Here is a 144179-nt window from a genome sequence, read left to right as displayed (position 1 = left end):
TCATTTACTTTGCGTTTGCAGATGTTTTAAACACATTGGCGTCATATTTTTTTACTCAATTCCTGATTGTGTGTTTTTTTTTGCATTGTCCTTAGATGCACCCTGAATCAACATACATATGACATGAGCTGTGCTGCAGTGTGGCATTTTGGGTATGGCTACAGGTGGTAGTCCATGCAACAATGTGACAAGGGTGTGATTGATCTCTTCCACCAATGTGTGTGTTACAGACTCAACAGCATGCAAATTGTTGCACGTCATGCATATATATGAATGTGTGACAAAAGAGCATCCATATATGTTTGGCATTCAGTTTAATGCAATAGTTCTGACTTGTGATTGTGTATTGTGCTTTTGTCTGTGTTGTTGTCATACATAGCATAATATTTAAAACTACATACACAGGTCACGCATTGTTGATGATGGGTGAACCATTGCTACCTAGGAACTATTAACCGACAACTGTCTCCATATATAGATTTTGAGTTTATGGTGACTTGTGTGAAGCCTGCATATCTGTCTGACATGTGTACATCTTTGGTACATAGGCCCTCATTACAACCCTGGCGGTCGGTGTTAAAGCAGCAGTAATACCACCAACAGCCTGGCGGGAAAAAAAATGGAATCACGACCATGGCGGAAACCGGCAACATAGACAGCCACTTTAACATTCCGACCGCCACGGCGGTAGAAACTATCACCGCGGCGGTAACCGCCAACAGACAGGCAGAAGACAATGTACCGCCCACCCCATTACAAGAGGCCTATCTGCCACCTTTTCTGGGGCGGTACCCACGCTATCAAAAGCACAGCAGAAACAGGAATTGTAACGGAAACCACTCACCTCTCGACACCCAACGAGGAACCAGGACGCCATTGAGCCCGAACTACAGGTCCTGCCCATGCTGGTCTTTCTCCTCCTGTATCAGGAGCAGGAAAGACGCCGTCGACGAACACGGTGATTACTGCACCTACAACAGAGGGGAGGGTGGGAGGGAAAAGAAAGTTACACACATGCAACACGCAACAACCCCACCCCCACTCTCACCCATAACACCATACACACAAATACATGCAGCAACATTACATATACACCCCCTCACCTCCTGGAAGAACGCAAGGACAAAAGAAAATGAACAAGTGTAATCAATAAAAATCAGATAGGGCAATTTAAAAAATCAGTATATACATATATGTACACCAACTACACAAGTCGGGATGTTAATCAAATCATTGTCCGTGGATCAGTGTCCCAAAATGCATGGGCGGAGCCCACACAAGATACCTGACTCGAAACAGAGAGAAAACTGCAGGGGCATCAGATCGAAATGAAACAGGCACCTCAGGGGGAGGGGGAAGGGGGGCACCTCAGCCGGATGAACGGACGACACCACTGCTCCACAAGGGGGCTCCATGCCCACTGCTGTATCCTGGGGAGTGCAAAGCCACAGTCTCTCAAGTCTTTCCAGTGGGTGGTTTGCCCACTGCTAAATCCTGGGGGTTGCAAGGCCACAGTCGCTCAAGTGGATGTCAGTCTCCTCTGGTTCTGGAGGGGACTTTGTGCCTAGAGTGCTTCATCCTGCCAAGGAATGAGGTAGTGGATGTATCTCTCCACTGGTTCTGGAGGGGGCTTTGTGCCCAGAGTGCTTCACCCTGCCAAGTACTGAGGTAGTGGATGTGACTCTCCACTGGTTCTGGAGGGGGCTTTGTGCCCAGAGTGCTTCATCCTGCCAAGGACTGAGGTAGTGGATGTATCTCTCCACTGGTTCTGGAGGGGGCTTTGTGCCCAGAGTGCTTCATCCTGCCAAGGACTGAGGAAGTGGATGTGAATCTCCACTGGTTCTGGATGGGGCTTTGTGCCCAGAGTGCTTCATCCTGCCAAGGACTGAGGTAGTGGATGTATCTCTCCACTGGTTCTGGAGGGGGCTTTGTGCCCAGAGTGCTTCATCCTGCCAAGGACCCAGGAAGTGGATGTGAATCTCCACTGGTTCTGGATGGGGCTTTGTGCCCAGAGTGCTTCATCCTGCCAAGGACCGAGGTAGTGGATGTGAATCTCCACTGGTTCTTGAGGGGGCTTTGTGCCCAGAGTGCTTCACATGCAGTGTAGCAGGTCCCATTCCCTCACCTGGGTGTGTGTGCCATGAGGTTGCCTGGGAACAGGTAGCATGATACGCCATGGAGGCAGAGACACACTCCACCCTGCTGTGACTTCGCCTGCCACCTGCTGGTACAAACAGTGCTGGGAGTACTGCCTCATGGACGCTGGGCAGGGTCCAGGACATCTCCTGCAGCCTCGGACGGCTGCCCACTGGGGATGATTACCATGTCAGCTGTGGTGGCACTGTCTGAGCACATCACAGGGCTGGTGGCGGTGGTTGCGGCGGTGTCTGTGGCGGAGGTGCTGGAGGTGGTGCATGTGTCTGCACCTGTGGAGGGAAACAGCAGGACGTCTCCTGCAGCCTCGGACGGCTGCCCACTGGGGATGATGCTGGGGACTGTTGGTGAGGCAGAAGACGTGCAGGTGGCGGTGCTGGTGGCGGTGCAGGTGGCGGTGTCCACCGACGTACAGGTTGATCTACTGGTTGACAGAAGGGGTGACTCTGGTCCCTCAGCCGGAGCAACCTTGCCCAGCCCTGATCTGCTCTTCGGCTTGTGTCCCTTCCCCACCTTTGATGTTGCTGCTGGTGTCTTGCCACTGACCCCTTTTGGTTTGAAGGAGCCTTTGCTTGCTGGTAGGTGCAGCTTCTCCCTCTGGCATGTGGGCACCTTCTTCACCTTGGCAGGTGGCGGAATGGCCTGCTCCTTGGCCTCGCTAGGTGGGACTCTGGCAGCCCTGATCGGTGGTGCCCGCGTTGAGACCGGAGTTGCTGTGACCACTGTGCTTCGGGATTTGGTGGCTGAGGTGCTGGGCTGGGACCTGGACAGCCTGGCCCTAGGGGAAGGACGGCGGGGAGGTGTAGGGAAGATGTCAATGTTAGCCAGGAAAGGTATCTTAGATACACTGGGACGGGAAGATGGAGGGGGTTTGGGAGTGGAGGAAGAGGTAGTGGTTGTAGGAGGTGTACGTTTGCTGAATTTGGGTGAAGGTGCATGGGTCAGAGGCTGTATTGAGGTGGATGGCTGTTGGGTGGATGTGTGCCTGTGTTTGTGTAGTTTGGGAGGAGGGCTCACAGACATACTGGAACAGGACACAGGGGATATGTGAATGGTAGTGGGGGTGGTGAGTGCACGTGAGCGGTGTGTGGTGATGGGCGTGCTGGTGATGGAGGTAGTGGCTGAGGATGTAGTGCATGAAGGCATGAGTGGAGACGAGACAGGGAGGGAGGAGGAGGACGTGGAGGAGGGGGACATAGTGGAGGCAGTGGATGTTGCTGTGTCTGTATGGGGATGGTGCTTGTGTGAGTGCCGGTGGGATGTATGGTGCTTATGTTTGCCATGTCCACTCTTGTGTGTTGATGAGTGTGCATGCTGGTCTGATGGTGTGCTTGGGATAGGCTGAGGTACATGGGATTGGGTCTGGATAGAGGAAGTTGGAGGTGGGAGGCTGGACACGGGGACAATGACTGCCATCAGTGCAGAGGCCAGAGCCTGAAATGCTCTCTGTTGGGCCGCCTGGCCAGAATGAATGCCCTCCAGGTATGCATTTGTTTGCTGCAAATGCCTCTCAACACCCTGGATGGCATTCAAAATGGTAGATTGCCCAACGCGAGGGATCTCAGGAGGTCAATAGCCTCCTCACTGAGAGCAGCAGGGCTGACTGGGGCAGGGCCTGAGGTGCCTGGGGCGAAGGAGATGGCCACCCTCCTGGGTGAGCGGGCACGGGAAACACGCTGAGGGGCTGCTGGGAGGGCGGTGCTGGTAGGGGGGGGTGGCGGCTGTATCTGTTGATGCGGTGAACACAGAGGTGCCCACCACCGCAAGGGAGCTCCCATCAGAGGAGGAGTTGCTGGTGTATGCTTCTGTCCCTGTCGTGGAGCGCCCCTCGCCCTCTGTCCCACTGGTGCCTTCAGACTCCGTTACTTCACCCTCCAGGGCCATGTGGGATACAGCTCCCTCCTGCTCCGATGCCACTGCTCCTCCACCAGATGATGCGAATGAATGCAAGAACAGGGTGACAAAACAAAAAGTGGGGGGAAAGACAGAAGAGACACATGGTCAGTGCACGCAACACCACTACCGTTGGCGGACACAACACACAGGGAGTAGCCCTATGCACTAAGCCATGCACTAACAGTGCAAGGGGGACTCTGTCTAGACCTATTTCATGCACAGCTGGAAGCCATGGGAGCCTGACTAGGTGTAGAGGACAAATACCCCCTTTGGAGTTGGAGTGGGTATGAGGCTGCAAAACAATGGATCTACCTTTGCGCATCTGCCCTTGCCTAGGGAAACCCACAGTCCACCACCCCCACCCAGACACCTCGTCAAGCACGCAGAGTCAGCTGAATGACAGTGTACTCACCCCCTTGTGGCTGCTGTGATGACCTCAAGCGCCCATCCAACTCAGGATATGCCACCGCCAGGATCCGGCACATCAGGGGGGTCATGGTGTGACGGGCACCCCTTCCACCTTGGGAGGCCATCCCCAGCAGGGCCTCCGCCGTCTTCTTGCTCCAGCGGTGCAGGTCCTCCCATCTTTTTCGGCAGTGGGTGCTCCGTCTATGGTAGACCCCCAGGTTCCACACTCCCTTGGCAATGGCACGCCAAACACCCTTCTTCTGGTGGGTGCTGACCTAGAGGAAAAGTGAAGTTATAATGGATGTTACTATCCCGTACAGTTCTTCTCACGCATTGCCTAAAAACCTCCCACCCTGGCCCAGACATACATACACATACACTATCCTCACATGCTGGCCTGTCCCTCCCCCCTCTTCTATCCATGGCAGACCATAATACAATCATGTGCCATCCACCATGCTCACAGTGTACTCACCTGTTTGTCTGGAGGACTGTACAGTTGCGTGTACTGGGGAAGGACCCCATCCACTAGTTTCTCCAACTCCTCCGAAGTGAAGGCAGGGACCCTTTCCCCAAACACTGTAGCCATTGTCGCTTCCAGACACAGGTCACAGCAGCACTTGCAGTGTAGGTCCTCTCCTGTTGAAGGTCAGGTATCAAGTGAGTGAACAGTTAGAAAATGGCAGCCACGTCCGCGGCGGTGCGTACCTTCACTGCCGTCTTACATCGTCATTGGCTCCTGGAACCCATAGGGCCCAATGATAACCAATGTTGAATTGCACCGCGGTCTTCGACCGCCTACCGCGACGGTGTACAACGCCAACGCAGTTACCTCATTTCTCCTTGTCTCACCTTACAGGCCAGGCAGCTGCCATTTCAGGGGGCCACATGGCAGGCCAAGTAACTGCGTCACACCTTTTTAGGCCAGGAATACGGACAGACAAAGGCACATAGAGAAAATGTAACGTTTTTGCAAAACATCATTGTGATACCTAAGTGTTGTATGACCCTCTGCTCACCGTTCTCTTCCATAGGGCATGTCTGCTGGGGCAGGTGATGAGATGTGGCAACCTCCGGTGTACAGACCCCTAGTGGACCTGTCGACAATGGAAGAGAGACACATAATTATCACTTACAGACTTGATCGTGCTACAATCCAGGAACTGTGTTCCCAGTTGGAGCCAGACCTGATTTCAGCTATCCGCCATCCCACAGGAATTCCCCCTCTAGTACAGGTCCTGTCTGTACTCCATTTCCTGGCCAGTGGGTCTTTTCAAACAACAGAGGCCATGGCATCAGGGATGTCCCAGCCAATGTTCTCTAACGTGTTGTCCAGAGTGTTGTCTGCCTTGCTCAAACACATGAGCAGCTGCATTGTTTTCCCTGAAGTGGAGGATTTGCCCACAGTGAAAGGTGACTTCTATGCCCTCGGACATATCCCCAACATCATTGGTGCCATTGATGGTACACATGTGACATTTGTCCCCCCCCGCAGGAATGAACAGTTGTACAGAAACTGCAAAAGCTACCATTCAATGAATGTGCAGATGGTGTGTTTGGCAGACCAGTGCATCTCCCATGTGAATGCCAAGTATCCTGGCTCAGTGCATGATGCTTACATTTTGAGGAATAGCAGCATCCCTTATGTGATGGGGCAACTCCAGAGGCACCGGGTGTGGCTAATAGGTGAGCCTAAAGTCCCCACACAGTTTCATTTGCTGTCTGGGTATGGGAGATTCCCTAATGTTTGGAGGACGTCTAACAGTTGTCCCTCGATATTTGCAGGTGATTCTGGTTACCCCAACCTGTCATGGCTACTGACCCCAGTGAGGAATCCCAGGACAAGGACAGAGGAACGCTACAATGAGGCACATGGGGAACTAGGAGGATAATCGAGCGCAACTTTGGCCTCCTGAAGGCCAGATTCTGGTGCCTCCATCTGACAGGTAGATCCCTATACTACTCAACGAAGAAGGTGTGCCAGATCATCGGGCCCTGCTGTATGTTGCACAACCTGGCTTTGCGACGCCAGGTGTCTTTTCTGCAGGAGGATGGGCATGATGCTGGTCTTGTGGCAACTGTGGAGCCTGTGGACAGTGAAGAAGAGGAGGCAGAAGAAGAAGATGTAGACAACGGAAACAACATCATCATGCAATACTTCCAGTGAGACACAGGTAAGAAGATAGAACTGCTTCCCACATCTCATACTATTGTAGGACCTAGCATAAGTCTGCCTTTTTACCTCTGTGTATGGACCCTGACTTGTCACTTTGGCTTTCCATTTCACAGATAGGGGTCCCCATTTGTGCCCTCTGCTATGTTTACTCCTGGCCTACAGCTGTGTAAAATTGGTATGTGAACAAGTACATTGACATTGCTATACTCCAGAGATTTCGCAATTACACCTTTGTGAAAACACAGACAGACTCCAGATTGTTTTGTGATTCAAGGGTGTTTATTTCTGTGCAAATAAGTAGAGGGGGGTGTGTGAAATGGGCTGGGGTGATGGTGGAGGAATGTCCATGGCAGAGTCCAGTCTCTTGGTCTCACAGGTGCATTGTCCAATGGGGCATAGGAAGTGGAGCTATGGCAATTTAAGGTGGACAGGGTGACAAAGTGGGACAGAAGGGTGACATTCAGGAGGATCTTATTTCCTGGCGGGAGTCTTGGCAATGATCTCTGTCTTGTTCCTGGATCTCAGGGACCGTTTGCAGGGTGGTTCTCCTTCTGCAGGGGGTGGGGTGCTGGTGGCCTTTTGCTCCTGTGGCGGTGCCTCCTGTCCACTAGCGCCGGCGGAGGTGGAGAGCTGTTCATCGTCCAGGCTAGTGTCAGGGGCTCGTTTGTGTGCCACTGTGTCCCTCATGGTGTTGACAAGGTCTGCCAGCACCCCTGCAATGGTGACCAGGGTGGTGTTAATGGACTTTAAGTCCTTCCTGATCCCCAGGTATTGTTCCTCCTGCAGCCGCTGGGTCTCCTGAAACTTGGCCAGTACCGTGCCCATGGTCTCCTGGGAATGGTGGTAAGCTCCCATCATTTTGGAGAGTGCCTCGTGGAGTGTTGGTTCCCTGGGCCTGTTCCCCCCCCCTTCGCACAGCAGTCCCCCCAGCTTCCCTGTTATCCTGTGCCTCTGTCCCCTGAACCGTGTGCCCACTGCCACTGACCCCAGGTCCCTGAATGTCTTGGGTTGGTGGGTTTGCCTGGGTTCCCTGTAGTGGTGGACACACTGCTGATTGACGTGTCCTGGGGACAGAGGGATGGGCCTTCTGGGTGGGTGCTGTGGTGGTGTTTCCTGATGGGGGAGGTTCAGTGGTGGTTTGGGACTGTGTCAGGGGAACCGACATTCCCGAGGTCCCTGATGGGCCGGCTGGTCATCTTGATCCAGGCATGTAGAGCTGCTATTGTCACTGTGGGACTCTTCTGTGGGGGGACTGGATATGTCTGGCACCTCCTGTCCGGTGACGTTTGGTAGGGGTCCTGTTGGGGTGTAAATGCATAGTTATTGTATCTGTGTGTGCCATATTGTGCATTGGGTGAGGTACCCTCTACTCCTGTGCTTGCATAATTGTGTTTGCCCTTTTGTGATAGTTGTTTTGGGGTCTGTGAGGGTTTCTGCACTGGACATGCTTTGGTGACGGTGGTCCATGCATAGGTGTTGCATGCAGGGCCTTGGTATTGAGATGTGTGGGTTGTGATAGTGGGACATATGTGAGATGATGGGGTGAGGGTAAGGGTGGGGTTATGTGATGGCATGCAGGTAGGGTGGGGGGATAAAGTAGTTAAGATGTGACTTACCAGAGTCCAGTCCTCCTGCTACTCCTGCGAGGCCCTCAGGATGCATGATTGCCAAGACTTGCTCTTCCCATGTTGTTAGTTGTGGGGAAGGAGGTGGGGGTCCACTGCCAGTCCTCTGTACAGCAATCTGGTGTCTGGATACCACGGAACGTACCTTCCCCCATAGGTCGTTCCACCTCTTACTGATGTCATCCTGTGTTCTTGTATGCTGTCCCACTGCGTTGACCCTGTTGACGATTCTGGTCTGCTGCACCGATGATCCGAATAGCTGTGGCTCTACCCGGATGATTTCCTCCACCATGACCCTGAGCGTCTCCTCAGAAAACCTGGGGTGTCTTTGAGGTGCCATGACGTGGTGTGGGTGATGTGTGAGGTGCTGTCTGTTGTGATGTGTGGGGGGTTGTGCTGATGTGTGTTGTTTGAGGAGCGTGGATGTTGTATACGTGATGGTTTTGTGTGTCTGTGGATGCTGGTGTTGTGTTTGCTAATCTCTCTCTGGCCTTCTTCGAAATTTTAGGTTGTATGGGTTTGTGGGTAATGTGGGTGTATGTTTTATAGTGGTGTGGGTGTGTTGGTGTGGTGTGTGTATGTGTATCAGGTGTGTGTATTTCGAATTGTCCAATGAGGTTGTGTTTTGTAAATGTGTGTGAATTTTGAGCGTGGCGGTGTGCACCGCCAATGGATTACCGCGGTTGAAAGATCGCTGCGTTGATTAATGGGTTGTGATACTGTGGGCATCTTCTTGTTGGCGTGACGGTGTGGGTTTTGGTATTGCCAGTTTATCACTGACCTTTGGTGTGGTGGACTTGTGTGGGTGTCTGTATTGTGGCGGATTCCGACATGTGAGTCATAATACCTGTAGCGGTATTCCGCTGCCGCAACGGTATGTTGGCGGTCTTCAGCACGGCAGAAAGCGGGATTTACCACCAGGGTTGTAATGAGGGCCATAGTGTGTATGACACACTCTGCCTACATTCTACCCAGAATATATTTTGATCACAAAAGTTTGATTGAACTCATTGCAATTACCTATGTTTTTGGTTTTGTGTGGTGGACCTGCAGACCTAGCTGCATGTGGTCTCATCCATTCTGATGTGCATTCCACCAATGTGTCCATTCAATGTGTGAGGTCATGTGTACCCTGTGTCAGGATTGTGCCCCATGGCAGTGGCAGGACAGATTACCATGGATATACTGCGCCGGCCCAACTTCTACCATTGGTTGTTGTACCAGGGCAAATCATGATGACCATTGTTGCTACACACATTCCATGCAGCCATTGCAACTCTCACACTGAGCTGTAAAAGTGTTCAGTTCCAACACGACTTCATTTCTCTCTATTGACATCCACTACCTCATGTGTGGGCCCCTTGTATACAACTTATTTGGACATGATGTAGTTGTCTCTGATGACCTATTGCATGACAAGTTGGCAACATGGATGTACAAAATATATAGTGGTCCATAGATTGTGTCCTTCAGTTTTCACATACCAGTGATGAGGCTGTTAGTGATGTGTATGATGGTGGCAGTACAATCTTACGCATCACATATGATGTTGCAACAGTACTTGTCAGATAACTATTTGTAACATGATCCCTGACCTTTGACTCACATTTCTATGCTATGTATAGTGGAGATTGAAAAGACCAAAGCAGGATTGGTTTTATCAGTGAAGCACTGTTGGAAAATGGGTTATTGGTAAAGGCAGGTAAGTACCTACACTTAGCAATAGGCCACTAACCTCCATTTAAGTGTAGTTAGGTCTCAGTAAATTAAACCCAGCTCAACCCTTGGTAGCTTGGCAACGAGCGACAAGGCTTAACTTAGGAGACAAAGCATAAAGCATTCAAATGTCACAAAACAGTAATTAAATAATACACAGGAAACAGTTTAAAAATCCAAAATCAATTTATAAAAATAGGAAATATTTTTATCTTTAAAATGACACCAAAACGAATAAAATCGGATAAGGGGAACCGGGGATATGAATTTTTAAAGAATTATTGCTTTCTAGCGCATAGAAACAAAAAGCGCCAATCTGGTCGCACCTCAACCGGGGCAAAGTCGAAATTTAAGGCCGACCACGATAGAGCCTGGCTCGGCTACAGCTCGCAGGAGGCCTTAGTCAAAAGTTTACATTAGGACTTAGTCGTTTTTCTGGAGATTTTCTTCAGCGGAACTAACCTGCCAGTCCAATCCGACCTCCTGGAACTCTTCCTCGGATGCGTGTCGCCAGAGCCGTCAGTGGAGATTTCTACCTTCGGACTTAGTAGTTTTTTCGAGGTGAAAATCCTTCGACTGGGGCAAACCTGAATCTTGATCCGACGTCCTTGGAGTCTTCTTCGGATTCGCTGGCTGGGACGTCCCAGTCAACTTCCTACGTTCAGACTTAGGCCCTCATTACAACATTGGCGGTAAATGCCACTTACCGCCGTGCAGAAGACCGCCTGGTCACCATTGTAGGGGTGCTGAAGGACCTTGTGAACACCAGGAGGGACACTGTGGCACAACAAGGGGCCCCTGACACTAGCCTGGAAGATGAACAGCCCACCACCTCCGCCGGCGCTAGTGGACAGGAGGCACTACCACAGGACCACGACACCAGCACCCCACCCCCTGCATAAGGAGAACCACCCCGCAAACGGTCCCTGAGATATAGGACAAAGACAGAGAAAAATGCCAAGACCCCGCCAAGAAATGAGACCACCCTGAATGTCATCCTTATGTCCCACTTCGTCACCCTGTCCATCCTTAAACTGCCCTAGCTCCACTTCCTATGCCCCTTTGGACAATGCATCTGTGAGACAGATAACTGGACTCTGCCATGGACATTCCTCCACCATCACCCCTGACCATTTTCTAAACCCCTCCACTAATTTGAACTTAAATAAACACCCTTGAATGACAAAACAAGCTGGAGTCAGTCTGTGCTTTCACAAATGTGTATTCGCTATAACTAAGGAACATAGCAATGTCCATTGTATTGTCAACATACCTATGTCACACAACTCTAGTTCATGAGGTAACATAGCAGAGGTCACACAGTGAGACCCACATCTGTGAAATAGAAAGGCGAAGTGACAGGTCAGGGTCCATACACTGGGTGAAAGTGACAGATATATGATAGGTCTAACAATTGTATGAGATGTAGGAGGCAGTAATGTCTTCTTACCTGTGTCTCACTGGAAGTATTGCTGGATCACGTTGTTTCTGTTGTCGATAACCTCTTCTTCTGCCGCCTCTTCTTCACTGTCCACAGGCTCCACAGCTGCCACAAGACCTCCTTCTGGACCATCCTCCTGCAGAAAAGGCACCTGTCGTCGCAAAGCCAGGTTGTGCAGCATACAGCAGGCCACGATGATCTGGCACAACTTCTTTGGTGAGTAGTAGAGAGAACCACCTGTCATATGGAGGCACCAGAATCTGGCCTTCAGGAGGCCGAAGAGCCTTTCTATCACTCTCCTAGTTCGCCCATGTGCCTCATTGTATCGTTCCTCTGCCCATGTCCTGGGATTTCGCACTGGGGTCTGTAGCCATGACAGGTTGGGGTACCCAGAGTCACCTGCAAATGTCGAAGGACAACTGTTAGACACACACTAACCATTAGGGACATCCCCAGACCCAGACAACTATTCGCAGGGTATAGGGTCCTTGTCCTGACCTATTAGCCACACACGGTGCCTCTGGAGTTGCCCCATCACATAAGGGATGCTGCTATTCCTCAGAATGTAAGCGTCATGCACTGATCCAGGAAACTTGGCATTCACATGGGAGATGTACTGGTCGGCCAAACACACCATCTGCACATTCATTGAATGGTAGCAATTCCTGTTTCTGTACACCTGTTCACTCCTGCGGGGGGGGGGTACCAAGGTCACATGTGTCCCTTCAATGGCACCTATGATGTTGGGGATATGTCCCAGGACATAGAAGTCACCTTTCACTGTGGGCAAATACTCCACCTGAGGGAAAACGATGTAGCTGCGCATGTGTTTCAGCAGGGCAGACAACACTCTTGACAACACGTTTGAGAACATATGCTGGGACATCCCTGATGCAATGGCCACTGTTGTTTGAAAAGACCCACTTGCCAGGAAATGGAGTACTGACAGGACCTGCACTAGAGGGGGGATTCCTGTGGGATGGCAGGTAGCTGAAATCAGGTCTGGCTCCAACTGGGCACACAGTTCCAGGATTGTGGCACGATCAAGTCTGTAAGTGAGAATGATGTGTCTGTCTTCCATTGTCGACAGGTCCACCAGCGGTCTGTACACCGGAGGATGCTGCCATCTCCTCACCTGCCCCAGCGGATTTGCCCTATGGACGAGAACAGCAAGCACAGAGTCAGCCAACATTGAGGTAGTAAAAAATGAATTTATTGCACACATTTGTCAATCTGCTATGTGCCTGTCACTGTGTGTATGCAAGGCCTAGATATGTGTGACGAATTTAAAAATAATGCCATGTGGCCACCTGAAATGGCGGCTGCCTGACCTGTAATGTTGGACAAGGGGATATGAGGTAACTGCGCTGGCCTTGTACACTATTGCGGTAGGCGGTCAAAGACCGCAGCGCAATCCTGCATTGGTTAACATTGGGCCCTATGGGTCCAAGGAGCCAATGACGATGTACGCCGGCGGTGACGGTACGCACCGCCGCAGACGTGACCGTCATTTTCTGTCTGTTCAATCACTTGATACCTGACCTTCGACAGGAGAGGACCTACACTGCAAGTGCTGCTGTGACCTGTGTCTGGAAGCGACGATGGCTCATGTGTCTGGGGAAAGGGCCCCTGCCTTCACTTCGGAGGAGTTGGAGAAGTTAGTGGATGGGGTCCTCCCCCAGTACACGCTACTCTACGGTCCTCCAGACAAACAGGTGAGTACACAGTGAGCATGCTGTATGGGCAATGCCTGTTTGGAGTGGTGTGGATGGAAGATGGGGGGGGCTGAGGCCTGCATGAGCGGATGGTGAGTGTATGTGCGTCAGGGCAAGGGTGGGAATGTGGGACAATGACTGTGGCAGTCCGGACGGTTAAAGTTTTTCCTTTTCCCCTGTACTATTCCTCTAGGTCAGCACCCACCAGAAGAAGGATGTTTGGCGTGCCATCACCAAGGACGTCCAGACCCTGGGGGTCCACCACAGACGGAGCACCCACTGCCGGAAAAGATGGGAGGACATTCGCCGCTGGAGCAAGAAGACGGCGGAGGCCCAGCTGGGGATGGCCTCCCAACGTGGGAGGGGTGCCTGTCACACCATGACCCCCCTGATGTTCCGGATCCTGGCAGTGGCGTATCCGGAGTTGGATGGGCACTTGAGGGCATCACAGCAGCCACAAGGGGGTGAGTACCGTCACATCCATCTGACTCTGCGCGCATTACGAGGTGTCTGGGTGGGGGAGGTGGGCAGTGGGTTACCCTAGGCCAGGGTGAGCTTTGTAGGCAAGGACCCTTTGTGAGGCAGGCTATGTGGCACCCCAACCCCACCAGTGGAAGAGCCATCTGCACCTAGTCAGGCTGCTGTGACATCCATGTGTGCAGCAATCGGGCATAGGCCTTGTACCCCATGTCCCTGTGATTAATTAGGGAACTCTAAGTGTATGGCGTAGTGCAGAGGGCTGCTGTGTCTGTAGTGTCCGCCAACGGTAGCGGTATTGCATGCACTGAACATATCTTTCTTCTTTCTCCCCCTCCGCTTTTTGTGGTCTCCCTGTTCTTGTGTGCATTAGCTTCATCAGGCGGAAGAGCAGTGCCACCGGAGCAGGAGGGAGCTGCATCCCACATGGCCCTGGAGGGCGAGACAACGGAGTCTGAAGTCACCAGTGGGACGGAGGGCGAGGGGGGCTCCACAGTGGGGACAGGAGCTGAGACCAGCGACACCAACTCCTCCTCTGATGGGAGCTCCCTTGCGGTGGTGGGCCCCTCTGTGCCCACCGCATCTACAGGTACAGCCGCCACCCCGCCTACCAGCACCACCCTCCCAGCAGCCCCTTAGCGTGTGTCCCGTGGCCGCTCACCCAGGAGGGTGGGCATCTCCTTCGCCCCAGGCACCTCAGCCCCTGCCCCAGTCAGCCCTGCTGCCCTCAGTGAGGAGGCTATTGACCTCCTGAGATCCCTCACTGTTGGGCAGTCTACCATTCTGAATGCCATCCAGGGTGTAGATAGGCATTTGCAACAAACAAATGCATACTTGGAGGGCATTCATTCTGGCCAGTCAGCCCAACAGCGAGCATTTCAGGCTCTGGCCTCAGCACTGATGGCAGCCATTGTCCCTGTGTCCAGCCTCCCCCTCCAATCTCCTCCACCCAGACCCAATCCCCTGTACCTCAGCCTATCCCAAGCACACCATCAGACCAGCATGCACACACCTCAACACACAAGGGTGGCTCAGGCAAACATAAGCACCACACATCCCACAGGCACTCACAAAAGCACCATACCCATGCAGACATACCAACATCCACTGCCTCCACTGTGTCCCCCTCCTCCACGTCTCCCTCCTCCCTCCCTGTCTCGTCTCCCCTCACACCTGCATGCACTACATCTTCAGCCACTACCTCTATCACCAGCACGCCCATCACCACACACCGTTCACGAGCACTCACCACCCCCACTACCATTTACACATCCCCTGTGTCTTCTCCCAGTGTGTCTGTGAGCCCTCCTCCCAAAGTACACAAACGCAGTCACACACCCACCCAACAGCCATCCACCTCACAACAGCCTCCAGCCCAAGCACCTTCACCCAAAGTCAGCAAACGTACACCTCCTACATCCACTACCTCTTCCTCCACTCCCAAACCTCCTCCATCTACCCGTCCCAGTGTGTCTAAAAAGCTTTTCCCATCAAATGTTGACCTCTTCCCTACCCCTCCCCCCCGTCCGTCCCCTAGGGCCCGCCTTTCCAGGTCCCAACCCAGCACCTCAGCCACCACATCACCGGGCACAGTGGTGCCAGCAATAGCGGGTTTTCGGAGTGCTCCAAGCAACAGGGCTGCCACTGTCCCAAGGAGCGAGGGCAAGGGCATTCCCCCACCTCCAAAACAGAAAAAGTTGCCCACATCCCAGAGGGAGAAGGCGAAAACACCTGCCACCAAGGGCTCAGGCAAAACAAAAGTGGAAAGTGGGAAGACAGCTGCGCCACCATCCAAGGTGGGGAAGGGCCAAAAAATCAAAGGCAGGTCCACGTCGACGCCAACCTGCACGGCGGACAATACCGCCACCGGCACCGCCACCTGCACCGCCGCCACCAGCACCGCCGCCAGCACCACAGTCAGTGAGCCCGCCACCAGCACTGCAGTCAGTGAGCCCACCGCCAGCACCGCAGACACTGAGCCCTTCACCAGCACCGCAGTCTGTGAGCCCGCCACCAGCACCTTAGTCAGTGAGCCCGCCACCAGCACCGCAGTCAGTGAGCCCGCCACCAGCACCGCGGCTACTGACACCGCCGCCAGCACCGCAGTCAGTGAGCCCGCCACCAACAACGCAGTCAGTGAGGCCGCCACCAGCAACGCAGTCAGTGAGCCCACCACCAGCACCGTTTCCACAGAGCCCGCCGCCAGCACCGATGCCACAGAGCCCGCTGCCTGCACCAATGCCACAGAGCCCGCCGCCAGCACCGATGCCACAGAGTCCGCTGCAAGCACTGCCGCTACTGACACCGCCACCAGCAACGCCGCTACTGACACCGCCACCAGCACCGCCAGCGGCCCCGCGACATCCTGAGCCAGTGGCACCACTGCAGACATGGCTGCATCCCCAGTTGTCAGTCGTACGAGGCTGGTGGTCAGTTCCAGGAGCCTGGCCAGCTTGCATGTTGCACCACCGTCAGTGGAGTGTCACATCCACTTCCTCAGTCCTTGGCAGGAGGAAGCTCTCTGGGCACAAAGCCCCCTCCAGAACCAGTGGAGAAAGGCATCCACTACCTCAGTCCTTGGCAGGATGAAGCACTCTGGGCACAAAGCCCCCTCCAGAACCAGTGGAGTATCACATCCACTACCTCAGTCCTTGGCAGGATGAAGTACTCTGGGCACAAAGCCCCCTCCAGAACCAGTGGAGAAAGGCATCCACTACCTCAGTCCTTGGCAGGATGAAGCACTCTGGGCACAAAGCCCTCTCCAGAACCAGTGGAGAAAGGAAAGCATCCACTACCTCAGTCCTTGGCAGGATGAAGCACTCTGGGCACAAAGCCCCCTCCAGAACCAGTGGAGTATCACATCTACTACCTCAGTCCTTGGCAGGATGAAGCACTCTGGGCACAAAGCCCCCTTCAGAACCAGTGGAGTATCACATCCACTACCTCAGTCCTTGGCAGGATGAAGCACTCTGGGCACAAAGCCCCCTCCAGAACCAGTGGAGAAAGGCATCCACTTGAGAGACTGTGGCTTTGCACTCCCCAGGATAAAGCAGTGGGCAACCCACCCACTGAAAAGACTTGAGAGACTGTGGCTTTGCACTCCCCAGGATAAAGCAGTGGGCAAACCACCCATTGGAGAGGCTTGAGAGACTGTGGCTTTGCACTCCCCAGCATAAAGCAGTGGGCAAACCACCCACTGAAAAGACTTGAGAGCCTGTGGCTTTGCACTCCCCAGGATAAAGCAGTGGGCAACCCACCCACTGAGAAGACTTGAGAGACTGTGACTTTGCACTCCCCAGGATAAAGCAGTGGGCAACCCACCCACTGGAGAGACTTGAGAGACTGTGGCTTTGCACTCCCCAGGATAAAGCAGTGGGCAAACCACCCACTAGAGAGACTTGAGAGGTTGTGGCTTTGCACTCCCCAGGATACATCAATCGGCATGGAGCCCCCTCGTGGAGCTGGCGTCGTGCACTTATCCGGTTGAGGTGCCCCCTCTTCCCTTCCCCCTGAGGTGCCTGTTTCATTTCGATCTGATGCCCCAGCAGTGTTCTCTCCGTTTGCAGTCTGGTATCGAGTGTGGGCCTCGCCCATGCATTTTGGGCCCAGTGGTCCACGGACTTTGAATGGTGCACTATCCGGACTTGTATAGTTGGTGTACATAATTGTTTATACTGTATTTAAAGTTTTGACTAATGGATTTGTATTGATTACAATCGTTACAATCATTTCCTTTTGTCATTGCGTTCTTCCAGGGGGTTCTGGGGGTGTAAATCTATTGTTGCAGCATGTATTGGTGTGTGTGTTGTTGTGGGTGAGGGTGTGGGTGGGGGTGATGCGTGTGTGTGTCACTCTCTTTTCCCTCCCCCCTCCCCTGTGTTGTAGATGCAGTACTCACCGTGGTCGTCGCCGCCATCTTTCGTGCTCCTGGTAGAGGAGCAGGAATACTATCGCAGGGAGGATTGGGAGTTCTGGCTCCATGGCGTCCTGGTTCCTCGTGGGTTGTGAAGAGGTGAGTGTTTCCCCTTCCAAGTCCTGTTTCCACCGTGTTTTTGTTCGCGTTGAATCCACCCCGGAAAAGGTGGCAGATTGGCCTCTCATAATAGTGTGGGCGGTACATTGTCTTCCGCCTGTCTGTTGGTAGTGACCGCCATGCTGTTTGTTTGTACCGCCGTGGCGGTTGGAGTGTTAAAGTGGCTGTCTATATTGGCGATGGTCGTGATTCCCTTTTTTTTAACCACCGGCCTGTTGGTGGTCTTACCACCACTTTAACACCGACCGCCAGGGTTGTAATGAGGGCCTAAGTCACTTTTTGGAGATTTTCTTCACCGGGTTGAGGCAACCCGGCTAGAGGTGCTGTGGCGGGTCGGTCCTCCATGGACATTCTTTTCAAAAGTTCTCCAAACTTCTAGATCTTCTTCCAGATGTTCTTTTAAGGTTCTTTTGAGGTCCACAGTTCACCCCAAGGTACCAGAAGCTCTGAGATGCTCCTTGGGGGTGTGGACTACAACTCCCAGAATGCACCTGGTGCAAACTCCATTTTGGCCATTGGACAGTGGTCAGCTGGTTGGATTATTTAGGGGTTTGTGCAGAGGACTCTGGTTAGCAAATTTTCACCTGTAGCAAACAGGGAGTCCCTCCTTGAACCAGTTAAAGCCAGGCAAAGTCCTTCTTGTGGTGGAGCCCAAGTGTGCAGCTGGTGCAGTCCTCCAGAGTGCAGTGTCCAGGTGCAGGCCAGGGGTCCAGCAGGGCAGTCCTTCTTCTTATGTAGTTCTTCCTTGTTGGAATCTGATAGGGATCTGAGGTGTGGGTGCAGGTCTGCCAGTTTTATCCTTGTTCCTGGGTGAAAAACGGGGGGGTCCTGGTTCTCCAATCAGGGGCAAGGTCCTTTCCCCTGTGTTGGCCACTTCCTGGGAGGTGTGGCAAAAATAAATCCCAGGGAGCAACATTCCTCAAAAATCCATCATGACAGGTCGCTCCCCTCACAGCCACGCAGCCCCCAGTGTGACCGCTCTCGCTGCCATGCCCTGACTGCCTGTGCCTGCCTTCTGTGACCGAGCGCCAGTGTCCTCTCTGATTTTGTGCCCAGAGTGCCTGTGTCCGCTTTTTTTATTCTGTACCCCGAGTGCCTGTGTCCCTGGTATTGTTGCCCTGATTTGTTCTCCCTTACTTTTGTTGCCCTGACTGTGCTCCCTTTTACTTTCAATTCCCTCGTATCGCTGCGTCACCCCCTCGCCGCCCGTTTTCCCGCCGCCGCATCTCGGTAGCTCCGCCCCCTTGGACCCCATTGGCCACCCGCTCCCACCTCCCAGCTGCTCCTCCCTCCCTCTTCCCCTCATATGGAGGCCGCGCAGCGGCCGCGTGGGAGGCGCGCCAAAGGCAAGCCCGTCTGCGCCCTTCCGCGCCTGGACCGCGTCCAGCGCCAGACCCCCTGGCCCCCGCCGCTGCCAGCCTACCCGCCGGACCTACGACGCCGCCACCCTCCTCGCACTCAACACCAGCCGGATCCCCGGGTGCTGCCGAGCCGCCCCAAGACGCACCCACGGACCCTTCGCCTGCCAATCCTGCAAGTTCTCCTGCATCCGGACCCGCACCGCACCCGTCAAGCCAAGCACCAGCAGCAACCACCTGAAGTGCATCCTGCTCAACACCCTCTCCATCCACAGACACGCCATGGAACTCTGGAACCTGCTTGATACCACATCTCCACACGTCGCCTTCCTCACAGAAACCTGGATGAACGCCTCCTCAGCGCCCGACATCGCCATCGCCATCCCGGACGGATACAAGATCACCCGGAGGGACCGCGTCAACCAGACAGGAGGAGGCATCGCCATCGTCCACAAGAACACCATCCGCATCACGACCAACTCCGAGGACACCCTCACAGCCGCCGAACATCTTCACTTCCAGATACACACCGACCCCAAGACCACACACAGAGGCACCCTCATCTACAGACCCCCAGGACCCTGCACACAATTCAGCGAAGACATTGCAGACTTCATCAGCCCACACGCCCTCCCCTCCGCTGACTACATCCTCCTAGGGGACCTCAACTTCCACCTGGAAAAAAACAACGACAACAACACCACCACCCTGCTGGACAACCTCGCCAACCTCGGACTCAAGCAACTGGTGAACACCCCCACCCACTACGCCGGACACACGCTTGACCCAGTCTTCTCCTCCAGCAAGTACATCTCCTTCAGCCACTCCACCGGACTCCACTGGACAGACCACAGCTGCATCCACTTCAGCTTCAGAAGAACCACGACTCACCACCACCCACAACAGGCTCCCCGCAGGAGCTGGAACAAGATCACCACCGACCAGCTCTCCACATCACTGAGCCAGAACCCTCCCGCCAGCTCAGCGGACCCCAACCAAGCAGCCAACAACCTCACACAGTGGATCACCAACTGCGCTGACAACCTCGCACCTCTGAAAACCCATCCCATCAGGCCCAACAGCAAGAAAGCCTCCTGGTTCAACAACGACCTCAAGAACTCCAAGAAGAACTGCCACACCCTCGAGAAAGCCTGGCGAAAAAACCCGACTACAGACAACATGACCGCCCTCAAGCACGCCTCCCGCAAACACCACCAGCTGATCCACACCACCAAGAAGACAGCATTCAAAGAACGACTAGACAACAACGCACACAACAGCAAGGAACTCTTCAGCATCGCCAAAGAGCTCTCCAACCCCAGTGCCGGAAACAACGACATCACTCCCTCACAAGACCTCTGCGACTCACTCGCCTCGTTCTTTCACCGCAAGATCGCCGACATACACAACAGCATCGGTGCACAGACCACGCACCCAACCACCAAACCGACGCCCCCCAACACCACCCTCCGCGCCTGGACCCCGGTCAGCTCCGAAGACACCATCCATACGATGAACACCATCCATTCCGGATCACCAACCAACCCATGCCCCCACCACGTCTTCAACAAGGCCGACTCCGTCATCGCACCCCATCTCCGGGACATCATCAACTGCTCCTTCAACACCGCCACCTTCCCGGAGAGCTGGAAGCATGCCGAACTCAGCGCCCTCCTGAAGAAACCATCAGCAGACCCCACCGACCTCAAGAACTACCACCCCATCTCGCTCCTCCCGTTTCCGGCCAAAGTCATCGAGAAGACCATCAACAGACAGCTAGCCGCCTTCCTCGAGACTAATGGATCCCTCGACCACTCGCAGTCCGGCTTCTGAGCCAACCACAGCACCGAGACCGCCCTCATCGCAGCCACTGACGACATCCGAGCCCTGCTCGACAACGGGGAAACAGCGCCCCTCATCCTCCTGGACCTCTCTGCAGCATTCGACACTGTCTAGCAACCGCACCCTAGTGCAGCGCCTCAGCAACATCGGAATCCAAGAGAAGGCACTAGAGTGGATCATCTCGTTCCTCGCCGGAAGAACCCAGAGAGTCCGCCTCCCCCCGTTCAGATCCGAGGCCACCGAAGTCATCTGTGGCGTACCACAAGGATCATCACTCAGCCCCACCCTCTTCAATGTCTACATGAGCCCCCTCGCAGCCATTGCACACCAACACAACCTCAACATCATCTCCTACGCCGACGACACCCAGCTGATCCTCTCCCTCACCAACGACCCAGCCACCGCCAGAACCAACCTGCACAAAGGGATGAAAGATGTAGCCGAGTGGATGATGAACAGCCGCCTGAAACTGAACTCAGACAAGACGGAAGTCCTCATCCTTGGATCATCACCCTCTGCCTGGGACGACTCCTGGTGGCCCCCTGCCCTGGGCAGCGCACCCAAACCAACGGACCACGCACGCAACCTGGGCTTCATCCTGGACTCCTCCCTCTCGATGACCAGACAAGTCAATGCCGTCTCATCATCATGCTTCAACATCCTACGCATGCTACGAAAGATCTTCCGATGGATCCCCACCGAAACCAGGAAGACGGTCACCCAGGCACTCGTCACCAGCCGACTGGACTACGGTAACACCCTCTACACCGGAACCACGGCCAAACTACAGAAAAGACTCCAACGCATCCAGAACGCCTCCGCACGCCTCATCCTTGACATCCCCCAACACAGACACATCTCCGGACACCTGAGAGACCTGCACTGGCTCCCCGTCAGCAAGAGAATCACGTTCCGTCTCCTCATCCACGCACACAAGGCCCTCCACGACCTGGGCCCCAGGTACCTCAACAACCGCCTGACCTTCTACACTCCCACCCGCCAGCTACGATCGACCAGCCATGCCCTCGCCGCCGTGCCACGCATTAGAAAAGCCACCATGGGAGGAAGATCCTTCTCCTACCTGGCAGCCAAGACTTGGAACTCCCTCCCCATCCACCTCCGTCTGACCCAAGACCACCTCTCCTTCAGGAAGCAACTCAAGACCTAGCTGTTCGAGCAGTAGCGGTTCCCCCTCCCCAGCGCCTTGAGACCCTCCGGGTGAGTAGCGCGCTTTACAAATTTCTTGATTGATTGATTGATTGAAAGTGATTTTTGGAGGTTACATCTGGCTGAGCCCACCCACTGGTGTGGCTAAAAATCTTAAACACACCCCTCTCCTGCCCTCTCCTAATCTAATCAAGGGGGCACCTAATTGGTTTGCAGGATGTGAGGGTGTTGCTGGGTTGCTCCAAAAGCCCTTCTTTGCCTTTGAAGACCATTTTGCAGCCCTCCCACTTCCCCATCTGATGAGGGGAGATCTCCTCCCCCAGGCACATCTCTTTGTGTTGAGCCAGGCCACTTCACACCTCATCAAGCCAGCCTGGCCAGGCCGCTCGAGGCTGGCCAATCAGAGCAAAGCAGCAACAACACTGCAGGGCTGAAGATGGCAACTTTTCAGTTAAAGTTTAAAACTCTTTACCTGAACAAGTTATATTAAATCCAACAGCTGGAAGTTGTGGGATTTATTATAACAATTAATTTGATACCAAACTTGTAGTATCTGTTACTTAAGAGGATTTTTAAAATCAAAATAAAGTCTCCCCATTCTAGCCTTTGGCGGCCATTCACTACAATGAGGGAAAAAACAAATTTGGCTGTTTTACCTCACCAGGGCCTATACAACTATTTTTATAAGGTCCCTGCTTATAGTTACATGGCACCCAGCCCTAGGGGCACATAGGGCACACCTTAGGGCTGACTTATATGTATACATAAGGTAGTTTAAGACTTTGGAACTACTTTTAATTCCAAAGTCGAATTTGCATGTAACTTTAAGTTAAAAGCAGCCAGCAAGGCAGGCCCGCCTTTAAAATGACAGTGGGCACCTCAGCAGTGCACCTATGGGGGCACTACCTATGCTGGGGTCCCTAAACCTCCATATACTAGGTTAATTTTGCCAATTATAACTAGCCTAATTTGCATATCCACTTTACTCAGAGCACTGGCCCTGGGACTGGTAGGCAGTACCCAGGGCACAGCCAAGAGTCAGTAACCACCAGTACCTGTCCAAAATGTTTGGGGATGACCAGGGCAAAAAGGAAGACTTTCCTACACTGTCCCCCCAGAAGAAAGGAGATGGGTACTAACCTACACCCTGGTAGTCCTCATCAGCTAAGTGGAAAAACCTGGAAAGGCCATCTGCATTGGCATGGGCAGTCCCAGGTCTGTGCTCCACTGTGAAGTCCATCCCCTGTAGGGAAATGGACTACCTTAGCAGTTTTGGGTTCTCCCTCCTCATTTGCATCAACCATCTGAGAGGTCTGTGGTCAGTTTGTACACAGAAGTGAGTGCCAAACAGGTATGGCCTCAACTTCTTCAGGGACCAGACCACAGCAAAGGCTTCCCTCTCAATGGCATTCCATCTTTTCTCTCTGGGGAGTAGTCACCACCTGATGAAGGCAAGTGGTTGATCTTGGCCCTCTTTATTAACTTGTGCTAACACTGCCCCAATCCCTTCCTCTGAAGCATCTGTTTGCACTATAAACTCCTTGCTATAGTCAGGTACCAGTAACACTGGTGCTAAACACATAGCCTGTTTTAGGGTGTCAAAAGCTTTCTGACACTCTGGGGTCCAAATGACCTTCTTGGGCTGTTTCTTGGAGGTAAGCTCAGTCAGAGGGGCCACTATGGTCCCATAATTCTGAACAAACCTCCTGTAGTACCCAGTCAGGCCAAGAAAGGCCCTGACCTGAGTCTGGGTTTTAGGGGCCTCCCAATCCAGGATAGTCTGGATCTTGGGCTGTGAGAGGTTGTACATGGCCTCCACCAATAAGGTGGCCCAGGTACACAACTGAGCTCTGCCCTATCTGGAACTTGCTTGCCTTGATAGTGAGGCCTGCTTGAAGCAGGGCCTGAAGCACTTCCTTCAGGTGGACCAGGTGGTCTTCCCAGGAGAAACTAAATACAGCTACGTCATCCAGATAAGCCTCACTGAAAGATTCCAACCCAGACAGGACTCTATTCACCAACCGTTGGAAGGTGGCAGGAGTATTTTTTCAGGCCAAAGGGCATTACCTTGAACTGAAAGTGGCCCTCTGGTGTGGAACATGCTTACCTCTCCTTAGCTCCTGGACTTAAGGCAATCTGCCAGTATCCTGAGGTCAGATCAAATGTGTCCAGGAATGAGGCAGCCCCCAACCTATCAATGAGCTCATCAGCTCCAGGTATGGGGTGAGCATCAGTCCTAGTGACTGCATTTAGACCTCTGTAGTCCACACAGAATCTCAATTCCTTCTTCCTACCTTGAGGATTAGGTTTGGATATCAGTACCACTGGACTGGAACAAGGACTGTCAGAGGGCTCAATTACCTTGAGCTCCAACATCTTAGCCACTTCAGCTTTGATGTTGGCCTTGACCTGGTCAAACAGCCTGTACAGCTTGTTTTTGACAGGTACGCTGTCAGCAGTGTCAATGTCATGGACACACCAATTGGTGACTCCAGGGGTCAGGGAGAACAGACTAGCAAACTGCTCCAAAACGTTTCTGTAGTCTTTGTGTTGCTGGTCTGTCAACTTGGGAGACAGTACCACTCCCTCCTCTGACCCATTTTGTTCATTTGAGGACAAGAGGTTTGGCAGAGGTTCACTCTCCTCCTCCTTCCCTTCATCAGTGACCATCAGCATGGTCATGTCTGCCCTGTCCTGGTGGGGTTTAAATCTGTTAACATGCAGGATCCTATGAGGATTCCTGGGGGTGCCAAGAACCACCAAGTAGGTACCCTCACCCTAATTCTCCACAATTGGATAAGGCCCAGTCCATTTGGCCTGAAGTGCAAGGGAGCCTTTGGCTTGCCCCCTGCCTTGCCACTGGCCGGGCAGGTAACACAGGTGCTACAAAACTCCCTGACTTTTTCTGACATTTGGGGCCAATAAAAATGGTTTGCCAGCCTGTTCCAGGTCTTGATCTGTCCCAAATGTCCAGCTAAGGGAATATCATGTCTTAAAGTGAGGAGGAATCCTGTATACTTCTGGGGGACCACTACTCTCCTGGTTGCCCCTGGTTTGGGGTCCCTTGCCTCGGTGTAGAGAACTGCATCCTCCCAGTAAACCTTGTGGGCTCCGCTGGTGTTCCCTTGTTCATGCCTGGCAGCAGTCTGCCTTAGGCCCTCAAGAGTGGGACACTCTCTTTGTCCCTGGCACAACTCTTCTCTGGTGGGCCCACCTGCCCCTTGCAGTTCTGCCATGTCAGGCAGAGCTTGCAGGGGAAGTGGCCCTCCCTCAGAAGTCAGGTCCTCCCCCTCAGGTTTGGATTCCTCCTGACTCTCTGTACTTGTGGGGTCTGGCAATCCAACCCCAGTGCCCTTTCTCTTCTTCTTGGAGGCTTGGCCCATTGTTCCAGGGCCCAAGTGTCCAGCACTTCCCTGTTGTGCTGCCTGTGCCCTGGTCACAGCACAAACCCATTCAGGGAGGTCCAGCATCTGTGCATGGACCCTTCTCTCCACCTCTGACCATTCAGATGCTTCAAGATCATTTCCCAGCAGACACTCTACTGGGAGGGCAGGAGCTACAGCTACCTTCTTAGGGCCAGTCACACCTCCCCATTCCAGGCTCACCATGGCTATGGGATGGAGTTTGATTCTGCTATCTGCATAAGTCACTTGGTGGAAGACACCAAGTAAGACCTATTCTGGAGAAACCAGCTTCTCTGTGACCATTGCCACACTGGCTCCTGTATCTCTCAGAGCTTCCACCTCAGTCCCATTGGCTTTAGGCCTTTGCCTATATCTCTCTATGCTGGGAGGTAAGGTGGCCATAGTTGCAATGCCCACCCCACCCACGGATACTAAGGTGATCTCGGTGTACCCTGATCCCAGCCCTGGGCCAACTTCCACCCCCATCCCTGCACCAGTGGGGAGCTTCTTGGAGCAGATAGCATCTCCGCTTTTGTGTCCTGGTTGATGACACTCAAAGCACTAGCCGGCCTTAGCAAGCTCCTGAAACTTTCCTGCCTTAACAGGATCATAATGCTGCCCCTGATCCCCTTTCACCTTAGAAGTGGAATGGCTCGGGGCTCCCCCATCCTGAGAAGTTTTTGGGGACTCTTGTGAGGGCTCCTTGGGCTTTTTATCATCTTTCCCTTGGTTCTTCCCCTGAGAAGAACCATGTCCTCCCTTTTTCTGATCACCCCCTAGGGGTTTCTGGTTAACCCTAGTTCTTAACCAGTTGTCTGCTGCCTCCCCCAGCTCTCTGGGGTTGGTCAACTTAGAATCAACTAGATACTGGCAAAGCTTCTCTTGGGCACAATTGGTTAGATGGTGCTCCCTCATAATCAAATTGTACAGCCCCTCAAAGGTACTAACCTTGTTGCCCTGCATCCAGCCCTCTAGTGCTTTAACTGAGATGTCTACAAAGTCCACCCACTACTGGGTACCTGTCTTTTGGGTGTCCCTAAACGTGAGCCTATACTGCTCTGAGGTCAGACCAAACTTTTTAGTTAATAATCTTTTCATACTGGGGTATGAATCTGCCTCCTCCCCCATCAAGGTTAGGAGCCTATCTTTCCCAGACTTGGGGACCAACTCCCAAAGAAGTAAACCCTAGTACTGAGGCTTAACTCTCCTCATCTGGAAGGCCCTCTCAAAGGCCCCCTGCCACTTATCTATGTCATCCCCCTCTACATAGGCAGGAACCACCCTCTTGGGTAATCTGGGGCAAAAAAAAACACCCATGGACACCTCAGCTTCTCTGTCGCTGCCACCATCTCTTTTCTCTTCCCTTGCCCACTTTTTCTTTTCTAGGGCCAGCTTCTCTGCCTCCAAAGCTATAAATGCTAGCTGGGCCTCCAGCTCTCTTTCCCAGAGGGACAGGTTCTCCCCTCCTGAAGGGCCCCCCTTCCCCCAGCTAGCTTTGGGTATGCCCCTAGTGACTGTGTGCAGTAAGGACCGGTCTTCCTCATCATCAATTAGGCTCAGATGCCCTCCCTCCCCTGAGTGGTTGGAGCTAGCATCCTCCCCTGCTGCGTCCCCCTCTGGATCTTCCTCTGGGCCTACTTCTTCGGCCTCAGCCCATGCTGTTAGGGATTTAATCAGGACATGCTTCCTGAGGTCAGTGGTTGCAGGCAACCCCCTTGCAGTACACAACCCCCTAAGCTGGACTACTGTCAGTGTGGGTAGGCTAGCCAGATCAAGCTCCATGGTTCCCTAGTTTTGTGTCAACAAAAACGTTTGGCAAAAATTGGAAACAATAATTTAGAAAAATCACAAAAATTCAATAATTGAAATTAATCCTAATTAAAAATTAAAAACAATTTTTGCACTAGGACAATTTAAAGGATTATTAATTTGTTTTACTTAAAACTGAAACGTGATACTGAACAAAAGTACCAGATCCCACCACTGCGCACCAAAAATGTTGGAAAGTGGGTTATTAGTAAGGGCAGGTAAGTACCTACAATTAGCGATAGACCACTAACCTCCACTTAGGTACAGTTAGGTCTCAGTAAATTAAACCAAGTTCAACCCTTGGTAGCTTGGCAACGAGCGACAAGGCTTAACTTAGGAGACTGTAAAGATGAGGCTTCTAGTTTCGTTATATGAACATCCTTTATTTCTTACAGATGAATCCACAACACCTACAGCACAGCTCCCTCTCCTGCTTCCCTCTTTCTCTCTTCCACATCCCCAGCACCCACATTCCATATGAGGTCACTTCTTACCTTATTGCATTCCAACACTGAATCATTCCATCCTTGTACAAGATGAAAGTTATCTTCACATTCAAATATCACAAAACAGTAATTAATTAAAACCCAGGAAACAGTTTAAAAATCAAAAATCAATTAATAGGAATAGGAAATATTTTTAGCTTTAAAATGAACCAAAACGAATAAAATCGGATTAGGGGAATCAGAGATATAAATATTTAAAGAATTATTGCTTTCTAGCGCATAGAAACAAAAAGCGCCAATCTGGTCATCTGGTCGCACCTCGACCGGGACAAAGTCAAAGTTTAAGGCCAACCGCGATGGAGCCCAGCTCGGCTACAGCCCGCAGGAGGCCTCAGTCAAAAGTTTACCTTAGAACTTAGGGGGTCATGACGACACTGGCGGTCGGAGACCGCCAGGGGTAATGTGGCGTCCGTACCGCCAACAGGCTGGCGGTACGGAGACCCGTATTACGACCGCGGCGGTAGCACCTCGGTCGCACCGCCTGGGCCGGCGGTTTCCCGCCGTTTTAGCCCTGGCGGTGATAATCCGCCAGGGCAGCGCTGCAAGCAGCGATGCCCTGGGGATTATGACTCCCCTACCGCCAGCCTGTTTCTGGCGGTTTGCACCGCCAGGAAGAGGCTGGCGGTAAGGGGAGTCCTGGGGCCCCTGGCATGGGTAGTGTAGGGGCCCCCTAACAGGGCCCCGTGCAGCTTTTCACTGTCTGCTACTGCACCCGTCGCACGACCGCAACACCGCCGGCTCCATTAGGAGCCGGCTCCTATGTTGCTGCCGCATCCCCGCTGGGCCGGCGGACGTAAACTAGGTTTGCGCCCGCCGGCCCAGCGGGGATGTTGTAATGGGGTCTGCGGGAGTGCGGCGGCATTGGTGGCCGCACGGCGGTTACCGCCGCCCGCCAAGGTTGTAATGACCCCCTTAGTCTTTTTTGGGGGGGTTTTCTTCAGCGGGACGAGCCTGCCAGTCCAATCCGACCTCCTGGACCTCTTCCTCAGATACGTGTCGCGGAAGCCCTCGGTGGAGATTTTTACCTTCGGACTTAGTCGTTCTTTCGAGGTGAAAATCCTTCGACTGGGGCAAACCTGAATCTTGATCCGAAGTCCTTGGAGCCCTCTTCGGATACGCTGGCTGGGAGGTCCCGGTCAACTTCCTACATTCAGACGTAGTCATTTTTTGGAGATTTTCTTCACCGGGAGGTCGCGGTTGAGGCAAGCCGGCTAGAATTGCCACGGTGGGTCGGTCCCTCTAAGGACATTTTTTTCAAAAGTTCTCCACACTTCTGGATCTTCTTCCAGATGTTCTTTTAAGGTTCTTTTGAGGCCCACAGTTCACCCCAAGGTTCTAGAAGCTCTGAGATGCTCCTTGGGGGTGTGGACTACACCTCCCAGAATGGACCTGGCGCAAACTCCTTTTCGGCCACTGGACAGTGGTCAGCTGGTTGGTTTCTTCAGGAGTTGGTGCGGGGTACTCTGGTTAGCAAGTTTTCCCCTGTAGCAAACAGGGAGTCCCTCCTTGAGCCAGCTGAAGCCAGGCAAAGTCCTTCTTGTGGTGGAGCCCAAGTGTGCAGCTGGTGCAGTCCTCCAGAGTGCAGTGTCCAGGTGCAGGCCAGGGGTCCAGCAAGGCAGTCCTTCTTCTTCTATAGTTCTTCCTTGTTGGAATCTGATAGGGATCTGAGGTATGGGTGTAGGTCTGTCAGTTTTATCCTTGCTCCTGGGTGAAAAACAGGGGGGTCCTGGTTCTCCAATCAGGGGCAGGGTTCTTCCCCGTGATGACCACTTCATGGGAAGTGTGGCAAAAATCAATCCCAGGGAGCAACATTCCTCAAAAGTCCATCATGGCTGAAAGTGATTTTTGGAGGTTACATCTGGCTGAGCCCACCCACTGGTGTGGCTAAACATCCTAAGCACTCCCCTCTCCTGCCCTGTCCTAATCTAATCAAGGGGACACCTAATTGTCTGGGTTTGCATCATGTGAGGGTGTTGCTGGGTTGCTCCAAATGTCCTTTTCTGCCTTTGAAGACCAGTTTGGCATCCCTTCCCCTTCCTACTTCCTCATCTGGTGAGGGGAGATCTCCTCCCCCAGGCACATCTCTTTGTGTTGAGCCAGGCCACTTCACACCTCATCAAGGCAGCGTGACCAGGCTGCCAGAGGCTGGCCAATTAGAGCAAAGCAGCAAAAACACTGCAGGGCTGAAGTTGGCAACTTTTCAGGTAATGTTTAAGGGCCAGATGTATGAAGAAACCACTTTGCGATTCTCTAATATCGATTTTAAAGAAATCGCTATTTCTGGTTCGCAAAAAGGTATGTATCATATTTTCGGTTCGGTAATAGCGATTTCTTTAAAATCGCAAATGGTATTACCGAATCGCAAATAGCGATTCTGAGCCCATTTGCACCTATGGGCCTGTAGGCCCATATTTGCATATTTTTTGCATTTCCCAAATTGCGAATTCCTAACTGGAATTCGCAATTTAGGAAATACTAAACTCCAGGGTGCTGGGGGCCTAACGCCCCCTTTGCTGCACCCCAAAAAATGTTTCAGGACATGTAAAGAGCACACATGCCAAAGGGGCATGTGTGTGTTACATGTCAATTTTAAAAATGCATTTTTAATGCATTTTTTAAATTTGCACATGGTTACCACCAAGTTTTACCTGGTGGTAATTGCGATTCCTTAATGCCCAATTCGCATTAAGGAAAAGCTTGATACATGTGCTTAAGAAATCGCAAATAAGGATTCCTTATTTGCGATCTCTTGTTCAGAGAATCGCAATTTACGATTCTCTAAACGGGCTCACAATTTTAAGGAATTGCTATTTTAGCGATTCCTTAAAATTGCATAGCAAATGCCTTTCATACATAATGAAAGGTATTTTTGCATTCGCAAACCGCCATTCGCACCGTTTGCGAATGCAAAAATGCTTGATACATTTGGCCCTAAAACTCTTTACCTGAACAAGTTATAATAAATCCCACAACAGGAAGTTGTAGGATTTATTATAACAAATCATTTGAACATATAGGGCCATATTTATACTCCGTTTGCGCTGATTGTGCGTCAACAATTTTGACGCACAATCAGCGCAAACGTTGCCCCGTATTTAAACTTTGACGCCCGAGCCCGCGGACGACAGAATTCCGCCGTGTGCGTCATTTTTTGGATGCGGCAACCCGCCCTGCGTTAATTATATGCAAGGTAGGCGTTCCCGTCCAAAAAATGGCTTAAACAGCCGCGCGTCGTATTTATGCTTTCGGGCAAAAATGACGCATGGCCGGGAGGCGGAGCCAGAAAATGACGCACAGCCCGATTTGCGTCAAACAATAACGCCTGGATCAGGACAGGCGTTAAAAATGGGCAAACACACCTGTATTTAATCAGAACACACAGAACAAACAGCAGTGCAGCAGAGCAGCAACAGGGAGCCATGGAGGTCATTCTAATCCGGCGTGCACGCAGACGCAGAGCCCAGCAGCTACAACAACACCAGCAGGGACCCCAAGGGCAGCGCAGAAGGCAGGAGAGGATATTCCGCCCAAGAACCACCCTTCAGGGCCTCAGGGAACACTACATCATACAGAGGTACTGGTTGAACTGGCAGGCCATTCAGCAGCTGCTGCGAAATATCGAACAGCAGTTGGCCCCCCACTTTGGTGACACCCCACACCATACCAACAGAAGCAAAGCTGATTGCCGTACTTCACATGCTGACAAGTGGCTCATTTCAAACAACTGGTGCCCTGGTAGAGGGGAAATCACAACCATCATTCTCCACATTTCTGCCCAAAGTACTGGATGCCATCATTGGACTGACACCCCGCCACATCTGCTTCCCTAACACACTGCAGAAGCAGCAGGAAACAAAACAGGGGTTCTACGCAATCAGTGGCCTCCCACACGTCCTTGGTGCAATCGACTGCACACATGTACGCCTTGTGCCACCTGCTGCAACTGAACACCTCTACCGCAACAGGAAGCACACACATTCCATCAACGTGCAGGCCATTGTCGATCACCAAGGAATGTTCACCAACATCGTGGCTAAATATCCTGGGAGTGTACATGACTCCTTCATCTTCCGTCACTGCACCATCAACCAACACTTCCAGGATGGACGGTATGACAATGGACTACTTGTTGGTAAGTACAAAACCTACATATATACACACTGCACAGCAACCCTCTAGGACACACAACACATACACCACAACAGCAACATGTCAACAGGAACACACTGAGGTCCTGACATCACTAGCCATGTTTTGAAAGTCACCATTGAAGCTGTCACACATTGGAATTTACTGTACAGCCTAATGTGAAGACATTAATGAGTGTGGTTGCCGAAATGTCACCTTGCAAATTGTAAGTGTCCCAATGACCTTTACATTAATACATTGCAGAAGTCTAAAGGTATGTGATGTCCAGGGTACTTTGATATGAACGTGTTAACAACACTTAAAATTTTAACTGTACATGGAACTATCATCTCACCCCAAGTGAAGACACACGGACACCTGTATCACAAGTCACAATGGTAGGGAGGGCACACTGTACTGAAAATCCCAAAACATACTGATGACAAACGGTTAGCAGACAAACACTTGCTCAGCCAAGGAAACAACACAATGCAGATGGTATAGCCTACAAGCATAGGATGTCACATCATTACACAAAAGAGTCACAGACAACAGAAGACAACTACTGCCATTAAAGGTCTTTTCAATAGTGCCAGCTACATCAACATGATCCCATTCTTTTTCTCTTTCAGCTGATCAGGGGTATGGCATCCAGCCATGGATAATGACACCATTTGGCAACCCGAGTACAGCTGCAGAGCGTGCATACAACGACGCCCATAAGAGGACACGCAGCATTGTCGAGCGGACCTTTGGCATCCTCAAGTCAAGGTTCCGCTGCCTCGACATCACTGGTGGTAGCCTACTATATTCCCCTGAGATGGTCTGTAAGATGTTCCATCCTGCACAACATTTGCATCAAAAGGAACATTCCCCTCCTGGAACCAGACCCATACATGCCTGAAGACGAGGAAGAGGAGGATGCTGCCCTGCAACATGAGGGGGAACAACCAAACACGGCTGCTGGAGTGCGTAATCGCCACCACATTGAGAACAATTTTTTAAAAATATTATCACCATCACTACTTAATGAACTATTGTAAATAAACACTGATAAGAAACACCACATCATGGTCTGGCTAATCATTTCTGCACACCTTTAGCTCTAAATATCAGAAGAAGAGTTTAGCCTCATGGAGCATTGATGATATAACAATCAGGACACAGAAAATACTACTACAAATGTGATGCCTATCATACAACGGTCACATACACACACAATGTAAATGACTGACATCCTGTACAGTTCACCTTTGAAGGGCAATAGCTGAGGACCACACCTATTACACACATACATGTTGGAAACATGGTTCATCGCGGCATATGGCACACAACTAAAACACCATCACTCAACTAGGGGAAAACAGGCCTCATACATCAGGCAGTTGACATGCTTTAGCATCAGGAACAGGAATGTATGACCAGACCCTTGGCAGCAGTAATTCCAACTACATACAATCTTTGCAAAGACTATCTGTCACTAGAGTTACACATAAGCAGAACATACACAGCACAAGTGCCACACATATGACAAGCATCCAGCACATCACATCCCATCTACATGGCAGCCCTTTTCTAAAAACATGACACACCCAAGCGCCTGGTCACACCCCACCTGTCTGAAGAGGTCCATGGAACACAAATATGTGCACCCTGATATTCCCTCATGTACACACACACACATGAGTCATCCAGTGTGCCACACCCTTTCCTATGGTATACCATTGTCATAGTACTATCTGACTGCATGGAAGTGAGCTCAAATAATACACTGGCTTGGAGTTTTTAAGGCCTGGTATCACCTGTAGATTGCTTCCCGTGTGAAAGGTACTGTAGGCCATTTGAAAGCAATTCTCATCCGACAGGACTTGTGAGACACTGATGGAGGCCACAAAAGTGATCACCTCCATGCACACCACCCAAATTTACATGCACTGTCCCTGCTGATGCCTCCTACAGCATAGATGTAGTCATTTTGACAATTACACCGTAAGCATTGCTACTAATGTTGCCGAGTAACACTGTATCTGGGTTCAAGTGTCACCTTCAGAACAACACAGGACATACAAAGTTTGACATGTCAACTGTCTACTGCTCCCTCTGACCAGTCTTAGTCAGACCACTGATCATGTCAATTGTGAAAGAGCTGGATCCTGATTGACCCTGCATCCTGTCAGCCTGACTGGCACCTGTCCGTGGGTCACACTAAAGATACCCGGTGGCCACATATGGACCACACTTGCGTTCAAAACCTCTCTTTCCTCAGAGGCTAATTTGTCATTTGCCTCATCAATGTATACTCAAATACATTGTGTTGCATCATCTGACTTTTATTTGTATCATATTTGTTACAGTGCCCTTGAATAGCTAAATCATGGCCCATCTGTTGTCTGGGCCTCATTAATGCCTAAACTACAAAGTGTGACAGTGTACCTGGGCCATAGCCTTTGATGGTGTACGTGGCCTCCAGCAGAACCAGCAACCTCAGATAATGTCCATGAAAAGTCGACACATTTGAGGACCCTGACAGTTCACACACTGAGTAACATTTTCCAAATAATAGAGATGGCTCATGTGTGGTGAATACCAGCCATATTATTCTGCACAGAGGCTATGATGTTCCCAGATGCATTTCCATCCACAGAGGCCAACTTGAGTACAAATGTTGCAATGACACATGCCGGATCCTGACACCTGAGACATTCTCTCACTCAGCACACCAAGGTTGCCCAGTTGAAAGTCTCATTACACGTCTTCAGTGACAGGGTGGGACCATCCACGCGTAGGTTACCATGTCCTCAATGACTTTACTCACATTTAGCTCCAAAGGATACTCATTAGATACACGATTAGCTGCCACTAACTCATGATGAGACCTGGACGTAACAGTGACAACATACACCTTAACAGTTGATACAGGATCAACATTGGACCACACTCATGTACATGTACCATCCAATCAACAAAGTGGTTGCAAGCAGCATATCACAGTAGTGTCCCAATTGTAACCTAGCATGAAGATTGAAACATGCCACTAAACCAGGTAATGCATAAAGGGCCACATACATCAAAAACCTATTTGCAATTATGAAATTCGAGAATTTGCTATTAAATCAATGCTAAATGGTATGTCAGAATTCTCTAAAGAAGTAATAGGGCAAACTTCAAATGGGCAAATGGTATTAAAGATTTGCAAAAAGAGAATCATACTCAATTTGCATCTGTGGGCCTGCTGCCAATGGTTTAGCATTACTGAAATTGGGAAAACCGTTGATTAATTCGCAAGTCAGAAACAGCAAATCCCAGGGTGCTGGGGGCCTAAGTCCCCCTCTGCTGCACCCCAATTAAACACTTTTTACGGACACGTGAAGCACACACATGCTTAAGGGGCATGTGTGCTCTACATGTCTATAGTGAAACATATTTTAGCTACATTAACTCATAATTAGCACATGGTTACCCCAAAAATTGTTTAGGCGTCAATTGCATTACCTAAATGGCCATTTTGCAATTTGGAATAGCTTGATACATGTGCTCACAAATTAGCTAATAAAGACATCCTGTTAGCTCTTTCATATTTGGAAAGTCGCATTCAGCAATTACCTACACGTGTGCGCAATTATGAATAATCTCCATTTTGGCCAATCATTACTATTGCACTGTGAATACCTTCCATACATCCTGTAAGGCACATTTGCTTTCGCTAACCCCAGTATTTATCATTTAGCACCGTTTGGTAATGGAAAATTTCATGACTCGTTTGGACATATAAAATACATATTTGTCATTATGCGTCATATTTTCACGCATACAGCTTGTGCGTCATATTTTTGGACGCACAGGAGTGCAAATAATGCTGAATCAAAATATTTTTAATAATTGGTAAATAATATTTGGATGCAGCTTAATTTTCACCTCTGGAAGTGTAAATTATGCCGCAAACAAATATTATTTACCAATTATAAAAAATATTTGGATTCAGCATTATTTGCACTCCTGTGCGTCAAAAACTATGACGCACAAGCTGTATGCGTGAAAATATGACACATAATGGAAAAAACCGGCGGCCATGTTATGCAGGATGTGATGTAATAGGATATCCTGTTTACAGATTCTGTACAGTGGGTGTACTTTCACTTTCACTTTGCAGTCTCTGATTATTCTAGACTGTGTGGCTGTGTGCAAAGTGTTGTCCTGTGAATTTGTGCTTTTGTGTCCAGAGTGCCATCTTACTTGTTGTTTTGTCATTAATATATTGTTGTAGAAAACTGTCTGAGTGTGTGTTGTTTACATTTGTCCAGTCCAGTGTTGTATTTATTGTCTGTGGGAGTCTGTTGTGGGTACTGTTATATAGGGGATAGTTGGGCTCTTCTATTTGTTAAGTTTACTTTGTATTTCCTCACTCCAACTTTCCCCATTTTCCCCTTTCTTCTTTTTTTATCACTACATTTTCCCCTTTTCTGTGCATAAATGTCTGGTAGGCCACGTCGTTCCAGGAAGGGTGAGGAGGAATTGGGGGGGTTCATATGTGGGTGTACCATTTCCTCCCACTGATGCTGGAGGCTGGGTGTCGGGTGATACAGGGGTATCACACTGAGGCCCGAAAAGTCCCGTGGGGGAAGGTGTGCCATCACTTGGTGCGTCTGTATGGGAGCCAACGCAATGAGCATCAACTGAAGCACTGCTGGGCTGACCTGATCTCCAGGGAGCAAGATCTGCTGGACCACCTGGGAATCATGATTGGTGGCCATGTTGGTGAGTACAGATCATGTAAATGTGCACAATTAAAAGCTGTGTAGTGACATGAGATGATTGGTACACAATCTGCCAGATAAGTAGCTGACTGTGTGTAATGCTGAGGAAACATACAGGGTAATTGATGCACTATGTGAAGGATGACAAATGCTAGCAGTCAGGCAGCTCATGTTTTGCACACTTACAGGTTGCTTGTTGCTGAATGTAATTTAGTGCCGCCTTTGTGTCAGACAAGCGAAACATTAATGAGGCAATCAGGACTCTACAGGTCACAATTGCCAGTGAAGTATGGATGTACTAACATCATACCTACAAATGTTGACGCTATAGCTAGACTGACATTGGAAACCCTACATGATGCAGAAAATGAGTGCTGCCTTCAGGTCAATTGATGATATCAATGTGGCCCAGACATATGTCTCATGTGTGTCTGGTGAGTGTGTAAGGAAAGTGTTCACGGAAGTGCTATGCCTGTTCGGGATTAATGTGCACCTTCATATTTTATTGATACATGCCAGATCTGAACATGAACCATATTTGGAAAAGAGTCACGTGCCCTCAGCTAACATCTTAGACAGGTATTTTTTGTTTCTTGTGCCAAAATCTGATTAGGGATGGCAGTCCAAAGGTATGGACTAGGGTACAAACATCTATGTTTGGTGCCAATCACCATTGTTGGGACGCATCAATTTATGAAACTTTTACAAAAGGCATTGACATGAGGTATTGCCAAAGTCCCTGCCCCTCTGTACCATGTACCTATCTGTCACAAATGTGTCATGACCACATAGGCTGTTTGACAGGTCATGCAGTCCTCAAGTAACCAGTCTTTGGATGTCTCTCTTGGGTGCACATGATGAGACGAATACACACCAATATTGTTGCTGCTCACTAATGGAGGTGCATGTTTGCCACCACATGACAGTCAGGGCCACTGCATGTGTGTAGAAGTGTGTGTAACTGTAGCAGGAGACCCATCCTATGTAAATGTTGGCCAGGAATTATTCCATGCAGTATGAGCATGTCTGAAAGTGTTTCATTACCCATGTCAGCGTACACATTGTATTTTTATTTGAAATTGTTTGTCACTGCACTGATTCTGAGCATATTCTTCCTTCAATGCTTTACAGGTGGACCTGCACCGTACACAGTGGGAGAGATGGCTCGTTTTGAGGACCCCGACACCTACAGTGAGTGTTGACATGTGTGTTATGTTTTGTGTTTGCTGGTGATGTGTGATGGACTCCTGTGTGTTTAACACATTGCAAGGAGTGATGCGCTGCCCAATCATTAGTCTTGTTCCATTAGTGGGATTTCAGTTATTAGAATATTTTGAGTTGACCAATGCTTATCCATTTGTCTGATCTTGGGTTTGTAGGTCATTCCTGTAGGGCCCGCTATGAGAACTGGGGTGAGTCATGTGGAATACACTAGTTACAATAAGAGTTGCACTGGGACTCGTCTCTGACTGAGTCTGCATGTCAGACTGACATTCTCCCATATAGCTTCTGCAAATGGCTTTTCTGAAGACTGCTGCTTCCCTATTAACCGATGAACTGAGTACACTGTAGGATGCACCTTCTGGGAGCATGTACTTCCACAAGTTGTACTAGAAGTGTGTGGAACTAGAGTGCAAAGGCCTAGGTGTGCATGCTATTCATGATCATGGGTGTTCTTGCTCCTCTGTGTCTGTTGAAAATTATGCCTCACTGGAAGTATGTGATGTTGATCTAGGTCAGTACATTCTGACATGTGTGGGCCTTGGATAGGACAAGGTTTAGCTGACTCCAATTTGTTGATAGCCCTTACTGGTGGTGTGTGTGTAGAGCCAAAAACATGTTGAGCTTTCCATACACTCCTGGGTGTGCACGTATTTTGGAATTGTTTGTTGTTCTCCCCCCCCTCTTCAAACACAGGCATGGGTTTGTGAATAGGTTACCTAGGACTGAAGCAACCAGTATGTTACACATGACTATTTGAAAAATTGTTTTGAACCTAGTGTACCCACTCAGGTATGGCACATGAGTACTATACTAGCAAATCCCATTACAAATCGCAGACCTTGAAGTTTGTGATTATCATCACATACACTGACATATGTAGTCCAGGCAATAGGCGGAGGAGGTGCAGCATGATTGTTAGCTGCAACTGTCAGTACTTTGATGACAAGTTATTGCCAGTTGTTACCCATCATGTAGATTTTGTATGTGCTATGTGTGAGATGACCTTTGTAGTCAGGCTTCCCATGTACTTCCTCTGAGACTTTCAATGATCTGTATGGTGATATGAGCTGTTACAAGTACAGTAGAAGTATTGTCAGATTGACCACTTGTGCTATTCCACACAATGCAGTTCCTATGGTAAATAGTTTCCCTTTGTCTTCATAGCTGCAAACATGACACCCGCCCAGAAGCATGAATTTGAGAGGTGGGCCATGGGGTACAGACACATCCTGCAGGTGCAGTCGGGGTTCCGAAGGATGGCCCGTACATAACAGTCTGATCGGGCCTCCGGAGCATGGTGGGCTTCACCACAGGGTGGCCCAAGGTTGCCCACTACAGCCACCACCACCACAACCACTGGTTCTCCCCAGGTGGCCCCAGCCACAGCGGGGACAGTTGTCCCTACATCTGCAGCATACCCAGGCCCCAGCAGTGTGACAGCTGCAGGACAGTCCAGTGGACTAGGCTCCACACGGCCACAGAGCACCTCGGCCGGGACACAAACGGCACCAACAATCGACCCTGCGGCATTCCTGGCTCTGGAACGTAAGATGGACAGAGTTCTAAGGAAGGTGAACAATCTTAGCCAGGATGTCAGCTACATCAAGAAGCGGGTCAAATCGATCAGGCGCACCCTCCGGAGGGCCAACCTCTAGGAATAACTTTTTTCTATGGACATAATTCCCTCCCCTCCCTCCTCTTTCCTTGTTATCATGATTAGTGGGCTTGGGGGATTAGTGTTAGGTTAGTATAGGTTGTTAGTTTAGTTAGTGTTAGGGAGGTGGGTGGGGGTCCTGATTCTTTCTACTTTTCCTTATTAAGTGTGTGGGTGGGTGGGTGGGGGGCAATGTTGGGGTTCCTGTGTGTTTGAGAAAAAAAATATATATATATAAAAAATATAAAATAAATAACAAAAAAATATATGATTGTTTAGGATAGTATAGTATGTGTGTAGGTTAGTATGTGTTGTCCTCCATGTGTCCTGTCTCATAATGGTGGGTGGGGGGTTGATGTTTAGAATGATTCGTTATATGTGAAGAGTAAGTTTAGCTTAGGTTAGTTAGGGACAGTTGTGGGTAATGAGTAGTCAGGTTAGATTAGGGTAGGTATGACTTTTCCCTTAGTTGCCTCTGGTGTGATTAGTTTTGAATAAATATATAGATAACCCTTTACATTATGTGTTAACTGCTACTTGATCATGGCCTTGGCATCAGTGTAGATGATTGTTGTTCTATGACATTTGTGTCCTATGCTACAAACAAATACAAACTGAGGTGTAAAATGGCAGCTACCCCAGTGCTACCTTGGTAAGAATCCACCATTTGTTAGAACCACCAATCGGAGTTGACATGGATCACAAAGGATTTTAGTCGATGAGTATGTTTTCTACGTCACAAAGTGTGCTTCCAGACTTGGTATTGTGGGGACAGTTTTAGGTCGGACTGCAGTGTGATGTTCAGGGACACCTTCGAAGATGAGGTCTTGTTAACACTCTTGTCTTCCTGTATACATAACTGACATAGATCATTTGTGTCAATATTCAGCATGATTACCTATTTGGATGTTAACCCAGAAAGATTGATTCATGCTGTGTTTTGTAGTGTTTGCTTAGATTAGACTGCACAGTTCAATATGTTAGTATTGCATGGTGACAACATTTATCAGCCACTATTAGTTGACTTTGATATCTCTTGAGGAAGCATTATTCTGTCCAACACAGAATGATGGTGTGTGGCTTCTCACTTCATCAGTTATTCTCCTCAGGATGGGCAGGCTATGATGCAATCCTGGCCACTGTGCAGATGGTTCTGGCTACATGATGTCAGGACAGTTGTATTGACAAGCTACATGATTGCCACACAGGCACATTTGTGTTATCTACTGCACAGTTGATGTGTCAAATTACACAGAGACATATTTGTTGTGCAAGTGCTATTTATTGATAGGTGCTGTAGTGCAATATGTACATTGTCCATGTTTGCTGAGTCCGTTCTAGTGAAATCTTACATGGTGATCCTACAGAAGGGGTGTAGGTAATGCTACAGACATGCTGGGGTGATGTTACAGACAGTGCAGAGGGACAGGATTTGCCGATTAGTAGGAGAGAGACATTAACTGGGCATGCTGACAAGTTATACAGTGGTTAGCAGAACAGTCATTGAGTATAGTTGTTGTAAGACTGGCATTTGACAAAACGTAGGACCTTGGTCAAAGTAGGCCATGGTGCAGGAACTAGTGCTTCCGGGTACTCTTCCGTGTGAATGTGATCTGTTCCATGTCTTCTTCTTCTGATGTGTGTGTTGCCTGCTTCGTCCTTGTTGTTGTTGGTTGTGAAGGGGCAACACACACCTCAGTGTTAGAAGACGTGGAGTCAGACATCCCGGTCGCTGCTCCCTGTGAAGGTCTTAAGGGCAGTACTGCAGCAAGGAGGGTCTGCTGGTTTTTGAGAATAGCAGCCACATCACGATGGTAGGCAGCCAGGTCGGCCCTGAGGGAGTCATGATTGCATTCGTGCATGCAGTGGAATGTTTGGGGTGCGAGGTGTTGTGGCAACTCCCTTACTGCAGTGGTGAATTCCTTGACAGTTTCTTGTAGTCCTTGCAGTATGGATGTTAGGGCTTGCATAGCTGCTGCCTGATCTGCAGATGACATCATGCACGAACACACCCCCTCAAGGCTGGCTGCCATAGTTTGCATCCCCACCCGCACCTCCTTGGCCAGCTCCCGCTGTACTCCAACTACAGTTCTCTCAAAGCTGGTGCCAGTGTCGTCTGAGTCCTCAGCTGTATTGGAGCTGGCAGGTCTTGCAATTGGGGTGGTGGGTGGACCCTCTGCGATGGCTGCTTGTTCTGTGCTCCTCCTTGTGACGGAAGGTGGGGTCTGGAGGCTTTCAAGGACCTTTTGGATGGTCTCCTGGGGAATGTTTATGGGCTCGTCATCCATGTCATCAGGAAAATCTGGGACAGGCATATCGGCAGGAGATCCATCTTCCTCTGCAATGAAACAGGGTACAATTAGTGTGTCTGTGTTGTGACATTTTTTACGTGACGTGTCTGCCTTTTGATGAATTCACTTTGTGATCTTGTTTTGTATTAATATCTGCAGTCCTTCAGATGGGCATTGTTTCAGGCCTATGGCCCACCTGTGTGTCACATGTATGTTATTGAGTTATCCAACTTGTCAGCCTCATTGCCTCTAGGTGTTGATTTATGCCAAATAGAGAATTGCCACCTTCTTGTCCTGCTCGACCCTCCGTGTATATCCATTCTCATGGTGAGACCTTTCACTGGCTGTAGGTGTTCTGATGGCCCTGGCAGCACACTTAACTATCAGGACCTGCCTCAATCCCTGATCGTTCACATCGACTTAATTTTACTTGACATGTAGCATATCCTATGCATGGCAATGTTATGATGTGATATGGATGTTGACATTGTTAATGTGTCCTGCTGATGTTGGGTAATGTGTGTTACATTGGATTGCCTTGATAGTCGTATCAGTGTCCTATTTCGTCCTCTGACTGTGCAGGTGTATTTCAGTGACCAGTTCCATGTGTCCCCTCCTCAATGCTGTTGTCTGAGCAGTATGACATTTGTGATGTTGCCTTGTTTGCCAGGCACGGGATGGACCCTGACATATGCAGCATGGGTGTGTCCTTAGTGCTGTGTCACTCCTATTGTTGTTTACATTGGCTGATGTTTGTGACACCTATGGGCATTGACATATGAGTGTACTGGGGCCTTTGTCTTGTTTCAGGAGATTGTTGCAGATGTCATCCTCACCCCCTAATTTAGGTATGTATGTTCCATGGGGAGGTTACTGCCAATGGCTACTTGAGCTGCACACAGTTTAGAGGTGGTAGTGGCAACTGTTGTTGCAGTTGCATTGCAGTTGTCGGTTTGGCTAGAGGATTGCTAATAGGGCCCTAGTTAATGTAGGAGATATGTTGGCTGACAAGTGCCAGGATGTAAGTTTGACGTAGTGGCCTTCCCTCCTGTCTGCAGTGCTGCCTTCCTGTTCCTGGCCATCTTTTCCTTGGTCCTGCGTTTGCAGTCATGCCAGCGTTTCTTACACTCGGTGACTGTTCTGCGTACTTCAGCCACACTGTTAATCTTGTCAACAATTTCTTGCCATATGGCCTCTCTCCTACTGATTGGCAACTTTGAGGTGATAAACAGTTGGTGCTGGTGTTCCGTCACCTCTTTAACCAGGATTTCCTGCTCCTCTGCACTGAAGCGACACTTTCTTTTCTTTCTATAAGTGTCCTGGCTCTTGTATGGGATCGTCCTGGCTTGTTCCTGGTCTGCTGTCATCTTCCTGGGGTCTGTAGTGGCATCTGGGATCCATTTTGGCTCTCCTCTGGTGCACTTGCAGTGTTCGTGTTTTTTTTTTACGCTATTGCATCAAAAAACGGCGCATATCCGGGTTGCGGTGTCGTAAATCGACCCACAGTCATTTCCGCCGCGTTAACGTAATTTTCCTTTACGACTTGACGCCGCGGTGTGCGTCAAAAATAATGACTCCCACCTGTTGATTGCGCCGCCGTGCGTCAAAGTATAAATATGACGCCCGCACGGTGCTACGAAATGGCGTTAGCCGGCGGTAAATTTTTTGATGCAAAACTGCGCAGGCGCAGTTTTGCGTTAAAAAGTATAAATATGGGCCATAGTATCTGTTACTTAAGGGGATTTTTAAAATTAAAATAAAGTCCCCCCATTCTAGCCTATGGAGCCATTCACTACAATGAGGGAAAAACACATTTGGCTGTTTTACCCAACCAGGGCCTATAAAACTATTTTTATAAGGTCCCTGCTTATAGTTACATGGCACCCAGCCCTAGGGGCACATAGGGCACACCTTAGGGGTGACTTATATGTAAAAATAAGGTCGTTTAAGACTTTGGAACTACTTTTAATTCCAAAGTCGAGTTTACATGTAACTTTAATTTAAAAGCAGCCAGCAAGGCAGGCCTGCCTTTAAAATGACACTGGGCACCTCATCAGTGCACCTATGGGGGCACTACCTATGCTGGGGTCCCTAAACCTTCATGCCCTACCATATACTAGGGACTTATAGGTAGGTTAATTTAGCCAATTATAACTAGCCTAATTTGCATATGCACTTTACTCAGAGCACTGGCCCTGGGACTGGTAGGCAGTACCCAGGGCACAGCCAAGAGTCAGTAACCACCAGTACCTGTCCAAAAAGTTTGGGGGTGACCAGGGCATAAAGGAGGACTTTCCTACAAGTGTTTACTTACAAAATTGAAAAAGTGAATTTAGCGGTTCTTAAGAGTAAAGGTTGTCACCTATGTGCTGTCTCCGGCGTACAGCAGCAGCTGTGTTGTGCTGTTCCTCCTCCAAATCATCACCACCAGCCTCCTCCTCAGGCAGGTCATCTACCTGGTTATCCATAGGGACGTTCATCCGCACACATATGTTGTGCACGATGGCACATGTCAGGATGACTTTGCACTCAATGTGTGGGGCACATAGAAGGCTGCCCCGTGAGGTCCAGGCACCTGAATCTTGTTTTCAGTATGCCAAATGTCCTTTCCACAATACTGCATGTCTTACGGCGTCCCTCATTGTATGCACGCTCTGCTGCTGTGCTTGGGTTTGCAAATGGGGTCGTCATCCACAGCTATATGCCATAACCCTCATCACCTGCAAGAGATAAAAGGTGGAAGTTGTTGTTGAGGCTTGCAACAGGTTTGTCATGTTGCATGGCAGTTGTAATTTTGATTTGGTTGTGCCTCATACGTGCTTGTTGAGTGGTGCTAGTTCCTGACCTTGTGCAAAGTTTCTTAGCACTGTGTTGAACATGACAATCTTGGGTATTGGCTCAAGGACCTGGGAGATATATTTTAGAATCCTTACTGATACTCAGTATGTATGTACCAAGTCTTGGTTAGTGCACCTTTGTATCAGTGTGCTATCACTAGGGGGGACATGACACATACTCACAACACAATGGGGTCAGATGTGGTGACAAGGTGGTAGCCCTACTGAGCCTGGACATCCCAACCATTTTGACATGTGTCATTACAGATGAAGTGCAATACTTAGGCTTATTTTAAGAGTAAGTGACAATACAAAACACAGCTCCAACATTGGCAGCACTGTGCTGCAACATTTTGACTATGCAGGAATACACCCTGTGTGACATGTTACTGGGAAACCCTTTGCGTTTCCCTGCGCCAGCGCCTAATATGCAGCCGTGCACCAAGACTACCAACCTTGCAACAGGGTGCTTGGCTAGCTGCCCTGTGGAGGTGGATGTATCTATGCAGGTAGGGACACCTTCCTACACATATACATTTTTGATCGCCAGTTGGCTTGTTCTGTGTGAGCAGCAGTATGCAGCATGCATAGGTGGCACATTCATATGAGGTAAAATCACAGTCTATTTCCTTATTGCAACCTGCAAACAGCACCCCGGGGTGGTGTTTGATGTTGGCAATGCCTCAGGTTTTAGGTGGCACCTACATCTGTGTCAGCATCATCATGCTATGTATCTTGTGGTGACAGACCTGCAGCTACACACATTGCAAGCACCTTCCACGTTAAGTGCTACGTGGGAGGGTGGTCAATTTCCAATGTGGCTTCAAGTCACAAAAGAGTGGTCATCCGCCAACTTGTACATACAGTGCAGGCCATGACAATGGCACTGGGGGCTCTTACATAGGTCCCTTAGTGATCCTGAGTGGCAGCCAATGTTTGTGCCAGCCATCAGGTATCCAAGGGTGTGTATCCCATTGTTTAAGGATGATCAACATCACTACCGGTGTCTCTCCTATCTTCCAAAACATGAATCAGCATTTCTACTGTCCACACATGCCCAGTGCAGGCTATGGGATCGGGTTCAGCTACTTAGCAAATGTGTCCCTTAGCACAGTGCATGTAAGGTCAGTGATGTCCTAATTACTCCTACAGGGTCCCACTATGGCATTCATGATCTGCACTGTCTAACAGTGACTCTGCCCCATGGTGGGCCTTTATTGTTTACAGTACAGACATAATGGTTGTGGGTCAGTAAGTGGTGCATGTGAAGTGGCACTACAGTAGGTGTGGTGTGACTTCTCACAAATCTGGCACATGGTATGTGATGGCCATTGGTGTTGTATTCCTATGTGTGTGGCGGTCACTGCCAACAGACAGGTGGAAGACAATGTACAGCCCACACTATTTCAACCCGCCAATCTGCTAACTTTTCCGGGGCGGTACCAACGCCATCAAAAGCACTGCAGAAACAGTCTTAGGAAGGGAAGCCACTCACCTTCCGACAATCAACGAAGAACCAGGACACCATGGAGCCCGAGCTGCAGGTCCTCCCCATGCTGGTCTACCTCCTCATACACGAGGAATATCACAGGAGGCGGCGGCGACGACCACAGTGAGTACTGCGCCTAGCACACAGGGGAGGAAAAAGAGAGTGACACACACACGCAACACACAACAACCCCACCCACAACACCATACACACAAACACATGCCTCAACATTACATTTACACCCTGTTACCCCCTGGAAGAACGCAAGGACAAAAGGAATTGAGTTAAATCAGTGATATTTTAGAAATAGGCAGATATACTTAACGAACAGAAAAAGAGTATATACAAATATTCACAATATGTACAGAATGCCGTACATTGTCCTTCGCAAATGTCCGTGGCCCACTGGGCCAAAAATCATGGGCCAAGCCCACACTTGACTCCTGCCTCAATACGGAGAGAACACTGCAGGGGCATCAAGTCGAAAACACACAGGCACTTCAGGGGATGGGGAAAGGGGGGCACCTCAGCCGGAAGATGGTACTAGGTCACTGCTCCTCGAGGGGGCTCCATACCCACAGCGATGTCCTGGGGAGTGCAAAGCCACAGTCTCTCAAGTGGGTGGGTTGCCCACTGCTTGGTCCTGGGGAGTGCACAGCCACTGTCTCTCAAGTCACTCAAATGGGTGGGTTGCCCACTGCTTGCTCCTGGGGAGTGCAAAGCCACAGTTTCTATAGTGGGTGTGTTGCCCACTGCTTGCTCCTGGGGAGTGCAAAGCCACAGCCTCTCAAGTGGGTGACTTACCCACTGCTTGGTCCTGGTGAGTGCAAGGTCACAGTCTCTCAAGTCACTCAAGTGGGTGGTTTGCCCACTGCTTGCTCCTGGGTAGTGCAAGGCCACAGTCTCTCAAGGAGGTGGCATCTCCACTTGCCAAGGATTGGATGAGTGGATGCATATCTCCACTGGTTCTGGGGGGAGCTTTGTGCTCAGTCTGCTTCATCCTGCCAAGGATAGGGGGAGTGGATGCATATCTCCACTGGTTCTGGGGGGGGCTTTGTGCCCAGTCTGCTTCATCCTGCCAAGGATAGGGGGAGTGGATGCATATCTCCACTGGTTCTGGAGGGGGCTTTGTGCCCAGTCTGCTTCATCCTGCCAAGGATGGGGGAGTGGATGCCTTTCTCCACTGGTTCTGGAGGGGGCTTTGTGCCCAGTCTGCTTCATCCTGCCAAGGATCGGGTGAGTGGATGCATATCTCCACTGGTTCTGGAAGGGGCTTTGTGCCCAGTGTGCTTCATCCTGCCAAGGATAGGGGGAGTGGATGCCTTTGTCCACTGGTTCTGGAGGGGGCTTTGTGCCCAGTCTGCTTTATCCTGCAGAGGATTGGGTGAGTGGATGCATATCGCCACTGGTTCTGGAGGTGGCTTTGTGCCCAGTCTGCTTCATCCTGCCAAGGATTGGGTGAGTGGATGCATATCTCCACTGCTTCTGGAGGGGGCTTTGTGCCCAGTCTGCTTCATCCTGCCAAGGATAGGGGAGTGGATGCATATCTCCCCTGGTTCTGGAGGGGGCTTTGTGCCCAGTGTGCTTCATCCTGCCAAGGATAGGGGGAGTGGATGCCTTTCTCCACTGGTTCTGGAGGGGGCTTTGTGCCCAGTGATGCTGCACTTGGGGGGTGCCAGGTCACAGTCCCTCACCTGGGTGTCTGAGGCACGATATTTGAAGGGAACAGGTAGCATGATATTCAATGGAGGCAGGGCCAAACTCCATCCTCCAGCGACCAAGGCTGCGTACTGGTGGTAGTGCCAGTGCTGGTAGGGGTGCTTCCAGTGGTGGTGGGAGGCTCCAAGCCATCTCCTGCAGCCTCAGATGGCTGCCCACTGGGGATGCTGCTGCTGACAGTTGTTGTGTCAGTGGCGTGGTAGGTGGTGGTGCAGTGGCACACTGCCTGGCCTGACGGGTGCCCCCTGTCAGAGTCACCAGATCCTCGGGGTCTGTGCACGTTCCCAACAAGTCCACCACAAGACAGCTCCAATACTCTGATTAGAATGTCACAGAGTATAAGAGAGCCCTAGTGGGGAAAAGGGAATTAGGTATGGAACAGCTGGGAAGGAGACCTGTAGGAAGCAAAAGGTTAAAACACACAATATCAAGATTATACCATATTAATCATTACTAGGCTATGACTCTAAGCATTGTAATATTGGAAACATGAATAACTTAAGCATGCACTTAAATAACTAGGCCTCAAGATGTCTGGATACCTGTGAGGGAGTCAAGAAAGATTAGTACCATTTTCTAATGAACCACTCAATGAAATGTTACACATGGATTAGAAACATCAGAATCTTCTAGCATTACACTTTAAAATTCAAGAATAGTCTTTGCATGAGGACCAGGAAATAATCTGAAAAGTTTCCTATAACATTACATGAATTGTACTAGAGGGACTTATTGTGCACATACAATATAACATCTAGAATTCTAACACTTTCGTTTTCTTAAAATGCAGGTACATGAATTACGCACATTGCAGATTTCCACAAAGGTTTATAAATACCATGAAATGATTGTGCACAATGAATAACACGAGTTAGGCACGAGAAATGAATTGCGCGTCTTGCCGATTCGAAGGTCACCAAGAAAATGCCATGAAGTGGTAACACACAATGAATATCATGAATTAAACGCAAGAGATGAACCACGCGTCTTGCCGATTTGAAGGCCACCAAGTGAATACCAAGAAATGGTAGCACACATTGAATATCATTAATTTAACACAAGGAATGAATCGCGCGTCTTGCCGATTCGTAGGCCACCATCTGAATGCCATGAAATGGTAACGCACAATGAATATCATGAATTAGACACAAGAAATGAATTGCGCTTCTGGGCAATTCGAAGGCCACCATGTGAATGCCAAGAAATAGTAGCTCGCACTGTATATCATGAACTAAACACACGAAATGAATTGCGCGTCTTGCCGATTCGAAAGCCACCATGTTAATGCCAAGAAATGGTAGCGTACAATGAATAAAATGAATTAAGCACAGGAAATGAATTGCGCGTCTTGCCGACTCGAATACCACCATATGAATGCCAAGAAATGGTAGCGTACAATGAATAACATGAATTAAGCACAGGAAATGAATCGCGCGTCTTGCCGATTTGAATGCAACCCTGTAAATGCCATAAAATGGCTGCGCACAATGAATATCAAGATTTGTACTCGAGTAAAGAATCACGCGTCTTGCCGATTCAAATGCAACCCTGTAAATGCCATTAAATGGTTGCGCACAATGAATATCAAGATTTGTATACGAAGGAAGAATCGCATGTCTAGCCGATTCAAATGCCAGCATGTAAATGTCATTAAACATCAAGCGCACTTTCACACGCACAAAAGCAAAATAGATTTATTATACTAATTAGGCCCAAGAACTCGAAATCCTTTGAGAAAGGGATCGGTGGCCCAGCCCGACCTCCATCTTACCGCCCTGATCAAGAATCACCCAGCAAAGTGAAAGGACGAGGCCTGGAAGATCAAAGTAGGCCTCCGGAACAGGAGCTCAGGAAGTTGCTGCTACTCTGCACCGGGACCTCTAAATAGTGAGCACGTGAAGCTGGGCTGGATTCCTTATATAGAGTCTTGGCCCAGCCCACAAACCACACCCAGGCATGCTGCAGGGAAAGCTTCTAGAAGGCCCTGGAAAGGGGACCACACCCTGACACACTCTGAAAGCCTGCAGCAGTACATTGCAAATGAACAGTATTTATATGCACCTTGAACATAAGTCTTCAGGAGTAAACTCTGCAATGCAAAAGGTTAAACAACAGCATATCAGCACAATGCATAAATTACGTTATCTTGAGAGTGCTGGATTTTTGCATTCTAGTCGCCCGTAGAGCGTGCACTGCCCTGATGTTGACACCCCCTTTGATCCTCTGGGAGTTGCAGGTACCACAGCGGACGCCGACTTGGTGGCTGAGGTGCTGGCCTGGGATCTGGACCCCCTGGCCTGAGGGGAAGGACGGGGGGTAGGGAGGAGGTCAACGTTAGCCAGGAAACATTTTTTAGACACACTGGGACGGGAAGATGGAGAGGGTTTGGGCGTGGAGGAAGAGGGAGTGGTTGTAGGAGGTGTCTGTCTGCTGAGTTTGGGTGAAGGTGCATGGACTGGATGCTGTTGTGAGGTGCATGCCCGTTGGGTGCTTGCGTTTGTGTACTTTGGGAGGAGGGGTCACAGACACACTGGGAGAAGACACAGGGGATGTGTGCATGGTTGTGGGGGTGGTGACTGCCAGTGAGGGGTGTGTTGTGATGGGTGTGCTGGTGATGGAGGTAGTGGATGAGAATTTAGTGCATACAGATGTGAGTGGAGACGATACTGGGAGGGAGGTGGACGATGAGGAGGAGGGAGACACTGTGGAGGCAGTAGATGTTGGTGTGTGAGCATGGGCATGGTGCTTGTGTGAGTGGCTGTGAGATGAAGTGTGGTGCTTATGTTTGCCTGAGCCACTTTTGTGTGGTGATTTGGGTGATTGCTGGTCTGAAGGTGTGCTTGGGATAGGTTGAGGTTGAGGGCATTGGGACTGGGTAGAGGTAGTTGGAGTGGGGAGGCTAGACACAGGGACAATGGCTGCCATCAGTGCTGAGGCCAGAGCCTGAAATGCTCTCTGTTGGGCTGCCACGCCAAAGTGAATGCCCACAAGGTATGCATTTCTTTGTTGCAAATGCCTCTCAACACCCTGGATGGCATTCAGAATGGTTGACTGCCCAACAGAGAGGGATCTCAAGAGGTCAATAGCCTCATCACTGAGGGCAGCAGGGCTGACTGTGGCAGGGCCTCAGGTGCTTGGGGCGAAGGAGATGCCCACCCTCTTGGGTGAGCGGGCACAGGAAACACTGCTGCTGGGAGGGGGGGGTGGCGGCTGTACCTGTTGTTGGGGTGGCCACAGAGATGTCCGTCACCACCAGGGAGCTACCATCGGAGGAGGAGTCGCTGTCTGTGGTCTCTCCTCCTGTCCCTGTCGTGGTGCTCCCCTTGCCCTCCGCCCCACTGGTGCCTTCACCCTCGGTGGATTCGGCCTCCAGGCCCATGTGGGATGCAGCTCTCTCCATCGCCGGTGCCTCTGCTCCTCCGCCAGATGATGCTAATGCACACAAGGACAGGGTGACAAAACAAAAAGGGGGGTAACAGACAGAGGATACACTTGGTCAATGCCAGCAACAACACCTCCGTTGGCGAACACTACACACACGGGGGCTGCCCTATGCACTAGGCCATGCACTACCAGTTACACAGCTAGTCACCAGCCCATGGGGTACAAAGCCTAAAGCCAGCATCTGCACACCAGAAACCCACAGGACCCTGCCCAGTAGTAGATGGCCACTTACACTATTGGGGTAGGAGTGCTCCAGAGCCTGCCCAACAAGGGACCTACCCTGCCATGTTCGCCCTGGCCTAGGGGCACCCACAGCCCACATCCCCCACCCAGGTAACATCTTAACGCTCGCAAAGTCATGATTCTGAATCTGTACTCACCCCCTTGAGGCTGCTGTGATGTCCTCAAGTGCCCATCCAACTCCGGATAGGGCACCGCCAGGATGCAGAACATTAGGGGGGTCATGGTACGACAGGCACCCCTCCCACGTTGGGAGGCCAGCCCCAGCTGGGCCTCCGTCGTCTTCTTTGACCAGCGGCGCAGGTCCTCCCATCTCTTGCGGCAGTGGGTGCTCCGCCTGTGAAAGACCTCCAGGGTCCGCACCTCCTTGGCGATGGCACGCTAAATACCCTTTTTCTGGTGGGCGATGACCTGGAGGGAAAAGACAGCAGAAAAAGAAATCACTCACCCGTCCGGACAGTCATACTCATTGTTCAACAGTTCCCACCCATGCCGTGACGCATATACATTGACTGCCTTACATGCTGTGCTCTGGCCAGGACGCCTCCGCACCCCCCAACATGTGGCTTACATCCACAGCACTCCATACATTCATGGCCCACGCATCATGCTCACAGTGTACTCACTTGTTTGTCTGGAGGACCATAGAGTAATGTGTACTGGGGTAGGACCCCATCCACCAGTTTCTCCAACTCCTCCGCAGAGAAGGCAGGGACCCTTTACCCAGACATATGAGCCATTGTCCCTTCCAGACACAGGTCACAGCAGCACTTGCAGTGTAGGTCCTCTCCTGTTGAAGGTCAGGTAGCAAGTGAGTGAATAGTTAGAAAATGGCGTACCGTCACTGCCGGCGTACATCGCCATTGGCTCCTGGAACCCATAGGGCCCAATGATAACCAATTCGAAGTTGAGCGGCAGTCATCGACCGCCTACCGCGACGGCACACACCCCAGTGCAATTACCTCATTTCCACTTGTCCCTCCTCACAGGTCAGGCAGCCGCCATTTCAGGGGGACACAGGGCATGACACCTAACTGCGTCACAGCCGACATTGGCACATCAACTGACTCTTGAGTTCACATACTGCTTCTGTAAAGTAAATTATTAAACATTAGTGCAAAAGATGTGGAAATATGACCCTCTGCTCACCGTTCTCTTCCATAGGCTTCAACCGCTGAGGCAGCATATGAGATGGCAGCATCCTACGGTGTTCAGACCCCTGGTGGACCTTGCGACAATGGAGGACAGACACATTATCATCACATACAGGCGATCGTGCCACAATCCAAGAACTGTGTGCCCAATTGGAGCCAGACCTGATGTCAGCTATCCGTCAGCCCACAGGAATCCCCCCTCTAGTGCAGGTCCTGTCAGTGCTCCATTTCCTGGCAAGTGGTTACTTTCAAACAACAGTGGCCATGGCATCAGGGATGTCACAGCCTATGTTCCACGTGTTTACCAGAGTGTTGTCTGCCCTGCTGAAACACACCCGCAGCTACATCGTATTCCCCCAGGTGGAGGATTTGGCCACAGTGAAAGCTGACTTTTATGCCCTGGGACATATCCCCAACATCATTGGTGCCATTGATGGTACACATGTAGCATTTGTCCCCCCTCGGAGAAATGAACAGGTTTACAGGAATAGAAAAAGCTATCACTCTCTGAATGTGCAGATGGTGTGTTTGGTGGACCAGTACATCTCCCATGTGAATGCCAAATATTCTGGCTCTGTGCATGACGCCTTTATCTTGAGGAATAGCAGCATCCCATTTGTGATGGGCCAACTCCAGAGGCACCGGATGTGGCTCATAGGTGAGCTAAAGGTCCCTACACAGTATATGTTGATGTCTGGGTATGGGATTGCCCCTAAGGGTTAGTGTGTGTCTAACAGTTGTCACCCTATATTCACAGGTGACTCTGGTTACCCCAACCTTTCAGGGGTACTGACCCCAGTGAAGAATGCCAGGACAAGGGCAGAGGAACGTTACAATGAGGCACATGGGTGTACAAGAAGGATTATAGAAAGAACCTTTGGCCTCCTGACGGCCAGGTTCCAGTGCTTACATCTGACAGGTGGCTCCCTGTACTACTCACCCAAGAAGGAATGCCAAAATATCAATACATGCTGCACAACCTGGCCTTGAGACGCCAGGTGCCTTTTCTGCAGGAGGATGTGCCTGGAGATGGTCTTGTGGTAGCGGTGGAGCCTGTGGACAGTGAGGAAGAGGAGGCAGAGGAAGAATATGTTGACAAAAGAACAAATATAATACAGCAGTACATACAGTGACTGACAGGTAAGAGACTATAACTCCACTTAACATTTCAGTAATCTGTTGGACATTGTACAAGGCAGCCTCTTACCCTATGTCTATGGCCACTGACTGTTCCCTTTGGATTCTCTATTTTCAGATCTCTCTACCCCATTCTGGCTCCTGCTATATGTACTGCTGCCCACCAAAGGCCATCCTGTAGTATATTTCGCTGTACATATACGTTTCAATGTTTTGATGATGTTGTACTAATAAATTTGTGAATCATTATGCTGACTCCAGATTGGTATTTGTTTCAAGGGTGTTTATTTAGGTATTAATAAGTATAGGTGTAGGTGCAAGGGGCTAGGGTGATGGTGGAGGAAAGTCCAGGGTAGAGTCCAGTCTTTTGGTATAACAGGTGCATTGTTCAAGGGGGCAGAGGAAGGGGGGCAATGACAGTTCAAGGTGAACAGGGTAACAGAGTGGGACAGAAGGGTGACTATCAGGAGAGTCCTATTTCCTGGAGGGGGTCTTGGCAATGTTCTCTGTCTTCTGCCTGAATCGCAGGGACCGTTTGCGGGGTTGTTCTCCTTCTGCAGGTGGTGGGGTGCTGGTGGCCTGGTGAGCCTGTGTTGGGGCCTCCTGTCCACTAGCGTAGGCGGAGGTGGAAGGCTGTTGGCTAGTGTCAGGCGCCCTTTGTTGTGCCACTGTCTCCCTCATGGTCTTGCCCGTGTCAGCCAGCACCCCTACAATGGTGACCAGGATGGAGTATATTTTTGTTAGGTCCTCCCTGATCCCCAGGTACTGTCCCTCCTGCAGCCACTGGGTCTCCTGCAGCTTTGCCAGCATCTGGCCCATGGTCTCCTGGGAATGATGGTATGCTCCCAGGATGTTGGTGAGTGCCTCGTGGAGGGTCGGTTCCCTGGGCCTTTCCTCCCCCTGTCGCACAGCAGTCCTCCCAGCTTCCCTGTTGTCCTGTGCTTCTGTGCCCACTGGCCCCAGGTCCCTTATCGTCCTGTGTTTGTGGGATTGCCTGGGGTCACTGAAAGTGGCGGACACACTGCTGATTGACGTGGCCTGGGGACAGTGGAATGGGCCTGCTGGGTCGGTGCTGTGCTGGTGTTTCCTGAGGGCGAAGGCTCTGGGGTGGGTTGGGACTGTGGCAGGGGAACCGACTGTCCAGAGGCCCATGATGGGCCAGGTTGGTCATCCTGATCCAGGCGTGCAGAGCTGCTGTCGTCACTGTGGGCCTCTTCAGGGGGGGGAATGGATGTAGCTGGCACCTCCTCTCCGGTGACGTTGAGTAGGGGTCCTGTGGGGATGCAAATGCATTGTTAATGTATCTGCGTGGGCCATAGTGGGCATGGGTGTGTTTCCATCCATGATTGTGATTTCCCTGTCGGCTTGCCCTTTTATGAGTGGTGATTTTGTGGGCTGGGTGAGTCTCTCTACTGCGCATGCTGGGGTGATGGGTGTCCATGCAGGTCTGTGATTGGTGTCCATGCATTTGTGTGGCATGCAGGGCTTGGTATTGGGATGGGTGGGTTGTGATAGTCGGGTATATGTGAGGTGTTGGAGTGATGGGTGGAGGGTAGGGACAGGAGTTTGTGATGGCATGCAGGTGGGGTGGTGGATATAATAGTTAAGATTTGACTTACCGGAGTCCAGTCTCCTGCTACTCCTGTGAGAACCTCAGGATACATGATCGCCAAGACTTGCTCCTCCCATGTTGTTAGTTGTGGGGGAGGAGGGAGAGGTCCGCCGCCAGTCCTCTGTACAGCAATCTGGTGTCTTGCTACCATGGAACGCACCTTCCCCCGTAGGTCATTCCACCTCTTCCTGATGTCATCCCTGGTTCTTGGGTGCTGTCCCACGGCGTTGACCCTGCCCACTATTCTCTGCCATAGCTCCATCTTCCTTGCAATGGAAGTCTGCTGCACCTGTGATCCAAATAGCTGAGGCTCAACCCGGATGATTTCCTCCACCATTACCCTTAGCTCCTCCTCAGAAAACCTGGGGTGCCTTTGGGCTACCATGGATGTGGTGCGAGTGATATGTTTGAGGATGTGCGAGGTGATGTGTGGGGTGATGTGTTGTGATGTATGCTGTGATGTGCGTGAATGGTGTATGGGTGATGGTGTTCTGTGCCTCTGATTGAGTGGTCAGTCCTTGCTTGTCTCTCTCTGTTCGCAATCGTTTTTTTCGTCGAAGGGGTTGTGGGTAATGTGTGTGGGTATTTTATAGTGGTGTGAGTGTGTGGGTGTGGTGTGTATGTGTGTGTCAGGTGAGTGTGGTTTGAATTGTCCAATGTGGTGTGGTTTTGTAAGTGTTTGTGTTTTTTTAGCACAGCGGTATGTACTGCCATTGGTTTACCGCACTTGAATGACCGCCGCGGTGATTCGTGGGTCGTGATACTGTGGGCGTATTTCTGTTGGTGTAACGGTGTGGGTTTTGGTACTGCGAGTTTATCACTGACCTTAGGTCTGGCGGACTTGTGTGGGTGTCTGTACAGTGGCGGATTTCTCTGTGTGGGTCATAATAACCGTAACGGTATACTGCCGCAGTCACGGTATGTTGGCAGCCGTCAGCAGGGCGGTCGGCGGCATTTACCGCCAGGGTTGTAATGAGGGCCTATATTTGGTATCCCCCCAAAAGAACCAGAAGAAAAAGTTTGTGGAATTAAACCAATACTGTAATCTGCTATCAATGTCAACTTCAGTTTTCTGTGTAGTCTATGAAAAGTAGCGGGTACAAGATAATACACCAATGCATGAGTTGTAATATTTGGTATCCCAATAGCAAAAGATGTTGGAAAATAGAATGAAGGGTGCTATTTGGCAGAAACATACTGTGTTCACACATCCAACATAAGATCACGTCACATCGTATCCTTGTAGGTTCTAACCCTAGAAACCTAGGAGGATACTAAATATTAATGCCTGTACAGGCCATTATATTTGGTATCACCCAAAGGTAAAAGCTTGTGGAATGAAATCAAAAATTTAAAAAGATACTGTAATTTCATATCAAATAAAAAACAACTTTAGTTGATCAATGGCTAAAAGGTACCCCATGGAAAGTAGGGGATCCCAGATATTACAGCAATGCATGACCTGTAATATTGGGTAACCTGACAGTAAACAATGTTGGAAAACACATGAAGGGTGATATTTGGCAGAAAAATACTGTGTTTACCCAGCTAACATAAGCCATGTCAAATTGTAATGTGTCAAGTTCTAACCTTAGAAACCTAGGGGGTTTCCAAATATTATAGCCCATATGGGTTGTTATATTTCGTATCCCCAAAAGGACCCAACTGTGAAACTTTGTTGAATGAAGTCAAAAATACAAAAAGATATTGTAATCTGCTACCAAATAAAAGGCAACTTCAGTTGGTCAATGGCTAAAAGGTGCCCCTTGGAAAGTTGGGGTTACAAGATATTGTGGAAATTCATGAGCCGTAATATATGGTATACTCATTGAAAGAGAAAGTGGAACTCCCAACGAAGGGTGCCAGTTGACAGAAAAATATGTGCCCATCTGCACAACATAAAACCATGTCAGTCAGTCAGCCAAACTTTAATCAGCTGAAGCCATAAAAGCACAAAACAGCAAAGTACAAAACAATACTGATACCGCATCAGAACCTTGATAAGTAAACTTACAAGGAGACACGCCTAGGCCGATTAACCTTTTGACCACGTTCGGAGATTTCCCAGTACAAGATATCTTTCTGGCATCACAAAATCAATGTATCAATAACCCAATCAATATTCTTAGTAACTAATCAACAAGTTAATCAATAACATTTAATAAGAATCAATAAAGTGTACACACCATGACCTTTCAGTCATGCATAACCACACCAATTTAGTTAAGTGTTAGGATATTTATTTCCCTATTAGTTACAATCTAAAGTCATTTCTGTTAATTTCATTAGCAATTCATCTCATTAGAAACTCTTTAGAAATTTGTATTAGAACACAATTAATCAATACATAGAGAATATTCATTTAGCATTAACACGTCATTAATAAGAAGCAGTTTAGCAAAGTCTCAGTAGTGCATGATTCAACAAAGCAAGAACTCAGTCATTTGTCTATTTGAGTCAGATATTAGTGAACACCTTAACCTTAACTAACCTCGAATTAGCATCAGCATGTTGGGCTTCATGCAAAACAATTTAGCAAACACAAATTTTGAAAACATCTAACTATGGCCTCAATCAAAAGAGCAGTTGGTACCTAGAAAGAAAAGGCAAACAGACAATTATAATTTTCATCAGATAGTTACCCATCCAACGAATCAGCAAACAACGTCAGTCTTTATCCTCAGGACATCAGTCGATTCACCATCAGCAAAGATAGGACAGGGCAAAATCTCAGTATGGCATAGCTAAGGAATAAGGCTCTTCCCTCATATGGAGGAGAAGTAAGCATCTGGTAAGAATTGAATAGAGGATGGTTTAAAGTATCAGGAAGAATAAACGGCAAAGTCTCAAAAGAATGATGGCAAGGTATGGCTTAAAGTGGAATGTCCAAATAATGGCTGATTTCTCCTCGGGTGATGCGGTTAAATAAAAACTGTTGAACTAGCCCTTAATTCCCCATTGGATAATATTTGGTGCATCATTATCTCTGTCCTATAATTCTCCACGCATTTCACTAGAATTTTCCACAGAACACAGTTCTAATTTTTTTTTAAAATTTTTTATTGGTTTTATATAACAGATACACAGTACAAGCGTTGGTCAGAGATACTACATGATCACATTTATCTGGTTAATGTTTTGTTTAAACAACCAAACCCCCACATTTACACACTTAACTAGCCATTTATTACATACAGTGTTGTTTTTTCCTGCTGCGTTACTCATAGTGTTGCGCTTATGCTGGATATCAGAGAGGCTCCCCTTGTGGTTGCTATGGGACACCTGCTATTTATGATCGCACCCCAATGGAGGCTTAAGGTGTACATTCTTGCGTTCGTTAAAAGTAGGTAGTGGGTGTACCTGATTTGCCCGGTATCTTTACTAATGCTCCTATGACAGTGTGCTCCCACAGGTTGGCCCCTTTTGAGGGGTGTGGGGGTATGCGCTCCTTCAGCGGTTTTCTTGTCTTGGTCATAACCTATGCTGTTGTGACTGGGTAGGTTCCTGGTGGATGCAGTTTAAGTGATATATAGTCCCCTTCATGGAGGTTTGTCATCGTTTTTTGCTTCGAGTTTGGATACCAGTGTTTCCCAGGTGTCGCACCCCATGTGTGTCTGACCTTTATAAGCACCTGATGTTCTGTGCGGCCCACCGATGTGTGAGGGTGTGCCAGGATTTCTGGTCCGGGCGTTGGGTGCTTTCTAGTGCATTGCTATCAACCTTTTATACATCACGTAGGCTAGGTCTACAAATTTGTGTAAATGTCTGTGTTTTTTTGCCCTTGTCCTCACTCCCAATAAGCAAGATCTGGGGTCCGCTTCCAACTCTAGTCCCGTCCAGTCTGATAGCTCCTTCACCACCCTGTTCCATTCTATTTGCAGCCGGGGGCATACCCAGACCATATGATAAAAGTGGGCAGCTGATTCCGTGCATCTAGGGCATGTCGGTACTGTGTCGGGGAACATACGTTTCAGCCTGGCCAGTGAAAGATACGTTTGGTGTATAGAGTTGAACTGGCTGTAGCGGAATCTGGGGTTCCCTGATACAATACTTTCAGCCAGTCTTCTTGGGGGATCAGGACGGGAAGGACAGTGATCCACCTCTCCCTAGCTCTTTCTAAGTAGGGTTCTGGAGGTTTGCTAAGTATTTTGTATAGACTAGAGATTGCTTTAGTTTGGGCGTCATCCTGTAGTATGTGGTGTATTATGGGGGACGTCTCTGGTTCTAGGGCTCCTGTTCCCCAAGCTTTTTTAATTACGTGGCATATAGCGTGATACAATAAGAATTGACCAGGGTTCACATCTGTAAGGGCCTGGATGGCCTCAAATGGCATTAGTTTGCCATCTTCAAAACAGTCACCCACCAGCCGTATTCCCGCTTCTGACCACACTAGAGACGAGAGCGGCGCAATCATCTGCTGGTCAAGGAGATACTCCAGCGGAACATACGGGGTGTATGGGACTGCTCCGTGTCCCTTCTGGACATACCTCCCCCAGCATGCATGTGCCACAGCTAGTAATGGGTTGATAGATTCACTTTTGGGGTATTTGTTTGACAGCCATGTTAACAGGTGGCTCCTTTTATCTGAGTCTGCATCCATACAGACTCAGCTGACATCGGTCTGTGGAACCAAAGCTGCAGCCACTGTAGTTGTGCCGCTGCATAATAAAGCTCGAAGTTGGGGGCCCCCAGTCCACCCGAGTCCACCGGTCGCTGCAGTGTGGATAGTGCCACCCGTGCTCTGCCACTCCCCCCATATGAGCTGTAGCAGCGTTGTGTTCAAATTACTGAAAAAGCTGCGTGGGAGGATAATTGGCAATGCCGCGAAGTAATATAGTAGCTTGGGCAAAATCAGCATGTTTGCGATCGCTAACCTGCCCGGTGGGGAGAGCGGTAGTTTGTTCCAGAAGCGTAAAGAACCCTTCATGGAGGCTAGTGCTCTCCCCAGATTACCGTCTCTGAGGTCTTCTGTGCTGTGGTATATGTGAACCCCCAAATATTTAAATGTTTCAAAGCACCATTTCAGACGCCCACGTGGTGCCACCTCCTGCCTTCCTGGTGGCCATCTAGTCACACACGATTTGTCCCAATTTACTGCTAGGCCAGATATCCTATCGAACTCCGCTAGGAGTGTTATTATGGAGGGTAACGACTCCGTGCCTTTCCGAGTGTATATAAGAGCATCATCTGCATATAGCGAGATTACGTGATGTGCTCCTGATTATTCCCCATTTGTCTGCCATGGAGCGCACTTTAGTTGCTAGTGGCTCCATTGCAATCGCAAACAATAGTGGGGAGAGGGGACAGCCCTGTCTCGTACCCCTTGATACAGGGAAACTGTCAGAGATCACTACACCCGTTTTCACTCTGGCTTGTGGATTTGAGTATAGTGTACGGACCCAATGCACATAGTTAGGACCTATTCCCATCTGCCTCATTGTAGTCAAGAGGAAATCCCACTCCAGCGTATCGAACGCCTTGTCGATATCTAGTGACAGCACCATTTCCTCATATGCTTTGGGGGGGGTATCCCCTATTACACTCAGGAGCCTACGGATATTTTAAAAAGTGTTTCTCTTCGGGATGAAGCCGTTTTGGTCTTCGTGAATTAGGGTATGAATGATGGGAGCGAGTCTGTTGGCCAGTATTTTACCCAATATCTTACAGTTTAAATTGAGAAGTGAGAGTGGTCTATAAGATTTGACGTCTGTGGGGTCGCGACCCGGTTTGGGGAGTACCACTATCATGGCCTCTGTCTGGGATGGGGGCAACAATTCAGTGGCCCAGGCTTCCTCGAACACCTTCAGTAGTTGGGGTTTCAAGCGGGGAGAGAATGCGGAGTAATATTCTATTGGGAGGCCATCTATTCCCGGCGATTTATTCCTGGGCATCTGTGTTAAAGCAAAAATCTATTTCCCCCGCTGTGAGAGGAGCTTCTAGTGTGTCCCTGTCTGCTTGGGATAATTGCGGTAAGGGGGAGCCCCCTAGGAAAGACTCAAATTGTGTAGCCGTGCACGAGGTGCACCTGGTGTATAAATTCTTGTAATAGTCTCTGAACTTTTCATTTATCTCTACCTGTGTGGTGGCCGTGGTGTGAGCATCAACCCAGATGGCACCGATGGGAGAGTGCTGTCTGTCCTCTCGCAGTAACCAGGCCAGCATTTTACCCGACCTGTCGCCCTCCGTTTGCAAGCGCGTTAAGTAATAGTTATAGTCGTGGCACCGAAGTCTACTGTCTGCTTCGTTATATTTTATGCGGGCTGCTTTTAATGTTGTGTAAGGGGTTTCCCCCCGTGCGATTGCTGTTTCCGCTGATCTTAGTTCCTTTTCCATTTTATCAATTTCAGCGTGTAGTGTGCGCCTTACTCCCCAGCTTGTAGTGATGCACTGCCCTCTGACCACCGCTTTATGGGCGTCCCATTCCACGGCGCGTGAGTTTGCAGTTAGATCATTTATTTCCCAATACTGTCGTAATGTGGTGTTTAATATGTCCACAAATGCCGGGTCCTGAAGCGTGTCTACTTGTAAACTTCAAGTTGGAATCTCCTGTCGGCTCCTGCCCCAGCCTAGTGATACTCTCAACGGCGAGTGGTCTGAATGTGTCTTCGCTAGGTATTCCGTTCCAATTACCAAAGCGGTTATGTCCTGGGTGCCCCATATCATATCTATTCTAGTGTGTGTTGTATGTGGGGCTGAGTAAAATGAGTATTCCCTCTGAAGGGGATGTCTTGTGCGCCATATGTCGTGAAGCCTCAGGTCGCCCGCCCAGTGTTGCAGTGGGGTTATGGTGTTTCTCCTCTCTACTGCGCTCGCTTGAGCGCTGGATCTGTCCAAGGTGGTGTCGGGTATACTATTAAAATCCCCGCCCCAAACAGCCGGAGCTGATGGGTTTGCTAGCAATGCCGGTGTGAGGGTACCCAAGAATCCCGCTGTGCCGCCATTTGGGGCGTATATACCAACTATGGAGAGTTGTCTGCCATCTAGCTGGCCTTCCATCACCACAAATCTACCTCCTGGGTCTATTCTGTGTGCTGTTTGGTGAAATGGGACTCTACCTGCAATCCATATCAATACTCCCCGTGCGAACGCAGTGTATGTTGTGCCTACCAGTTGTCCGCCCCACTTCGCGCGTAGTTCCTGCAAATCTGGTTCCAATAAGTGTGTCTCTTGGAGGATAGCAATGTGTGTTCCCAGTCGCTTGAGGCGTGTGTAAATACGAGCTCTTTTATTTATTGTGTCCATACCCCTCACATTCCATGTCATTATGTTGTATTGATTGCTGTTGCGTTTAGTTTGTGGTGCCATGGGAGAGTATGGGGTGGGCCTGTTCGTATGCCTCAATCTTGCTCACTGGTCTTTCGATGTGCTGCCCCTCTGATAGTGCTGTTAAATGTATTTACCTGTCCCTGCAGTGATTGCATATTTGTGATGGATCTATAGTGTGTGTTTTTATTAATTTACTACTGCCCTCCCCCCAACTAATCCCCTCTCACTCATATCTACTAATGTAAAACTACTTAACTCGTATATATTTAGAAAAACCTGTATCCTTCTGGATATCCATGGTGGTGTTATCATGACGGTCTAATGTGGATCATTTGTGGGGCTCACATCAGACCGCAGACTATGTCTGCAAATACTAGTGGACGCCCCCGGAGTGTGTGCACCCCCTGGCCCCCCCACACTCCCCACCAGCACCCGGTTCGCGGCCCCGCCAGTCAAGGACGAGTTTATGCAAAAGATACACATTTTTAAAGGATGCTCATTCTCCAGGGACCCACATCTCTCCAGGGACCTCCGGGACGTCCGGCCATTTCTCCCCAGAGCAACAGAGCAGAAATAGTGTTGTTGGTCGTGGTCAGAGATCATCCGCTGCTCTGGGGGTGACCCTCGGGCCTTTTGAATCGTCCATTATAGTAGAGACATAGCTGGTCGTGTCCGAGTCCGAGTTAATCTCAGGTAGCTCCCTGATTACTTCGAAGTTGTTTTGTGTTAGCAGGGGGGTTTCTTTCAGTACTTTTGCTCTTTCTTCAGCTACCTGTTGGGCAGACGGCTGGACCCTAGTGCGCCTTCTGAAGCGTTTCCTTGATGGCGAGGTCGACCATTCTTCTCCTCCCTCCGCTTCATCGGACATGCGCGCAAGGCCTTTGGCGTGTAACCATGTCCAGACGTCTTCCGGGGAGTTAAATATGTGAGTACGATCTTCTGATATCACTCTCAGCTTGGCGGGAAAAAGTAATGCGTATTTAATGTTTGTTGAGTTCACGCAGGCGTTGTTTGACTCTGACATTTGAGTTACGTTTTCTTTGCACCTCTTGAGTGAAGTCTGGGTATGCATTGATGATTGATTCCTCATAGTTGAATGGGCCTTTGTTGCGGAACTGTTGTAGAATTGCATCTCGATCCCGGAAGTTTAAGAATCTGGCGATCAATGGTCTGGGTGGTTGTCCAAGGAGCGGAGGCCTGCCCGGAATTCTATGCACCCTTTCCACAGTGAATAGCTTGGATGGGGCCCCGCCTAGCACCTCTTTGATTAGCCATTGTTCTAGGGATATTTCCATGCTTTGTTGTTGCATATTTTCGGGAAACCCCAGAAAGCGGATATTATTCCGGCGCGATCTGCTCTCAGCCTCTTCTGCCCTTTTCCATAACGCCTTCAATTCCGCGTCCATGCGTTGGATCTGTTTTTGGTTATCCTGAGCCGTGGGAGATAGCTCGTTCCGATAGCTTGCGGTGATCCACACGGAGTAGGTTCAAGTCTTGCTATACCGCATCTATTCTTTTTACCAGGAAGGTTTTAGTGTCCATTATCGCTTGTAATACCTTCTCCAGTTGCACAGATTGTGACGCAAGTGTAGTCTCCATTGTTTGTAGGGTCGGGTTTGTCTGTTGGTCGGTGGATGCCGGGCCATGCGTGGTTCGGTCTTGATTCTTGGCTGATTTCAGCCTGCCCGCCATTGTATTCGTTCGGTGGGGGGTGTTGTGGGTTGCAATGAGGCACTCCTGGGTGTTGTATTGTGGCGGGTATCCCCTTTTTTTTTTTTTTTTGGTCCCTCTTCACTGGCTCAGTTTCTGGTCCCCTGTCGCCAGGTCCCACGCCAGGGGGCGGGTTTTAGTTGGTCCTAGTTCGCGAACCTGGTATCCTTAGCCTTGCCCCTGCTTGCTTTCGGGGTGCTGGGGGGCCACCGGAGCCCAGTGGCCACCGATGCAGGAGAGAAGTGTCTGGTCCAGTCTGGCTGGGGGCTAACTATGCTGGCCTTTGTTCCTCCTGTGTCCAGGTCCGTTCCCTCTGGACCCCCTGTTCAAGCACCTGTCCGGGGCGAGGCAGGTGCCGGGGGGGGGCGCTCCGCCAGCGGGTTGCGGGAGCGGGGGGGAGGGGGAGGGAGAGGGGAAGCGCGGGCTCGGCCCCGCTATTTCTCCTGTGGTTGGTGGGCCACGACAGACGTTCCAAGCCCCCTCCTACCGCCGCACTCCGCTACGCGGTACGATCCAGCAGCATGGAGGGGAGCGGGTCTCTGGGCGTCCGCCCCCGTTTCAGCTAGGCAATTCTGCTTATCCAGAAACAGCGCCTCCCCGGTACTGTGGGGGCCAAGAGGGGACTTGATTCTACCTGTGTTTGCTCTGTCCGGGGCGCCCCGGCATCCGCGTCGGCCGCGTCCTCTCCGGCGGCCGCCCAGCGGGGCTCCGGACGGGGAGCACCCCCCGATTCCGGAGCGTCGCGTTCTTCAGTGTTTTTCAGGCGTTTTTCAGGCGTGGGGAGCCCCGCGGCGACCCCCCGTCCCAAGGGCCGATCACCCGCTCCGGGCGCCATCTGCAGCTTCCTTGGTCCCAAAATGGTGGGCGCCCCGCGCTCCTATCCCCGATCCAGAGGGAGGGCACGGGTTGGTGGCTCCCTCCTCAACGGCGGCTCCAGGCGAGGAGCACCCCTCGGCTCCGGAGCGTCACGTTCTTCGATGTTTCTCGGGCTCGGGAAGCCCCGTGGCGACTCTCCGGCCCACGGTCTGAGCACTCGCGCCCCGGAGCCCCGGGCGGCGTTCACAGCTTCCTTGGCCCCAAAATGGCGGGCGCCCCGCGCTATAGCTCCCAATCCGAAGGGAGAGCACAGGTTGGTGGCTCCCTCCCTGGCAGTGCCGGGCTCTGCCGAGACGCGCCGGTCGACCGGAGGCCGCTCCCGCGCCCCCGTCACCCCGGGGGCGTCCTGCAGGATGTTTGTAGCGGGTCCGGGATGGAGCGCTCGCTCTAGCCGTCCATCCCGGTCGCCATCTTGGCTCCTCCCCCAGAACACAGTTCTCATGTCGTTGATTGGCCCATGTTATTGACGTCTTCATCGGTTGGAATGTCAGGTAAGAAAAGTTACACTTTACGCTCCAGTCAGTAGTCCCATTGTTTCTCCTACTCCAGGCAGCCTTGCACCTGTTACGAATTACACTGTTGCATTCAGCAAGAATGTCTCCTTGAGCAAGTCGCGTCCCATGAGAAAGAATTTACTACGGCTACACACACATCTAACTTACAGTACAGCATCGTGTCCTTCAGGAAGACAGCACATTGCACGTTAGGAAAAACACAGTTTAATATGAGACCAGGCAGCTAGGCCCAGACCCTCGCTAGACTAAGGCCTAGTAATTTAGTTAACAAACCCCTAATATGTGACTCTAATTATGATATGCTAATACAAATTCAAAACCACTCCCCGCCTGCACATTTCAAACGCGTGCATTATTTTCTACGTTAACACATTTTCTATGCAGCTTCATTACACAATATATTGCAAGCTTTTCATGTTAAGATTGCTTTTAAAAGACACACTCCAAAAATAATAAATCATGACATGAAATCAATTTATCATTAAAATTAATTATAACAATAAAAGAAAAATATCTAAAACATCCAAAAACAATCAGTCCAGATGTTAAAAAGCAGCTAAAATTCATACCTTTTCCGTGTGCGGGAGACTGATCTAATTTAATCTAAAATGGCATAACAAAGATTAGGAGATCCTAGACATTATGAATAGGTCACACCCTCAGCCTAACCCCTCAAACTCGTATTGTGTAAAACAGGGGCCAGATAAATAATTATGGGTGCAGAGTACAAGGGGCACAACAACATAAAATGGAAAATACTTTGGAAAGTAGAATTATCACACAGACGAGGTGGCAAAGCCGTATACAATGACTCGGTCATAGGAAAAGCAAACTTACGTTGCAACAACCCCAATCGAACAAGAGTTAACCAATAATGATAACACAGGTTGGTAATCCAGCCTAAGTAAGGTCCCATAAATCATGTAGTAGATACTGCCACATATTTGGTGATCGCAGACTTTGCCATGGCCGCTTCAATGTGGGTGTCCCTGCGATACACCATATAGCACATTTTAACGCAAAAATTGTGCTTACGCTCTATAATGCTTGGATTTTCAAACAGCTCAGATAAACCCAGAATAGTAAAAGAGGATTTCAGATATGAAAGCCACGGCATAGAATTAATCCCATGTGAAGTCAGTCTGCAATGCATCTAGTTAAACCAGCTTCAGGTGTGCACCATACTTTAACCCATAACAATAACAGTGCCTGACCAGACAGATCTTCTAGGAATTGTAGCCCAAGCTCTTCATGGCATATACAGTTGGGGGTGCTCCTGGGTGCTGGTAACAAACTACGAGTGAATCAATTTTCAACCCTTTGGAAAGTATCTATGTTACTATAACCCAACAAACCCGCACCATCAGAGCCCCCGCTAAACATTTGCTCCTATAAAGGTTCAACATCACTACATTATGCTTTCTTTTTAGCTTGGTAGCAAATCTAAAAATGGTCTCGATGTTACTGGTAAAAGACCGGGCTTTAGATGTCAATAAATTTCTCCAATTTAGAGATGGCGTAAAAAGGATCCCCAGATAATTGAAGCTCTTTGGGGCATATTTATACTCTGTTTGCGCTGGAATTGCGTTGTTTTTTTTTACGCAATTCCGACGCAAAACTAACTCCATATTTATACTTTGGCGTTAGACGCGTCTAGCGCCAAAGTCCATGGAGTTTGCGTCATTTTTTTGCGTGGACACCTACTTTGCGTTAATGATATGCAAGGTAGGCGTTCCCGTCTAAAAAATTGACTCCGAGGCATGTGCACCGTATTTACACTCCCGGGCAAAATTCACGCCCGGGAGTGGGCGGGTCAAAAAAAATTACGTACGTCCGCTTTTGCGCAGTTTTTTAGCGCCTGGACAAGGCAGGCGTTAAGGGACCTGTGGGCTCGGAAGGAGCCCAGAGGTGCCCTCCCATGCCCCCAGGGACACCCCCTGTCACCCTTGCCCACCCCAGGAGGACACCCAAGGCTGGAGGGACCCATCCCAGGGACATTAAGGTAAGTTCCGGTAAGTACTAAAAAAAAAACCAAATTGTGGCATAGGGGGGCGTGATTTGTGCCCCCCTACATGCCACTATGCCCAATGACCATGCCCAGGGGACAGAAGTCCCCTGGGCATGGCCATTGGGCAAGGGGGCATGACTCCTGTCTTTGCTAAGACAGGAGTCATTTCTATGGGGGTTGGGAGTCGGAAAAAATGGCGCAAATCGGGTTGAGGCGAAAAATTTGCCTCAGCCTGACTTGCCCCATTTTTTGGCGCCCAAGCTCCATATCCCCCTACGTCGGCGCTGCCTGGTGTACGTCGTTTTTTTCCACGCACACCAGGCAGCGCCGGCGGCTAACGCCAGCTAACGTCATTGATTAAATACGGCGCCCGCATGGCGCTTCAGAATGGCGTTAGCCGGCGCTAATTTTTTTGACGCAAAACTGCGTTAGCGCAGTTTTGCGTCAAAAAGTATAAATATGGCCCTTTATCTTTTCTAAAATACTGTCGCCCATGTTAAAGCGGTTGGATTTTCTACCAGGGCGACCACAAATCAAAATATAGGATTTAGCATAATTTATTTTTAGATCCAGATCCATAAAACCATATCAAATAGTATTCTGGTATGTTTTAACCTCAAAGCAATAGGGGATAGCAAATATTATAGCCCACATGAGGCATTATATTTAGGATCCCCATAGGAAACGAAAGTTGAAAACTTGTGGACTGATAGAAAAATTTGTAAAAATACTGCTGTCTGCTGTTAAATAAAAGGCAACTTCAATTGGTGAACAGCTAAATGGTAACCCTTGAAAAGTAGGGGGTACCAGATGTTACAGCAATGCATGAGCCGTAATATTTGTTATTTCCTGTAGTAAAAGGTACTGGGAAACACATAGAAGGGTGCTATTTGGCAGGAAAATACTGTGTTCACCGAGCCAACAGAAGGCCATCAAACTGAATCCTGATAGGCTCTTACCCAAAAAACAAAGGAGATACCAAGGGCCAGATTTATGAAAAGTGGCGATGCACCTAGTGAAGTGCCACTTTTACCATGGTGGTAGTCAGGGGGACTAGTGTAATAATTTTTTACACTAGTCCGGCGCTTTGCAGGACTAGCGTAAAAAAAAATTATGCTAATCCTGCATAGCACCCAGAGGCCCATTGAACACAGTGGAAGCCTATTTTTATCACCTGCACTTAACAGGCATTAAAAAATGCCAATAAAAATGACGCAAAGAAATCTCATAGATTCCTTTGTGCCATTTTTACGCCGCACCCCAGCACCGGAACGCCCCCTTTGCATACATTATGGGCCTCATTCTGACCCTGGCGGACGGCGGAGGCCGTCCGCCAGGGTACCGCCGCTGAATGACCGCACCGCGGTCAAAAGACCGCGGCGGCCATTCAGACATTTCCTCTGGGCCGGCGGGCGCTCTCCAAAAGAGCGCCTGCCGGCCCAGAGGAAATGCCCCTGCAACGAGGACGCCGGCTCAGAATTGAGCCGGCGTAGTTGCAGGGGTGCGACGGGTGCAGTTGCACCCGTCGCGTATTTCAGTGTCTGCTTAGCAGACACTGAAATACTTTTCGGGGCCCTCTTACGGGGGCCCCTGCCGTGCCCATGCCATTGGCATGGGCACGGCAGGGGCCCCCAGGGGCCCCACGGCACCCCCTACCGCCATCCTGTTCCTGGCGGGCGAACCGCCAGGAACAGGATGGCGGTAGGGGGTGTCAGAATCCCCCATGGCGGCACAGCAAGCTGCGCCGCCATGGGGGATTCTAAGGGCAGCGGTAAACCGGCGGGAGACCGCCGGTTTGCCTCTTCTGACCGCGGCCGAACCGCCGCGGTCAGAATGCCCTGCGGGGCACCGCCGGCCTGTCGGCGGTGCTCCCGCCGACCCTGGCCCCGGCGGTCTTAGACCGCCGGGGTCAGAATGACCCCCTATGTCTGTCTGGTGCAGGCATAATGTGGCGCAAGGGGTGACAAAGTGGCGTAAATATGGTAGGCATTTTTGCCCTTTCAATGCCACATTAGCGTAAAAACAATTACGCTAATGTGGTGTTGGAATGGAGCTAGGCCACCATAAATCTGAGTCAAAATATTATAGCCCTTATGAGGCAGTATATTTGGTCATCACCCAAAGGAACCCTATGTAAAGCTTGTGGATTGAAACCTAAAATGTGAAAAGTTACTGTAGTCTTCTATCAATCAAAAGGGCAACTTGAATTGGTCAGTTGCTAAAAGGATACTCTTGAAAAGTAGGGGATAACAGATATTATAGCAAAATAGAAGCTATAATATGTGGTATCCCCATAGTATGAGATCTTGGAAAAAACAGGGAAGTGCCTTATTTGGCAGGAAGATAATGTGTTCACCCAGCCAACAGAAGGCAATGTCAAATCGAATCCTGGTAAGCTCTAACCCGAAGAACATAGGGGATACCAAATATTATTGTCCATATGAAGCATTATATTTGGTATCCCCTAAAGGAACCAGATGTGAAAGCTTGTGGATTGAAAACAAAAATGTGAAAATATACTGTAGTCTTCTATTAAATAAAAAGGCAACTTAAATTGGTCAGTAGCTAAAAGGTAATCCTTGAAAAGTAGGGATACCATATATTACAGCTATGCAGGAGCCGTAATATGTGGTAGCCCTATAGTAAAAGATGTGGAAAACACACAGGAGGGTGCTATTTGGCAAAAATACTGTGTTCACCCAGTCAACAGAAGGCCATGTCAAATTTATGCTGGCAAGTTCCAACCTGGGAAACATAGCGGATACCAAATATTTGATCCCATATATGGCATTATATATGGTACCCCGTAAAGGAACTTGATGTGGAAGCTTGCAGAATGAAACCAACAATTTGAAAAGACACTGTAGTCTGCTTTCAAGCAAACTGGCAACTTGAATTGGTCAGTAACCCTTGAAAAGTAGGGGATACCATATATTACAGCTATGCGGGAGCCATAATATATGGTATGCCCCCAGTACGAGACGTTGGAAAACAAGGGAAGGGTGCTATTCGGTAGGAAAATACTGTGCTCACCCAGCCAACAGAAGGCTATGTCAAATTTATATTGGTAAGCTCTAACCTGGGAAACATAGGGGATGCCAAGGGCCAAATTTATCTAAAAATGACAGTGTGCAGCACTGCGACAAATTTGGCAGTGTCACGCACTTGTCATTTTCCTAAAATGCTGGGATGCACTGTATTTACTAGGATACGTTGCACCCCTGTGTTTCCCTTATGCCGGCGCTAAATTAGCTGCCGTGCGCCAACGCAGCAACCCTTGCACCATAGTACAAGGATAGCTGCGTTGAAGAGGAGATTGTTTTTGTGCAGAAAGGAACACCTTCCAGCACAAAAACAATCTTATATGTGCAGAACACAGCACACATAGAAAGAGCAAAAAACAAGGAGAAACGAAAGCATTTCTTCTCGTTGCACCATGCTAACTCCACTCCTGGGGTGGCGTTAGATTTTGGCGCAGTTTCTGATTTTTACGAAAACTCGTAAATCTGAGGCAGCGTCAAAATGCAATGGGTGTTGCTGTGGCACACCCACAGCGACACCCATTGCACACCCCTTCCATGTAAAGTGCTGGTTGTGAAGGGGCCGTATTTACAAGGTGGTGTTAAGCCACAAAAAGTGGCTTAACGCCACCTTGTAAATATGGCGCAGGGCATAAAAATGCTCTTAAATATGCACCCAAATATTTTAGCCCATATGAGGCATTATGTTTAGTATCCCACAAAGGAACTGGATGTGAAAGCTGTGGAATGAAATAAAAAATGTGAAAAGGTAATGTAGCCTGCTATCAAATAAAAGGCAACTTGAATTGGCCAGTTGCTGAAAGGTAACTCTTGAAAAGTAGGGGATACCTGATATTATAGCAACGCAGAAGCCGTAATATGTGGTATCCCCATAGTAAAAAATGTTGCAAGACACACGGAAGGGTGCTGTTTGGTAGCAAAATACTGTGTTCACTCAGCCAACAGAAGGCCATGTCAAACTAGATCCTGGTAATCTGTAACCCGAGAAACATAGAGGATCCCAAATATTAAATCCCTTACGCAGCATTATGGGCCAGATGTATGATCATTTTGCTTTGTGACTTGCAATTTGCGATTATTTGTAAATCGCAAATTGCGAGTCACAAAACAAAATGTACAACAGTGTCAAGCACACTGTTTGAGATTTACAAATGGGTCGCATGGGACCTCCTTCATCCATATTCATGAGGCAGGACCCAAATTGCGACCCCTTACTGAATGGCTGCACTCACAGCGATAGTGGCAGACCACCATGTGAGTGACTGCTTTTTAGATGCAGCCATTTTTTTTAAATGCAGCCCATTTTCCTTAAGGGAAAATGGGATGTATTTCAAAAATAAAAATGAAACATTTGAGTTTCTTTTTTCAGAGTAGGCTGTAGTCCTTGGGAGCTGAAAAAATGTTGGCATCCCCATTCACAAAGTGGAACGGGTCCCTTGGGGACCCCGTTCTGTTTGCAAATGGGTGGCCACCAATTTGAAATTGGTGGTAACTGCAATTGTTTTGCGACCACATTCATGATCACAAAACAATCATACATGGGCCTGCGACTCGCAATTAGGTAGGGAGGCCCTTGGAATGCCCCTTTTCAACTGTGAGTCTCAATCCCTATTTTGCGGGTTGGTAACTGAAAACCGACTGGCAAAATACATCTTACAAGGCCATTTTGAGGTCACAAAAGGCAATTTTCACTATTTGCGACCGCAAGATAGCTTTGTACATCTGGCCCTATATTTGGTGTCCCCTAAAGGAAGCGGATATGAAATCTTGTGGAATGAAACCAAAGATGTGAAAAGATACTGTAGTCTGCTATCAAATAAAAGGCAACCGGAAGCTAAAAGGTAACCCTTGAAAAGTAGGGCATACCAGGGGCCATATTTATACTTTTTGACGCACAACTGCGCCAACGCAGTTGTGCGTCAAAAAATTTAACGCCGGATAACGCCATTCCAAAGCGCCATGCGGGCGCCTTATTTATTGAATGACGTTAGCCGGCGCTGCGGACTAGTGTGCGTCAAAAAAAATGACCCACACCAGGCAGCGCCGGCGTAGGGGAAAATGGAGCTTGGGCGTCAAAAAATGGGGCAAGTCAGGTCTGAGGCAAAATATTGGCCTCAACCCGATTTGCGCCATTGTTTTCGACTCCCAACCCCCATTGAAATGACTCCTGCCTTAGCACAGACAGGAGTCATGCCCCCTTGCCCAATGGCCATGCCCAGGGGACTTATGTCCCCTGGGCAAGGTCATTGGGCATAGTGGCATGTAGGGGGGCACAAATCAGGCCCCCCTATGCCACAAAAAAAAAAAAATAATACTTACCTGAACTTACCTTAAGTTCCCTGGGATGGGTCCCTCCATCCTTGGGCGTCCTCCTGGGGTGGGCAAGGGTGGCAGGGGGTGTCCCTGGGGGCATGGGAGGGCACCTCTGGGCTCCTTCCAAGCCCACAGGTCCCTTAACGCCTGCCCTGACCAGGTGTTAAAAAATTACGCAAAAGCGGCTGGACGTCATTTGTTCTGGCCCGCCCACTCCAGTGCGTCATTTTTGCACGGGAGTTTAAATAAGGCGCACATGCCTTGGAGTAATTTTTTAGAAGGGAACGCCTACCTTTCATATCATTAACGCAAGGTAGGTGTCCACGCTAAAAAATGACGCAAACTCCAAGAACTTTGGCGCTAGACAGGTCTAACGCCAAAGTATAAATATGGAGTTAGCTTTGCGTCGGATTTGCGTTAAAAAAACAACGCAATTCCGGCGCAAACAGAGTATAAATATGCCCCCAGATATTACTGCACTGCATAATCTGTGCTATGCGGTATCCCCTTAGGAAAAGATGTTGGTAAACTAAAGAAATGATTCTGTTTAGCAGAAAAACTAATGGGTTCTTCCAGCCAACATATGGCCATGTCCATTTGTATCCTGGTAAGTTCTAGCCCTAAAACAATAGGGATACCAAATATTGTAGGCCATATGGGCCATTTATTTTTGTATACTCCAAAGGTACCAGATGTGAAAGTTTGAGGAATTATGTCAAATTTGTAAAACAAGACTGTAGACTTCCAACAAATAAAAGCCCATTTAAACTGGTCAGTGGCTAAAAGGTAACCTTTGAAAAGTGGGGACTAAGATATATTAATGCGTGAGAAGTTATGTTTGGTATACCCACACAAAACGATGTTGGAAAACCCAAAGATTGGTGCACATTGTTAGAAATAAAAAATGTATTCACTTAACCACTACGGACATATTGTGTTACCCACAACCTATTTTGATTTTTTTCAAAATGTGAAAAACAAAATGTTATAAAACAAGGGAAGCATCTGCTGTAACCAGTAGCACCCTAGTTTGGCTGCTGGTACCTGGCACACTAACCAAATCAAGTAGTGGGAGTATCCACCACCAATACCAAATAACATTGATGCTAAGGATATTTTTTAATTTTCAGTTTTTGTAATTGGACAGCTTTTCTCTTGAATGTGGCATTCCCTTCATTCAGCACCAGAAGCAACCACCTAGTACACCAGTGTCTGTAACTATAAACCCTGGCAGAAATTTTTATGTGTTAATATGAAGCTTGCGCTGCAGGTGACGGAAAGTCTGGATTCTCTGTGGGTTGTTAACTATTGCATTTTTAGGCCCAGATTTAAAAGGGTCTAGCGCCATTACAAAGTCACATTAGCGTCATTTTTTTACGCTAATGTGGCGTTGAAAGGCCAAAAATGCAGCAACACTATTTTAAATACGGCGCACACATGGTGGTGTTAGGGGGCGCAAAGGGGCGCAAGAAAAGTGGTGCTGCACTAGGTGCAGTGCCACTTTTCATAAATCTGCCCCTTAGTGTTGACAAGCCAGCTAGTCTTCTCTGTTTAGCCACAAGAGCACTTTGCTTGCAACACTTTTTCATCCATAATGTCAATCTTAACAGTGAAACTACAAGTCCCATGATGTTCGATGTAGACTTAAAAGTGAAGACTGAAATCTCTCATAATGTAGAGCCACTTCACACTGGGGTTGCACCAGAAAAAAATACAATTTGGTTATATTTACTATTCTGGAACAGCTAAGAATTGGCAAGTGAAAAGGTATTTGTAAATGTCCTGTATTCATTTGTTACAATCATGCTCCCTTTTAATAATCATTGTAGGAAATTACTATATTTTGTGTTATATCCCTCCAGATTTTTTCCATATCTGCTTTGTTGGCTTTAGAACTCTGTGCAATTTACCCCTGCTAGTAGTGTGCCTCTGCTCCCTTTTAGATATGGCTAATTTGCCTTATTCCTCGTTGGAACACTTAACTTGCCTGGAAGTCCCTACTGTTAGACGTTTCATCCTTGCAGTGGTCTCCCTTAACTTTTTGCCTCTCCCCAGGTTGTTGATGTGTGCTGGACTCTGTTTTTGCTGTTTGATACTCTGGGCACTTTACCAGTGCTAACCAGTGCTAAAGTGCAAGTGCTCCTTTACAAATTGTATTGTTAATTGGTTTATCCATGATTGGCATATTTGATTTACTAGAAAGTCCCTAGTAAAGTACACCAGAGGTGCCCAGGGCCTGTAAATCAAATGCTACTAGTGGGCCTGCAGCACTGGTTGTGCCACCCACATTAGTAGTCCTGTAATCATGTCTCAGACCTGCCACTGCAGGCGTGTGTAGTATTATACTGTAAATTTGACTTGGCAAGTGTACCCACTTGCCAAGCCTAAACCTTCCCCTTTCTTACATGTAAGGCACCCCTAAGGAAGGCCCTAGGTAGCCCCAAGGGCAGGGTGCAGTGTATGGTTAAGGTAGGACATATAGGAGGTCATTACAACATTGGCGGTAAAAGCCGCTTACCGCCGTGCAGAAGTCCGCCAACACACCACCGCGGCAGTGGAATTTCGCCACTGTCATTATGACCCACTGCTCGGAATCCGCCAAAATTGAGACACCCACACAAGTTCGCCACACCAAAGGTCAGTGATAAACTGGCGAAAACAAAACCTCCACCGTCACGCCAACACAAATACGTCCACTCTATCACGACCCACGAATCCACGCAGCGGTCTTTCAACCGCGGTATTCCATTGGCGGTACACACGCCGCGCTCAAAATACACACACTCTTACAAAACACTGCCACATTGGACAATTCAAAATACACACACCTGATACACATACACACACCACTCCCACACACCAAATACAATATAAAACACACACCCACATCACCCACAAACCCCTACGACCACAATTGCGACAGAAGGCCAGAGAGAGACACTACAATCTACAACCAAGCATCCACAGGCACACAACACCATCACCCACATAACATCCACGCACCTCACACAACACACCACTAAATATCACCCCACATATCACAACACACACCACCCCACACATCACCCACACCACCCCATGGCACGGCAAAGACACCTCAGGTTCTCTGAGGGGGAGCTCAGGGTCATGGTGGAGGAAATCATCCTGGTAGAGCCACAGCTATTCGGATCACAGGTGCACACACCTCCATAGCTAGGAAGATGGAGCTATGGCGAAGAATAGTGGACAGGGACAACGCAGTGGGACAGCACCCAAGAAATAGGGATGACATCAGGAAGAGGTGGAACGTCCTACGGGGGAAGGTGCGTTCCGTGGTCTCAAGACACCACCTTGCGGTTCAGAGGACTGGCGGCGGACCCCTACCTCCTCCCCCACAACTAACATGGGAGGAGCAAGTCTTGGCTATTCTGCATCCTGAGGGCCTCAAAGGAGTAGCTGGAGGAATGGACTCTGGTAAGTCAAACCTTAACTACTATATCCCCCCACCCTACCTTCATGCCATCACATACCCCCACCCTCGCCCTCACCCCCATCACTCCTACTCCTCACAAATGTCCCAATATCACAAACCGCACATCCCAACACCAAGCCCTGCATGCAACCACAAAGCATGGACACCCATCACCAATGCATGACCACTGCACATACCCACACACCCCCCTAAACCATCATCACACAAGGTCCCACACAGGAATGCAAGCACTGGGGTACACGGTCACCCACCCATTGCACACCATGGTACACCCAGATGCAATAATCATGCTTTTACACCCCTGCACGACCCCTACCCAACGTCACCGCACAGGAGGGTCCACACTTTTCCACACCACCAACAGAAGAGGCCCACAGTGATGACAGCAGCTCTGTCCAACTGGATCTAGACGACCAGCCCAGCCCATCTGGGACCTCGGGACAGTCGGTTCCCCTCACAATGGAACAGGCCACTAAAGAGCTTGCCCCCTCTGGAAACACCAGCACAGCACCCACCCAGCGGGCCCATACCTCTGTCCCCACGACACGTCAATCAGCAGTGTGTCCACCACTACAGGGAACCCAGGCTAACCCACCACCCCAACAACAACAGGGACCTGGGGGCAGTGGCAGTGGTCACACCGTTCAGGGGACAGAGGCCCAGGAACATAGGGGAACTGGGAGGGCTGCTGTGCGACAGGGGGAGGACAGGCCCAGGGAACCCACTCTCCACGAGGCCCTCTGCAACATCATGGAGCGTACCATCATTCCCAGGAGACGATGGCAACGGTACTGGCCAAGTTTCAGGAGACCCAGCGGCTGAAGAAGGAACAGTATTTGGGATTCAGGGAGGAACTCAGATCCATCAATTCCACCCTGGGCACCATCGTAGGGGTGCTGAAGGAAGTCCTTAACACCAGGAGGGACACTGTGGCACTACAAGGGGCCCCTGACACTCGCCTGGACGATGAACTGCCCACCACCTCCGCTGGCGCTAGTGGACAGGAGGCACCGCCACAGGACCACCACACCAGCACCCCACCCTCTGCAGAGGGAGAACCACCCCGCAAATGGTCCCTGAGATCCAGGACAAAGACAGAGAATGATGCCAAGACCCCCGCCAAGAAATGGGACCGCCCTGAATGTCATCCTTTTGTCCCACCTTGTCACCCTGTCCATCCTCAAACTGCCCCAGCTCCACTTCCCATGCCCCTTTGGACAATGCACCTGTGAGACTAATAGACTGGACTCTGCCATGGACATTCCTCCACCATCACCCCTCACCATTTTACAACCCCCTCCAATATTGAGCACCTAAATAAACACCCTTAAAGCATAAAACTATCTGGAATCTGTCTGTGATTTTGAAATAGTGTATTAGCAATTACAGTGACCAAAAGCTCTTTCAATTGTAATGTCAACATACCTGTCACGCAGCTCTAGTCCATGAGGAAACAAAGCAGATGTCACACAGTGGGACCCACATCTGTGAAATCGTAAGGGAAAGTGACAACTCAGTGACCACACACTGGGTGAAAAGGACAGACAGTGGAGAGGTAGTAGTGTTAAAGTACATGAAGTAGGCAGGTTTGTATTCTTACCTGTGTCTCATTGGAAGTATTGCAGGATCACAGAGTTCCTGTTGTCGATGTCCTCTTCTGCTTCCTCGTCTTCGTTGTCCACAGGCTCCACAGCTGCCACAACACCTCCATCTGGACCATCCTCCTGCAGAAAAGGCACCTGTCGTCGCAAAGCTAAGTTGTGAAGCATACAGCAGGCCACGATGATCTGGCACACCTTCTTTGGTGAGTAGAATAGGGAACCACCTGTCATATGGAGGCACCGGAACCTGGCCTTCAGGAGGCCGAAGGTCCGCTCTATAATCCTCCTAGTTTGCCCATGGGCCTCATTGTAGCTTTTCTCTGCCCTTGTCCTGGGATTCCGCACTGGGGTCAGTAGCCATGACAGGTTGGGGTAGCCAGAGTCACCTGCAAATGGCGAGGGACAACTGTTAGACACACACTAACCTGTAGGGATATCCTCAGACCCAGACAACTATTCCCACTGATTTGGTTCCAGGTGCTCACCTAATAGCCACACACGGTGCCTCTGGAGTTGCCCCATCACATAAGGGATGCTGCTATTCCGCAGGATGTAAGCGTCATGCACTGAGCCAGGGAATTTGGCATTAACATGGGAGATGTACTGGTCTGCCAAACACACCATCTGCACATTCATCAAATGGTAACTCTTCCTGTTTCTGTACACCTGTTCACTCCTGCGGGGGGGACCAAGGCCACATGTGTCCCATCAAAGGCACCTATGATGTTGGGGATATGTCCCAGGGCATAGAAGTCACCTTTCACTGTAGGCAAATCCTCCACCTGAGGGAACACGATGTAGCTCCGCATGTGTTTCAGCAGGGCAGACAACACTATGGACAACACGTTGGAAAACATAGGCTGGGACATCCCTGATGCTATGGCCACTGTTGTTTGAAAAGACCCACTTGCTAGGAAATGGAGTACTGACAGCACATGCACTTGAGGGGGGATTCCTGTGAGATGCCGGATAGCTGACATCAGGTCTGGCTCCAACTGGACACACAGTTCCAGGATTGTGGCACGATCAAGCCTGTAGGTGATGATTACATGTCTTTCCTCCATTGTCGACAAGTCCACCAGCGGTCTGTACTCCGCAGGATGCCGCCATCTCCTCACATGTCCCAGCGGATGGTGCCTATGAAGGACAACAGCGAGCACAGAGTCAACCAACTCAGAGGTACGTAAACACAGCTTACTCAGAAAACCATTCATAACCCGAATTTGGCCTGTATGAGTGTTGAGTCAAGGCCTAGGTATGTGTGACGCAGTTAAAAATAAAGCCATGTGGGCCCCTGAAATGGCGGCTGCCTGACCTGTAAAGTGGGAAAATGGGATGTGAGGTAACTGCGCTGGCGTTGTACACCGTTGCGGTAGGCGGTCGAAGACCGCAGCGCAATTCTGCATTGGTGAACATTGGACCCTATGGGTCCCAGGAGCCAATGACGATGTACGCCGGCAGTGACGGTACGCACCGCCGCGGACGTGACTGCCATTTTCTATCTGTTCAATCACTCGATACCTGATCTTCAACAGGAGAGGACCTACACTGCAAGTGCTGCTGTGACCTCAGTCTGGAAGAGACAACGGCTGTTGCGTCTGGGGAAAGGGCCCCTGCCTTCAGATCGGAGGAGTTGGAGAAACTCGTGGATGGGGTCTTCCCCCAGTACACGCTACTCTACGGTCCTCCAAACAGGTAAGTACACTGGGAGCATGCTGTATGGGCAATGCCTGTGTGGAGTGGGGTGGATGAAATATAGGGGGGGGAGAATGATGCGTGCATGAAACGACGGTGAGTACATGTGCCACATGGCAAGGATAGGAATGGGAGCCAATGACTGTGACAGTGCAGTTGGTAATAACTTCTCTTTTTCCCCTGTACAATTCATGTAGGTCAGCGCCCACTAGAGGAAGGATATTTGGCGTGCCATCGCCAAGGACGTCCAGACCCTGGGGGTCTATCACAGACGGAGCACCCACTGCCGGAAAAGATGGGAGGAGATTCGCCGCTGGAGCAAGAAGACGGCGGAGGCCCAGCTGGGGATGGCCTCCCAACGTGGGAGGGGTGCCCGTCGCACCATGACCCCCCTGATGTTCAGGATCCTGGCGGTGGCGTACCCGGAGTTGGATGGGCGCTTGAGGGAATCACAGCAGCAACAAGGGGGTGAGTACACTCTCATTCAGCTGATTCAGCGCGCAGTGGAGGTGTCTAGGTGGGGGAGGTGGGCTGTGGATTTCCCTAGGCCAGGGCGAGTGTGCTAGTTAAGTCCCCTTTTTCAGGCAGACCTTGTGGCATCCCACCCCACCTGGGTACAGTGCCAACTACACCTAGTCAGGCTCCTATGACATCCATGTGTGCAGATATCGGCCATAGCCTTGCCGTGTGTCTGTGACGCCACCTCCCAAGCTACACAAACGGAGGCACACACCCACCCAACAGCCATCCACCTCACAACAGCCTCCAGCGCATGCACCTTCACCCAAAGTCACCAAACGTACACCTCCTACAACCATAACCTCTTCCTCCACTCCCAAACCCCCTCCAGCTACCCGTCCCAGTGTTCCTAAGAAACTTTTCCTGTCCACCCTTGACCTCTTTCGCTCACCTCCCCACCCCGTCAGTCTCCTAGGGCCCGACTCTCCAGGTCCCAACCTAGCACCTCAGCCACAACATCGGCGGGACCAGTGGTGCCAGTAGTCACCGGATTCTGGAGTGCACCAGGCAGCAGGGCAGCCAGTGTGGCAAGGAGCCACAGCATGGACAGTCCCACACCTGTCAAGCATCAAAAGTTGGCCAGTGCCCGGCGGGAGAGGGGGAAGACAACAGCCTGCAAAGCCGCTCCCAGGGGTACAGGTGGGAGTGTGGAGTCAGCTGCGACACCTTCCAAGGTGGGGAAGGGGCACAAGAAACCCGGCAAGTCTGGGAAGATCAGCACGGCGGAGAAGACCGCCATCAGCCCCGCTGCCCAGGAGCCGGCCAGCAGCAGCCCCACTGGCCCAGACGGGGCCGCCAGCATCAGCCCCGCTGCCCAGGAGGCGACCGCCAGCATCAGCCCCGCTGCCCAGGAGGCGACCGCCAGCAGCCCCGCTGGCCCAGACAGGACCACCAGCATCAGCCCCGCTGCCCAGGAGGCGACCGCCAGCAGCCCCGCTGGCCCAGACAGGACCGCCAGCATCAGCCCCGCTGCCCAGGAGGCAACCGCCAGCAGCCCCGCTGGCCCAGACAGGACCACCAGCATCAGCCCTGCTGCCCAGGAGGCGACCGCCAGCATCAGCCCTGCTGCCCAGGAGGCGACGGCCAGCAGCCCCGCTGGACCAGACAGGACCGTCAGCAGCCCCGCTGGCCCAGACAGGACCACCAGCATCAGCCCCGCTGCCCAGGAGGCGACCGCCAGCATCAGCCCCGCTGCCCAGGAGGCGACCGCCAGCAGCCCCGCTGGCCCAGGCAGGACCGCTAGCAGCAGCCCAGCTGCCCAGCTGCCGAGGAGGCGACCGCCAGCATCAGCCCCGCTGCCCAGGAGGCGACCGCCAGCAGCCCCGCTGGCCCAGACAGGACCGCCAGCAGCAGCCCCGCTGCCCAAGACAGGACCGCCAGCAGCTGAAGCGCTCCCAAGGACACCGCCGCCACAATCACCACTGCCAAGGACACCGCCGCCACAAGCACCGCTGCTAAGGACACCACCGCCACAAGCACCGCTGCCAAAGACACCGCCGCCACAAGCACCGCTGCCAAAGACACCGCCGCCACAAGCACCGCTGCCAAGGACACCGCCGCCACAAGCAACGCTGCCAAAGACACTGCCACCACAAGCACCGCAGGCCCATGAGCGCCAAAAGCACTGACGCAACTGAGGCCGCCACGAGCAGGATGAAGCACTCTGGGCACCAAGCCCCCTCCAGAACCAGTGGAGTATCACATCCACTACCTCTGTCCTAGGCAGGATGAAGCACTTTGGGCACCAAGCCCCCTCCAGAACCAGTGGAGATTGACATCCACTACCTCTGTCCTTGGCAGGATGAAGCACTCTGGGCACCAAGCCCCCTCCAGAACCAGTGGAGTATCACATCCACTACCTCTGTCCTTGGCAGGATGAAGCACTCTGGGCACCAAGCCCCCTCCAGAACCAGTGGAGATTGACATCCACTACCTCTGTCCTTGGCAGGATGAAGCACTCTGGGCACAATGCCCCCTCCAGAACCAGTGGAGTATCACATCCACTACCTCTGTCCTTGGCAGGATGAAGCACTCTGGACACAAAGCCCCCTCCAGAAACCAGTGGAGAATGTTATCCACTTGAGAGACTGTGGCTTTGCACTCCCCAGGATATAGCAGTGGGCAACCCACCCACTGTAGAGACTTGTGAGACTGTGGCTTTGCCCTCCCCAGGATTGAACAGTGGGCAACCCACCCACTGTAGAGACTTGTGAGACTGTGGCTTTGCACTCCCCAGGATTGAACAGTGGGCATGGGGCCCCCTCGTGAATTTGGTGTTGTGCACTCAACCGGCTGAGGTGCCCCCCCTTTCCTTTCCCCCTGAGATGCCTGTTTTATTTGTATCTGATGCCCCTGCAGTGTTCTCTCCGTCATGTTCGGGTATCTTGTGTGGGCCTCGCCCATGCAGTGTGGGCCCAGTGGTCCACGGACTTTAAGGGTGGAATACCCTTGACTAATATTCTTGGTGTATATATTTGTAAATAGTATATGTATATTATTTGACTACTGAATTTTAATATATTACAATCGTTCAGCTCATTTCCTTTTGTCTTTGCATTCTTCCGGCGGGGTTGGGGGTGTAACTGTAATGTATCATGCTGTATTAGTGTGTGTGTTGTCGTGGGTGAGGGTGGGGGTGGGGGTGTTGCGTGTTGCGTGTGTGTGTCACTGTTTTTTCCCTCCCCCATCCCCTGTCTCGTAGGTGCAGTACTCACCGTGGTCTTCGCCGCCGGCGTTCGTGCTCCTTGTAGAGGAGCAAGAAGATAAAGGCTGGTAAAATGTGGAGCTCTGGTTCCATGGCGTCCTGGTTCCTCGTGGGGTGTGCAGAGGTGAGCGTTTTCCCTTCGAAGTCCTGTTTCCGCCGTGTTTTTGTTCACGGTGAATCCGACCCGGAAAAGGTGGCGGATTGGTAGGTTGTGATACTGTGGGCGGTACATTGTCTCCCGCCTGTCTGCTGGAGGTAACCGCTGCGCTGTTTGTTTGTACCGCCGTGGAGGTCGGAGTGTTAAAGTGGCTGTCTTTGCTGGCGGTTTCCGCCACGGTCGTAATTACATTTTTTTTACCGCCGGCCTGTTGGCGGTCTTAACACCGCTTTAACACCGACCGCCAAGGTTGTAATGACCACCATAGTAATGTGTTTTATATGTCCTGACAGTGAAATACTGCTAAATTTGTTTTTCACTGTTGCAAGGCCTGCCCCTTTCATAGGTTAACATAGAGGCTACCTTTAAATATGATTAAAGTGTAGATTTCCTTTGGGAGCGGATAGACATGTGGAGTTTGGGGTCTCTGAGCTCACAATTTAAAAATACATCTTTTAGTAAAGTTGATTTTAAGATTGTGTGTTTGAAAATGCCACTTTCAGAAAGTGAGCATTCTCTTGCTTAAACCATTTCTGTGACTGCCTGTTTGTGGATTCCCTGTCTGGGTCAGTTTGACAGTTGGGCTGGTTGCACCTCTCACTAGACAGTGACACAAAGGGAGCGGGGTTATAGTCTGCATTTCCTGATGAGCCATCTGTGCTAGGAGGGAGGGGAGGAGTGGTCACTTACTCCTGAAAGGGCTGTGCCTGCCCTCACACAATGCAGTCTCCAACCCCCTGGTGTGTGTCTGGGGGCCTGACCTGGGCAAGGCAGGATTTCACAAACAAGAGAGCCTTTTCTTTGAAGTAAGCCTGCTTCAAAGAAAAAATGGGTATAAGAAGGGCACCCAAAACCACAGACTTTAGAACACTTCTGGAAACCAATAGGAACCTCTGCCTGGAGAAGAGCTGAAGAGCTGAGGAAGAAGAGCTGCCCTGCCTGTGACTGTGCTTTGTGGAGCTATCCTGCAGTTGCTTCTTCTTCCTGTGCAAGAGGACAAAGACTGGACTTTGTGTGCCTTCCTTCTTGTGAAGAACTCTCCAAGGGCCTGATTTAGAGCTTGCCTCCTATTGTTTGAAGTCTCAGGGACAGCAAAGACTTCTCTCTGCCTGCACCTGGAGCCTCTGCTGAGACTCCTACTGTGCCAAGTGGTGCCCATCCAGTTCCTGGGACCCTGAAAGGAGAAGCTGGCAGCCCAAGAGTGAGAAATCCACACACTGACCGCTGTGCGGGGAAAAGATCGACGCAACTCCAATCTGCTGCTGAAAATTGACACTCACCTGCAACGCGACCGAAAGATCGACGCCCGCGGTAGGAGAATCGATGCGCAGCATCACTGATGGAGGCTGGTGACATCGCAACCAGCGCTGCATGGTTTATGGATCATTGTGCGGCAGGATTTGTGACACAAACATCGCTGGGCGTGCAAAAATGGCGCAAGGCCTGCCTGGACCCAATAGTGCGGTTCGAATCGAGGCATTGCTCTCCTGCGGAGAGAGGAAACAATGCACAACGACTCGACTGAAGGAGAAACGACGCAAGGTCTTGCTCGTGAGTGAAATTGACGCATCACAAGCCCTTGTTGACGCACACTCCCGTGCGGGGTTATTTTTGACGCACCCAGGTACATTTCCACGCTAACAGCATTAACGTTGTTTAAAATTACATCTTTTGGGTTTTTAATTGATAACTTGACTTGTGTATTGTGGAATTTTGTCATTTTGGTCTTGTTTTGTTTAGATATATATTTTCTATTTTTCTAAACTTGTGTTTGTGTCATTTTGTAGTGTTTCCATTAAGTTACTGTGTGTGTTGGTACAAATACTTTAAACCTAGCAATCTGAAGTTAAGCCTACTGCTCGTTCCAAGCTACCAGAGGGGGTGAGCAGGGGTGAGCTGAGGGTGATTCTCTTTTATCCTGACTAGAGTGAGGGCTTTGCTTGGACAGGGGGTAACCTGACTGCAAACCAAGGACCCCATTTCTAACATTGGTGATCGGCGGTTGGGATTGTACTTGAAATACAGTGATTAAGTGTACACTACTGTTTTGAGTTCAGACCATTACGTGACCACATTCTACTTGTCTTGTGATTTCTGCTCTTCTCTTTGGGACTTCTTTTTTTGTTCTACTTCTTGCTGATCCCTTGATTGACTTTTTTTTTAAACTTCATTTGGGAACTTGTTTTTCTGCCTTTGGAACTTTGCACTTGTTTTTGACTCTTTATCATGTCTCATTCTGGAGATGCATTAGCTAGAGCTGCTTTTGACGTAGAGAAATTGGAGAGCTACATAGTGGCTCAGTTAAAGGAGCTCTGTAAGGATTTGGCCTGTCCCATTAAGAGCTCATCCAGGAAGGAGGAGCTGCAAAAGGTGCTAAGGGCCTGGGTGACTGCCAAAGAAGCTGAGGGGCACACAGAGGAGGAAGAAGAGGAGGAGGAGGAGGAGGAGGAGGAGGTGCAATCCATCCATAATGGTATAGTGGGTGGGCCTGTTATGTCCAAGGAGAGAGCCCCCAGGGCAGGTAGCAGTGTGTCATCCAAGGTTCTGACTCCTGAAGAGTTACATGACAGACAGGCACAGAGAGAGTACCAATTGGAGCTGGAGAAGCTCAAGCTCAAGATGGAGAGGGAAAGGGAAAGGGAGGACAGGAGGATGACCATTGAGGAAAGGAAGATACTTCTGGCTCATGAGCTTAGCTTAAAGGAGTTAGATCAGAGGAGCCAGTCTAGTAGAGATGGTGGAAGCAATAGCACAGTGCAGCCTGAGAGGAGGGTACGCATTCCTAAAGACCTTGTGAAGGATTACAAAATGGAGGATGACATATGCTTGTGGTTCAAGGGGTATGAGTTTGCTCTCCACATGAATCTGGTCCCTGAAGCTCATTGGGGGGGCGGGTCTGTGTAAGCACTTTGAGGTAGAGGGGAGGGATTCACTGACAGCCTTAGGGGATGCTCAGAATCTCACCTACACTATCATGAAGGATGCCCTACTCACAAGATATGGTCTCACCCCTGAGCAGTGTAAGGACAAGTTTATGTTCTATAAAAAGAAGGAATCCCAAACATGGTTGGAATGTGTTGATTCTTATTGCAGGTCACTGAATGATTGGGTGAAGGGCAGTAAGGTAACAACGTATGAGGGGCTTTACAATCTGATTGCTTGGGAGCACTTGCACAGTTAATGTTTTCCAGAGCTGTGCCAGCACCTGATTGACAGCAAGCTGACTGATCCCAGGAAGCTTGCGGAGGACTAACACCTACTATATTGTGAAGAAAGTGAACTCAGGGTCTGGAAATGTAATGGTACTACAGTGCATATAATGCCATCAACTACAGCTGCAGTGCAAACACGGCTTCAGGCTTACCCTATGTATCCTGACGTCTGCACTTTAAATCAACTGTGCATTCTATCAACAGAACCTTTTTTGACACGTAAAAGCATTCCTTTTAAATATCAAAAAGTCACCCCCATGTAGGCCTTATAGCCCACAAGGCAGGGTGCATGGCATATAAAAGTAGGATAGTAGAAATTTAAAGTTAACATGTCATTAGAGTGACTAGCTCCTAAAAGCTATTTTCACTGTAAGAATGCTCTTCCTATCCCAAAGAGAAACACTGGAAAGTAATAGTAAAAAAAAAGGTTGGTATCTCCGTTAGGGTCCAGCTAGAAAAGAGATGAAACAACATTTTTTATTAGTCATTGAAATCCCAACTCAATGGTATGAAGTTGTATTTTTAATGAATATTAGGGAATGGTATATTTTAGAAAGTTACATTTTCCTGCTTGAAGCTGCTGGGGGCTAATTTGCATTTGCTCTTAAGCAGTGGCTGTGATGAATGGTATGAAAACTAATCCCAGATACAATAGCTTGAGTGTTGGGAGTTGTTTTTCTCTTAGCCTAGCAGTGGGAGTGTTTGTTTGGTGACACCTAGAAGGCTCCAGCTTTTGTCCTCGTAATCAGGCTGGCACCAACAGCAGTGGATGGGAAGCTACCTCCAAAACTGGTTTAGGGTGACCTCAGCGAAGGAGAGTGTTTATTACCCTGGTCACATCTCTGGGTGGGTGCACAGGCAATGCACAGAGAGAAAAGGATTTCCACCATCTTGTGAGTGAGGGGGCACTGTGTGATTGTTTACAGAAGGGCAAACAGGAACAGTTTCAAAAGCGGGTAGGGTTACCCCTGGGAACGTTTACCCATTCGCTTTGGGAGGAGTCAGGAGTAATACACCAGTTGGTGCCAGGCATAAATATGGCACCTCCACACACCCTTTTTAGAACACTTTATTGCCCAGTGAAAGAAGAGAAGAGGAATGGGTCTGCTGTCTGTAACCAAAGAGGAGCCTTAAAGGATTGGACCTGCTTCCCCTTAACCAGGACAAAACTGTGCACTCCACAGTGCCAGTTAGCTGGCCTGTATAGCTACAAGGCCACAACAAGCTGCAAGAAGACTTTTCCTTGAAGTGCCTAGCTGAACAATAACAATTGGAACTGACTTGGAATCTGCTGCTGGCCTCTGCTGGAATGAGTCTTTACTTCCAAGTGCTGTTCCTCATGTCCTGGAAACCTGGGGTGTGTCTAACTGCACTTGTCATACCACCTCTGAAAAGCTGGGACTTACAAACTTTGCAGATTTCCAGACCGCTGGAGAACTGGAACAAACAAACCCAGTCTATCTACCCAAGGCACGGCCTCGCTGGTTTGAAGAAAGAGTTTTCTCCCACACTGAGCTTCTCCGCAGCAGCAAATCGGTGGGCCCTGCGCAAAAAGGTACCCCGCCTCACGGAACACATTGTCGGACACAGCCTAGCGACTGAAGGTTTTTGACTTCACTTTCACAGACTGAATGCCAAGGTGAAACTCTATTGTGACTGTTGACTATCATTGATACATAATTATTTTCGGGGCTATTATCACTTTAATCTTTAAACATGTATATCTTTGGTACCCCCTAATGGATTATTTTTGTCTTGGTGTCATTCTACTCATTACATTTTACTCTATTTTTCTAATTCAGTTTGGAATTTGTATTGCTTGGTGTTTTGACTTTATCACTATTCTGACAGTAGATAAATATGTCACACTTTGCCCTAAGCTAAGCCTGTCTGCTCTGCACAATTGCTACCTGGGGTGGAGCTCAAGTTAATTAGTGACTCTGAAGGGTCACCTTGCCTCAGGTTGTGATTATTCCTGGACATGGGCAATCATCCACCCCAAACAATAATCCAGTTTCTTACAATCATAGAAGAAATGGCCATTTTTAAAGGAATTGTTTGTGTACTTCTTGTTTTAGGTTTCTATGTCTAAAAGAAAAAATACATAATTGTATTGCTTTTTCAAATTAGCATGGACACACAAATATAGGGCAGTCTGGTAAAATGCCAACAAGATGGTATGAATTTAACCAAACATGCACTGTTATTGGACTTACTGTGCATGTTGTATATTTGTCATTAACACTGTGTAACATATTCATTATGCAAAAATCAAAACCCTTTATTTTCCATTTTAATATTTGTTCATTGCCATTCGTACCTTCACCCGTTTTGATATTAGTTTTCCCCTCAATTTAGCCCCTGCTGTTGTTTCTAGTCTTCTTCATTTTCTTCCCCTCCTCTTCATTTAGTTATGTGATTCCATATGCTCCAGCAGATATTGTCCTTGCTTTCACTATTTATATTAACTTAACTGTCCTTAAAATCACATTTCATTATTTGTATTTATCGCGCTTTCTGCCTGTCTCGTGCAGCGATGACCAGCTGCAACATTGCAGACTTCCAGGTGATGTACAGCCAGAGCTGAGTTTGGCGCGCAGTTGAATCGTGCATCCCCTAACTCAGTCCAAGGAGAGATTAGCTGCTTCTGTCTGGACCTGCCCGGGCAGACTTTCGTTTCGAAAAGTGCCAAAGAGCAGGGGATACACGATACGATGGGAATACCAGCTATTACACAACACTGGCTTTAGTGGTGCGAGACTGGGTGCTGACGTGAAGAGGGGGCACTGACCTCAGTGGGGCGCTGTGTTTAGCAATAACTTATGATTTAAAAGCATCTGCTACAGATTCCCTTGTGACTTTCAGGCAGCAATAACAATTTAAAAACAAGCATTTGCAATGCAATAGGTCTCGCATTTGCGTGAGTTAGAGCTATTGGCATTGTAAACGCATAACTGGACTTTTCTTGCCACATAAATTGGTCAACACTGCCGAATAGTTCGTTCCTGTCTATAACATAATGCCAGTGTCCCTGTATATATCTAAAGCACTTGCATTTATTTACCTTCTTCCTCTATCTGCAGCAAAAAATGAAAATATTGCCATTACTTTGTTTTATATATTATTATTTGGTACGATTGTCACTGCACTACAGATAATTAAAAGTTTCTAGGAGATGCGCTAAATGATTTTTTCAACTGGGCTCATTAACACTTTGGGCTCAAGACATTTGCAGAGACGTTTTGGACTTCTGTGTTTTCTCGTTTCCATTACTTGCGTAGTGATAAAACTTGCTGCAAAAGTCTTTCATTTATACTTGCAGTGTCAACAGTGAACACATGTCCTTGCCATTGTACGTTTTCCAACACTGGCTGACTCCAGTAAACATGTGGTCAGTCATGACTGCACACCCACAAAAACACTCGCAACAGTCACAAGTCTGGGGATGCAGCAGTTTTATGAATTGCTTTCTTTATTTTTCATTGCAAAAAATATGACACTTGCAAAATGTGGGTCTGCTTAAGAGAGCACAGGCTATTATGTAAGAACTTCAAAAACCGCTGTCCCAGCCCTCGGATAACAAAAACAGTCAGTGAGGCACACAGTGAATTGTGAAACCCATAGATGTACACTATTCTTATCTGAATATACACAACCTTATGTACAGAGCAGTACCGTCAATCATCTGAAAACTGCCAAGGAGCTGCAGCTTTCAGTGAACCACAGCTCGGCTCGAGGCACGTAGAGAACACTACATTTTTCACAGAGCTACAGCCCACTGTCTATCACTCGCTGCCTTTCAGCACACAACAAAGTTAAATATACTTAATACACAGACCCTGAAAACTCCCAACAGGACCCCCCTGTGCTAGCAGGATGTGCTATTACTAATCAAAGGCCTCTCGAACCCTCAGATGTAGCACTGGTACAAAACAAACAGCGTGCAATAAAGACACAACCGTCAAACCAAGAGGCAAGACCCTTGCGCTTAAAACACATCCATGGATCCTAGAAGGTCTTCACCTGGGATGCTACTGACAGATCTCTTTATGTTACATGCTCACCACAGACCGCATGAGCTGCTTAATTTACGAGTCTTCATTCGTGATAGTCTTCGCACAGGCAGTTTTGGGCTACTGTCAATAAATAACACAAGGCTGTTTCGAAGACGGAGTCCCTGCCTCAAGTGCGTTTGTTTCCGCAAGACAAAAGACAACTCCCGAGTGGTGGCAAACGAAAACAAGCATTTGGAATGCAATAGTCTCGTGTTTGCTCGAGTTAGAGCTCATAGCGTTGTAAATTACTGACTGGACTTTTATTTCCACACAGACTGAAAACAAAACAAACATTTGAACTGCAATAGCTCTCCTGTTCGCTCGAGTTTCAGCTATTAGCGTTTTCTTGCCACAAACTGAAAATAAAAAGTAAAACATTTGACATAACGAGGGAGAGTAATGAATGGAATAAACAAAGTCACACATCACTGCAGATGAAAAGAAAGTAATAGACTAGAGCCCTGTTAACAGAAACAGACTGGGGCCACTGAAGCATCCAGCGCTCTGGTCAAATGCTATTAGCCTTTGAACAAAGTAATCCCTAAGCACATGCTTCATAGGCACAAGTGGAAGGGTACAAGTACTAGGGCCATGCTCTAGGGGAGTGTACAACTGTGGAAAAGGTGGGACAAAGAGCAAGGACTGACCACTAGCAAGCAAGGATTTTTTAATGACACTGAAACAAACCAGTGAAAAAGCAGAGACCCCACAAAGAAGTATAGAAGTATATACTAAAGTATATACAAGAGGCCTCGAATGCTCGACCTAATAACTCTTGTGATTAATCTTCCTGCTAGAGAGAGAGATTGGAGCTTTATCTAAAGGCAGTTTTGACTCGCCATAAAGTAGTGCAGTGATAATATGCCTGCTGCAAAGAACAGATCTGTATTTTATGTGGATTAGTAAAGCCAGCCTTTACCAGCATTTTAAAACAAATGAAATGCACATGAGAGAGGGGCTATGGAGAGATGAGGGGGTACTTTTGCCATATGGTAGTGAGGGAATCTGGGGAGAAGCTCATTGGGAATGAGGGGCAGTGAAAAAGATTGTCACACCAAGCACCACCAGGGCTAAAGCTGCCCCTGGCCAGTACATGAAGGTGCCCCCTGCACAGTACATGAAGGGGTGCCCCTCTGGGCTCAGTCAGAATCTTTCAGGGCAGGGTACTATGTTGAGGAGGGCCCCTGGGGCTCGGGGCCTCCACACCGGGGGTGCCGCGGGGGCCTTTGTTATACCACTGAACACTTCACGTCAGCTGTATATGTGGCACTTTCCTCACCTCAGGATCTCAGCAGTTCAGGATGGTGTGCTGGTGCACCCTTCTTCCTGGGCAGAGCGGAGAGCATCACCCCCGGCAGAGCCAGTTGAGGGTGTGTTGCAAGACAATATGCAGCAAAAGGGTTGCTCAGGAATGCAGGTAAGTTCTTGTAAACCTTTATTCAGATCCAAAGTAATGGAGCCCGCAGCTTGTGCAACCTGAGCCTCAGTAATCAGCCTGAAGGAACTGAACTAGCTGATGCACAGGCTACACTAGGGAAGCTCCGACATTCAAAGCATACTCTAAAATTCAACAAATATACAAACGAATTCTTTATGCACTCAGCTGCGCTTGAGTGCAGTACACCAGTCTTCACTTATAAGAACTCTAGAGGAGCACGAGAATGGCATGAAACATTAAAGGTCAAATGGCATGAAACATCAGAGGTACAACACCATCCTCTTTTTAACGAAAAACAAAATGGTGCAAACTACTCAAGATACATAGTAATCCCTAAATTTAGTGGGCATGCCCACATTGCGAACTCTCCTTTCATGCCGGGATAGCACAGTTTGACATGGTTGTTGCAATCCCTGCACAGGACAGAAAATTTAATCAGAAAAGGAAACCTCACCACTTGCAGCTTCAACCATCTGTGCCTCAGTAACAGGAACAACACATTCAGAGTGAGTAGGAGCAATCACTTACTGATCTCCCAAAAAATCATAGCCGTGAACAGCCTTAACAATCTTTACAGATAACATTTTCCTAGATTGCTCATCTGCTATCTTAGTGACATCTCTCTTGCTCTACCAACCCTTGTTCTGCAAAAAAACGGAACCCTTGGCGATCTTCTTCACCTGCACTGGTAAAGAGAACTTAGAATCACCTTTCTTAACTCTTGTAGGCACTCTCACCAGAACCAAATTGACCCTGTATTTTCTGTGAAACGGCTCCTTGCACCGAATCTGATTGGCAGCTACTTTAGATGAAACTGAAGACAAATCATCAAACTTGCCCTTATTTAAGTCTCTGATCCAGTCAGGGCACATAGCACGCCTGGGAAATCTTTTGCACAGCAAAACAAAAGGACAAACCCCAGTAGTGCTCTGAGGAATAACCAAATACGACCAAATATTTTTCTTCAAAAATGATTGATCCTCGTATCCCTTTGCCACAGCAGTCTGCAAACCCTCTTACGAAAACCTTTTCATGCGCTCCATGAGGATCCATTAGATGGAGAAGAGTAGAGCACTACCTTAATGTGTGTAATCTGATGTTCAGCAACAAATGCTTTAATTTTGTGTAAGACAAAATGAGTGCCATTATCAGTCACAATTTCCTTCGGTACTCCTTCAATGGAAAAACTGTTCTGCAAAACGTTTATGATGGGATCCGATTTTGGATTAGCAGTAAAATCCACATAAACCCATTTGGAGAAATAATCTACAAGCTCCATCATGTACCTCTGTAAGGATGTAAGCAAAGCAAACTGCCCTGCAAAGTCTAATGCTATCTTATACTAAGGGGCATATTTACAAGAAAGTGGTGCATCATAGACAATGTGCCACTTTTCTTGCGTCCCATTGTGCCCCCCCCCACGGCACCATATGTACGCTGTATTTACAATACGGTGCACCATGGAGCATGTTAGGATAATAGCGTCAAAACTTTTGCTACTATTGTGGCGCTTTGCAGGATTAGCACCAAAATGATGCCGCTAATCCTGGAAAGTAAAAGGAGGCGTACTGAAAACAATGGGACCATCATTTTAACGTCTGCCATAGGCAGGCGTTAAAAATGATGATAGAAATGGCGTAGTGACAGCTTGTAAACATCACTGAGGCATTTTTCTGGGCCTCCTAATGGGGGAACACCCCCCCGTATACATTATGCCTAGCACAGGCACAATGTGGGGAAGGGGTTGCAAAGTGGCACAATGCATGCATTGCACAACTTTGTAAATATGGCGCAGGGAAAATGCCTCCTTAACACCACATTAGCATCATAAAAAATGGCACTAATGTGGTGCACGGAGGCGCAAGGGGCATATAAATATGCCCTTAAGCTTCCTCAGGATATGGCACTGTGCACAGTGGTGACTCATGCAGCCTCCAGTGTTTATCAGACACCAAACATGTAGAACAATCACCGATAAACCTAGTCACTTGAGACTCCATGGCCGGCCACCAGTAAAATTGCTGAGGAGCTTTACGTGTTCTGCTAACTCCTAAATGCCCTTTGTTTGTTTCCTCAATGAGCAATTCTCTTAAAGCCAGTGGAGGCACACACAGATCAGAACGTAACAACACCCCATCCACTAACGACAATTCCTCTGAAACTTGCAAATAAGGGGCATAAAGGAGCTTCCACACTTCTTTCCCTAAGCCAAACATTCTTTATGTTCAAATAAACCTTTGTCAGTATGCAGCTTCAACCCACACACTGTGTGAAAAGGTGCCAGAGTCATGTAGAATGTCATCAACCAGTGCTACAACACTTTCCTGTTCACACACATCTTTGAAAGACTAATCCAGAAAAAACAACCTGGAGGCAGGAAGGGGGAGGGCTGCCAAACTGGTCTTCAAAGGCAGAGATGGACATTTGGAGCAACCAGCAACACCCCCACATCCTGCAACCCCAGACAACTAGGTGCCCCCATGATTAGATTAGGAGAGGGCAGGAGAGGGGTGTGTTTATGATTTTTTAGCCACACCAGTGGGTGGGGTCAGCCAGATGTAACCTCCAAAAATCAGATTCAGCCATGATGGATGTTTAGAGAATGTTGCCTCCTGGGATTGATTTTTGCCACACTTCCCAGGAAGTGGTCATCACAGGGGGAAGAACCCTGCACCTGATTGGAGAACCAGGACCCCCCTGCTTTTCACCCAGGAGCAAGGATAAAACTGGCAGACCTGCACCCACACCTCAGTTCCCTACCACATCCAACAAGGAAGAACAACAGAAGAAGAAGGACTGCCCTGCTGGATCCCTGGCCTGCACCTGGAACCTGCACTCAGAAGGACTGCACCAGCTGCACACTTGGGCTTCACCACAAGAAGGACTTTGCCTGGCTTCAACTGGTTCAAGGAGGGACTCCCTGTTTGCTACAGGTGAAAAATTGCTATCCAGAGTCCCCTGCACCAACTCCTGAGGAAAGCGACCAGCTGACCACTGTCCAGTGGCCAAAAAGGAGTTTGAGCCAGGTGCATTCTGGGAGTTGTAGTTCGCACCCCCCAAGGACCGTCTCAGAACTTCTGGACCCTTGGGGTGAGCTGTGGACCCCAAAAGAACCTTAAAAGGACATCTGGGAGAAGCCCCAGAAGTTTGGAGAAGTTTGGACAACTTTTGAAAAAAGCTCCATAGAGGGACCGACCCGCCGCGGCAACTCTAGCCGGCTTGCCTCAACCGCGACCCGGCCTGATTTGCTGGTTCTTCCGGTAAAGAAAAATCTCAGAAAAAGAGACTAAGGGCCGTATTTATACTTTTTGGCGCACAACTGCGCCAACGCATTTGTGCGTCAAAAAATGTAACGCCGGCTAACGCCATTCCAAAGCGCCATGCGGGCGCCGTATTTATGGAATGACGTTAGCCGGCGGAGCTGACTGGTATGCGTAAAAAAAAATTACCCACACCAGGCAGCGCTGGCGTAGGGGAAAATGGAGCTTGGGCGTCAAAGAATGGGGCAAGTCGGTCTGAGGCAAAAAATCTGCCTCAACCCGATTAGCGCCATTTTTTTTGACTCCCACCCTCCATTGACATGACTCCTGTCTTAGCAAAGACAGGAGTCATGCCCCCTTGCCCAATGGCCATGCCCAGGGGACTTCTGTCCCCTGGGCATGGTCATTGGGCATAGTGGCATGTAGGGGGGCACAAATCAGGCCCCCCTATGCCACAAAAAAAATTAAAAAAAATACTTACCTGAACTTACCTTAAGTTCCCTGGGATGGGTCCCTCCATCCTTGGGCGTCCTCCTGGGGTGGGCAAGGGTGGCAGGGGGTGTCCCTGGGGGCATGGGAGGGCACCTCTGGGCTCCTTCCGAGCCCACAGGTCCATTAACGCCTGCCCTGACCAGGCGTTAAGAAATGACGCAAAAGCGGCTGGACGTCATTTTTTTGGACCCGCCCACTCCCGTGCGTCATTTTTGCCCAGGAGTATAAATACGGCGCACATGCCTCGGAGTCATTTTTTAAGACGGGAATGCCTACCTTGCATATCATTAACGCAAGGAAGGTGTTCACGCAAAAAAATGACGCTAACTCCATGAACTTTGGCGCTAGACGCGTCTAACGCCAAAGTATAAATATGGAGTTAGTTTTGCGTCTAATTTGCGTCGAAAAAAACGACGCAAATTCGGCGCAAACGGAGTATAAATATGCCCCTCATATCTCCGGTTCTCCTTATCCGATTTTATTTGTTTTGGTATCATTTTAAAGATAAAAACATAATCTATTTTTATAAATTGGTTTGGGATTTTTAAACTGTTTCCTGTGTTTTATTTAATTACTGTTTTGTGATATTTGAATGCTTTACACTCTGTCTCCTAAGTTAAGCCTTGACGCTCGTTGCCAAGCTACCAAGGGTTGAGCTGGGGTTAATTTACTGAGACCTAACTGGACCTTAGTGGAGGTTAGTGGCCTATTGCTAAGTGTAGGTACCTACCTGCCCTTACCAATGACCCATTTTCCAACATTTTTGGTGAGCAGTGGTGGGATCCTGTACTTGTGTTCAGTATCACGTTACAGTTTTAAGTAAAACAAATTAAAAATCCTTTAAATTGTCCTAGTGCAAAAATTGTTTTAAATTTGTAATTTGGATTAATTTCAATTATTGAATTTTTGTGATTTTTCTAAATTCTTGTTTCCAATTTTTGCAAAAAGTTTTTGTTGACACAAAACTAGGGAACCATGGAGCTTGATCTGGCTAGCCTACCCACACTGACAGTAGTCCAGCTTAGGGGGTTGTGTACTGAAAGAGGGTTGCCTGCAACCACTGACCTCAGGAAGCATGTCCTGATCAAATCCCTGACAGCATGGGCTGAGGCCCAAGAGGTAGACTCAGAAGAAGCTCCAGAGGAGGGAGAAGTAGGGGAGGATGCTAGCTCTCACCACTCAGGGGAGGGAGGGCATCTGAGCCTAAGTGAGGATGAGGAAGACCGGTCCTCAAGACATACAGTCACTAGGGGCAGTCCCAAAGCTAGCTGGGGGAAGGGGGTCCCTTCAGGAGGAGAGAACCTGTCCCTCAGGGAAAAAGAGCTGGAGGCCCAGCTAGCATTCATAGCTTTGGAGGCAGAGAAGCTGGCCCTAGAAAAGAAAAAGTGGGCAAAGAGAGAGAAAAGAGATGGTGGCAGCGACAGAGAAGTTGAGGTGTCCATGGTTGGGGGGGTTTGCCCCAGATTACCCAAGGGGGTGGTTCCTGCTTATGTAGAGGGGGATGATATAGACAAGTGTTTGGAGGCCTTTGAGAGGGCACTCCAAATGAGAAGGGTTAGGCCTCAGTACTGGGGTTCCCTTTTGTGGGAGTTGGTCCCCAACTCAGGGAGGGATAGGCTTCTGACCTTAAGGGGGGAGGAGGCAGATTCGTACCCTAGTATGAAGAGGTGCTTAACCAAGAAGTTTGGTCTGACCCCAGAGCAGTATAGAATGAAGTTCAGGGACACCCAGAAGGTCAGTACCCAGTTGTGGGTTGACTTTGTAGACACCTCACTTAAGGCACTAGCGGGCTGGATTATTGGTAACAAAGTAAATACTTATGAGGGGTTATACAATCTGATCATGAGAGAGCACATCTTGACCAATTGTATCCAAGAAAGGTTACGCCAGCATCTAGTGGACTCTAAGCTGACCAACCCTAGAGAGCTAGGGGAGGCAGCTGATGAGTGGTTGAGAACCAGGGTGGTTGTCAAGTCCCAGGGGGGAGACTCCAAGAAGGGGGGGTCAGGTCCCCAAAAACCTAAGGAGGGAGGTGGTAAGCCCACCACAGAGACTCCCTCGGTACCCCAGAACCCTAAGAAAGAGGAGAGTAAATCCCACTCCCACTCTGACAAGCAGAGACAGGGAGACCCAGGGTTAAAAAAGCTCTTGGACAGTAAGGCTTGCTTTGACTGTCAGCAGACAGGTCACTTCAGAGGAGATGCAGCCTGTCCAAAGAAGGTGGTTAGCACTGGGTTGTCCAGTGTAGCCATGGAGGAGGACTCCTCAGATGATGAAGTCCTCCTAGCACTGAGCTGGGAGACAGGACCAGATGGTAAGCTGGTGATCCCTGAGGGTGGGAGTAGGCACTTCCACCCCATTCAGGTGAATGGGATCCCTACCACTGGCCTGAGAGAGACCTGTGCCAGTCACACTATGGTGAGTGACCGGTTAGTGACCCCAGACATGTATGTCCCAGGAGAGACCAGGAAAGTCAGGATAGCCACAGGGGATGTCACCTCCAAACCTGTAGCCATAGTGCCCCTAGAGAGGGAGGGTATCCTTGACTGGTTTAGGGTGGTAGTCAGTGCTGACCTCCCCCTATATTGTATCCTGGGCAATGACCTCCCAGAGGTGAGTCTGGTCCCAGATGTGGCGGTCGCCCAGGGCGCCCCCCCCAACCCAAAGTCCTGGGGAGTCAGTCCCTACAGTTAGGAGACAGGGTCCCCCAGAAAAGGAAAGAGGAAAAGGAAGGGTAGGCCACTCTTAAAGAGAGTTCCAGGGAGCCAAAGGCCTTCTGCCCCCGTAGGGGGGGAGCCCAGAATTGGCCCTGGTGAGGCCTCCCCTGACCCCAAGGAAGTCGAGTAGTCAGGCAGCTGTCCAGATGCAAGGTGTTGCCCCTGCACTGACAGAAGGGAGAGTGGAAGGAGGGTGTCTGCCACAGGAGGTGGTAGCCCCCCACTCTAGACAGCAAGAGGGGTGCCAGGACCCCACAGTTGTCCCTAAAGCAGCTCAGCCACCTGTCAGTGGGGAGCTTAGGGTGTGGTTCTGGGTACTGACAGCTGTCAGTAGCCTCTGCTGGGTGCTAGCCTTCCTGGCAGCACTGCACTTGGCCTGGGAGGCAGACCCCAGGGCCAAAAGCAAAGTAGGCTGTTGGTCATGGTGGGGTTGCTCAAGTGTTGGGTGACCTCTTTGGGTAAGCTAGGTGTTGCCCTAGCAAAGTTAGGAGTAGGGGAGGTGGGCACTTCACTACCCAAGTTGGCAGAGAGAGAGGAGGAAGACCCCCCTAGAGGGAAGTTTCAGTTTGAGATGGGTCCTTTCACTGTTGGGATGGCTTCACTACCCAGAGGGAGTGACCATGACAGGAGGATGTAAGGCAGAGTAGGCCCTGCAAAGGGACAGCCAGTTTTCTTCACTGTCTTCCTCGCCTAACAAGACAGGAAGACTCTCCCAGGGTTGGGCTGAGTCTCCTGGGCGTGTGGGCTGGGGGGGGGGGGCTTGTGTGAGAAAACAGGGTTGATTGCAGAGGCCCCTAACTTTTTGCCCCCATTTTCCACTTTTTGCTGGTGTTTTCCTGACTCTGATGGTGCCCTGGGTACTGCTAACCAGTCCCAGGGCCTGTGCTCTGTGTAAAATGGATATGCAAATTAGGCTAATTATAATTGTCTAAGTTAACCTACCTATAAGTCCCTAGTATATGGTAGGGCATGTAGGTTTAGGGACCACAGCATAGGTAGTGCACCCATAGGTGCACTGCTGAGGTGCCCAGTGTCATTTTAAAGGCAGGCCTGCCTTGCTGGCTGCTTTTAAATTAAAGTTATATGCAAATTCGACTTTGGAATTAAAAGTAGTTCCAAAGTTTTAAACTACCTTATTTTTACATATAAGTCACCCCTAAGGTGTACCCTATGTGCCCCTAGGGCTGGGTGCCATGTAACTATAAGCAGGGACCTTATAAACATAGTTTTATAAGCCCTGGTGAGGTAAAAACAGCCAAATTCGTTTTTCCCTCATTGTAGTAAATGGCCTTTATAGGCTAAAATGGGGAGACTTTATTTTAATTTTTAAAGTCTCCTTAAATGATGCATACCAAGAGTTTGGTATCAAATTAATTGTTGTATTAATTCCCACAACTTCCGGTTGTGGGATTTAATATAACTTGTTCAGGTAAAGAGTTTTAAACTTTACCTGAAAAGTTGCCAATTTCAGCACTGCATTGTTTTTGCTGCTGTGCACTGATTGGCCAGCCTGTAGCAGCTTGGGCAAGCTGCCTTGATGAGGTGTGAAGTGGCCTGGCTTCACACAAAGGAATGTGCCTGTGGGAAGGAATCTCCCCTCAGCAGATGGTGAGGCAGGAAGGGGGAGGGCTGCCAAACTGGTCTTCAAAGGCAGAGAAGGACATTTGGAGCAACCAGCAACACCCCCACATCCTGCAACCCCAGACAACTAGGTGCCCCCATGATTAGATTAGGAGAGGGCAGGAGAGGGGTGGGTTTATGATTTTTTAGCCACACCAGTGGGTGGGCTCAGCCAGATGTAACCTCCAAAAAACTGATTCAGCCATGATGGATTTTTAGAGAATGTTGCCTCCTGGGATAGATTTTTGCCACACTTCCCAGGAAGTGGTCATCACAGGGGGAAGGACCCTGCACCTGATTGGAGAACCAGGACCCACCTGCTTTTCACCCAGGAGCAAGGATAAAACTGGCAGACCTGCACCCACACCTCAGTTCCCTACCACATCCAACAAGGAAGAACAACAGAAGAAGAAGGACTGCCCTGCTGGACCCCTGGCCTGCACCTGGAACCTGCACTCAGAAGGACTGCACCAGCTGCACACTTGGGCTTCACCACAAGAAGGACTTTGCCTGGCTTCAACTGGTTCAAGGAGGGACTCCCTGTTTGCTACAGGTGAAAAATTGCTATCCAGAGTCCCCTGCACCAACTCCTGAGGAAAGTGACCAGCTGACCACTGTCCAGTGGCCAAAAAGGAGTTTGCGCCAGGTGCATTCTGGGAGTTTTAGTCCGCACCCCCCAAGGACCATCTCAGAACTTCTGGACCCTTGGGGTGAGCTGTGGACCCCAAAAGAACCTTAAAAGGACATCTGGGAGAAGCCCCAGAAGTTTGGAGAAGTTTGGACAACTTTTGAAAAAAAGCTCCTTGAGGGACCGACCCGCCGCGGCAACTCTAGCCGGCTTGCCTCAACCGCGACCCGGCCTGATTTGCTGGTTCGTCCCGGTAAAGAAAAATCTCAGAAAAAGAGACTAAGGGGCATATTTATACTCTGTTTGCGCCGGAATTGCGTCGTTTTTTTAAACGCAAATCTGACGCAAAACTAACTCCATATTTATACTTTGGCGTTAGACCCGTCTAGCGCCAAAGATCTTGGAGTTTGCGTCATTTTTTTGCATGGACACCTTCCTTGCGTTAATGATATGCAAGGTAGGCGTTCCCGTCTAAAAAATGACTCTGAGGCATGTGCGCCGTATTTATACTCCCGGGAAAAAATGACGCCCGGGAGTGGGCGGGTCAAAAAAAATGACGTCCAGCCGCTTTAGCGTCATTTTTTAGCGCCTGGTCAGGGCAGGCGTTAAGGGACCTGTGGGCTCGGAAGGAGCCCAGAGGTGCCCTCCCATGCCCCCAGGAACACCCCCTGCCACCCTTGCCCACCCCAGGAGGACGCCCAAGGATGGAGGGACCCATCCCAGGGAACTTAAGGTAAGTTCAGGTAAGTTTTTTTTTTTTTTTTTTTTTTTTTAGTGGCATAGGGGGGCCTGATTTGTGCCCCCTACATGCCACTATGCCCAATGACCATGCCCAGGGGACAGAAGTCCCCTGGGCATGGCCATTGGGCAAGGGGGCATGACTCCTGTCTTTGCTAAGACAGGAGTCATGTCAATGGAGGGTGGGAGTAAAAAAAAAATGGCGCAAATCGGGTTGAGGCAGATTTTTTGCCTCAGACCGACTTGCCCCATTCTTTGATGCCCAAGCTCCATTTTCTGGTGATTTTTTTTGACGCACACCAGTCAGCTCCGCCGGCTAACGTCATTCCATAAATAAGGCGCCCGCATGGTGCTTTGGAATGGCGTTAGCGGGCGTTACATTTTTTGACGCACAACTGCGTTGGCGCAGTTGTGCGCCAAAAAGTATAAATACGGCCCTAAGTCCGAAGGTAAAAAGTTGACCGGGACCTCCCAGCCAGCGTATCCGAGGAGGGCTCCATGGACGTCGGTCAAGATCCAGGTTTACCCCGGTCGAAGGATTTTCACCTCGAAAAAACGACTAAGTCCGAAGGTAAAAATCTCCACCGAGGATTCCAGCATTGGGTATCCGGAGAAGGGCTCCAGGAGGTCGGATTGGACTGGCAGGTTCGTCCCGCTGAAGAAAATCTTCGAAAAAAGACTAAGGGGGTTATTCTAACTTTGGAGGAGTGTTAATCCGTCCCAAAAGTGACGGTAAAGTGACGGATATACCACCAGCCGTATTACGAGTTCCATAGGATATAATGGACTCGTAATACGGCTGGTGGTAAATCCGTCACTTTTCCGTCACTTTTGGGACGGATTAACACCTCCTCCAAAGTTAGAATAACCCCCTAAGTGTAAAGGTAAACTTTTAACCGAGGCCTCCCGCGGCCTGTAGCCGAGCAGGGCTCCATTGCGGTCGGCCTTAAACTTTGACTTTGCCGCGGTCGAGGTGCAACCAGATGACCCGATTGGCGCTTTTTGTTTCTAGGCGCTAAAAAATTAATAATTCTTTAAAAATTCATATCTCCGGTTCCCCTTATCCGATTTTATTCGTTTTGGTATCATTTTAAAGATAAAAATATAATCTATTCTTATAAATTGGTTTTGGATTTTTAAACTGTTTCCTGTGTTTTATTTAATTACTGTTTTGTGATATTTGAATGCTTTACACTCTGGGGGTCATTCTGACCCTGGCGGCCGGTGACCGCCAGGGTCACCCACCACGGGAGCACCGCCAACAGGCTGGCGGTGCTCCCGAGGGCATTCTGACCGCGGCGGTTCAGCCGCGGCCAGAAAGGGTAAACCGGCGGTCTCCCGCCGGTTTACCACTGCCCTTGTGAATCCTCCATGGCTGCGGAGCGCGCTCCGCAGCCATGGGGATTCTGACACCCCCTACCGCCATCCTGTTCCTGGCGGGTCTCCCGCCAGGAACAGGATGGCGGTAGGGGGTGCCGCGGGGCCCCTGGGGGCCCCTGCAGTGCCCATGCCCATGGCATGGGCACTGCAGGGGCCCCCGTAAGAGGGCCCCGCAAAGTATTTCAGTGTCTGCTAAGCAGACACTGAAATACGCGACGGGTGCAACTGCACCCGTCGCACCCCTGCAACTACGCCGGCTCAATTCTGAGCCGGCGTCCTCGTTGCAGGGGCATTTCCTCTGGGCCGGCGGGCGCTCTTTTGGAGAGCGCCCGCCGGCCCAGAGGAAATGTCTAAATGGCCGCCGCGGTCTTTTGACCGCGGTGCGGTCATTCAGCGGCGGTACCTTGGCGGACGGCCTCTGCCGTCCGCCAAGGTCAAAATGACCCCCTCTGTCTCCTAAGTTAAGCCTTGACGCTCGTTGCCAAGCTACCAAGGGTTGAGCTGGGGTTAATTTACTGAGACCTAACTGGACCTTAGTGGAGGTTAGTGGCCTATTGCTAAGTGTAGGTACCTACCTGCCCTTACCAATGACCCATTTTCCAACACTAAGTGAATGTGAGGCAAAGGCAATAGTGTGCTCCTTGCACCAAGCAAGCTGGGACAGTACGGCCCCTAACCCAACCTGACTAACACCCACTGTAATTACACACTTCCTGCCAGCCAGGAATGGTGAAAGAGCCGGAGCCGAAATAATCAGCTTCTTCACGGTTTGAAAAGCTTCATGAACGTCATCCGACCAAATGTATTTAGTACCTTTCCTTAAAAGATCACTTAAGGTTGCACCACATATGAATACCCTTTAACAAACCGTGAATAGTACTCACTTAAGCCAAGAAATGATTGAAGGGTAACTTTATCCCTGGGAGGCTGTACCTCCTGGATGGCCTTGAACAGGGCAAATTTTGTTGAAATACCTTTGGGACTAATGGTATGTCCCAAATAATCAAAATTCTCGACATTCAATTTGCATTTGTCAGAAAGCAGGATAATGCCAAACTCTTTCAAACTATCAAAAACAGCAGATAAAATTTGGTTATGCTCAGCCAGCATCCCTGTCAAGATGAGAACATCGTCCTGGAAGGCCTGCACACCCACCATGCCCTCCAAGACAGTGTCTATCAATCTCTGAAAGATGCTGACTGCAGAAGCCAAACCAACTGGTAACCTTGCAAACATAAAGGCACCAAATGGCATGACAAATGTCATAAGTTCTTGGGAGGCCTCGTCCAGGAGAATTTGATGGTACGTAGACTTGAGGTCCAACAGAGAAAAATAACTTGCATTCCCAATGTTGACCAAAAGTTCTTGCACGTTAGGCAGAGGGTGACACCCAACAATAATGTTCTTGTTCGGACTACAAAGTTCGGCACAGAGCCTGATGTTGCCATCTTTTTTCCGAACAATAACTATGGGGCTCACCCACTCAGATGACTCAGCCTCTTTAATGATGAACCATCTGTTCAAGCAATTTCTTCAATTTCCCTCTGACGCTCAATGGTACAGGACAAACTTTATGAGTGACTTGCACCACGTATTTTTTAGTTTGATAGAATGCACATAGGGCCGTATTTATACTTTTTGGCGCACAACTGCGCCAATGCCGTTGTGCGTCAAAACATTTAACGCCGGCTAACGCCATTCCAAAGCGCCATGCGGGCACCTTATTTATGGAATGACGTTAGCCGGCGGAGCTGACTGGTGTGCGTCCAAAAAAATGACCCACACCAGGCAGCGCCGGCGTAGGGGAAAATGGAGCTTGGGCGTCAAAGAATGGGGCAAGTCGGTCTGAGGCAAAAAATCTGCCTCAACCCGATTAGCGCCATTTTTTTTGACTCCCACCTTCCATTGACATGACTCCTGTCTTAGCAAAGACAGGAGTCATGCCCCCTTGCTCAATGGGCATGCCCAGGGGACTTCTGTCCCCTGGGCATGGTCATTGGGCATAGTGGCATGTAGGGGGGCACAAATCAGGCCCCCCTATGCCACAAAAAAAAATATATATACTTACCTGAACTTACCTTAAGTTCCCTGGGATGGGTCCCTCCATCCTTGGGCGTCCTCCTGGGGTGGGCAAGGGTGGCAGGGGTGTCCCTGGGGGCATGGGAGGGCACCTATGGGCTCCTTCCGAGCCCACAGGTCCCTTAACGCCTGCCCTGACCAGGCGTTAAGAAATGACGCAAAAGCGGCTGGAAGTCATTTTTTTTGACCCGCCCACTCCCGGGTGTCACTTTTTGCCCGGGAGTATAAATACGGCGCACATGCGTCGGAGTCATTTTTTAGAAGGGAACGCCTACCTTGCATATCATTAACGTAAGGAAGGTGTCCACGCAAAAAAATGACGCAAACTCCAAGATCTTTGGCGCTAGACGGGTCTAACGCCAAAGTATAAATATGGAGTTAGTTTTGCGTTAAAAAAAACTACGCAAATCCGGCGCGAACAGAGTATAAATATGCCCCATAGTTCTTTATACACCCAATGGTATTGGTGAAGAGGTCAGGATACTCTCAGCAAATGGCCTCCACCGACAAATGATCCTAAACTTAAACAAGTGAAAAGGGAACATTAGAAACCCTCACAGGAGGATCAGCACCTGGCACAAGCATGATTCCCAAATTGGCCAGGTCCTGCCACTCACTAATGTGCCTACCCTTAAAGGCAACATAAACTTTGGTAAACACCCTCCTGCCCAAACATGTAACACACTGTTCAAAACAGCCAAGCATATCTATGTCCTGATCGCCAAATGCCTTGAGATGGACATCTGGTTTCTTTAAAGCCACCATTCCTCTCCAATGAGTATTAAATAGGTCGTATGAAATAACTGTGATTAGTGCCTCTGAATCACACATCATATCAATAGCAAGTGCCAAACCCGAATAAAAAGGTGACAGACATGGTCCTTGACTCCAGTATTGATTTCTAAATTGAGCACAGAATTTAAAAAATCAAATGAATTCTCCTTGTCCATCAGTTCAATGTTATGTACCTTCATTGCATTTTTACCCATTTTACAGGCACTACTAAAATGACCTTGCAATTTTTGCCTACAGCCAGACAACGTGGTAAGTTGCCCAAATGTGATCTGGAACCACACATGAAACAGAATTGATTTGTTTTCATAACTGTAGATTTGGGGGGTCATTACAACCCTGGCGGACGGTGTTAAAGATGAGGTAATACCGCAAACAGTCAGACGGACAAAAAAAGGGAATTATGACCCTGGCGGAAACCGCCAACAAAGACAGCCACTTTAACACTTCGCCCGCCACGGCGGTACAGACAAGCAGCGCGGCGGTCACAGCCAACAGACAGGCGGAAGACAATGTACCGCTCACAGTATCACAACAGGCCAATCCGCCACCTTTTCCGGGGCGGATTCACCGTGGATAAAAACACGGCGGAAACAGCTATTGCTATGGGAAAACGCTCACCTTCTACACATCCCACGAGGAACGACGACTCCATGGACCCGGAACTCCAAATACTACCTGCCCATGTCTTTCTGCTCCTTCACGACCAACAGCGACGTAGGCGCAGAAGATACCGGTGAGTACAGCACCTACGACACGGGGAGGGGGGAGGCAACAGTTAGGGGGACACCCACCAAACACCCCCACCCTCGCATATTACAACATACACACCAATGCAGTCACAAAAAGAACAGTAACAACCCACAATTCCCCCGGAAGAATGCAAAGACAGTGCGAATTTCGGTCAAACTTTGTAATGTGCCAATATACATGTCATACAAAAATATACAAATATATGTATTCTAAAATCACTCTTATTTACATATATACAATCCGAGAAGTAGTGCAGATATGTACACAACAATGTCCGTGCACAAATAATCCAAAAATGCATGGGTGAGGCCCACAATAGATACCTGACCAAAATCGGAGAGAACACTGCCGGGGCATCAGATAGAAACACTACAGGCACCTCAGGGGGAAGGGAAGAGGGGGCACCTCAGCCACATGAATGCAAAGCCAGATCCACGACGGGGCTCCATGCCCATTGATGTATCCTGGGGAGTGCAAAGCCACAGTCTCTCAAGTCTCTACAGTGGGTGGTTTGCCCACTGTTCAATCCTGGGGAGTGCAAAGCCACAGTCTCTCAAGTCTCTACAGTGGGTGGGTTTCCCACTGTCACATCCTGGGGAGTGCAAAGCCACAGTCTCTCAAGTTGATGCAGGTCCATACTGGTACTGGGGGGTGACTGGTGCCCAGACTGGATGAGTCTCCCCGTGAAAGGTAGTGTCCTGTCACTGTCCCAGCTACACATGGGATAAGGATGCCTGATGTGGTGGGCCATTCATTCCTACCCGGTGCATTGCCCTGTTCAGCGGTGCTATGACATGGCGGTCTTTGCCCTGTTCAGCGGTGCTTTGACATGGCGGTCTTTGCCCTGTTCAGCGGTGCTATGACATGGCGGTCTTTGCCCTCTTCAGCGGTGCTGTGACATGGCGGTCTTTGCCCTCTTCAGCGGTGCTATGACATGGCGGTCTTTGCCCTCTTCAGCGGTGCTATGACATGGCGGTCTTTGCCCTCTTCAGCGGTGCTATGACATGGCGGTCTTTGCCCTGTTCAGTGGTGCTTTGACATGGCGGTCTTTGCCCTCTTCAGCGGTGCTATGACATTGCGGTCTTTGCCCTCTTCAGCGGTGCTATGACATGGCGGTCCTTGCCCTCTTCAGCGGTGCTTTGACATGGCAGTCTTTGCCCTGTTCAGCGGTGCTGTGACATGGCGGTCTTTGGCCTGTTCAGCGGTGCTATGACATGGCGGTCTTTGGCCTGTTCAGCGGTGCTTTGACATGGCGGTCTTTGCCCTCTTCCTCAGTGCTACGACATGGCGGTCTTTGCCCTCTTCAGCGGTGCTTTGACATGGCGGTCTTTGCCCTCTTCAGCGGTGCTATGACATGGCGGTCTTTGCCCTCTTCAGCAGTGCTATGACATGGCGGTGTTTGCCCTCTTCAGCGGTGCTTTGACATGGCGGTCTTTGCCCTGTTCAGCGGTGCTATGACATGGCGGTCCTTGGCCTGTTCAGCGGTGCTATGACATGGCGGTCTTTGCCCTCTTCAGCGGTGCTTTGACATGGCGGTCTTTGCCCTGTTCAGCGGTGTTATGACATGGCGGTCTTTGCCCTCTTCAGCGGTGCTTTGACATGGCGGTCTTTGCCCTGTTCAGCGGTGCTATGACATGTGAGGTCTTTGGCCTGTTCAGCGGTGCTATGACATGGCGGTCTTTGCCCTCTTCAGCGGTGCTTTGACATGGCGGTCTTTGCCCTCTTCAGCGGTGCTATGACATGGCGGTCTTTGCCTTCTTCAGCGGTGCTTTGACATGGCAGTCTTTGCCCTCTTCAGCGGTGCTATGACATGGCGGTCTTTGCCCTCTTCAGCGGTGCTATGACATGGCGGTCTTTGCCCTCTTCAGCGGTGCTTTGACATGGCGGTCTTTGCCCTGTTCAGCGGTGCTATGACATGGCGGTCTTTGGCCTGTTCAGCGGTGTTATGACATGGTGGTCTTTGCCCTCTTCAGCGGTGCTTTGACATAGTGGTCTTTGCCCTGTTCAGCGGTGCTATGACATGGCAGTCTTTGCCCTCTTCAGCAGTGCTTTGACATGGCGGTCTTTGCCCTCTTCAGCGGTGCTATGACATGGCGGTTCTGGTACGGACATTGGTGTGTGGCATAACGATTTCCACATTGGACATTGGTGTGTGGCATGACGATCTCCATACTGGACATTGGTGTGTGGCATGACGATTTCCACACTGGACATTGGTGTGTGGCATGACGATTTCCACACTGGACATTGGTGTGTGGCATGACGTTCCATCATTGCCAAGCGGGGCTGTGGCATCCTGGCCCCGCCTGGGCTGTGACTCCGGCGGTACTCTCTGGACCAGTGACGATACTTGAGCCCTCCTGGGCTGTGACTCTGGCGGTGCTCTCTGGACCAGTGACGATACTTGTGCCTTCCTGGGCTGTGACTCTGGCGGTGCTCTCTGGACCAGTGACGATACTTGTGCCCTCCTGGGCTGTGACTCTGGCGGTGCTCTCTGGACCAGTGACGATACTTGAGCCCTCCTGGGCTGTGACTCTGGCGGTGGTCTCTGGACCAGTGACGATACTTGAGCCCTCCTGGGCTGTGACTCTGGCGGTGGTCTCTGGACCAGTGACGATACTTGTGCCCTCCTGGGCTGTGACCCTGGCGGTGGTCTCTGGACCAGTGACAATACTTGTGCCCTCCTGGGCTGTGACCCTGGCGGTGGTCTCTGGACCAGTGACGATACTTGAGCCCTCCTGGGCTGTGACTCTGGCGGTGGTCTCTGGACCAGTGACGATACTTGTGCCCTCCTGGGCTGTGACTCTGGCGGTGGTCTCTGGACCAGTGACGATACTTGAGCCCTCCTGGGCTGTGACTCTGGCGGTGGTCTCTGGACCAGTGACGACGGTGCTGGCGGTTGTGTCTGGACCGCCGGAAATGATGGCGCACTTCTCCGCCGTGACACTCACAACAGGCTGGGCAGACTTCCTCTGGACCTTCCCCACCTTTTTTGGAGTTACAGCTGACTCACCAATCGCCTTCGATCCCATTACACTAGTTGTCCCACCAGGAGTCTTGACACGGTCCCGTCGTCCACTCTCCAATTTCGGAGACTTTACAGGGGGTGGGCTGCCAGTGCCTTGGCTCCGGGTCCTACTGCCTGCCCTGGTGGCCGGTGCACTCCAAAAACCTTGAACAGGCACCACTGGTACTGGAGGCTTTTTGGCTGAGGCGCTACGACAGGACTGATGAACTGGAGGGGGGGGGCAAAAAGGTCAATTTGACAGAGGGACAGTTTCTGACGAACACTGGGATGGGTAGCTGGAGGGGGTCTGGGAGTGGAGATAGAGGAGGTGGTTGTAGGAGGTGTCACTTTAGCTGTTTTGGGTGCAGGTGCACGTACTGGAGGCTGTCGTGAGGTGGATGGATGTTGGGTGAGTAATTGCCGGCGTTTGGGTACTTTGGGAGGGGGCGTCACAGACACACTGGGAGAGGACACAGGGGACGTGTAAATGGCAGTGGAGGTGGTGAGTGCAGGTGAGCGGCGTGTGGTGCTGGGTGTCCTGGTGCGAGTCCTAGTGCCTGTAGATGTGGTGCATGCAGGTGTGTGTGTAGACGAGACTGGGGGGGAGGAGGGAGAAGAGGAGGAGGGGGACACAGTGGAGACAGTGGATGTTGCTGTGTCTGTATGGGTGTGATGCTTGTGTGAGTGCCTGTGGTGTGTGTGGTGCCTATGTTTGCTTGAGCTACTTGTGTGTGTTGACTTGTCTGCATGCTGGTCTGTAGGTGTGCTTGGGATGGGCTGGGATACAGGGGATTGGGTCTGGGTGGAGGAAGTTGGAGGGGGGAGGCTGGACACAGGGACAATTGCTGCCATCAGTGCTGAGGCCAGAGATTGCAGGGTTCGCTGAAGGGCAGCCTGACCAGAATGAATGCCCTCCAGGAATGCATTACCGTGTTGCAATGCCCTTTCTACACCCTGGATGGCATTCACAACGGTAGACTGCCCAACAGTGAGTGACCTGAGGAGGTCAATGGCCTCCTCACTGAGGGCAGCAGGGGTGACTGGGGCAGGGCCTGAGGTGCCTGGGGCGAAGGTGATGCCCACCCTCCTGGGTGAGCGGGCACGGGGCGAACGCTGAGGGGCTGCTGGGAGGGCGGTGCTGGTAGGGGGGGTGGCGGCTGTACCTGTAGAAGTGGGGCGCACAGATGGTGCCACTACCACAGGGGAGCTCACATCGGCGGACAAGTCTGTGTCGCTGGTTGGTGATCCGGTGGCCGACGTGAAGCTCCCCTCGCCCTCCGTCCCACTGGTGTATTCAGAGTCTGTGGTGTGGCCCTCCATGGCCATGTGGGATGCAGCTCCCTCGTGCTCCGGTGCCACTGTACCTCCGCCTGTTGATGCTGATGTACAAAAGGACAGGGAGAGCAGGAAAAGGGGGGGAGACAGAAGAAAGAGAGTTTTAGTACATGGCATACCGCTACCGTTGGCGGACAAGACAGACGCAGCAGCCCCATGCACAACGCCGCGCTCCTGCCCTCTGCACATGCAATTTCATGGATATGGCCTACATGGCAATGGTGGAAATCTGCGCACATGGGTGCCACAGGGGCAACTATACCTCAAGTTGCTAATTTTCTGAGGTGGGGTAGAGTGCCACATGGCCTACATTACGGAGGGGCCTTGCCTAACTAACTCGCCCTGGCCTAGGGACACCCACAGCCCACCTCCCCCACCCAGACACCTCCACTGCATGCAAAGTCAGCAGAATGAGGTTGTACTCACCCCCTTGTGTCTGCTGTGATGTCCTTAAGCGCCCATCCAACTCCGGGTAGGCCACCGCCAGGATCCGGAACATCAGGGGGGTCATGGTACAACGGGCACCCCTCCCACGTTGGGAGGCCATCCCCAGCTGAGCCTCCGCCGTCTTCTTGCTGCAGCGGCGAATGTCCTCCCATCTCTTCCGGCAGTGGGTGCCCCGTCTCTGGTGGGCCACCAGGGTCCGGACCTCTTTGGCGATGGCATGCCAAATGTCCCTCTTCTGGTGGGCGCTGACCTACATGACATGCACAAGGGAAGAGGAACAGTCATTACCAATTGCACCATCAATGTGTGTGGCTCCCTCCATACTCTGACCATGTGGCCCATTTATTCCCATGCTTTACTGCAGTATGACTTCTGCCCCCTTCCCTCTTCCACCCAGCCCTGTCCACCCAAGCCTAGCCCCTACAACGTGCTCCCTGTGTACTAACCTGTTGGTCTGGAGGACCGTAGAGTAGCGTGTACTGGGGGAGGACCCCATCCACAAGTTTCTCCAACTCCTGTGCAGTGAAGGCAGGGGCCCTTTCCCCAGACGCAGCAGCCATCGTCGCTTCCAGACCGAGGTCACAGCAGCACTAGCAGTGTAGGTCCTCTCCTGTCGAAGGTCAGGTATCTAGTGATTGAAGAGATAGAAAATGGCGGTGACGTCCGCGGCGGTGACGTCCGCGGCGGGGCGCATCATCACCGCCGGCGCACCTGTTCATTGGCTCCTGGGACCCATAGGGTCCAATGTTAACCAATGCAGCATTGCGCCGCGCTCTACGACCGCCTACCGCAACGGTGTGCAACGCCAGCGCTGTTACCCCACAAACCCATTGTCCCACTTTAGAGGTCAGGCAGCCGCCATTTCAGGTGCCCACATGGATTCATTTTCAACTGCGTCACACATACTGAGGCCTACACTCAACACACATACAGGAAGGGTTTATTGTCTGGTGTAGTCTTGTGTGTGACTGTGGGTACATACCTGGAGGAATAGTGACTGTTTCTTCGCTGCTGTCCTTCGTAGGCACCGTCAGCTGAGACATATGAGAAGATGGCGGAATCCGCCGGTGTACCGACCGCTGGTGGACCTGTTGACAATGGAGGAGCGACATTTAATCGTGACCTACAGGTTTGACCGTGCCACAATCCAGGAACTGTGTACCCAGTTGGAGCCAGAACTGATGTCACCAATCCGCCATTCGACTGGAATCCCCCCTGACGTGCAGGTGCTGTCAGTGCTCCATTTCCCTGCAAGTGGGTCATTTCAGACAACAGTGGCCATGGCATCAGGTATGTCCCAGCCTATGTTTTCCAACGTGTTGTCCAGAGTGTTGTCTGCCCTGCTGAAACACGTAAGGAGATACATCATTTTCCCTGAGGTGGAGGATTTGCCTACAGTGAAAGGTGACTTCTATGCCCTTGTCATATCCCCAACGTCATAGGTGCCATTGATGGGACCCATGTAGCTCTGGTCCCCCCCCGCAGCAGTGAACAGGTGTACAGGAACAGGAAGAGTTATCATTCGATGAATGTCCAGATGGTCTGTTTGGCAGACCAGTACATCTCGCAGGTAAATGCTATGTTCCCTGGCTCAGTGCATGACGCCTACATCCTGCACAATAGCAGAATCCCTGATATGATGGGTCAACTCCAGAGGCACTGTGTATGGCTATTGGGGGACTCTGGTTACCCCAACATTTCCTGGCTATTGACCCCAGGGAGGAATCCCAGGACCAGGGCAGAGGAACGCTACAATGAGGCCCATGGGCGGACTAGGAGGGTTATCGAGCGCACCTTCGGCCTTCTTAAGGCCAGGTTCAGGTGCCTCCATATGACAGGTGGATCCCTATTCTACTCACCGAAGAAGGTGTGCGACATCATCATCACCTGCTCCATGCTCCATAACTTGGCATTGCAACGCCAGGTGCCTTTTCTGCAGGAGGATGATCCAGATGACGGTGTTGTAGCAGCTGTGGAGCCTGTGGACAGTGATGAGGATGAAGCTGAGGAAGACGAAAACGACAACAGGGAGTCAGTCATACAGCAATATTTCCAGTGACACACAGGTGAGAACTTTTTCTTTTTTACCATTACATTGACTTTCACACATCTACCTCTATCCTGTACCTCCATTTCACTCACTATTTGTTAACTGAGTTGTCCCCTTCCATTTCAGTTTCACAAATGTGGTAACCCATGTGTCAACTGTTTGCATCCTTGAAGGGCTTGTGATGTGTGACATAGGTATGTTAGCCTTCCAATGGGTAACCCATTATGAAACTGTAATTGATAATACAGATTTACAAATCATAGACTGGCTCCATTTTTTTTTGGGTGTTTCAAGGGTGTTTATTTAAGTGCAAACAAAAATGAAGGGGGGTTGTAAAATGGTGATGGGTGATGGTGGAGGAATGTCCATGGCAGAGTCCAGTCTATTAGTCTCACAGGTACATTGCTCATCTGGGCATTGGAAGTGGAGCTGGGGCAGTTCCGATTTGGGCAGGGTAACAAAGTGGGACATTGGGAGGACAATCAGGGTGGTCTTATATCCTGGCGGGGGTCTTGCCATCTTGCTCTGTCCTGTTCCTGGATCTCAGGGCCCGCTTGCGTGGTGGTTGTCCGTCTGCAGGGGGTGGGGTGCTGGTGTGGTGGTCCTGTGGCGGGGCGTCCTGTCCACTAGCGCCGGCGGACGTGGTGGGCAGTTCGTCGTCCTGGCTAGTGTCAGGGGCCCCTTGGAGTGCCACGGTGTCCCTCGAGGTCTTTTGAATGTCCGTCAGCACCCCTACCATGGTGCCCAGGGCGGAGCCGATGGTCCTGAGCTCCTCCCTGAACCCCAAATATTGTTCCTCCTGCAGACGCAGGGTCTCCTGCAACTTGTCCAGGACCGTGGCCATCGTCTCCTGGCAGTGGTGGTATGCTCCCATGATGGAGGAGAGGGCCTCGTTGAGAGTGGGTTCCCTTGGCCTGTCCTCCCTCTGTCGCACAGCAGCCCTCCCAGTTCCCCTATGTTCCTGGGCCTCCGTCCCCTGGACCGTGTGCCCACTACCACTGCCCCCAGGTCCCTGTTGTTGTTGGGGTGGTGGGTTAGCCTGGGTGCCCTGTAGTGGTGGACACACCGCTGATTGACCTGTCCTGGGTAGGGAGGTTTTGGCCCGCTGGGTGGGTGCTGTGCTGGTGTTACCAGAGGGTGGAAGCTCGGTATTGGGCTGTGGCTGGGCAAGGGGAACCGACTGTCCCGAGGCCCACGATGGTCCGGGCTGGTCATCAAGATCCAGTGGGGCAGAGCTGCTGTCGTCACTGTGGGCCTCTTCTGGGGGTGGAGTGGTGTTGTCTGGACCCTCTGGTGTGGTAACGTTCCTTCGGGTTCCTGCGGGGGTATAAGTACATGATTATTGCATGTGTGTGTTTCATGGTGTGCAATGGTTGGGTGTGCGTTAACCCCGGTGCAGGCATTCCTGTGGGGGGGCTTGTTTGCTGATGGTTGGGGGGTGTTCTGGGTCTGTGCAGTGGGCATGCTTTGGTGATGGGTGTCCATGCTTAGTTATGTCATGCAGGGCTTGGGGTTGGGATGGGTGGTTGGTGTCATGGGTAGATAGGTGAGGATTTGGGGTGATAGGGGAGGGTATGATGGTGGGGGTGTGTGATATCATGCAGGTAGGGTGGGGGTTATGATAGTTAAGATTTGACTTACCAGTGTCCGTTCCTCCAACGACTCATCCGAGGCCCTCAGGATGCAAGATGGACAAGACTTGCTCCTCCCATGTTGTTAGTTGAGGGGGAGGAGGTGGTGGTCCGCCGCCAGTCCGCTGTACCGCGATGTGGTGCCTGGATATCGTTGAACGCACCTTCCCCCGTAGGTCGTTCCACCTCTTCCTGATGTCCTCCCTATTTCTTGGGTGCTGTCCCACAGCGTTGACCCTGTCCACTATTCTTTGCCATAGCTCCATCTTCCTGGCTATTGATGTGTGCTCTACCTGTGAGCCAAATAGCTGTGGCTCTACCCGGATGATTTCCTCCACCATGACCCTGAGCTCCTCCTCTGAGAAGCAGGGGTGTCTTTGGCGTGACATGGGGTGGTGTGTGTGATGTGTGGGGTGGTGTATGTGTTGATGAGTGTGGTGAGTGAAGTGGTATGTGGTGTTTTGTGCTTGGATGTTGCATGGGTGATGGTGTTGTGTGCCTCTGTGTGATGGGGTTGTCTGTTCTGTGCTATCTCTCTGGCCTTCGTTCGTGAATTGTGGTCGTAGGGGTTTGTGGGTGATGTGGGTGTGTGTTTTATATTGTGTTGGGTGTGTGGGAGTGGTGTGTGTATGTGTATCAAGTGTGTGTATATGTAATTGTCCAATGTGGCTGTGTTTTGTAAGAGTGTGTGTATTTTGAGCGCGGCGGTGTGTACCGCCAATGGAATACAGCGGTTGAAAGACCGCCGCGTGGATTCGTGGGTCGTAATAGCATGGGCGTGTTTCTGTTGGCGTGGAGGATTTGTTTCCGCATGTTTATCGCTGACCTTTGGTGTGGCGGTATTCTGTGGGTGTCTGAATTTCGGCGGATTCCGTGATGTGTATCATAATAGCTGTGGTGGTCTACCGAGGCCGCGGCGGTGTATTGGCGGTCTTCTGCACGGCGGTAAGCACCTTATACCGCCAATGTTGTAATGACCCCCATAGGGGGTCATTACAACCCTGGCGGACGGTTTTAAAGATGCGGTAATACCGCAAACAGTCAGACGGACAAAAAAAGGGAATTATGAACCTGGCGGAAACTGCCAACAAAGACAGCCACTTTAACACTTCGCCCGCCACAGCAGTACAGACAAGCAGCGCGGCGGTCACCGCCAACAGACAGGCGGAAGACAATGTACCCCCCACAGTATCACAACAGGCCAATCCGCCACCTTTTCCGGGGCGGATTCACCGTGGATAAAAACACGGCGGAAACAGCTATTGCTATGGGAAAACGCTCACCTTCTACACATCCCACGAGGAACGATGACTCCATGGACCCGGAACTCCAAATACTACCTGCCCTTGTCTTTCTGCTCCTGCCGGGGCATCAGATATAAACACTACAGGCACCTCAGGGGGAAGGGAAGGGGGGGCACCTCAGCCACATGAATGCAAAGCCAGATCCACGACGGGGCTCCATGCCCATTGATGTATCCTGGGGAGTGCAAAGCCACAGTCTCTCAAGTCTCTACAGTGGGTGGTTTGCCCACTGTTCAATCCTGGGGAGTGCAAAGCCACAGTCTCTCAAGTCTCTACAGTGGGTGGGTTTCCCACTGTCACATCCTGGGGAGTGCAAAGCCACAGTCTCTCAAGTTGATGCAGGTCCATACTGGTACTGGGGGGTGACTGGTGCCCAGACTGGATGAGTCTCCCCGTGAAAGGTAGTGTCCTGTCACTGTCCCAGCTACACATGGGATAAGGATGCCTGATGTGGTGGGCCATTCATTCCTACCCAGTGCATTGCCCTGTTCAGCGGTGCTATGACATGGCGGTCTTTGCCCTGTTCAGCGGTGCTTTGACATGGCGGTCTTTGCCCTGTTCAGCGGTGCTATGACATGGCGGTCTTTGCCCTCTTCAGCGGTGCTGTGACATGGCGGTCTTTGCCCTCTTCAGCGGTGCTATGACATGGCGGTCTTTGCCCTCTTCAGCGGTGCTATGACATGGCGGTCTTTGCCCTCTTCAGCGGTGCTATGACATGGCGGTCTTTGCCCTGTTCAGCGGTGCTTTGACATGGCGGTCTTTGCCCTCTTCAGCAGTGCTATGACATGGCGGTCTTTGCCCTCTTCAGCGGTGCTATGACATGGCGGTCTTTGCCCTCTTCAGCGGTGCTGTGACATGGCGGTCTTTGCCCTGTTCAGCGGTGCTGTGACATGGCGGTCTTTGGCCTGTTCAGCGGTGCTTTGACATGGCGGTCTTTGCCCTCTTCCTCGGTGCTACGACATGGCGGCCTTTGCCCTCTTCAGCGGTGCTTTGACATGGCGGTCTTTGCCCTCTTCAGCGGTGCTATGACATGGCGGTCTTTGCCCTCTTCAGCGGTGCATTGACATGGCGGTCTTTGCCCTCTTCAGCGCTGCATTGACATGGCGGTCTTTGCCCTGTTCAGCGGTGCTATGACATGGCGGTCTTTGCCCTCTTCAGCGGTGCTGTGACATGGCGGTCTTTGCCCTCTTCAGCGGTGCTATGATATGGCGGTCTTTGCCCACTTCAGCGGTGCTATGACATGGCGGTCTTTGCCCTCTTCAGCGGTGCTATGACATGGCGGTCTTTGCCCTCTTCAGCGGTGCTTTGACATGATGGTCTTTGCCCTGTTCAGTGGTGCTATGACATGGCGGTCTTTGCCCTCTTCAGCGGTGCTTTGACATGGCGGTCTTTGCCCTCTTCAGCGGGGCTATGACATGGCGGTCTTTGCCCTCTTTAGCGGTGCTTTGACATGGCGGTCTTTGCCCTCTTCAGCGGTGCTTTGACATGGCGGTCTTTGCCCTCTTCAGCGGTGCTTTGACATGGCGGTCTTTGCCCTGTTCAGCGGTGCTATGACATGGCGGTCTTTGGCCTGTTCAGCGGTGCTTTGCCATGGCGGTCTTTGCCCTCTTCAGCGGTGCTTTGACATGGCGGTCTTTGCCCTCTTCAGTGGTGCTATGACATAGCGGTCTTTGCCCTCTTCAGCGGTGCTTTGACATGGCGGTCTTTGCCCTGTTCAGCGGTGCTATGACATGGCGGTCTTTGGCCTGTTCAGCGGTGCTATGACATGGCGGTCTTTGCCCTCTTCAGCGGTGTTTTGACATGGCGGTCTTTGCCCTCTTCAGCGGTGCTATGACATGGCGGTCTTTGCCCTCTTCAGTGGTGCTTTGACATGGCGGTCTTTGCCCTCTTCAGCGGTGCTATGACATGGCGGTCTTTGCCCTCTTCAGCGGTGCTATGACATGGCGGTTTTTGCCCTCTTCAGCGGTGCTTTGACATGGCGGTCTTTGCCCTGTTCAGCGGTGCTATGACATGGCGGTCTTTGGCCTGTTCAGAGGTGCTATGACATGGCGGTCTTTGCCCTCTTCAGCGGTGTTTTGACATGGCGGTCTTTGCCCTCTTCAGCGGTGCTATGACATGGCGGTCTTTGCCCTCTTCAGTGGTGCTTTGACATGGCGGTCTTTGCCCTCTTCAGCGGTGCTATGACATGGCGGTCTTTGCCCTCTTCAGCGGTGCTATGACATGGCGGTTTTTGCCCTCTTCAGCGGTGCTTAGACATGGCGGTCTTTGCCCTCTTCAGCGGTGCTATGACATGGCGGTTCTGGTACGGACATTGGTGTGTGGCATGACGATTTCCACATTGGACATTGGTGTGTGGCATGACGATCTCCATACTGGACATTGATGTGTGGCATGACGATTTCCACACTGGACATTGGTGTGTGGCATGACGATTTCCACACTGGACATTGGTGTGTGGCATGACGTTCCATCATTGCCCAGCGGGGCTGTGGCATCCTGGCCCCGCCTGGGCTGTGACTCCGGCGGTGCTCTCTGGACCAGTGACGATACTTGAGCCCTCCTGGGCTGTGACTCCGGCGGTGGTCTCTGGACCAGTGACGATACTTGTGCCCTCCTGGGCTGTGACTCCGGCGGTGCTCTCTGGACCAGTGACGATACTTGAGCCCTCCTGGGCTGTGACTCCGGCGGTGGTCTCTGGACCAGTGACGATACTTGAGCCCTCCTGGGCTGTGACTCCGGCGGTGGTCTCTGGACCAGTGACGATACTTGTGCCCTCCTGGGCTGTGACTCCGGCGGTGGTCTCTGGACCAGTGACGATACTTGTGCCCTCCTGGGCTGTGACTCCGGCGGTGGTCTCTGGACCAGTGACGATACTTGAGCCCTCCTGAGCTGTGACTCCGGCGGTGGTCTCTGGCAAAAAGGTCAATTTGACAGAGGGACAGTTTCTGACGAACACTGGGATGGGTAGCTGGAGGGGGTCTGGTTAGTGGAGGAAGAGGAGGTGATTGTAGGAGGTGTCACTTTAGCTGTTTTGGGTGCAGGTGCAGGTACTGGAGGCTGTTGTGAGGTGGATGGATGTTGGGTGAGTGATTGCCGGCGTTTGGGTACTTTGGGAGGGGGCGTCACAGACACACTGGGAGAGGACACGGGGACGTGTAAATGGCAGTGGAGGTGGTGAGTGCAGGTGTAGTGCTTTTCTCTTATCTAGTTTCTAAGCACATACATAAACCACCAGAAATACACTTCTGAGTTCAAAGAAGACTTTTATTGTTGTTAATTCTTCCCCAACCACAATTTTTATGAATGACGAATTAGTAGCTTTCAAGCCCGCGTTAATCAAACAAAATATATCAGTTTGCAATATACACAGCAGGTTATATTTATAAGATATTGAATGCAAAGCAAAACAAATACTTCACCGTGTGGGAAACTATTTACAGCTTCATCTTTCTAAGGTCTGCAAGCTGATGACCCCTGTCAGCCGCGAGAAAGAGATTCATCTACCCACACAGGATTGCTGGCAGCTAGCGCCAAGCTCCAGCACGAGGTCCGGCAGATTTGAATCTGACTCTCTGCCACCTGTTACATTCGTTACAAAGGTGTGCCCCCTCCTCTCAGACCTGGGAAACTGAGCAAGCCTTTTGGAGACTGGCCAGGTCTCCAAGACTACTCCTGTTCCCAAGCTCAAGCGAAGAAAAACAACACCCATGTACCCTCTCTTATCAGGTCTAGTCTACTGTGAGAAAAACATCTTGTGCAAAAACACAGCTTGGAAAAATACAGCTTGGATTCTCAACTGCAATGTCTAACTCCACGTTAAAGGCAATGGGCAGCTAACCTAAATACAAAATGCAATGTCTTATATCATGTCAAAGCCCATAGGCAGCTGAGCTGAATACAAAATGCAATGTATAATATCATGTCAAAGCCAATAGGCAGCTGAGCTGAATATAAAATGCAATGTATAATATCATGTCAAAGCCAATAGGCAGCGGAGCTGAATACAAAATGTAATGTATAATATCATGTCAAAGCCAATAGGCAGTTAAGCTGAATACAAAATGCAATATATAATATCATGTCAAAGCCCATAGGCAGAATATCTAATAGCATGTCAAAGTCAATAGGCAGCTACATTGAATACATCATGTCAAAGCCAATAGGAATGCAATGTCAAAGCCAATAGGCGGCTAGACTGGATACAGCATGTCAAAGCCAATAGGAATGGCTAATGCAATGTCAAAGCCCATAGGCGGCTCAACTGAATACAGAAAGTAATGGCTAATGCCATGTCAAAGCCAATAGGCAGAATACAGAATGTAATGACTAATGCAATGTCAAAGCCCATAGGCGGCTAAACTGAACAAAACATACCATGTGCTACTGGTGAACATTGAGCAACTAATATGCGCAGTGGTGAAACACAAAGTCATTGGTCAAAACAAAATTTAACAAATGGCAGTACATTCCGCCCTTTGACCAATGAATTTTTGTTTCACATATCTCTTGTTTCAAACAAAAAAAAAAAAAACATCAGCACAGAAAAAAACATTATCAGCAAGTCAGATTTGAATGATCCCTGTAAAGCAATAGAAGTGAATTAACATATAGATTTCATAACCTTTCACATCAGATACATCTACATAGAAAAGACTGGGCAATTTGTACTCTGAATGAGTCTCTAATTCAACAGTGTTAGCAATTTGATGTGGCATGAGTTCTACTCATGTAAAGGTGCACGGTCCACCTGAAATGTTTGCTGGAAGGTAAGCAAAAGTCAGAGTTCCATATGAGAAGGAAAAAAAAAAACACAGCTTAGTTCCAGTGGAAGAAGGCAATCAAACAAGTTGAACTTGAACTGAAGGCGCAGTTTGCGCAAAATGGATCCATGGTGCTGGCACTTTACTCAGCCAAGTTCAGGTTGGGAGTTCGGTCCCTTCCCCGACCCCACACGCACACACCGGAAGGGGGACCACACAGAACACTCAGGGACAGTGACGAAACGTGGTAGGATCTGCAAAAGAAACAAGTATGACTTTTCTTGCAAATAACATTTTTCATTTAAACTGCACCCTTCCTCTTTCTTTCCCTGTTTTATAATCAGCAGGACGTTTTTGGGGCCCTTTGTTATAATTTCTGCAGATTCTGGAGGGTCACTTGGGGCTTCAGCCCACACATCAGCACTGAGGTTTTTATCTGCTGCACCACAGCTTCCCTTTTCTTGCACTGTCAGAAGGGCTGGGGCAGACTACTTCTTTACCAAACCTCCATTCACTGCACTTTTGCCAATTTGGGCCATTCTGTCTCCAATTTGTATGAATGAATCAGATTATTTTCTAGGTATCAGCATAATTTCGATTTTTCCTTGGTAATCTGCAGCAATCACTCTCCCTAAAACCTGATCAATTTGCCATTTCTGTTCTGGTAACTTTCCTCTCCCCAACTGCTCTGTGACTGCTTGCATGACAGATTGCTTTTGTGCGTGCTGCACAGTTTTTATCAAATCTAGGGGAATGTGCATCTCTCTCATCTCTGCCCACCTGTAAGTGGCTTTTTCTCTCAGCTGTTCACATTTCTGGGGCACCCACTTAGCCATCCCCACTAAGGCAGAATTCTGGGTGTACACTTCTCTCTCTGAATTTTTCTCATTAACATCTGCAAGGTAATTGAACCAGTTAGGTACAAGCCATGTGTAAAAACAAGCAGCTAAAACATTAGCAAAGAACCAAAAATCAGCGTAAAAATGACACATCTCACGTAGCTCTTGCTTTAAAATCTGACACACATTATACAACGCTGTTCCTTCTACTGTGCCAGAAAGCAACATTTCAGTCAATGAATCATTAGTAAAACAAACATGCTTTTTATCTTCAGTGGACACGAATTCAAATGGTGCACACAATTTCACCGGTAACTCTTTTATCTGTGGTACTCTAGCCCTGTCTTGCAAGTACCAGATCCATTGTATGATTCTAGCTAGGGGCACTATTTTCTTTCCTTGTTCTTGAGTTACATGTACATAAGTATTTCCTTCTTGCACTGCGCAGAAACCTAAAGTCTGCATTATTTCATTTGCCAAATCACAAGCGCGCAACTGCATATAATTTTTCACAGTGACCATATACAAAAGTGTTAGGATTTCTCTCAAATGAGGGCTATTCTTTTTCCAAAAATCAAACAAGCTAATGAAAGTCGGCTCTTGCTCTAAAATCTTTGGTTTTACTTGTGCATTTTGCAACGGTAACTCGTGAATCACATTCTGGTCTCTCTCGTCCGTGTTATCAGTTAAGGAATGCATTTTGTCTGCCAAAAACCCTGGCTCACACGAAAACTCAGTGCAGCTCGGAGCTGTCTTAACCCCCTCATTACTGGAATGGGAAAAGAAAAATTCTTCTACAACAGCAGTTTTATAACTTTCAGAATTATTTTGAATTATTGTATCCTGGCTAATTTGCTCACGTAAATTCCTATGTTCCTGTTCCAACTGCCTACATTTCTCCTGCATTTCTCTGTAAGCAGATAAAGGTATCCAGACCTTTCTGTCATCATTACTTCCAAAAGACACTTTTTCTACATATGTACAACAGGAATTATTTATCCAAGCACTATCAGGCAGTTTACCAACACATGCATTCTCAGACATGGTCTGCCGTGCTTCTGTGATTCTCCAAACAGAAAACAACTCACAGTTTTTCTTAGCACCATCGGGCAGTTTAACAACACATGCATTCCCAGACATGGTCTGCCGTGCTACTGTGATTCTCCAAACAAAAAAACAATTTCTGTAATTCTCCAAACAACAAAAAAACAATTACACTTTTAAAGTGTGCACTTAGAAATCTACTAATTCGTCAACACCCTCTTAATCACCTCTTAATGACCGACCCCACTCCTGGTACCAATTGTAGTGCTTTTCTCTTATCTAGTTTCTAAGCACATACATAAACCACCAGAAATACACTTCTGAGTTCAAAGAAGACTTTTATTGTTGTTAATTCTTCCCCAACCACAATTTTTATGAATGACGAATTAGTAGCTTTCAAGCCCGCGTTAATCAAACAAAATATATCAGTTTGCAATATACACAGCAGGTTATATTTATAAGATATTGAATGCAAAGCAAAACAAATACTTCACCGTGTGGGAAACTATTTACAGCTTCATCTTTCTAAGGTCTGCAAGCTGATGACCCCTGTCAGCCGCGAGAAAGAGATTCATCTACCCACACGGGATTGCTGGCAGCTGGCGCCAAGCTCCAGCACGAGGTCCGGCAGATTCGAATCTGACTCTCTGCAGCCTGTTACATTCGTTACAAAGGTGTGCCCCCTCCTCTCAGACCTGGGAAACTGAGCAAGCCTTTTGGAGACTGGCCAGGTCTCCAAGACTACTCCTGTTCCCAAGCTCAAGCGAAGAAAAACAACACCCATGTACCCTCTCTTATCAGGTCTAGTCTACTGTGAGAAAAACATCTTGTGCAAAAACACAGCTTGGAAAAATACAGCTTGGATTCTCAACTGCAATGTCTAACTCCACGTTAAAGGCAATGGGCAGCTAACCTAAATACAAAATGCAATGTCTTATATCATGTCAAAGCCCATAGGCAGCTGAGCTGAATACAAAATGCAATGTATAATATCATGTCAAAGCCAATAGGCAGCTGAGCTGAATATAAAATGCAATGTATAATATCATGTCAAAGCCAATAGGCAGCGGAGCTGAATACAAAATGTAATGTATAATATCATGTCAAAGCCAATAGGCAGTTAAGCTGAATACAAAATGCAATATATAATATCATGTCAAAGCCCATAGGCAGAATATCTAATAGCATGTCAAAGTCAATAGGCAGCTACATTGAATACATCATGTCAAAGCCAATAGGAATGCAATGTCAAAGCCAATAGGCGGCTAGACTGGATACAGCATGTCAAAGCCAATAGGAATGGCTAATGCAATGTCAAAGCCCATAGGCGGCTCAACTGAATACAGAAAGTAATGGCTAATGCCATGTCAAAGCCAATAGGCAGAATACAGAATGTAATGACTAATGCAATGTCAAAGCCCATAGGCGGCTAAACTGAACAAAACATACCATGTGCTACTGGTGAACATTGAGCAACTAATATGCGCAGTGGTGAAACACAAAGTCATTGGTCAAAACAAAATTTAACAAATGGCAGTACAGCAGGTGAGCGGCGTGTGGTGCAGGGTGTCCTGGTGCGAGTCCTAGTGCCTGTAGTTGTGGTGCATGCAGGTGTGTGTGTAGACGAGACTGGGAGGGAGGAGGGAGAAGAGGAGGAGGGGGACACAGTGGAGACAGTGGATGTTGCTGTGTCTGTATGGGTGTGATGCTTGTGTGAGTGCCTGTGGTGTGTGTGGTGCCTATGTTTGCTTGAGCTACTTGTGTGTGTTGACTTGTCTGCATGCTGGTCTGTAGGTGTGCTTGGGATGGGCTGGGATACAGGGGATTGGGTCTGGGTGGAGGAAGTTGGAGGGGGGAGGCTGGACACAGGGACAATTGCTGCCATCAGTGCTGAGGCCAGAGATTGCAGGGTTCGCTGAAGGGCAGCCTGACCAGAATGAATGCCCTCCAGGAATGCATTACCGTGTTGCAACGCCCTTTCTACACCCTGGATGGCATTCACAATGGTAGACTGCCCAACAGTGAGTGACCTGAGGAGGTCAATGGCCTCCTCACTGAGGGCAGCAGGGGTGACTGGGGCAGGGCCTGAGGTGCCTGGGGCGAAGGTGATGCCCACCCTCCTGGGTGAGCGGGCACGGGGCGAACGCTGGGGGGCTGCTGGGAGGGCGGTGCTGGTAGGGGGGGTGGCGGCTGTACCTGTAGAAGTGGGGCGCACAGATGGTGCCGCCACCACAGGGGAGCTCACATCGGCGGACGAGTCTGTGTCGCTGGTTGGTGATCCGGTGGCCGACGTGAAGCTCCCCTCGCCCTCCGTCCCACTGGTGTATTCAGAGTCTGTGGTGTGGCCCTCCATGGCCATGTGGGATGCAGCTCCCTCGTGCTCCGGTGCCACTGTACCTCCGCCTGTTGATGCTGATGTACAAAAGGACAGGGAGAGCAGGAAAAGGGGGGGAGACAGAAGAAAGAGAGTATTAGTGCATGGCATATCTCTACCGTTGGCGGACAAGACAGACGCAGCAGCCCCATGCACAACGCCGCGCTCCTGCCCTCTGCACATGCAATTTCATGGATATGGCCTACATGGCAATGGTGGAAATCTGCGCACATGGGTGTACCAGGGGCAACTATACCTCAACTTGCTAATTTTCTGAGGTGGGGTAGAGTGCCACATGGCCTACATTACGGAGGGGCCTTGCCTAACTAACTCGCCCTGGCCTAGGGACACCCACAGCCCACCTCCCCCACCCAGACACCTCTACTGCACGCAAAGTCAGCAGAATGAGGTTGTACTCACCCCCTTGTGTCTGCTGTGATGTCCTTGAGCGCCCATCCAACTCCGGGTAAGCCACCGCCAGGATCCGGAACATCAGGGGGGGTCATGGTACGACGGGCACCCCTCCCACGTTGGGAGGCCATCCCCAGCTGAGCCTCCGCCGTCTTCTTGCTGCAGCAGCGAATGTCCTCCCATCTCTTCCGGCAGTGGGTGCCCCATCTCTGGTGGGCCCCCAGGGTCTGGACCTCCTTGGCGATGGCATGCCAAATGTCCCTCTTCTGGTGGGCGCTGACCTACATGACATGCACAAGGGAAGAGGAACAGTCATTACCAATTGCACCATCAATGTGTGTGGCCACTTCCATACTCTGACCATGTGGCCCATGTATTCCCATGCTTTACTGTAGTATGACTTCTGCCCCCTTCCCTCTTCCACCCAGCCCTGTCCACCCAGGCCTAGCCCCTACAACGTGCTCCCTGTGTACTAACCTGTTGGTCTGGAGGACCGTAGAGTAGCGTGTACTGGGGGAGGACCCCATCCACAAGTTTCTCCAACTCCTGTGCAGTGAAGGCAGGGGCCCTTTCCTCAGACGCAGCAGCCATCGTTGCTTCCAGACCGAGGTCACAGCAGTAGCAGTGTAGGTCCTCTCCTGTCGAAGGTCAGGTATCTAGTGATTGAAGAGATAGAAAATGGCGGTGACGTCCGCGGCGGTGACATCCGCGGAGGGGCGCATCATCACCGCCGGCACACCTGTTCATTGGCTCCTGGGACCCATAGGGTCCAATGTTAACCAATGCAGCATTGCGCCGCGCTCTACGACCGCCTACCGCGACGGTGTGCAACAATCCCATTGTCCCACTTTAGAGGTCAGGCAGCCGCCATTTCAGGTTTCCACATGAATTCATTTTCAACTGCGTCACACATACTGAGGCCTGCACTCAACACACATACAGGAAGGGTTTATTGTCTGGTGTAGTCTTGTGTGTGACTGTGGGTACATACCTGGAGGAATAGTGACTGTTTCTTCGCTGTTGTCCTTCGTAGGCACCGTCAGCTGTCCGCCGGTGTACCGACCGCTGGTGGACCTGTTGACAATGGAGGAGCGACATTTAATCGTGACCTACAGGTTTGACCGTGCCACAATCCAGGAACTGTGTACCCAGTTGGAGCCAGAGCTGATGTCACCAATCCGCCATCCGACTGGAATCCCTCCTGACGTGCAGGTGCTGTCAGTGCTCCATTTCCTTGCAAGTGGGTCATTTCAGACAACAGTGGCCATGGCATCAGGGATGTCCCAGCCTATGTTTTCCAACGTGTTGTCCAGAGTGTTGTCTGCCCTGCTGAAACACGTAAGGAGATACATCATTTTCCCTGAGGTGGAGGATTTGCCTACAGTGAAAGGTGACTTCTATGCCCTTGGACATATCCCCAACGTCATAGGTGCCATTGATGGGACCCATGTAGCTCTGGTCCCCCCCGCAGGAGTGAACAGGTGTACAGGAACAGGAAGAGTTATCATTCGATGAATGTCCAGATGGTCTGTTTGGCAGACCAGTACATCTCGCAGGTAAATGCTATGTTCCCTGGCTCAGTGCATGACGCCTACATCCTGCGCAATAGCAGCATCCCTGATATGATGGGTCAACTCCAGAGGCACCGTGTATGGCTATTGGGGGACTCTGGTTACCCCAACCTTTCCTGGCTATTGAACCCAGTGAGGAATCCCAGGACCAGGGCAGAGGAACGCTACAATGAGGCCCATGGGCGGACTAGGAGGGTTATCGAGCGCACCTTCGGCCTTCTTAAGGGCAGGTTCAGGTGCCTCCATATGACAGGTGGATCCCTATTCTACTCACCGAAGGAGGTGTGCGACATCATCATCGCCTGCTCCATGCTCCATAACTTGGCATTGCGACGCCAGGTGCCCTTTCTGCAGGAGGATGATCCAGATGACGGTGTTGTAGCAGCTGTGGAGCCTGTGGAGCCTGTGGACAGTGATGAGGATGAAGCTGAGGAAGACGAAAACGACAACAGGGAGTCAGTCATACAGCAATATTTCCAGTGACACACAGGTGAGAACTTTTTCTTTTTTACCATTACATTGACTTTCACACATCTACCTCTATCCTGTACCTCCATTTCACTCACTATTTGTTAACTGAGTTGTCCCCTTCCATTTCAGTTTCACAAATGTGGTAACCTACGTGTCAACTGTTTGCATCCTTGAAGGGCTTGTGATGTGTGACATAGGTATGTTAGCCTTCCAATGGGTAACCCATTATGAAACTGTAATTGATAATACAGATTTACAAATCATAGACTGACTCCATTTTTTTTGGGTGTTTCAAGGGTGTTTATTTAAGTGCAAAAAAATGAAGGGGGGTTGTAAAATGGTGATGGGTGATGGTGGAGGAATGTCCATGGCAGAGTCCAGTCTATTAGTCTCACAGGTACATTGCACATCTGGGTATTGGAAGTGGAGCTGGGGCAGTTCCGATTTGGGCAGGGTAACAAAGTGGGACAGTGGGAGGACAATCAGGGTGGTCTTATATCCTGGCGGGGGTCTTGCCATCTTGCTCTGTCCTGTTCCTGGATCTCAGGGCCCGCTTGCGTGGTGGTTGTCCGTCTGCAGGGGGTGGGGTGTTGGTGTGGTGGTCCTGTGGCGGGGCGTCCTGTCCACTAGCGCCGGCGGACGTGGTGGGCAGTTCGTCGTCCTGGCTAGTGTCAGGGGCCCCTTGGAGTTCCACGGTGTCCCTCAAGGTCTTTTGAATGTCCGTCAGCACCCCTACCATGGTGCCCAGGGTGGAGCCGATGGTCCTGAGCTCCTCCCTGAACCCCAAATATTGTTCCTCCTGCAGACGCAGGGTCTCCTGCAACTTGTCCAGGACCGTGGCCATCGTCTCCTGGCAGTGGTGGTATGCTCCCATGGTCGAGGAGAGGGCCTCGTTGAGAGTGGGTTCCCTTGGCCTGTCCTCCCTCTGTCGCACAGCAGCCCTCCCAGTTCCCCTATGTTCCTGGGCCTCCGTCCCCTGGACCGTGTGCCCACTACCACTGCCCCCAGGTCCCTGTTGTTGTTGGGGTGGTGGGTTAGCCTGGGTGCCCTGTAGTGGTGGACACACCGCTGATTGACCTGTCCTGGGTAGGGAGGTTTGGGCCCGCTGGGTGGGTGTTGTGCTGGTGTTACCAGAGGGTGGAAGCTCGGTGTTGGGCTGTGGCTGGGCAAGGGGAACCGACTGTCCCGAGGCCCACGATGGTCCGGGCTGGTCATCAAGATCCAGTGGGGCAGAGCTGCTGTCGTCACTGTGGGCCTCTTCTGGGGGTGGAGTGGTGTTGTCTGGACTCTCTGGTGTGGTGACATTCCTTCGGGTTCCTGGGGGGTATAAGTACATGATTATTGCATGTGTGTGTTTCATGGTGTGCAATGGTTGGGTGTGTGTGAACCTCAGTGCAGGCATTCCTGTGGGGGGACTTGTGTGCTGATGGTTGGGGGGTGTTCTGGGTCTGTGCAGTGGGCATGCTTTGGTGATGGGTGTCCATGCTTAGTTATGTCATGCAGGGCTTGGGGTTGGGATGGGTGGTTGGTATCATGGGTAGATAGGTTAGGATTTGGGGTGATAGGGGAGGGTGTGATGGTGGGGGTGTGTGATATCATGCAGGTAGGGTGGGGGTTATGATAGTTAAGATTTGACTTACCAGTGTCCGTTCTTCCAACGACTCCTCCGAGGCCCTCAGGGTGCAATATGGACAAGACTTGCTCCTCCCATGTTGTTAGTTGAGGGGGAGGAGGTGGTGGTCCGCCGCCAGTCTGCTGTACCGCGATGTGGTACCTGGATACCGTTGAACGCACCTTACCCCGTAGGTCGTTCCACCTCTTCCTGATGTCCTCCCTATTTCTTGGGTGCTGTCCCACAGCGTTGACCCTGTCCACTATTCTTTGCCATAGCTCCATCTTCCTGGCTATTGATGTGTGCTCTACCTGTGAGCCAAATAGCTGTGGCTCTACCCGGATGATTTCCTCCACCATGACCCTGAGCTCCTCCTCGGAGAAGCGGGGGTGTCTTTGGCTTGACATGGGGTGGTGTGTGTGATGTGTGGGGTGGTGTATGTGTTGATTAGTGTGGTGAGTGTAGTGGTATGTGATGTTTTGTGCTTGGATGTTGCGTGGGTGATGGTGTTGTGCGCCTCTGTGTGATGGGGTTGTCTGTTCTGTGCTATCTCTCTGGCCTTCGTTCGTGAATTGTGGTCGTAGGAGTTTGTGGGTGATGTGGGTGTGTGTTTTATATTGTGTTGGGTGTGTGGGAGTGGTGTGTGTATGTGTATCAGGTGTGTGTATATGTAATTGTCCAATGTGGCTGTGTTTTGTAAGAGTGTGTGTATTTTGAGCGCGGCGGTGTGTACCGCCAATGGAATACCGCGGTTGAAAGACCACTGCGTGGATTCGTGGGTCGTAATAGCATGGGCGTGTTTCTGTTGGCGTGGAGGTGGAGGATTTGTTTCCGCATGTTTATCGCTGACCTTTGGTGTGGCGGTATTGTGTGGGTGTCTGAATTTCTGCGGATTCCGTGATGTGTGTCATAATAGCTGTGGCGGTCTACCGCCTCCGCGGCGGTGTATTGGCGGTCTTCTGCACGGCGGTAAGCACCTTATACCGCCAATGTTGTAATGACCCCCTTGATGTTTTTAACCTTAACACAAACAAAATCTACGTGTTCAGACTTATCAACTGTATTCACAGATGAAGAAGAAGACATAGCACACTCTTGAGATTTTGCACGTGTAGAAACAATTGAGCGTTCAGCGAAATCTAGTACTTCATTTAACAAGGGATCTCTGCAGCTCAAGAGTTTTTCTTGGATTTTGTTTACAATAGCAGCTGTAGACATATTAGTCACATAAATAAGTATCTAAAGATGCACCAAAGTTAGAAGTAGCTGCTAGTAACCTTAAAGCCGAAATAAACTCTTCCACTGATTCATCAGCAGTCTGTTTCTCTTTAAAGAAATTGAGGGGCATATTTATACTCCCTTTGCGCCGGATTAGCGTAATTTTTTTTACGCTAATCCAGCGCAAATTTAACACCATATTTATACTTTAACGCTAGACGGGTCTACTGTCAACATATCCTAGTGTGCATCATTTCCTGGATGCGTGAAGCCGCCTTGCGTCAATGAGATGCAAGGTAGGCGTTCTCGTCCAAAAAATGACTTAAACACCCATGCGCCGTATTTATCCAACCAGGCAAAAATGGGGCACGGCTGGTAGGCCAAGCGGAAAATGACGCAAATCCCAATTTGCGTCAGATTTTAATGCCTGGGTCAGGGAGGGGGGTTGAGGTTTAGAGTGTTTTGTTACATGTGGTAAGTAAGTTTAGCTTAGGGTAGTTAGGGCCAGTTGTGGGTAATGTATTGTTAGGATAGGTTAGGTAAGTTTAGGTGTTTCCCATAGTTTACGTTTCCTTTCATACTGATATAATAACGTTTTGTGTACTCCTTTACAGTATGTGTCACATGCGTGGGGATCAGGGCCTTTGCATGAGTGTACAGTGTCAATTTTGTATTTGCATTTGTGTTCCATCCTGCATCCAAATCCCATTCTTGACATGGTTATTCCCACTTCCAAATGAGCTGTCACATTGGCAGCTACAACAAAGCTACTTCTCTATGCATCTGCCATTCACTTCACCCACCACTCAAGGTAACTATGGTTCCCAATGTGTTGTAAAGGTTGGTGTGATTTTAAATCTGTCATCGTTTGAGTCCTGAGTTGGAATCTTAGGCACTGTGGGACGTCAGCCTGCAGCCTGATGTTCATGTGAACCCTGATGAGCTGAGTGATGTCATAATCTTATGAAGTTCAGTATAAATAAATCACACCTATGATTTCTTACATTGTACTCCCAGGTTACATAATTGTCCATACACTCGTACACATTCATTCCTGCTGTATGGTGTGGGTGTGTGATGAAAGTTTAGAGTCAGATGTCACATACATAATGATTGTCTTGAAGGGAATGTGGGCCACATTGAGTTTCATCTTGTACATACTTTGGACCTGACATATTCAGTTCTACACAGCATTATACTGTTTGTGATCTTTTAACTTTATAAATAAGCCTAATGAAGCACAGATGATGATAAAATCCAGATCCTTGTGCATAGTTATCCGACCACATTCTTTCTACACTGTTGTATTGACATTCTGTGGCCATTGACATGTTACATGCATCACAAATCTCCTACACAGTTGATGTGTCACATTACACAGAGAAAAAGTGGTTGTGTAAGTGCTATTATTTTAAAGTGCTGTAGTGCAATATTTACATAGTCCATTAGTGTGACACCTTCTATTGTGACGCAACACAAGTGCAATGGTGAGGGACATGTCATTGAACATGCTGAGGTGAAGTGTCATTCAGTGCAGAGGAACATGAATTGCCAATGAGGTAGTGACAGACAATTGCAGTGGATAGTGGTAAGATAAACAGTGTGCTGGAGAGCAGTGCATGTTCCCAACTGCAGCAAGACTGGCATGTTAACAAGCACAGGGCATAGGAAATCAGTGCTCATGTGGCATGGACTGGTGCTACCGGGTACTCCTACAGGTGAAGGTGATCTGTTCCAAGTCTTCATCTTCTGATGTGTGTGTCGTCTCCTCTGCCCTTGGTGGTGGTGGGTTTGAGGGGGCAACACACACTTCAGTGTTTGAAGAAGTGGACTCAGAATTCCCGGTAGCTGCCAACTGGGGGGCCATTAAGGGCATTACAGCAGCAAGGAGGAGCTGCTAGTTCTTGAGTATAGCAGCTAGATCGCTGTGGTAGGCAGCCAGGTCGGCCCTGAGGGGGTCATGATTGCAGTTGTGCACGCAGTGAAATGTTTGGGATGACAGGTGTTGTGGCAACTCCCTAACTGCTGTGGTGAAATCCCTCACACACTGTTGTAGTCCTTGCAGTAGGGATTGTTGCACTTGTATGGCTGCTGACTCTTCTGCAGATGACATCATGCACATGCGCATCCCATCAAGGCTGGCTGCCATATTTTGTATCACCTCCCGCACCTCCTTGGCCAGCTCCAGCTGTACTCCCACTACTGTCCTCTCAAAGGTGGTACCAGTGTCCTCAATCAGAGTCCTCAGCTGTGTTGGAGCTGGCAGGTCGTACTATTGGGGTGGTGGGTGGGTCCTCTGTGATGGCTGCTACATCTGTGCTCCTCCTTGCGACTGAAGGTGTGGTCTGGAGACTTCCAAGGACATCTTGGAGGGTTTGCTGGCTAATGGTTGTCAGCTCGTCATCCATGTCATCAGGGAAGTCCAGGACAGGAATATCCACAGGAGAGCAATCGTCCTCTGCAATGAGATATTGTACAATTAGTGTGACTGGGTTGTGGCAGTTGTAATGTGACGTCACTGATTTCGTATTAGTGGGACATTGTAATCTTGGTTCCTGTTCTTTGTTCCTGTCATTAATATTAGCATTCTCACAGGCATATGCCCCACCTGCATGTCACATGTAGTGTGGGCAGTTTGGGGAATTGTCTGCGTCACATCCTCTAGGTGTAGGTTCTGTCCAAATTGGGTGTTGCCACCTTCTTGTCCTACTCAACCCTCCCTCTACTTCCATTAGCATGGTGAGGCCTTGCAATGCCTGTGGGTGTTCTGATGCCACTTGCACCACACATAACAATATGGGACTGACCCAGTCTCTGATATTTCACATACACCTATACGTTGCTGAGACCTAGCACATACTATGTATAGCACTGGCATGGCACGATACAGGTGTCAGCATTGGTAGTGTGTCATGTTGATGTTTGCCAATGTGTGCTACATTGCATTGCACTGATAGGCCTGGCAGTGTTCCATTTCCTCTTATGACTGTGCGGGTGTGTTTCACTAGCTAGACACGTATGTCCTCCCCCTCAATGCTGTTGCCTTAGCAGTATGACAGTTGAGATGTTGCAAGGTGGCATTGCAGCTATTGTAACACAGGCATGGGGTGGACCCTGGAATGGGCAGCATGGGTATGACATTACAGCTGTGTATTTCATAACGTAAGTAACAATACATGATGTTTATTGCGTCTATAGACATGAGCATTTTACAGGATTCACACTTTGTTAGGAATTACAGGGGATTGATAACGTTGTCATCCTGAACCCTCTAATTTGGGTGTGTTTGATCCATGGGCACCTAACTGCCATTTGCTACTTAACCAGCACACACAGCACAGGTGGTAGTGGCAACTGTTGTCAATGGTAAATGCGACTTGCGGATATGGCCTGAGACTGAAAATTGAGCCCTAGTTCATGTTGTGACAATACCAGCTGTCCTGTGACAGCAGCCCAGTTTTTACATTCTACCCTACCCTCCTGGACTGGCTTTGCCTTTCCAACAGCCTTGGCATGGCAGAGTACCCCCATGCAAAGGTTGTTGGTGTAGTGTTGTGCTGTGCCCCTGGTTTCCCCTACACAGCCCATGCACCCGTCCCATGTCCCTTTGACCTTTCACTGCCTGATTTCCATGGCTGACATGCATTGTGTAGTAGGTATGTACCCCCCCCTGCTTGCAGTTAACATTTAGGCATTTTTGTCCCCCATGCAACTTACCCTGCATCTGTGTTGTTTCCTGGTAGTCTGCGCTGTCCTGCGATTCCTGTGACAATCTCCTCTGGGACGACAGCTGCCACCATCTCCTCCATATGGTCCAGGGCCTCCTGTGGTGCTGGACTCCCACCTCCAGTCTGCAGTGCTGCCTATCCTGTTCCTTGCCATTTTTTCCTTGGTCCTGTGCTTGCAGTCATGCCAGCGTTTTTTGCACTCCGTGACTGTTCTACGGATCTCTGCCCTCATGTTGATCTTGTCGACAATTTGTTGCCAAATTGCCTCTCTCCTCCCAATTGGCAATTTTGAGGTGACAAAAAGTTGATGCTGGTGCTCCGTCACCTCTCTGACCAGTATTTCCTGCTCCTCTGCATTGAAACAACACTTCCTTTTCTTATTCTCCCACTCCTGGGTCTTGTCTGTGTCCTCCTGGCTGGGTTCCTGGTCGACTGGGGTCTCTCCTGGCTTTTGGGATCCATTTTAGGGCTCCTTAGCACTGTTTGTGCCGCTTTTTGATGCTACTGGGGGGAAAAGTGGCACGTATCCGGTTTGCAGTGTCGTAAACCGGATTAGAGTCATTTTCTCCAGGTTAACGTTGTTTTGCTTTACGACGTGGTGCAATGGTTAGAGTAAAAAAAATGACTCTAATCCGTGCTTTGCGCCACGGTGCGTCAAAGTATACATTTTATGCCCGGGTGGTGCAAAAAAATGGCGTTAGTCTGCATTAAAGTTTTTGACGCAAAACTGCATTCGCTCAGTTTTACGTCAAAAAGTATAAATATGGCCCTGAATCTCTCGAGTAGAACTCTTGGTGGGAGATTTACAAACATTTTGGTGCTGGGATAGCATCACAAAAGTGACGCTAACCCGCACAAAATGTTTTATTCCTAATTTACTTTCCAGTGCAAAACTTATTTTGCGCTGGAAAGTACCCTAAAAGTAGCGCAAAGCACTGCTTTGCATTACATAGGGCCAACTGGGTATTACATGGGAGGAAGATGGGCATTCCCATGCAACCACCCATGCCTCTGGACGCAAACCTCTATATACAATTGTAGATAGTGTTTTGCACTAAAAGTTAACACCATTTGAAAGCAGAGGTTAAAAGGAGATTATTTTTCATTTCTCCTTTCTTTTAGGACTTTGCATGTGTGCTATACTCTGCAGCACACATACAAAGTAAGGAAAGTTTTAAAGTGTACCTAAGCACAGTATATTGAACTGGAAGGGTACCCTACCCAGTACAAACCCTATGCTAGACTCACTCACACACCCTTGCACTATGGCTCAGAGGTGTGTGTAGTGCACAGCAGCTATAATCGGCACCGGCACTCGGGAGAGGGGAGGTGATTGCCAAATCTTTGTAGATATGATGCTCTCCTGCTCCTCCCGTAACGCAATGCAGCACAGCATTTTTGGCTGCTAAGCTGCATTCCATGCATTTTCTGTAAATGTGGGCCTTGGTTCCTCAGAAAACGTGAACATTTAGTAAATGTCCCCCCTGCTTTGACAGCTCTACCTGTTTTGCCAGATCCCCTCCTGCTGCCCTGCATTTTTTTACTTGGTTCCCCTTTCTAATTTGGTCCATGTCTTCCTGCATTGCTCTGCACCAGCCCATAGATGTCCTGGTCAAACTACAAATGGAGCTGCAGTGGCTGCCACTCAACAATAGAGCTCCTGCACTATTACCGTTGGTGGCTTCAGTTCCTCATTTCTACCAATAGCTGCCACCATGCCAGTGCACCGTAGACTGTAGTCCTTCCTCTCTAGCGATGGAAGGTCCCACACCAGACTTTCCCCTCCACCAATAGAAGTCCTCACGTTAGAACACTAGTCTACAGTTACCGATAGACGTCCCCACGTCAAGGCACAGTGGGCTGCAGTTCTCTCTCTTCACCAACAGAGACCCCCACTGGAGACCGCAGTTGCGCATATTCACCAACAGATGTTCTCTCAGGGAGAGCAGCTGCTCCGACCCCAGGATACCCCGGCAGCCTGCCTCCTGTGGAACTCCTTCCACAATTCTGCTGCATATAATAAACAAACAAATAACTGAAGGTTCCTAAATCAGACTAGGCTCCAGACAAACCAGAATGCGCAAGTTCTCGCTGCAACAGCAAGGTTACCAATCCCTAGCAATCACTCCCTCAGATCATTGCCCTGTTCACCAGCCAGTAGGCAAGGGTGACCACCTGGCATGGAGGCAAATTCAGGACAGGACAATAAAAATACCAGAAAAGAGGTCAAAATCACAGCACAAATTCAGGACAAAAGTTCAGTTTCACAAGCACATTCGAGGAACAGCCATATCCCACTACTTCATCAATGCATTTATTTACTATTTCTTATATGGCACTATTTACTCACTGTACATGCTCTGTTTGAAACTGTATGAAATTGCCTCTAGATATGCTACATTCAGATAGCGAAATTATGTCCATGTTCAAATGTAAAATGATTATCTTAAGCAAAGGTTCAAGGAGATCACCCATACCCAAATCTAAACAATCTTTCTTTTAGCAAAACTTTGATGTTTCTAAACATTTTAAAACCCATGGCAAACAGGGTGGGAAATATTAAGGTAAGTGACTATTTCACCTTTTACCAGTTTAGACATGTTTAAGGAAAACACCTAGCTTACTTCACCCTCCACAAGTTGTCACACCTAAAAAAATTAATGCGGCAGAGCAGATGGTGTGGGCAACAGTTTCACACCTAATGTCAGGATGTATTGTGCCCAGAACTTGTCTGTAGTCCCACAGCACAAATAAGGCATGACTGCAGCATTAAAGTGTCCATCCAGGACTCTATGGGGCATATTTATACTCCGTTTGCGCCGAATTTGTGTCGTTTTTTTCCACGCAAATTCGACGCAAAACTAACTCCATATTTATACTTTGGCGTTAGACGCGTCTAGCCAAAGTTCATGGAGTTAGCGTCATTTTTTGGCGTGAACACCTTCCTTGCGTTAATGATATGCAAGGTAGGCGTTCCCGTCTTAAAAAATGACTGCGATGCATATGCGTCGTATTTATACTCCCGGGCAAAAATGACGCCCGGGAGTGGGCGGGACTAAAAAACCCGCATTTGCGCCGGATTTTACCGCCTGGGTCAGGGCTGGCGTTAAGGGACCTGTGGGCTCAGAGGTGCCCTCCCAAGCCCCCAGGGACACCCCCTGCCACCCTTGCCCACCCCAGGAGGACACCCAAGGATGGAGGGACCCATCCCAGGGAAGAAAAGGTAAGTTGTGGTAAGTATTTAAAAAAAAAAAAAAAATTGGCATAGGGGGGCCTGATTTGTGCCCCCCTACATGCCACTATGCCCAATGACCATGCCCAGGGGACAGAAGTCCCCTGGGCATGGCCATTGGGCAAGGGGGCATGACTCCTTTTTGCAACAAATATTCAGGATCTTCAAAATATTTGGGATGCAAATTACATAACAAGCAAAATGCAAGAACAAGATTTTAACATGTAGAAAGTGTTTTTTTAACATATGGAAGTGTTTCATTTTAGTACAATAGATCAATAGATCTCAACACTGCATTGGCATTTATTTGCAGGGAAAGATTATAAACATGTACTTTAAAACATATCTTAACCCTTCCTCCTGACAAAGCCATGAGTGAACAAAGTGAACCAGTTGTCTGGCGTCCCTTAAATCATACCCAATATGATTTTTATGGTTGATAGTACATTACAGACTATTAAAGCATTTACAAGTGAGGTTTTCGTACAGGATCCATCTTGAACTGAATTACTTGAAAGTGCTTCTAAATGTCACTATCAGGTAAATTAGACACATGAAGTAACATAATTTAGTCATGTGGGGAACCGAGATTTGAACCCTGGTTTCCTGGTCACAAATAGTGCAATTAAGCCACTGACTAGATACATTTCTTTTTCTCAATTCTCTTTAACCAGAGGACAGTGTTTTTGTACATTTCTATCAGATGAATAGTGGGCTGTTATATAAATGCAGAGCACAGGTTAATTTGGCACAATATCTTAAGAAAAGGAATTTAGTGAAGGTGAGGGATTGCTGGACACCATATGCTAATGTCCCTGGGTTTCTCAGACTTTACATAGCTATTCAACAAAGCGGTCGAACTGCACTAAAAAAGTATGGCTACTATGATCCTGAGTACAATGGGATGGGGTCAGTGAGCGTGGAGGCGGAATCAAAGATGTTGCTAACAAGGACAAAATATTCTGTAACTACTTTGTAAGTCGTTCACCATCAGATAAATGTATATAAAATAACGCACATCAGAAATGGAAAAGAAGTGATCAATCAGTAGAAAATGCACTATTTTATGTTATTAAGACAATCATTACGACTCTGGCGGTATTCAGACCATAAGGGCCAGGTGGCAGTCAGATGGCTGCCAATGTGGTGGTCCGGCAGCCACATTCCAACCATGGAGGTTGTGCGACTTTCGAACCGCCAGCACCGCCACTTTTCAGCCACCCGACGGCCTGCCGGTGCTGGCGGTCCCAATCTGCCATGGCAGTGTCTCGGAATTACAACCCCCCTCTCAGCCAGCGTTTACATGACGGTTGCCCCGCCATGTAAAGGCTGGCGGAGACCGGGTGCCTGCTTGACAGTGAAAAGCGCAACGGGTGCTAGTGCACCCTACACACCGCAACATTGCTGCCGGCTCAATTATGAGCCGGTGTCAATGTTTTGGGCTGTTTCCCATTGGGCCAGCAGGAAACTAGTATTGGGGTCCACAGGAAAGGAATCGCACTGGCGGTAACCTGACTGCGGGAGTTTGGCGAACAGCCTTTTTTGTCCGTCAAACTCTTAATGACCCCCTAAGTCTCTGCTGGTTAACGTGCTCAGTGCAGTTTTATGTGTATGCACCTAGAGGCTAATTTAATACAACCCTGTTGATACAGCAAGGAATACTGACTTGTGTATTTTTAGTGCCATGGGGGTCCCTGACTGTCACATAAAACATTTTGAATGTGAATGCATTGTTTTAAACTTGCATTACACACACTATAAGATAGGCCTCCGCACAATGTAAAAATAAAAAGGCAATTTTTTTCCTCCAAAATGTACATTTTTAGTAATATTCAGTCTGTACTGAGTGTAAACATGTTTCATAACTGTCCATAATAAGTATGCACTCCACAGCTCAGAACACCCATTCAGTACCTCTCAAAAATAATACATCTATGTCATCAGAAAGCTTAATGAGACTCCTATACAAAATCCAAGCAGCCTTTACAATTGCAGATTAATCAATTGCGCGCACATTTACATTTTAGTTGGTCTCTAGGCATCCTGGCGAGAAGGTTTGTTTTCTTATTTAAACATCTGTCCTTCCATCAGGATCACACCACAGGAAACTCTCTACGTCCACATCAGCTGAGCTACCTCAACTGAAAGAATTAGCATTTTCTTCTAGCACAAAGGCTAAAATTATGGACAAATGCCATGCGTAGAAGGTTCCTTCATGGACAACGGACATGAGAGTTAATTTACGGGTAGTCCGTGTAAATTACGAATGGGTGGTCATCCTACTAGCCAGGGATCTTCAGAGAACGAAGACTGATCCCCAAGACAGGGATCACTGACCTATCACCTCAGCTGGACACCATCCATCCATTCAGGAGTCCTGGCTCCGGCTCAGTCGGAATGAGCAAGCCACGTGTTAAGAGTTCAAGATGCTCAGGGCCCTCTGGCCGACCACAATTATAATTCTGGACACTGACGTAAGGCTAAAGGCACAGGTATCAAGATACAAGCAACAACTAACCCTCCTTACAAATTGCAATAATATTATTCCACAAGAAGGTTAGGGGGTGAATGTCCAGTTGATCCCTAACATACCCATAAAATCTTGGCATTTTGCTTTATAGAAGAAACACTAAACATATTTACAGTATTTAGATAAGTGTCCTAGTCAAAGATAGCGCTTCTGGGGTTCCAAGCAAGGCATTGTTAGTATGTCAGGGGCGCTGGGGAGGGGTCCTAACACACCAAGCAATGGAAGCAAAGCAAATACTTTAAAGAGTTGGGGGGTGGAGTTATCCTCAGAGCCAATGCAACAAAATAGTTACAAGCTTTGCATTTTAAACATATTGGACAAATCCAATACTACTAGAACAAACATGTTTTGTGAATTTTACAATATTTATATGCTACTTATTGTAAACTGTAAAGGAGAGTTGAGATAAATGAAGTAGCTATCAGTTTGAACAGATTTTAGTGCAAAGCATATTACACCAGTTTTCGTACAGTTATTTCAAAATGTTGCCCCTTTTGCCAATTTGCGATCAATCCTTTTTTGGCAGGATAACATCCGCATTAAATATTTATAATTGCATGTGTAGAAAGGTGCTCTTGTCTGTTTGTTTACCAAATGTGTGATTACAGTCTGCCCATCAGGCTGCTGCATATATGCTTGTTTGAGGCTGCACTCACGCACAGGTTGGAGTATACTACTGGGCACGAGACAGGTTTGATTCCAGATTCATCTTTATTCCTCCTGAGTAAGACTGAAAGCCAGTCAATTGAAATATTATACTGTGTTAATCCCTATGCCATGAATCTAAGCTATTTTAAAAACACCAAAAGAAATGAACCACAACCCACTAGTCTAGCTCGACGTATTCCAAAATTGGCACCAGCTCTCAATTTAACACATGTAGGGAACCACTGTCCAATGAAAACCTATACATGCCACGTATCACCACAGCTTAGAAACAATGCTCATCTTCACCATAGACAATTTACTCATGATCCTTGTCAGAGGAAACACAGCGACACTCATCATCCTGGACCTCTCTGCAGAATTTGACATGTGGGATATTAACTTCAGAGGACCCACTCTCCAGTAAATCTGTTCCTTCTTGACAGGCAGAACGAAGACTATGAGCCTGGTCCCATACACTTTGCAAACCCACAAAGTTATCTGTGAAGTGCCCCAACGCTCATCCCTCAGACTTCATTATTCTGCTGTCAACCTATATTATCCCGCATTCCTGAGATATCATCACCAAGATATGAACTTCAAGACTGCACTTCTGCTCAACTTTCTTCTGAAAGTATCCATTCATGCTGCATCCAGCGGGTTTCAATGAGCAACATAAAACCTGCGAAATGTTGCCAATTATTGCCGCAATTAGACTTGCTCTCCTGCAAGAGGCCTAGAAGATACATGCCGCCTTTTTCTAAATCAACACTTTAAAGTGTTAATGACAGTTACATTAACTGGCACATTATCTATTTGTCTATGACAAAGTGTGTGCAATTTTCTCTAGAACAAGCTTCTGCCTTAGATTGTGACTTTAGTGCCTAAAGTTTACATCTTTATTTGTGTTAAAAAAAGATACCTGTCCAAAACCAGGATGCAAGGGGTTGCATTTGTGCTGTAAAGTAAGAGCACATTGAAGAGGCCTCTTGACAATAAAAGAGTTGTTTCAAAGTGTAAAGCATTTGTAATAGGAAACCTGCTGCAGCTGTCATGAGTCTTTAAACGTTAAAAAGAAAACCCCTTATCCTTTGGGGTTTGGCATGGCACGTTTTATTCTGATCCATCAACTTGGAAATGCAAAAACAACAGATGATGGACGGAAAGTGGAACATTCACCCCTAGTCACAGATCCGGGTCTAATACATCAGTCTTTTTGCTGGCCATGTCTTTCAAGTTTGGACCCAGCCATATGCAAATCAGACTTGACCCTGCCCACCCATGGGAACAGTCCAGCCTGAACTGCCAGGCCAGGTCCTTCCTGGACCAGAAACAAGCATCCTGGGACTGGATTCGGGGTATCACCCCTCAACAGCAAGGCCAGCTTGAATCTGGTGGCAGCGCAAGCATGGGACCTATGTCTGGGCATACCGTTCTCACTTAGGGTAAAAAATGCAAAAAACAACAGATGATGGACGGAATGCGGAACAAATCAAACATTCTCCCCAGTAACAGATCTGGGTTTAATCCATGAACTGGGGACAAAACGAATGGGGATGGGGTCCAAAAGTGTAAAAATAGTGATGTTTCCCATTTGAATTCTCAGAGGAAGCTGTTGATGGATTTATAAAAGTTGCTGAACGTAAATACACCAAACTTGGCATGACAGTAGGACTTTACTAAAAAAATACCTTTCCTTAGTTTGATGTAAATCCATTCAGAGGTTTTTAAGAAATTAGCATTAGAAACGTGGTTTTGTAGGCTTCAGTCAGACCGTCAAGTCAAACTTTGGAGGATAGATTTTTCTGGACTGTTGGTTGTTCTATGAACCTGGGTTCACAAAATATCTGAAAGGTCCAAGTCCCCCCCCCCAAAAAAAAAATCAGATCCAATTTGACAAGAAAGTCTCTCTCCCATTGCCCATTTTGGCCCTGTGATCCAAAAGTTTGGTTCGCTGACCCGAAGCTCCGTGACCGCAATTTGAACAGAAATATTGCAGCTTCCATTATGGGGACTCAGTTCTGGCTGCCTGGAAAAAGACATGAAGGCTTATAAGAGGCAGATGGAGTATCCTCTGATCCATTAGCTCAGGTAGAGAGCTCCAAAGGAATCCCCCATGTTATTTATTTCAAAATTACAATTTTGTCACCTGGTTTGCAGACCATAAGGCTGTGTTTGCGGTCATCCTCAGAACCGCCGCTGAGGTCCACAAATCCTCAGCATGTGCTCCCAGACCCTTTTTGGACATTTGGAGTGCAAGTTATGGTTTTCAGCTTTTGCAAACGTTAAGGATTGTGGGCCTAATCACAACTTAAGAAATTCAGGAGGTTCCAGTTTTAATGACTGTCTATCTGTCTTTCTACCTGTCCATCCATCCGTCTCTCTATGTATCTGTTTATAGCTTAATATACCTTAGATATATCATTGTAACACATGCATGAAGAAAGATTTTAAGACTAAAACCCCGTTTCTGAGTTGTGCAGAATTTGAGTGTTAATTACAGCACGTGGTAAGGACTGCTTCCCTGGTGTGACATATGTGCTGGTTGATGTAATTTTCTTAATTCCTCTCCTCAGAATGAGGCATAACATGTGGAATCAGCATTTACTGCTCCAAGTACTGCATGTTTAGCATTTATTTGTGAGCATTTCCCCTAATATATTTCTCCAGGTTTTTTCTTGATGAAATCTTTCAAGGGGAAATGGTAGAGTAAGGTGATAGATGCATAATTCTAAATCCGATAGGTGCTCAGACTTCCATAGGAGCTATGATGAAAAAAGTATGTAAAGTAATAGAAAGCACGGCTAGTTTATGTTAACAGACAATTGACTATCTCTGTGTTGGGAGTATTATGCCCTTTTTGTGCTGTTATGTTATGTTATGTTATGTTATGTTATACTGCATTTTAATTGTATTTCTATAAGGCTTAATTCTCTTTACGAGCCACTGAGGCTCGCTGCTGTGTGAGAGTGCTTTGGATTGAGCATGTTTGTCACACAGCCTACAAAGGTTGTGTAAATGTTGTGCATGATGATAAGAGTTGTGCTTTTGCCATGTTGCAACTGCTATGCATGAATTAAAAGTGGAAAGGATGATAGGTGCTCTTGACTGATTCTAATGTATGTCTGGATGGAAAGAAGTCTGTGAGTGCATTGTGGCCTATGTTTGGAATGTTTTGGTATGAGATGAAGGGTTTTGCTCTTCAAAGGTGCAAAGACAGTTATTCAAGTAGTTAAACAGCTCAGAAGATTAACCAATTTTCCCCAAAGCAGCTTCTGTGGGAGGAAAATGTCAGACACACTTCACAGTTCACCCAGACCTACTGCACTGTAGGAGAATGGATGGACGTGGAATGCTAGGCCAATAAGTAAAACCAATGAGAGAACCCCACAGCGGTATGCAACGTTTTTATTCAAAATCCTATTTAAATTGTGCTTTATGTTAGGAATGGTTTCAAGGTACTAAGAAAAAGAAAAAAAAAGCTCAATGACATTTATGTTCTAATGTTATAAACATTTA

The sequence above is a fragment of the Pleurodeles waltl genome, chromosome 3_2, assembly GCF_031143425.1.
Source record: "Pleurodeles waltl isolate 20211129_DDA chromosome 3_2, aPleWal1.hap1.20221129, whole genome shotgun sequence".
Lineage (NCBI taxonomy): Eukaryota > Metazoa > Chordata > Amphibia > Caudata > Salamandridae > Pleurodeles > Pleurodeles waltl.
The sequence above is the reverse complement of the archived record's forward strand: the minus strand, read 5'-3'. Positions refer to the sequence as shown.